At 29.8% G+C, this 112,990-nt stretch overlaps 2 protein-coding genes and 9 non-coding genes across 11 annotated transcripts; 2 read left to right on the top strand and 9 right to left on the bottom strand.

Moving 5' to 3' along the window:
- Window positions 1-11,715: 11,715 nt before the first annotated feature.
- On the bottom strand, window positions 11,716-11,787 carry TRNAT-UGU (transfer RNA threonine (anticodon UGU)). The gene has a single exon. It is a non-coding gene; the product is annotated as a tRNA-Thr (tRNA).
- Window positions 11,788-15,982: 4,195 nt separating this feature from the next.
- On the top strand, window positions 15,983-27,776 carry vermilion (Tryptophan 2,3-dioxygenase vermilion). Its single transcript, XM_065507289.1, has 7 exons — window positions 15,983-16,143; window positions 16,244-16,404; window positions 26,473-26,606; window positions 26,669-27,028; window positions 27,097-27,346; window positions 27,411-27,504; window positions 27,579-27,776. Exons 1-7 carry the CDS (start codon window positions 16,112-16,114, stop codon window positions 27,685-27,687), a joined length of 1,140 nt encoding a protein of 379 aa, XP_065363361.1. The 5' UTR covers window positions 15,983-16,111; the 3' UTR covers window positions 27,688-27,776.
- Window positions 17,318-17,389, bottom strand: TRNAT-UGU (transfer RNA threonine (anticodon UGU)). Its single transcript has one exon. It is a non-coding gene; the product is annotated as a tRNA-Thr (tRNA).
- Window positions 21,300-21,371, bottom strand: TRNAT-UGU (transfer RNA threonine (anticodon UGU)). Its single transcript has one exon. It is a non-coding gene; the product is annotated as a tRNA-Thr (tRNA).
- On the bottom strand, window positions 21,804-21,875 carry TRNAT-UGU (transfer RNA threonine (anticodon UGU)). Its single transcript has one exon. It is a non-coding gene; the product is annotated as a tRNA-Thr (tRNA).
- TRNAT-UGU (transfer RNA threonine (anticodon UGU)) lies at window positions 24,132-24,203 on the bottom strand. The gene has a single exon. It is a non-coding gene; the product is annotated as a tRNA-Thr (tRNA).
- On the bottom strand, window positions 25,838-25,909 carry TRNAT-UGU (transfer RNA threonine (anticodon UGU)). The gene has a single exon. It is a non-coding gene; the product is annotated as a tRNA-Thr (tRNA).
- Window positions 27,777-27,791: 15 nt separating the features above from the next.
- Window positions 27,792-27,863, bottom strand: TRNAT-UGU (transfer RNA threonine (anticodon UGU)). The gene has a single exon. It is a non-coding gene; the product is annotated as a tRNA-Thr (tRNA).
- A 7,569-nt stretch (window positions 27,864-35,432) lies between these two features.
- On the top strand, window positions 35,433-107,837 carry LOC135957786 (uncharacterized). Its single transcript, XM_065508588.1, has 5 exons — window positions 35,433-35,764; window positions 48,145-48,499; window positions 104,845-104,993; window positions 105,218-105,298; window positions 105,368-107,837. The coding sequence occupies exons 2-5, from the start codon at window positions 48,328-48,330 to the stop codon at window positions 105,488-105,490; spliced, it is 525 nt and encodes a 174-aa protein (XP_065364660.1). The 5' UTR covers window positions 35,433-35,764; window positions 48,145-48,327; the 3' UTR covers window positions 105,491-107,837.
- Window positions 62,210-62,281, bottom strand: TRNAT-UGU (transfer RNA threonine (anticodon UGU)). Its single transcript has one exon. It is a non-coding gene; the product is annotated as a tRNA-Thr (tRNA).
- TRNAT-UGU (transfer RNA threonine (anticodon UGU)) lies at window positions 99,929-100,000 on the bottom strand. Its single transcript has one exon. It is a non-coding gene; the product is annotated as a tRNA-Thr (tRNA).
- Window positions 107,838-112,990: the final 5,153 nt, after the last annotated feature.

The raw sequence follows: 112,990 nt of genomic DNA, 5'->3' as shown, positions 1-112,990 counted from the left end.
GAAAATTGAAAATAGAAAAACAAATCCAATTCATGGTGAAAAGGATTTTAGCAATAATATTTACAAAGAAATAACAAAAACTAAACGCACAGTTCTTGGCATATTTTTTCTTTTTTTTGTTTTGTATTTTTTTTTTTATTTCTACGAAAGCAAACGTTTTGCAAAAATATGTTTTGTAATCGAATTGAAAATATATTGCAAATAATGACAACGAACTGGAAATTATAAATTCATTTGTACGTATTAATTTTTTATTCATTTTATTACGTTTCATTTTAATCCCACAACATACAATAGCTTTGCCAGATCTGCAGGTTTTAAAGGAATTCCATACCCCACTCAAAATTTTCAATATATTTCCGCTACGTATCTGTTTTCTCTGTGTGTTAATATCGTATTGTTATGAAAGAGAGAAATCCTTACAATTGCATATTTTGAACAATTGTTAAATATATTTTATCTAAATCCAATAGAAATGTCCGACCGTTACCGAACATAACCTAATATTCAATTACTATTAATTTTTGAAATAATGTCATTATTTTAATTTATATTGTGAACTCCATTCAACTAGTATTTTCATAAGAAAAGTGTTGGTTTCCTATCTAAGTTTTCTAAGACATTTTAAAAAAACTTGAGTACTTATATTAACAAGTTCTTTATACTCATGATACAAAAATATAAGGTACACCCAGTAGAAAATAAATTCTCAATTATACAATTCTTGCAACGTCAAACAAAAGAAAATGTAAAAAAATATGAAAAAAATCAAAATCAAAGTTTGACATTATAGGGCTAAATATTGAAAACTCTCCCTAGTGATTCTACCTTCTATTATTGTATCATGTTTATACTTATAAATTCCATAATCGAACATTCGGTATTATTTACCGGCCGAAACATTATGTTTTCCTTAGCCCCCAGCGAATGTTCAGTCGGACTCTATATTAAATGTGTACAAAGTATTTACTTTGAATTTTTTAATTAAATTTTACTTGTCTTTACAAATATTTTCGTAAATACTCAAAGGCTGCATTATGACAATATCGACTCAGAATTACTATCTGAGTCGATCTATCCTGTCTGATCATGTGACTTTGTGATAAAACTGTTGATCATTATTCCTCCTAGCCACAATTCAAATATCCTCCCGAAACAGAAGTTTACAAAATTGTGACAACATTAAATCCTGATAAGTTGCATATATGTATGTATACAGAAATCATACCGTCGATTTTTTTTAATGATCGATCCATAATTGGACATAACTCTAACCATTTCATATAAGGCCTACTTCCGAAGAACACTTTAATGTGCATAAATTCTTAAAATTTCCAGTAATTATACTAAACTTTGTTCAGTGTTCAGTTCACCATCAGACCTAAATCTGTTTTTTTCAGAACCGAAACTAATATTCGGTAAAATCTGCAACAAACCGAAACTAAGATTTTCATTATCATAAAAAAATAAAGTCACTGGTGTTTACTCACTTCTGAAGCTCTGTGTAAATATTTATTTAGATCTCAATTGGTCATAGCTCCTATAATGGGCCCACTCTTGTAATGGTTCGATATGTTGATGGGATTAATCATTTTACTTTAAATATGTTTTCATATTGCAGCTGGTGCTTTAATTTAAAAAAAAAAATAAAAATAGGTCGTTTTTAAAAGATTTTGCTCAATCTTTAATGATTTGTATAAATAAAAATAAAAATAATTTAATTATTTTTAAATCTACAAAAAAATATTAAATTTAAATTGTGCAGAGCTTAGCTTCGGTTGAAATTATTTTAAAATATTTCAAATTTATTATTATTGAAATTATGATTAGAGTTCTTTTTACAATTTTCTATTACGTTTATGTTTAAACAATTAAATTAAATATCAATAAACAAAAAAACAGTGCCAAAGTTATTTTAGTATAAAATATTTAAACAAAATAAAAAAAATCACGAAAAGAAAATCCAAAAAAAAACATTTTAAAATTAAATTTAGAAATAAAACTGAAACAATTATAAAATTTGAAAAAAAATACTACTACTTCCAATTAGGATACAAAAATAAATTATATATTACGAGTATTAAATGATTTTAAACACAAACATGCAGATATTAAATACTGATTGATTACAGAGGAATTAAATTAAAACAAATATTATAGAAATCTAAGTATAAAAGAAAAAAAATATTGAAACTAATTGCATTAAATAAAAAAAATTTGAACAGTTATTTACACCACGAGTTGAATAAGTTAAAAAAAACTAAAGTTTTATGAAAATTTATGTTCAATACTCAACAACTACATTAACAAAGTTTAAATTCAAAAGTAGAGTAAAAAAGAAAAATTTACCAAAAATACTAAAAATGATAAAAGTAAATATCTTTGAATACATTTATTTTTAAGACAAACAAAATAAATACAAAAACAAAAATAGTAGTAAAAATAAATAAATAAAACCAAAACTATTATTATTAGTATTTTCAATATTTATAAAACTAAATTGTACTTTATAAAGACGAATTAATGTGCAATTAATAGAAATTGACATTTGAATATTTTTGTGAAACAATTTAAGTAAAAATTATAAATAAATAAAATAACGAATACAATTTAATAAATAAATATATATATATATATACATTCATATATTTTAAAAATAAATTTACCAAAAATTAGCAAAAAAACAAAAAAAACTTTTAAAGCTTAAAACAACAAAATTAGTTTTAATTACCAGTATAAATAAGTATTATAACCGATAATTAATTAAACAAATAAACCAAAACATAGTTGATAAATTCTTAATTCAAATTAATTAATTAATTGTACTTATTAAACAAATTAATTGTGTTGAAGACAAACTTCTAAGTTGCAAAACTGTAAACGTTGTAACGTTCTGAGCGAAAGTTTTCGATCACAAGTGAGATATTTACTGTTGTTTTTTCTTTCAAATCGTTTACATTTCAACATTCAATTTTGTTGACGAACGATTTGCACACGTAAATAATTATTAAAGATCGAAATACTCGGAATAGATTTAGTGAAAATTTTACCAAAAACAATTTTTCGATATTATTTTTACAAATATTTTAATATTATAATTTATATTAAATTAAACTACAATACATTAATTATCTACATACTTATACATACATACATACAACAACACTAAATAATTTATAAATAATGAAACAAACACAGTCAGTCAATAATTATTAGAATTTAGATTTAACTACAATAAAATTATTCAAACATGAAAAAAAAGAATGAGAATTTTCAATTTCAAATAAAATAAAACATACTTATGCATTTCCTTATCATTTCAAATAACCTTCAATATGAATTAAGGAAGGTGTTCGCGTTGATCAAATATTTACTTGATCTTACATGACTTTTGTAAGAGCAAACAAAGCCAGACATGATGGTTTAATGTGTTCTAAATAAAATCTAGCTTGAAAACTTATTTCATCAATGTGAACACATGTCCATAACTATTTTAGTACTTTAGTACAATTGAAAAGATTTAACTTGACTTTTTCCAAAAAAAAAACATTTCCGAATCTCTATTTTTTTGTATGACATTTTCATTGTCTCTATTTCCGTTTCCTTTAAATATCATTGTGTAAATGTCTGTATCTATTTATGTATGTCAGTATGTCTGTTTCTCACTGTATTGTTCAATTTTTTTATTTAAAAAATCTAATGTATTGTAAAATTTGAAAATAAAATAATGATGATATTTTACAATTAGCAAACATATACATACATACTTATAATAAATATTTAGAACATACTCGTACATAAGTAAAAAAAAAGGTTCATATTAGAAATAAATAAAAACTCAAACCAGAAATTATTCAATACTATACATACACGTACACACTTACATACATGCATATAAATAAAATTATTAAATACATATTGAATTTAAAACAAAACATGAACAAGAACAACACAAATTGTATTACCAAAAATAAAATTTAAAAACAAAAGAAAACAGAAAAACAAATTACATACTACTTATAATAAAAATATTAAAGTATATAATATATAAATATATATATATAAATATTAAAAAAAAGACAAAAACAAAAAAATATTATTTATTGTAATAATAATTATAAAGAAATATACATTATTAATAAATATATGACTGAGTAAATAACTCGTAAATATTAAAAAAAGAAATATATACATAATTATATATATTAAATACAAATGCATTTTTATTTCCAATCGAAAAAAAATTAAGTTTTTCTTAAAAGTGATGTTTTTAAGTCACTATAAAACAAAATGAATTAGAGTCTGACCAAATTTCGGCTTCGGATTAGGACGAAAATCGCGGTTTCATCAGTATTCGAGAAACTTTTTCAAAAGAAAAATCATAGACTTTTAAAGTAGCATTATTTTTGAATATAATAAGTAATTGAAATCCGATGACTAATATTTTATTGTAAAATTTCCAAAAAAAACAACTGATATATGGGGCATTTCATGTCAAGTGAACCAAGTTTTGAAATCGATGTCTTCCGCATCCCACTATGCGACCAAATAGGTCTTAAAGGAAACGACCTAAGCTTTCTTTTGGCCAAAAAAAAAAAATTAAAAAAGGGACCATATTGGGAAAAAGTTCTATTTTGCAAAAAAAGTCAAAAATTTTATGTTTTGAGTTACAAAATATTTATTTTGATAGATATCCCACTCGTATCCCACTAAGCGACCAAATAGGTATTCAAAAAAAATATCTAAGCTTTATTTTAAGAAAAAATGGCCCATTTTAAAAAAAAAATCAAAAAAGTTTTTGATTTCGGAAAAAAATTATGAGAAATTTTTAATTATTTTTAAAAAATTTTTTTTGTAAGATTAAAGAAAGAGCTATCTAAACTATTTGGGACACATTTTACTAAGAACAATAGGAACAAGTTATTTAAATTCGTTTGTTTTATTCGATATTAGTATTTTGACCAAAGATCCCAGAGGTAGAGCATGCGGAGGCTCGGCAATTTTAATATAAACACTACTTAATGTGTGATTTTTGCGAAGATTATCTTCAAGCTACTACAATCTGTCTTGAAGATTTTCATCGAAACTTAGTGATTTCATCGATATACTCACCCCCAAGATTCTCAATTACAGAAAGTCAATATAATAGATTTTTTAAATCACTAGGCCCCCGTTTCCTGGCTGCTGGCGATTATAATGCTAAGCACACATTCTGGGGATCACGACTGATTACCCCTAAAGGTCGTGTTTTGTTCGACTCAATTTCTAAAATGGGTTTGCATGTGCTTTCGAGCGGCCAATCTACTTACTGGCCTACTGACCCACGAAAAATACCGGATGTTATTGATTTTACCGTGATGAAAAATATCCCTAGAGAAATGATTCAAATTGAATCCTCGCTGGAACTATCTTCAGATCACTCACCCACTATTATTACTTTATTGAGCCCCCTAGAAATTGTATCCCCGACTGGTAATTTAGCGATGGCAGGCACAAGAATAAATTGGCTCAAATATAAAAAATACCTCAGTACACATTGCTCGGAAAATATACCGCTAAGAACACCAGAAAACATCGATCACTCTCTTATCAATTTCGATAAAAATCTCAGAATGGCTGCTCAACATGCTACCCAAACACCCCGAAAATTCAGATATAATAGAATTAATTCTGCAGATGTCGAACGGCTCTTAAATGAAAAAAGAAGATTTCGAAGAGAGTGGCAATTGCACAGATCCCCCCAACTAAAATCGAAGCTTAAAGATTGTATAAAAAGACTTAAAAAGCTCTTGGAATTTCGAAAAATGGAATCATTGAAAAAATATTTAGAAAGCCTGGACGCAACCCCACAATCGGATTACTCATTATGGCGAGCAACAAAAAATCTTAAAAGACCCGTTATATGTAAGCCCCCCTTGCGAAATTCAAGTGGTGGTTGGGCAAGAAATGATACTGAAAAAGGGAATCTGTTTGTTAATCATTTAAAAAAAGTATTTACACCGAACACATCAAACGAAGCAATTGAGTTGCCACCTGTTGCACCCTATTTTGCAGCAGCCGTACCCCTACGTTTTGAGATTCGAGAGATCGAAAATGCTATTGCTGATTTAAATCCCAAGAAAGCGCCTGGTATGGATAACATCAGCAACAAGATGCTTATGGAGCTACCCCGGATAGCAATAAAAATAATTCTTTTTATTTTTAATGCTATATTACGACTTGAATATTATCCTCCAGAATGGAAGGTTTCCCTGGTTACCATGATACCCAAGCCGGGAAAAGATCACACAAAAGTAGAATCATACAGACCCATCAGCCTATTGTCTAATATATCAAAGCTATTTGAGAAGATACTTATGAACAAGTTGTACCCGATGTTAACTGAAAACAATTGTATTCCGAATCATCAATTTGGATTTAGAAGAAAACACAGTACTATCGAACAAACCCATAGACTTGTAAATATGGTGAGAAAAGCGTTTGAAGAAAAGAAATACTGTTCTGCACTCTTCATCGACATCTCTCAAGCGTTTGATAAGGTATGGCATGCTGGATTAATATACAAATTGAGTCAAAATTTACCGGCAAACACACATAAGCTGTTGGAAAGCTATTTAACTGGTCGAACATTTAAGGTTAAAGAGTGAAACTTTTTAAGTACTGCACAACCCATTGAAGCTGGAGTCCCCCAAGGCAGTATCCTGGGACCTTTTTATATTTGATATATTCGTCTGATATGCCAACTAACAATCGTACTCATACATCAACATTTGCTGATGATACTGCTATTCTAAGCATTCATGAAAACCCTCAAGAAGCATCTCGTTACTTACAAAATCACATATTTGAATTAGAAAAATGGTTAAAACAATGGAAAATTAAAGTCAACGAGCAAAAATGTACACACATTACTTTTACATTGCGTAGAGAATCATGCCCCCCTATTCATATCAATAACCAAACAATAATTCAATAATCGGAAGTGAAATACCTCGGAATACATCTCGATCGTCGCCTTACATGGAAAAGTCATATAGATGCAAAGTTGACTCAAATGAAATTGAAATCAATTCAAATTAATTGGCTTATTGGCAGAAACTCCACGCTTAGTTTAGATTGTAAACTTCTACTTTATAACATGATCATAAAACCGATATGGTGTTATGGCATACAGTTATGGGGCACGGCCTCAGCGTCAAATGTAGAAAAGATCCAAAGACGCCAAAACAAGTTTCTAAGAATGATCACAGTTGCCCCCTGGTATATCAAAAACGCGAATATACACAAAGATCTAAACGTGCCCATTGTAAAAACTGAAATCTCGAAAAACGTACAAAAATATTTAAAAAAACTTGAAGTTCACCCAAACCCGCTGGCCCGCAACATATTAGATAACCGTGGCCACACTCGATTAAGAAGGAGGGACACAGCAGACCTAATCTAGAAGGAAGAATGCCAATTTAACCAAAACAACCATGAACACAAAATTTTTTCGTCCGGCACTGGCTGGACTAATTAAATAATAATATTAGATATAAGATTTGAACCACTTATTGTTAGTTCATTAAATAATGAAGATACAATAAATAAATGATGAAAAAAAAAAAAAAAAAAATTTCCATTTGATTGCAAATAAAAAAATATTTATTCAAATTCACACAACAACAGTTTAAATAGTCACTTAGTGTTTTTATACAAATACACGTTTTTAATATATTACTTGTTCTTAAATGTCAAAACTACACCATTTTTCATTGAAATTGAGAACATTATACATGATATTGAGAAAATTCCAAATGAAATTGAGAATTTCCATTTTAAATTGAGAAAATTCCAATTGAAATTGAGAATTTCAACTTTAAATTGTTTTACTCTACATAAATAATATACATTAAACAAAAAACATATGCACACAGTCTAATTGACCAACAGGCATATCTTGCAATTCCAAAGCGCTTTGGTGGAATGATGTTGTATGTTGTATAGCTCTACTGCAATCTCGAGGAGGAGGATTAACGGTTGGTATATTCATCATTGACTTCACAATACTTTTGATTTTGGACCAAATTATTTCAATAGGGTTAAGCATTGGTGAATAGGGACTCAATCGTAAAAGTGTTGCTGGAGAGTTGTCGAAAATTTCACGTAAACGACGAGTTCAGATAACTGATTACCCAACTCTTGCTATCAACACTTTTGACCCATTCGTTTGCGCTTTCGGCAATGAACGAACGTCTGCGACTATCCATTTGAATAATGCCTGCGGTCATAGAGAATTATACATAGAGACGAGACACTCCGAATTGTCAAACAAAAATACAACAAATCATATGTCTGATACAACAACAAAATACATTGACTAGCATGTATTTTGTTGTTGCAAGAGATAGGTTTTTGACAACAGACTTAGGTTTTTGACAATTACATCTCGTCTCTATGTTACCCTATGCCTGCGGTACTAATTGCACCTATTAGGTGAATGTCGGGGCCACGGGAAGTAGGTATCGAAAGAACTGTTTGACATCCAACACGAGACCAACCATGTTTACTACGACAAAATAAATTGAAATTGGTTTCTCTATCCAGACCACCACATCTTTCCACATCTGATATAATCGTTAATTTTGTTTTTTTTTTTGTTTAATTTAAAATAATTTATATGTATAATGTTCAATTTTATTTAGAATTTTCCCAATTTCATTTGGAATTTTCTCAATTTTAATTGAAATTTTCCCAATTTCATTTGTAATTTTCTAAATTTCAATTTGAATTTCTCAATTTCAATGAAAAATTGTGTAGAATATTCGAATTCTTGAGCTTTCAATGTTAATGTTAGCAGCTTACAAACAATGCTAATAACTGCACGCTATCAACATTGTTGAAAAGTAGATGGATATGTTTATAAACATGATAAATGTTGCAGGCAGTCGTTACAGACCGTTAAATTCGAATCGCTAATGCAAATTCGTAACACTGTCCCCCACTTAAGCCTGTTCGTCTCGAGTAGGCACAGATTCATCTTTCCCATAGGCAGCTAATCGTTCTAGGTGTACGGCCTTCATTTTAGATCTCGAACACTTTTTTTCTGTATTCTGTACACCACGTCGTTAAATTTCTAATGGTCCATCCCAATGGGTTTGTAGTTTGGGAGACAGTTCTTATGTTGTGGGTTATACAACAGTACAAGCTGGTCTTCGTTAAATCCTTCAGAATTCACTCGTATCTGGCTTTTTTGTCCCTGATCATTTTTATCATGGACTTCGTTAAGCTCATATTGCTCTTGGGAAGTGTTTTCATTATTCGTTGCTGAAGGCTTAATACCGAATTCTAAATCACCAGGCAACTTGAATTCTGTCCCGACAATTTTTACAGGTGTTCGAGACAGCTGATCTGTATGCCAATAGAAATTTCACAGTCCTTCTGGTGTGCAGTGACCACCTTTCTTAAATATTCCTCCAGAGTGCAATTGAATCTTTCGACCATGCCATCAGATTGAGGGTGCAGTGGAGTTGTTCTGGTTTTTCTTATTCCGTATAAATCGCACATTTCCTTGAATACGGCAGATTCAAAATTTATACCCTGGTCAGAGTGTAACTTCAAAGGACCTACTACATCCATTGCTATCCGCTCGAATGGGACACCCCATTTGTACTGCTGAAGTTGTCAACGACTTCTTCTTACTGGACTCTTAGCTGCTATGCATTGAGGACAATTGGCTACCCAATCGGCTACTGCTTGTTGACAACCCAATAAAAACGTTGTTTTAACTTTTCTAAGGTTTTTGTCACACCAAGATCACCACCACTGGGACCGTCATGGAACTCCTTTATTACTTCGTATATTTTAGATGTTGGTACCACAATTAGATTTGTCACCGTTTTACCGTCAGCACTTTTCCATATGCGGTATAAGCAGCCATTTAACAACTGACAAGAGTTCTAGTCGCGTTATGCAGTAGTTTCTTTCAAGCTTCGACAGCATTCGGCTAACAGCAATTATCTTATCTTTATCTGTTGATATTCCTTCTGCTGTTACGCGATGTTCGAAATATTTAACTTCTTTCTGGAACAATGCACACTTCTTTGCACTCAGTATGAGTCCAGACGCTGATATTCGTTTAAGGACTTCTTCAAGATTTCCAGGTGTTCATCAAAAGTCTTACCCATGACAATTGTGTCATCAAGGTATGCCAAGCATGGCTTCCCGTGAAGTCCTTTCAATACATGTTCCATTAATCGCTCGAATGTTGCCAGAAAATTGCACAGTCGAAATTGCATTACATTAAACTGCCATAACCCACATCACTCGCGCTAAAGGCATTTTTCTCTTTGTCCTTGTCTGAAATCTCTATAATAACCACTTTGCCAATAACCACTTTGAAGTCCAATGTGGAGAACCATTTTGATCCAGCTAGTGTATCCAGGGTATCGTCAATTCTAGGTAGCGGGTAGCTGTCCTTCATGGTTACGTCGTTCTTCTTCTTAACTTTCTTCTTAACTAAAACAACAGGCGAGCTCCATTGACTTGAAAATCCTTCATTTCACTGCGTTTCTGGGCGCCTGCTTGATTGGCCTCGCTTCGCCAGTTTTTATTTGATGCTTTACAATTGTCGTTCTACCAAGGCTTTGACTTTTTAAAGCGAAGACGGAGGTTTGTTTCTTCAGAAGCTATTTGGTCTTATTTCTTTCGGGCGTCGCTAATCCTTCTACACATTTCCCCACAAATTCCTCCAGTAACTCGTGTTCTTTTGTGGACTTATTGGCAGGTTCTATCGCAATTGATTACTGCCTCTGCTGAAGCACATTGACCAATTTCGAAATTTGGCTTGATGACTTTTTCATAGCTGGACATGTTAAGCACTCCTACGGGAACTATTCCGTCGTTGCAGGGTTTAACGAGGCACTTTTTATTTCTGCTACTTCTAATTTTGCATTTTACGCAAATACTTAGTGATGGTGCAAAATTATTGCAATCGTTTTGTTCATGTTTAGTGCTGAATTGAAAATTTGCAGCCTACTAAACATTAGTGATAGTGAGTTAACAAATTTTGCACTCAAAATTAAATTATTTGATTTAAAAAAAACAATCTTCAGTTTATAGCAACTTTTTGTTTGCACAAATTAAAAACTTAAGATTTAATGCTTCATTAAAAATTACAAAAAAGATTTAAAATTTGTATTATTCCAATATCGATTCAACAATTTAACGACCACTAATTTTTTAAAATTTAGTGAGAGTATGTTAAATGCAGCTTTTTGTTTATTGTATATTAAAATTTTGCACTAATTGATTGTAGTGCAGGTTTTTGCATTAAATCTGCGTTTAATGATATTAAAAAATTATCACTATCACCATTATCACTAAAGCTGATGAAATATGTTGATGGGAAATATTTTCATAATTTGTATTCCCTATTATATTCTCAATAAATCCCAAATGATATGTCAAAATTTCTCAAATTTGTTTAACAAAATTTTTTAAATTTAAATATGGAGTTTTGAAACTGCCGTTAAATACCTGCGAATAGGTTAACGGTATCCTACGAAGCCAAAAACTCATAAACAAAAGCAAGTAATTGCATGCCATAACCAAGATTTTGCTGTTATAATAGTGAATAAGTTTTGGGAAACAAAATATGAAAGATTTACTTCTAGCTGCAGTATTTCTTTATAAACTCATCTACATACATATGTATATTCGGGTTGGCAAAATTAATGCCTCCTGTAAGGATTGAACTTACGACCCCTGGTTTACAAGACCAGTGCTCTGCCACTGAGCTAAAGAGGCTATTAGAAAAATTGTTGTAATTTTTACAGAAATAAAATTCTTAAATTTTTTTAAAGATAACGATAGAAAAAATACTAACAAGAATTTTAATGACATTTTATTGATAAAATATCCATTAAAATAATTGATAACGTCTTGGCGCCTTATCTTGGAATATGCTCTCACATCGCAGAGATTCAACATCAGTAAAAGCAAATGTCATTGAATAATTTATGTTTATTAAGTGATGAAATGAATGAAAATCTTCATTGATACAATAACCCAAAGCGTACTTTGCTACTGCTAAAGTAAATACTAAACTATTTATCCGGTGTTTATCGTAATGCCCAGATATCAAATACATAGTCTGCTTTTATACAGGGCAAGTTTTCTTGCAGCAAATCTGAGTTTATAGGAGAGAGAGGCAAGAAGAAAGAAGAGGGGTACACACTTGCTTGTACTGGCAAGTCTCTTTAATTCTCTTTTGTTTTCTCATTTTCACTATGGTGTCTATTAGGTTTTGACATACAACATTGAACACAGACTTGCTGTGTATAACAGACGAGCAAGTTTAAAAGGGAATCGAAGAGACTTGCTTCAAGTAAACTTGCTGTGTGTAAAAGCAGACATATTTAAAATATTTATTCTCAGTCCACTATTATAAATATAAATGTAAAATTGTTCACTAGGCATTCCAAAATAGAAGTCGTTTGAAAGCCTGATAGCTATTAGCTGAAGGACAAAAGTATTTGAAAGTTTGTGACTTGACAGGAACCACAGAGAGTTACTGGCTTTATTTCTTTGGATATTGACCGAACCACTCTAATGTACAGAACTAAAATTAATTAAGTTTTGCTTGAAAAAATAAGTTTGAATTGGCAATATAAAGTCCTTTTTATATAGCAAATTCAATCAGATTTCAGACAATTTAGCATCGGTTAAACCGTTAAACTCTAAACCTGTAACACTATCTGATCTCAATGTGACCTCACGTTTGAACGTCATATCATTTAAAAATATTTTTAACACATTTTTATCACATTTTTAAATTCATTTTCTCGATAATCTCAACTAAAACTTATTTTTGAACATAGTGTTGATAAAATTCAAATTCCATATAAAAATTGGTGCCCTAATACTTATTTGTGTATATTTGACGAAGAAATTAAATTTATTTATTTCAACACTTTCGAGTCTTAAGAGTAAAATTTGTTCACATCATCAAGAGAAAAATTCATTTATTTGGTAAATACTTATTTGTACATAAATCAAACAATTTAAATATGTAATCGTATGTAGCTGTGTATATTTTAAAAAAAAAAATTACTAGTAGAACTGATAACAAACCTTCACTTAAACTCAATCTTGCAGAACTGATAGATGACACCAATGAATGAATAATAAACTGAAAGGAAAAAACAACTAAATACTCGTACCAAATCTGTTTGAGTTGAAACAAGATGCTTTTTAATCTCAAAACAAATATGTATGTACGTCTCTGGCAGACTCTAAAAGAATTAGTTGAATAACTTAAGAACATAACACAGAATTAAGAAACGAAATGTGGTATGGAATTATCTTTATGATAATTCCACATGGAACAAATCTAGTTTGTTGCCGGTTCTTATATTCCGAGTTGTGTTCCTCTGAAGTTGAAATGCTAAATACCCAGCAGTTCTAGGAAACAGTCCCGAACTAGTGATTTTACCCATCATTTAGGGTGACAACTAGTTACGTGACTAGTTATTTTAACACATGCATGTCCCTTTTTTATTACAATGAGACTATCTGATAACCGGTCCAAAGTAGTCAACGCATTGAATTACCTTACAAGCTACCTAACTGGTTACTTGATCAGCTACATAACTAGTTATTTTAACATGTGCGGGTGCTAATTGACCTCAAATAGTCAGCTAAAAAGACATATCATAGACAAGGTTGCCAACTCTTTAGCTCTGAAAATGGCTAGATTTTGAATTAAAAATGGCTAGAAATGGCTAAAACCCAAAAATAACTGAATACAAATTCATAAATATTACATTTCTTGCCTCAATTACCACGAAGTCTGGTTATGTATTACTGACAGTTTTCAAAAATAATTTTTGCCGACTTCGTGTTAATGGGATTTAGCAGATTAACCCCCATTTTCTCAATTAATAGAATTTTTGTATGAGAACTGTCAGGATGTCGTCACGATAAAAAATAATCAGAGATTGAGAAAATGGGGATAAATATTGTAATATCAATAATTTTTTATTCCTTTTTGATAAATTAAACAAATTTCTGGGCACTTACATTCAAAATGGGATCCATTGAGGAAATGCAAAATTGATTTTTGAATATGCCTGATGTGTTTGCTTTGGAAACAATTTCGAAGCCTGTTTTCAAAAAACCAATAATATTCTCATCAAATCTTTGTCATTTGATAAAAAATACTGTTTTATTTTTAAAAAATTCCAAAAATGTTCAAGAAAAGTATAAAATAAAAAAGGCTAAGACAAAATAAAATGGCTAGATCTTCCGGCTAGATAAAATCTAGCCATTTTTTTATGGCTAAATGAAAATAAAATCGCTAGATCTAGCCGGAAAATGGCTAAATTGGCAACCTTGATCATAGATAGTCCAATAAACGATTGCCTGTAAACAAACCATCCTCCGACTACTCTCCAATGGATAGCTTCTGGTGGGTAAAATAACTACTTTCTTAAGTGCAGTACAAAATAAACGTTTAAAGTGACTTCACTATAGGTAACTAAGAGACATTAAAGTAATTATTGACTATGTTACATGGGATATCAGTATAATTAATCAAAAATAAACTGTGTGAGAATTATATCAACACAATTTGTATAAAACCAGTTTGTACAAATTACTCACAAAACGTTTAAAGTGACTATACCCTAGATTACTTAGAGGCACTTAAGTGACAATTTTCTTCACGCTAGATTACCTGGGATGTATAAAGTAACCAATTGTCTTCTCTCTGAACTACAAAGAGTACATACGTGTCACATGACCAAAATATATAAATTGGAGTTACATTTGTGACAATTACTGTCTATAAGGCATACATTGTTTACTAGCTGGGTAGCTTTAAAATGAGATAAAAAGCATCCCAAATTATTAACACATACCTATTTTTCTCTTAAAATTCTAATAATTTATTGTCATCATTGTCATCAAATTATTTATTTTAAATGTGATTTCCTTTTATATAAACCTTATTTATGTGGATGCCTATATAAATCAGACATTTATAAGAAAAAGTACAATTTCGTGAAGACATTTGTATGGGGGCTAGATAAAATAATGGACTGAGTCCAAGTAATATGTGCCAAATTTTAATGAAATATGTATCTTTACAATTGCAACATGTGCTTTGCGGACAAGGTTTACATGAACAGCCAGACATACATACATAGTAAAATCAACTCAGCTGTAATTCTGAGTTGATGGGTATACTTTAAGCTGGGTATTGGACTAATATTTTCGTACATCAGTACAAACGCATAATACCATCCCCACTATAATGAGGTAGAGTATAAGAATTTTGACCATAAAGGGTTCAAAAATTTTAAAATTTATATCTCACTTTGCCCAGTAGCATTTACTAATGTTAGTTCTTCAAGTTTCTCCAACTTACACCTGCCTGTTCTTATTTATTTGCAAATAAAATATCTAAATTTGTACTGCATAATTTAGGGTAAAAATTATTATTACCCATAATTTTTAATTTTTTTTCTTTACAAACCATCTACTCAAAATTTCGAATCGAATAAAAAAAATCAACCAAATCGCGCCAGCCGTTCTCACGTGAATCCATTACATACATGGACCATTTCATTTAAATATATATAGATATAAAAGCTATTTTTAAAAGGAAGCTAATGACGAATATATTGACCAAATCTGATTAAAAAAACACCAAACATCATATCCTATATTCGAACTTTGGAGGCCCTTATTAAGGGAACTATGGACAAAAAAAAAACTATACCGTCATGTTTAAAATAAAACGATCTGGAGTGGCACCCATAAACTATACATATAACAATATAACACAATTTTAACATCATTAGCTGATACGAATAAGAAATGAATACATTCCTTAAATACTCTGACATGAGCGTAAAAATGTTAAAGCCGCTCAAAACTAAGACTAAGACGTGTTGATTTAAATCAATAGTTTTATATTCAGTTTAAGTCTTGTAGTCATTTAATACGGTCGCATTTATTTTAAGGCAACAAGTTGCAAATTGCAGATATTCCACAAACGAGTATTCGTATAGCCACCTATTAATAATCATAAAAAGAAATAACAAAATTAAATTAAATTTCTATTAAAATGAGTTGCCCCTACTCTTCTACTCTAAATGGGTTAGTATTTAAGCATTTAAAAGTGTTGATTTAGCTAAAACATATTCGAATGTCAGTGTAAGTGATCTTTATTTAATTGACGTTTCATTTCATCATCTAGATCGGAACATGATGATAACGCGATGCCTCTCAGTACAGAGGTGGGTAAAATTTATGGCGAATACCTGATGTTGGATAAACTTTTAGATGCCCAATGCATGCTCTCAAAAGAAGATAAACGTCCTGTCCATGACGAACATTTGTTCATAATCACCCATCAAGGTTTGTTTACATTATAACAAACATTTTGTTTATTTGTTTATTTTAAATTTTCCACACATATTAAAATTGCTATATACCAAAGTCCAGCACAAGACAACATGATGTAGAAAAATGCTATGTAATCAAAAATTTCATGCTTTGCTATGTTGTGACGAACTCTAGCTGTTGTTCCCATAGATTAACTACTAGATATGAAATTAATTTGCCAAAAAATTAAGTCTGGTCTCAAAATTACAAAGTCCCCATCAGTTTTGGGATAACGTCCCGAACTAGTGGTTTTAACAATAATTTAAGGCGACTAGTTAATTTTAAATGTGCGTGTCTATGCGGAAGTGAATTACCCTACATAAATTACAAAAAAACTGTCTAATGACGGTCTAGTCCAAATTATTCACATACTGGTTATATAGAATCTGTTACATTACTAGCTATAGCAAGTAAAATAACTTGTCTATAATCCTTATGCTGAACTCATGGGTCAAAATTTGACCAAAGCTTTAAAGGAGGATTTTGTATTTTTTTTTTCAAATAAGTCAAGTAGCGTGAATTAATCAAGTATATATTCGGATTGTAATAAATTTATTTCAAAGAATCGTTCCGAGACTCGTATTATATGGCATGAGTGTAATAAACATAATTTTAAGCCAGTTTCAACTAGTTCATTTATAATTTCGCAAATAGCTCTGATATATTAGATAATAGGCTAATGTGTCTTTATAATTCCAATATCGATATTTTCTTGGTGCTCGATTTATTTCCTAAATAATTACATCATTGAGCGTATCATTGTTTTAATACATAGCTCTTCATTGTATTACAATTTGTGAAACGAAAACTGAAAGATGTACTTCTAGCTGCACTACATCTGTATATGTTCATATGTATTTATGTATATTCGCTTTGGTAAAAAGAATGCCTCCTGTGAGGATTGAACTCACGACCCCTGGTTTACAAGACCAGTGCTCTGCCACTGAGCTAAAGAGGCTCTTGGAAAAGTTTTTGTACATTTTAATGAAATAAAATTGTTCAATTGTTTTAAAGAAAGTGATAAAATAATAATATATTCTAGAACATGTTTAGAGACATTTTTGTGATTGATAAAATATCTATTTAAAAAACTGATAACGTCTTGGAGTCTTATCTTGCAGTATGCTGCCATCGCATTGAAAAATAAATTTAGATATGTACTTCGATAAACGATATTGTCATGCTGGATTCTATTACCTCCTGGATAAACACTTTTTATATGGTTGTTCTAATACAGTGGTTCCCAAAGTGTTTTCTTTGCCATTTGGGAAATTTCTATTGTCCCGCGGATCTCCATACAAGGTCAAAAGTTATAAAAATGCTTTTTGTATATATCTATGTATTTATGTTTTCAACGAGATTTAAAGGAATCGTGAATTATTAAATTGTTTTTATTGTATACGAATAAAGTTTTTATCTTAAATACAATCTTTTTGCAAAACATTTGTTGCAGATACTCTATACATAATTTATTATTAAGAAGATTAAAAGAACCAACTAATTTTATCACGCCATCAAAAAAAATAGGGGTTCATATTGATTTTGTCATTTCATTTATAACACATCGAAATATTGGTGGTAGACCAAAAAGTATATATGTACATATATTCTGGGTCATTGAAAAATTCTAAGACGAGCTAGGTATGCACAGTGTAAGATTTAACCATTCTAGGGATACAAAATTAAATATCATGAAAAAAAAAATGAAGCTTATTAATTTTGTGTTACTAGGCCAATATGTATGCGAATATATGGGTGAAATTGGACCAATTATATTCCATATTCGCATTGTATAATTATACGTATGTCCGTCCATTGAAGGTTTTAGGCACGATATATTCGTTACCGAAATAACAACAAATAATAATAATAATTTTAAATTATGAAAATACAATTTTTTTATTTTAATAATTGAGTCTATTGAAATCTACAGAATTTAATACACTAAATTCAACTTATTTTTAATATTTGTAAACTATATTAATCGTTTAAGACAGACCGAATTTACCAACTGACCGTTATCTTTACCTCTTAACTATTTCGAATTGGTATAATACGAAAGTGTATAATACGCACATCGCACAGTGTCAGATTTTGCTAATTTAGGGGGACTAAACTTAAAATTTTGTTTGTGTTTTTTGCTTAAGGTTCAATTCAGTATGAGGGACAATTGTCCGAATATTAAATAAATGCATATCAAAGTGAAGAAATGTGAACCAAAACCATGTAACGGTACTCCGAATATCGTGTTTTTTACAGAAAATAAAAATCCAATTTCTACCCGCTGAATGTTCAATAATAAATCTGCCCACACACTGGTGATTTGTGAGTGCGAGTTGTTCGTGTTCGACTTGTTAATGGGGCTGTGCGCGCACAAAATCACAAGTAATTGCAAATTTTCAATCACAAATCAGGCGAACAAATCATTCCGTGTGTGGCAAGCTTAACTTTGAACAATTATAACTTTTTTGTTTTTGAATATTTTTTGCCAATTTGTTTCTTAAAAGTTTTTATTTTATTTAATAATAGTAATAAAAGTAAATGAGAATAAGTTTTCCGGGGCGGTTCATGTAAAGCGATTTATTGTAAGTATATCTGGAAAGTGAGAAATCTTTCATGGACTCAAAAATCTAGAATACTATTTGATTCCTGGGGTCTGTTGTCATCAAATGATAAATAGATACATATATAGCCTATTGGGATTACAAACTATTTTTTGCTCCTTTTTGCATACACCATACACATTTTTTCAGAAGTTCAGCAAGACACTTTTCAGGGTTAAAGTTGTTTTTCAGGGTTATAGTTTAGGGTTAACGTTTTCCGATTTTAGTAAAACTTTCAGACTATATTAAAAATTATATGAGCTTTAATATTCTGAATAGATTTTACTTAAAATTCATAACATAAGGCCTTATTCGCAAAAATATGGCCAAATAATTATTTTTTCTCGAAAATCCCAAAATTTAAACGCAGGTACGGAAAAACTATAGGAGATATGGTCATACTTTTTTCATATTTGTATTCCCTATTATATTCTCAATAAATCTCAATGTGATGATCACAAAATTCTGAAATTTGTTTAATAAAATTTTTAAAAATTTTAAAATTGAGTTTTGAAACTGCTGTTAAAAAAATTATTTTTTGTGGTCATACCTGCGAATAGGCTAACGATATCCTACAAAGATAAAAATTCATATACAAGTAAATATGGATATATTTTAAGTAAGAATAAACTTTTGTTTTAATATTTCTCAAAATATGTTAATTTTGTTCCTACATTTCTTGTTCTAGTGGCCTGAGACACGTTAATGGCCTGGCGATTTTTTAATAAATTTAACATTATTTAACCAATTTTTGTCTTTTATATCTCATTAGAACTACAATTGCGTACACATTTCGACTCTTTTAAATTAAATTGCAAAAGTAATTACTTAATGGCAAAATTTTTACAAAACCTGAAAAAAAAATAATTTTTTCCCCTTGTCCGATTTTGAAGTTGTCCGATTGTCATGATAATAACTTGTTCAAAAATTCGTAGCTTTACCATTAATAGAATAATAAATACAGACTTTAGTCCCCCTAAAATGGCAAAATCTTACACAGTGCGTCGACTGTAATTTTTTTAAAGAGAATATTACTTTTGAGTTTTTATGAAGTAAGTTAACATTAAATATGGTTATTGTATATGGTTTCCAGAAATTACAAATAATGCCTAATGCACTTACATAAAGAGTGAACAGGAAAAAACTTATACTTGTATTAAGTTAAATAAAACTTAAACAGTTGAATATAAAATTTCTCAAAAATACGTAAATTTATTACAATATTGTATAAATGCATTAAACATTCAAATATTAGCACATATTACTCGGTATTTATAAATTAATCCACTTTTTCAGGAAAACCACAAATTAAAGATTTTATAGTTGCTTCCGTTATCTTTTTGGACGTGGTGGTCCACTTACGCTTAAAATCGGTCACATCCTGGGATGCCTTTCCACAGGCCGAAGTTCTGGACAGTTGGGTGGATTTGCCTCCCGTGGTACAAAATTTACATTATTGTTTGAATACCACTCAAGGTCCATTTTCCATACAAATCTGACTAGAAATATGAAGGCACTCTGTGCTGTTTTAAGATAGGTAAAAGCCATTTTTGTAGACACTCCGTAATATATATTTCTGTATTTATCGTGCCTGATGTCATAAATGAATGAGTTCTTTTGCCACAACTGCAAATGGATTGTGGCATTTGTATTTGTTCTTGAAGATTACCTCGTCCACCAACCTCGTCTTGACCCGAAAGCCTGCCAGTACATAAGTTTCATCATCCATCACGCAACAGGTGTATTTTTATAAAATTTTACCTCAATTTTTTCGCTCGTTCTTTTGTTTCTAAATTCTTTACCGCATTACGATCTGAAACTTTCTGAACATTATACGACTTTAATCCAGCATTAGCTTTGGCTCTGTACAAAAACGAATAAGAGGATTTAACTATACGAGCTGCTTTTCTGATAGAAGTGTTCGGTGCTATTCTTAAGAACTGTTCGATTTATTTTGCCTTACCAATATATGTTAGACTTTTTTCTTCCTGATCCAGGTTTTTTTCTAATGTTCAAATCTTTCTTATAGCGAAATAACAGTTGAAAATTAATTATTTAGAAAAGATAATATCTGACATATTTTTAAAAGCTGATGTGATTAAAAAATTAATAATGATCAAGGATAAAATAAGATTTGGCTGGAATAGTGTGTATGTATAAGTTTTTTCTGACTCACTCTTTATAAGACTTGACTTTTGTTCGACATATCAGTTTTCTATATTTCCAAAATTGTATGTACGAAAGAATGATGTTTAAAAAATATCCTGCCTCCTGTGAGGATTGAACTCACGACCCCTGGTTTACAAGACCAGTGCTCTACCACTGAGCTAAAGAGGCTCATGGAACACTTCTTTAAATTGTTATAGAAATTACGTTTTTACAATTTTTAAAGAGAATCGATAAGGAGACTTTGACAAATAATTGTGTTATAATTACGGCTTCTCAGATGTTAGACATTTGTATGAATAAAAAATTATATTTGTATAGTGTCTTAAAATATGTTTTCGAATTGTTATAAAGCATTTTAAAACAAAATATAACAATGACTTAAATTCATTGGACTCAAAGACCCCTGATTCTAAGACCTGCAAGTTATAATAATAATATTATATGTCCAAATCAATTCCCGTTTTTTTTTTATAAAAAATCGAGGTTGTCCTGGTTTTTTCCTTATATCTCAGCCATTTGTGGACCGATTTGCTCGATTTTCGAAGATATTAAATGAAACTTATATATACCCTTCTCACGAAGGTGAAGTGTATAAAAACATGCCTCCTGTGAGGATTGAACTCACGACCCCTGGTTTACAAGACCAGTGCTCTACCACTGAGCTAAAGAGGCGTGTGGAAACATTATTTTAAAAAATAAAATGTCTCTATTTTGCTAAAATGTCTCTAATATCTACGCTAGCTCAGATATGAAACTTTTATATAAAAAACCCATCTTCTTGTCGTATCTTGCAGTTTGTTCTAAGACTGTATTGATACATTTCTGGTAGAATAATTACATTTAATGAAATATATTGATATACAAAAACAATTAAATTAATTAATTTTATGTTATTAATACTTTAATAGTAGAGTTTCAGATCGATTTCGTTTTTTTAGTTTATTAAATATGTGTTGTGATATGATGTTGAAAACTTGTTAAGGACGGATATGGTGAAATTCATAACTCAATCTGAAGTTTAACTTTCAGGGGATATGATCAATATATTTAAATGAATTGGTATTATTCTTTAATGGAATATGGATTTTAAGTTACCCTAATATCCATAATCAATTTTTGAATTTATCAAATCTTTATAAAACTAAATTCCCATACAAAATTTGCTTTAGATATATGTACATTAGGCTGGGTCGATTTGTATGGACGATGACAAAATCAGAAACGCAATCTACGGAAAATTCTAAGAAAGTTTCATCAAGAAACCATAGGTCTAAAATCAAATCCTATCTTGTACATTTCGTCATTTATACAATAAAAAAAAATATTAAAACAAAAATTAATACTGAAATATCATTGGATAAAAGACGAAATGCGCAAGATAGGATTTGATTTTAGACCTATGGTTTCGTGGGGAAAATTTCTTAGAATTTTCCGTAGAATGCGTTTCTGCTATACGATTTTTCGACCCACCCTAATGTACATATGTACAACTTTTTATACATTTTTAATCAAATTTATTATGAAAGACATCCTTCAACTGAAATTCTTACATTGATTTGACTTTAGTTCACTTCCCTAAAGTTTATTAAATTATGAATATTTTTTCTTATATTTTTTATTATTCCAATTTCTAAAAAATTGCTAAAAACGTTGGTAATAATTCTGTATGGTAAATTTGGGCATCTGATTTCAAAATCAACATTTAAAAGATTGTACAATCAATGGTTTTTTAACTTCCAGGGGGAAAAACAAAATGAGTGCCTTAAGGCACCCTTAGTCGGATTTTAGTTAGTATAGTTTGTTAATTTTTATTGAAAAAACAAAACAACATTTTGCAATATCAGGAAAAACTGAGGCAGCAAAACTAATCTGTAATGCCCAATAGTGCCTGAAGGCTTTCATCAGCTTACCTTTTTTACAAATCTTGACTCCAATATAAACAAGTAAGAAAGGGTATTATATGGTCAAGCCCGACCATATAATACCCTATACTAAGTAAAAGAGCAAAAACATTTTTCTTTTAAAATTTCAATAATTTATATTTTTGAGTGATTTTCTGAAGTGGGCCTTATATGGGGGCTATGACCAATTATGGACCGATCGCCATGCAATTAGGTCGTGTGATTTGTGTCTATATGAAAGTTTACTATGTTAACTGTGAGTATACCAACATTTTTAAGCGATTTATGCACGTTAATGTGATTTTCGGAAATGGGTCTATATGGGAGCTATGACTAATTATTGACCGATCGTAACAAAATTTGGTGACATGAATTTTGTATATACAAAACTTATTTGGAGCGCAATTTGTGGAGATACATTTATAAATACTTTCTTACTTGACCATACTTTCTTACTTGTTTTTTGGTTGTTAATGCACTTAGCTTCTAACAAGTGCAGCAAATAAGTAAAAAAAAGGTTTCAAGGCATATTAAAATATTTAAGTACGATTTTTTGAAACTGTTGCAAGAGTTTTTGAAATGAAAAATCAGTTATATTTGCATTTATTGCCATTTTTGCGATGAGTGCCTTGAGGCATGCTTAAGCATTAGAGGGTTAAGTCTCTGATCTGTGTCTCATAACTATTATTATTTTTTAAATCTTGATAATAATATCTTGTTTTTTATCTAATTTATATATTAGTGACCTCACGATCTCTGGTTTTAATACCTTCAAGTGAGCTAGAGATTGAAGATAGTCACATTATTTTTATTTAAGAAAATCATCATAACAAACGAATCGAAAAGTTACAAACCCAAGTATGATCGATTGAATCTATAACCTTAGTTTTAATTAAAGAAGTATGAAATTAAGAAATTAACCTTTAAATATATTACTATTTAATGGAATGGATTTTATTGGCGAATATTTCGAATATTTAAAATTTCAATTCGATTATTTTAAATAGGGTAAATACATTAAAAACCATGCCTCCTGTGAGGATTGAACTCACGACCCCTGGTTTACAAGACCAGTGCTCTGCCACTGAGCTAAATAGGCTGTTAGAAATAGTTGTCTTTACTGCATATAAAAAACATTATTTATCTTAATTAGAAATCAATAATATTTATAGAAAACAGATAAAATGTATGATATCTTAATTAATTGACTTTACTGGAGGAAATATCCATTAAAATAATTGATGATACTTAATTGTCTTATCTTACTCTACTTGTGTTCTCAGATAACAATAAAATATTGTATGTGATTTAACTAACATTAAATAACTAAAGAATGTCAAAAATTTATACAATAAATTTAATTACATATTGATTTATAGTAAATATTTGATATCTTGTCTCTGAAATTATTATACACTTCACCTTCGTGAGATGGATATATATATATAAGTTTGTCATTCCGTTTGTAATTTCTACATTTTTCATTTCCGACCCTATAATCTATATATATTCTGTATCCTTATAAATAGCAGAGTCGATTAAGCCATGTCCTTCTATCTGTTGAAATCAACTTTCGGTTGCTATTTAAAATCGGTCCACAAATGGCTGAGATATAAGGAAAAAACCAGGACAACCACGATTTTTTACCAATTTTTAGACCTATATCAGGATTACTAAGACATTAATATAGACAATATGTATTTTTTTAATTAAATATTTGATAATTTTGAAATTTATTATCACCCCGACTTTCTGATATGAAACATAAAATTTTACAAGTCCCAAAAAAAAGGACCTATAAGATGCAAATACACTTCTTCTTAGCTGTGATTATTTGTCATTATAAATCATACCAAATAATTAATAAAGCTCCATTATCAGATTTCAAAAATGTTTCAAATCATGGATTTTAGAACGTTTTTTGTCTCTCCTGTAATATTTCTGAAAGGTAACGAAATGATTAATAAATTAAAATTTTAAGAACAAAGACACTAATGAAGTCAAATTTATTGAAATAAGTTATGTTCATCGAATTCAATTTAACGTTTGGTAAAATCATCACTAAGTATTTAATGAATCATTAGTAAGATTTAGCCTAAACTTATAGAATTATGCGGAATTTAATATTAATTTTTAATAGTTTCATTATGTTAATTTATTGTGAAAAAGTTTTTAAATAAACTCATCGTTCTCTACTATTTAGAATCGTTGTAATTCTTAAAAATAGAGGTTTGTATTGTAAATCAGCAGTTTAGGTTTCAAATCAGACCAATAATGTGTATACAATGAATTTTAAAAATGCACAAAAACATGAGATTTATTAATTTTATTCCCAAATTCTAAAAACCGGTTTACCGAGTGATAAAAACCGGATATACCGGTTAACCGAAAATCAACATTTCAAATTAACCGGTTCGCAAAAAACCGAGATTTCGAAGAAAAACAGGCTTTTCGGTTAACCGGTTTATAAACACTAACCATAGTATTTTAAATTTAAAAAAAAAAAATTTAATTTAAAAAAACAATTCGAAAAAAATGTTTTTCCAAAAAATGAAATAACTGAAAAACTAAATTAATTTTGTTTACCCAAAAATATTTAAAATTTTTATTTTGAAGTATAATTTGGTGAAGGGTATATAAGATTCGGCACAGCCGAATAAAGCCTCTTACTTACTTGTTTTATCTTAATAATGTCATAATTTGTGTAAGAGTTTTGGGTTTTCAAAAATGTATTGCCTCCTGTGAGGATTGAACTCACGACCCCTGGTTTACAAGACCAGTGCTCTGCCACTGAGCTAAAGAGGCTCTTGATATACATTTTAGTTAATTTTAAAACATGCCACTTTAAAATGATCTTGCATTTAACATCGTAATCATAATTAAACTAATTTTTCAGATATAATGTGATATCAACAGGTTGTAATGTTGCAAGTGTTACAACATCAGCTACACCAACTACTATATGATGCTAAATCCAAGTACTGGTTTTTGTAACATGTATTACAATTTGAAATTTAACAAAAATATATTTAAATATCAGTAGTACATGCAACATGTTATTAAAATCAAATTAAGAATTTCAATCGCGCCAAGTTGATGGACAATGACCTCTAGACAAATTCCTCATACACTACTTTGAAACACATTAAGATTTTACATATGTGTTTGGATTTTTTATAGCCACCATCAAAATGAGGGTATAAATACTCTATCTTGCTAAGGTTTGCTTGGTATTAAAGAGCTAACGATATATTTTATCAAAATGTTTCATCAAAATGATTAATATTGTTGTAATCTATTAATACCATTGACAACCAGCTAATTTGGCATTTAATCTAAAATATATGTACATTTTTTTTATTTTCCAGCTTATGAACTGTGGTTTAAACAGATTATTTTCGAACTGGACTCCATACGTGAAATGTTAAATGATGAAGTTATTGAGGAGACAAAAACCTTGGAAATTCTTAAACGTCTCAATCGCATCGTACTCATATTGAAGGTAATATTTCTATTTTCTCATTCATAGAGTTTATTTATAATAAAAAGAGTCTCTATTTATAGTTACTTGTCGATCAAGTACCAATTTTGGAAACAATGACACCTTTGGATTTCATGGATTTTCGTAATTATTTAGCACCTGCATCAGGTTTTCAAAGTTTACAATTTCGTTTGATTGAAAATAAATTGGGTGTGAAGACCGAACATCGCGTCAAATACAATCAAAAGTATTCAGAAGCGTTCGGTTGTGACAATTCGGCCATAAATGCAATAGTACAATCGGAAATGGAGCCTTCTCTTTTGGAATTAATAGAGAAGTGGCTGGAGCGAACACCGGGTTTGGAGGAGAATGGTTTTAATTTTTGGCACAAATTTCAAGTCAGTGTCGACAGTTTTCTGGCTGAACAAGTTAAAAGTGCTGAGGTATGTTTTAAACTCATTTTAGTTAAGCAATATAGTTTACAATTGACATACGCAAATATTTTTTATAGATGGAGACAGTTGAAACAGCTAAAAATTATCGTTTAATGGATATTGAAAAGAGGCGTGAGGTTTATCGCAGCATTTTCGATCCAGCTGTCCATGATGCGTTAGTGTCTCGCGGTGATCGCCGTTTTAGTCACAGAGCTTTGCAAGGAGCTATTATGATTACATTCTACCGCGATGAGCCGCGTTTCAGTCAGCCCCATCAGTTATTAACTCTCTTGATGGATATTGATTCTTTGATCACAAAATGGCGTTGTAAGTATACGGTTTTTCTTCATTTCACTAAAACATTATTCTAAAACTTCATAATTTCCAACAGATAATCATGTCATAATGGTACAACGTATGATTGGCTCCCAACAATTGGGCACTGGCGGTTCTTCTGGCTATCAATATTTACGTTCTACTTTGAGGTAAGTTACCAACAATAATAGAAAATTTTATTCTACATCTTAGTCTTATTGATTTTTGTTTATTTTATTTACAGTGATCGCTATAAAGTGTTTTTGGACTTATTCAATTTATCAACCTTCTTGATACCACGTGAAGCCATTCCTCCTCTGGATGAAACTATGAGAAAAGAATTGATTAATTAAATTTAGTTTGCTTTATACTATTTTTCCTATGTTTGTTTATAATTTTGGTAACTTAAATAAATTTTACTTGATGTGGAATTTACAAAAAAAAAAACTGGATTTTTTGCCTCCTGTGAGGATTGAACTCACGACCCCTGGTTTACAAGACCAGTGCTCTGCCACTGAGCTAAAGAGGCTCACAGCTTCTGAATTTTCACTTACCTAAAAATAGGTTTAGGTTTATAACCCATTTTATATCTTAAAATGCATGTTTTTTTATAAACATCATTTGTTATTTGCAGTTACAGTTTGTGTTCAATAATTTAATAATAATTTTAAACGTAATAATTCGACTTAAACGATTTTTAAAGAGGATTCTTTAAACATTACTAAGCGACTGACTATGAGCTGGGCCCATACGCCAAAGAGATATGAAATTGGGAGTATATGTTCCCCGCTCCCTCTGTATAAGGGATTTTAGGAAATTCGAATGTTTAGGGGTTAAACATGGGTAAATTCGGTAAACCTCTACCTTTTAAACTAATACAGATACAAAAAATAAAATAAATACAAAAAGATACAAAAAATAAAACATAAAAAAATTAACAGGTGTTTGGTACTTTTTTTAAATACTAAAATGTTTGGGGAAAAACTGTTTTTTTTTGCACTTTTCTGTAACCATGTAACCCAAAAACCCTTGAAACTTGTTTTCAATATGATTTGAATAGGAGAAAACACTAAAATATTACTATGTGTTTAGAGCTTATTACAACATTTTATTGTCAAAAATTATAGTTTACATCTGAAAATATGTTTTTCTACAAATTGATTTGATTAAGTAAAAGTATCAAAAAGGTGTAAAAACGGGAAAATACTTTTTAACCAAATATAAATTGGTACTTATTCTCCTAAGGGTACTTTTCTATAATTTTCAATTAATTAACTTTTCGACATTAAAGGTATTCAGGTACCATAAAGAGAGATAAAATGATGTATGTATATAATTATTCGATTTTTCTCTTGTTCGAATTAAAATGAATCGAATAATTTAAATTTTTTTTAAACAAGTTAAGAATGATGTTTTGATGTAGGATTTATAATAGGTGTGTTCGCGCACTTTCCAGTAAAAAATATCCAGTAACTTTATTTTATAGAGTAATTTTCGAACTGTCACTTTTAACACTCACTTGCTATCTCGTTACTAGTTTTTAAAAGTAAACGAACGGAATCCCGTAACATCCAGTGATAATTTGTACAAATTAAAAACAAAAAATACAAAGGTGGTGTTAGTTCTACAAAAACAACAATTGGTCTTAACAAATGTCAAAAAACAAAAATTAAACAAATATGTATTAAAACTTAACCCAGATATGACGTATGTACTACATGTAGTTCTTGTTTACAGGATACGTCACGTTTATTAAAATACCATTTTTTTGTTCACATACTTAGTACTAACCAATACCTCATGGGGGATTGTGTGATCGCATTATTTTTTGCTACTATTTTTGAGTTATTGAATTTTTAATTTGTGATATTTTCATAATGCCCATATTCAGTCATTATGGACGGAAAGTAAAATTTTGTACATTTACAAGTGAATAAATACTATATTTTTTTGGAATTTATATTTATGAAGAGTAGCTTGATTGTTATATGCATGAATGTTTCATTATTGCGTTTTAGTTTTGTTGTTGTGACCCCAATGTCCTATATATACATATAATTTTTTTGGCCCAAGGACGAAGCCTATTGAAACTGGCTGAAATCGGTCGCCATACAAATGTCCTCTCGAAATTGGACTATATCGGTCATAAATGTTTAATTTATATATGTATCTCCACAAATTCCGCTCCAAATAAGTTTTATATATATAAAATTCATGTCACCAAATTTTTCATAGCTCCCATATAGACCTGCTTCCGAAAATCACTTTAACGTACATAAACCGCTTAAAAATGTTGGCATACACACAAAATTCAACATAGTTAACTTTAATATAGACGTAAATCACACGACCTAATTTCATGGTGATCGGTCCATAATTGGTCATAGCTCCCATATAAGGCGCACATATCTGGGTTAATATAGTGTAGATAATTGATAGTGAGGGCTTTCATTATTTATGTAAAAAATAAATATTTTGTTAGCAAGCTTAGAATATGTAGATATTTAATTATCAATTATCAAAATCAAGCTTTGACAGCTGTAAGGACCAAAAAGGGAAAAAAAGTAATCAGCTGTTGGACTAACTCCACATTGTATAAATTCGCCTTGCCTAGCACTCTTAATAACATCCTTATGCCATCCCTTAACTGAAAAGGGTGGATAATTTCCTTAATTCTTTAGATTTTTGTAGTGATTTACCAACCATCAAAACTCGTTTCGATAACTTAAGTGTTCAGCCGACAGCATGTGACCAATTTTATCGAAATATCTTCTGCGCACTAGGTTTACATGGTTCGATTCAGAAAGTGATTCTGAGTCGATCAATACACATTTTTGAGTGTTAGAAATGGTATAAATAGGTGCATTTCTAAGATAGTCAAGATATTGTCACTGCATATTAATCCAATAAAAGATCTTATATTGATTTTTTAAAAATTATGTAATTCAATTGAGATTTCTTGTTTATTGTTTTACAAATGCGATTAGGCATATAATTTATGAAATGGCGATATTTTATTTTTCTAGTTGAAGAAAACTAGGTTCCACTTGAGCTTAACGTAACATAAAACATTAAGGAATTGCCACCGAAATGTATCTATGAATCAGGGATGGCAAAGTGGGCACAATTGTACTTTTTTTTTTGTACGTTTCGATCTTGAAAAGTACAATAGTACACCAATGACTTACAACTTTGTTACAATTTGAAAATATATTTCTTAAACAAAGAAATTTTGAAATTACTGTTCATCATGAAATTTTATACTTGCAGTTTTTATTATCTAACCCCCAGTAACACGAAGTCTGCTTATGTATTAACTAATGGTTATACTGACAGTTTAAATCGAAATTTTATTGATTTAACCTCTAACCGGCAAGGCTGCCTTTAGTCGGGTATGTTAAATGTATGTAATGCTGCTTTATTTGGTGATTTTTCCCGTTATAACGGTAAATATGTGTAAAGAGACAAACAATTTACTTTTTGTGATAAACAAGAACATGCACTTGTCTTTTGTTTGTTTTTATTCCAACGTTTTCTTTTTTTCCAAACAATAACCTGGTATATTATTTTACCTCGAAATAAAATTGGCTGGTTAGAGGGTTAAGATCATTGATAGTAAAAATACTATCAACGAAATAACATTGAAATCTATTCAAAAATGTTAATTAATTTATCATTGTGAAATTCCCGAAACTTCAGGGCAATTGGTACAATTACTGTCGAAAAATGCAATTTTTAATGCTGATTGGTACAATTATTAAATTCCATTTGCCATCCCTGCTATGAATAAAACATATGTTAGTTTTTCTAATCATACCAGTAGTCTCTAAAACCTTCTGGGCTATTAAAATTAAATATTGTTTCGTCTGCAAAAAGCAATTTTCAAAACAAATAATATTACTTTAATTTAAGGAAAATGTATTGAAATTGAAATTCATCAAATTTCAAGCATTTTATCCTATGATTTGCATTTTCTTTAATTTAGTTCAATTAATTCAGTGTACTTTTGATGCATTCAAATTCAATTCCATCTTAAACATGTTAGCGCTCTATCACAGCAAAAAAATTCTCTAAATGTAATCAAGTAAATAGCTGAGTTGCTGTAGTTTTAAGTCAGAAAGCTCCCATACTAAAGCATAATACTATCAGCATTTTTATGAAAATAGGCGAAGGAAAACTACTTTAGTCTAAGGAAAAGAAAAACATACAACATTTTACTGCCTAGCGATCAAAATGCATTTTTGAAATATAAACGACCGTAACACAGCCATCTAGCAACCAATTTACAAAAATATGTAAATGTGGGTAAACAGTTATTTTCTTTATAAGTTATTTTCTTAAATTTTTCATTAAAAAAATAATAAAATTGTATGACACACAGAGTGGTATAGAAAAAAAGAGGGAAATATATCTGTAACTTCTAAACGGTTAGTCCGATGTGAATGAAATTTGAAATGTGCAAAGAGAAAGTGTTGTCGTTTAAGTTTAAGTTTTGAATTTGGACCTCATGGGCCCACCAAGGGCGGGGCTAGGTGTTCCCAAAATAGGAGACCTCGGGTGCGTTCAATTTTAAAAACGATCCTATTTCTTCGTTTGTGTTCCGATTACAAAAAAATACATACACTGGTGGACAAAATTTACCGCCATTTCCCCTTTAGGATGTATAAAGGACCGCCACGCTACGTTTTTGTAAACTAGGTTAAGTTAAAAAGACTTGTTTTAACTGAAGTATAATTAAAATGAATTATTGTTTTTGTTGACAAAATAAAATTTTGTGTTTCAATTATATTTATAACGTGGTAGTTCTTTCAACATTCTAAAGGGAAATGGCAGTGACTTTTGTCCATCTGTGTATATAGAATCTTCTTGTCAAGTACTACATACAACATTGTCGTAGCTATCAATTACCTCTTATAGTTTAGGAGATATTCGCATTTGAACATTAAAATTTTAACATTAGGGTGGGTAACCTACTCCAATTTTTGTTGTTGTTGTAGCAACATGAACAATTTACATTAATCAATCTGGATGTTCTGTTGGTTCTGCATGTTGTTCAAGTCCAAGAAATTGAGCTTCTTCAACAGGATGAGTCCATAAATTCATTGGACTGAGTGAAGTAGGGTTGGCTGAACAGTTAAATATGTGTAGGGTGTCATGAGGACCACATGGTGGGCATAAGTTAAGGACGGCACGGTCTCTGCGGGACCAAAAGGCATTAAGCCTGTTGCTCCATCCTGATCTAAGTTGTGCCAGAACGACTCTTGTTCCACGCGGCAGAATTTTCTCGGCGTCTCTGTGAATGTTGTTCAAAGCTGTCATATACGAGCGGCGATCAAATGGATCCTGCCCATACCTCTGTATGTTCTCCTCGTATTTCCGAAGGTCCTGTCTGACATGCCTCGGGGGAGACTCCAACTGTGTGATGTTGAAGTTTGGATGACTCATCCGATGACATACCGGAAGGAACTGTTGCGTCAACATGACGTTGTGTTCCTTGACCGGTAGGACCTTGGTTTCCTCGTGAAGGTGGTGTTCGGAGATTATTTGAAGGCAGCCTGTGACGGACCTTAAGGCTGCGTTTTGACAGCTTTGAATATTTCTCCCTTGGGTATCACTCAACGAAGGCGACCACACTGGAGCAGCATAGTTGACCACTGACCGACCAATCGTCTTTTAGGTAGCAAGCAAGGTTTCTTTGTCCATACCCCAAGTACTGCCAGCTAGTGCTTTGAGGACCTTGTTCCTATTTCGCAGTTTATGCGTGATTGCAGTGGCGTATGCTGAGGAGGTAAAAAGGCTATCAAAAGTGACACCCAAGTCTTTCGGGTAGTTCACTGTCGGAATTTGTTAGCCGTTGACCATGATGCCTAAGTTCAGTTTTACCTCCTTCGTCCAGGTTGTGAAGAGTGTTGCCGATGACTTCGTTGGTGATAACTGCAGGTTATGTGGATTTCATTGAGATAACCATTTACCAGTTTTTTGATGGCCGCGGTTCCAAATTCTCCATTATGACTAAGTCCAAAGTTACATGCATTTGAATTTAACAAATTTTAAAAAGGTAATTTTTTTTTTTGGAAAAAATTACTTTTATTCTTTTTAAGTTATCTAAAAAGAATTAGTATTTTTTGAAAAGCTAAATTTACATCAAATATTTTAAATGGAAAAAAGATTGAACATTTTTAATACAGAGGGGACCAGGTCATTCAAAAAACGCATATTATTTATGTAAAATTCAACTTTAATTCTCAAATCGCATACTCCATATCAAAATATAATAACCGATTTTAGATGGCCCAATATGTTCTTAATTAGTTTACAAAGGGTTTCGATAACCCCTGGTATGGATATTAAGCCAAAAAATAAAAAATCCCATTTTTTGGATTTATCAAGACTTTACAGATTTATTTCCGTCTTTTTTTTCTATACCACTGTGTGACGTATATTTAGGGTTCCTACGCGGGAAAAATTTCCTGGGAATTCCCGGGAATATTTTTTGTTAGTTTTCGGGAAATGTTTGTCGGGAATTTCTTCATAGGCTTTCTTCTAAAAGTTACAATTTACATATTCGTTTCGATGGCCAAATTTGTTGCTAATTGAACATTCTGTTATATCCAAGATTTTTTCGGTTCTAGCAACAGATAGTCAGTTGGCAAAGAAGTATTATGTTCGAAATAACCGAATTTTTTCACGTAACTCAAGACACAGCAGAAAAATTTGGTTATTAAGAATGAATCTAATTTAAAGTTTATGCTCTTAAATGAATTATTAAGATGCCTAACATTACAATTATTAGGGATATTCAATGAATAATATTCATATTTAGAGAATATAATAACAATAATAGTGGTTAAAATTTGTTTATCTACATTCAGATATGAAAAATGTCTCTAACCAGGCATGTTTTATAGATTTAACATTTTGGAAATTTTTTAATTAAACAAGGAATTTATTGATTTCATACTGATTAAAACTATGACTGTGGCAATACCGATAAAATGTCACTATTAAATTAGAAACCCTTATAAAGGCTAGACCAACATTGTTATTTTATACTTCTTTTAAAACCCTGGTACAATTAGAAGTCAATTTATTCAAAAAAATTTTCTGGTTTTTGTTTTAATTTAGTGTTGAAAAATTCCCGGGAATTCCCGGGAATGGAACGATTTCTTAATTTCCTCCCGGGAAAGAAAAAAGTCAGGGAAATTAGGAACCCTACGTACATTATTAGATTTGGAATAAAACTTATGATACCATTAGAAAGAGCTTGCGAAGTGTATTATGAATATGTAATAATCTCAAAATATTTTAAGGTAACGATTTTTCTGTAGTTTTTGCTTTAAAAATATCGTAATTTCACTACACTTGCTAATGAAAAAAGTACTTAACGAAGTGATCGATAAATTAAAACAGGATTGCTATATGAGTGTAGCATAGTGTAATTAATTTTTAATTTTTATTTTAAATTTCTTTAACATGAATCTTACATAAAATGTAAGTTGTGGTACTTTTATTTTGACCATAACTGTAAGTACTCGTACCATACTCGGGCATTACCGACCATAAATTCTTACTTATGATTAATACATATTCCGGAAAATACACAGAACGTATGATTTATATTAAATATCATTTGAAATACTCATACGACATAGTGTACGATGTTAAAATAACAAAAACAAAAAAAGCTCTTTTTGTAACAGCCAAATAAAGCTTTATTATCTGTTAGAAGAGGGAAGCTAACAGTGAAACAAACGAACAGAAATACAACAACAAACCAAACCGTCAAACATGTTGTGCTGCAGCAGTAAATAAAACAATATTGATGCAGAATACGTGTAAAACGTAAGGGAAAAGACAGACATTGAACGTAAACGATGCTTTCAAACACACACAGCAACAACAACTCAATAACATCAGACGACATGGAGAAGAAAAATACATGTGAAAAACGAAACGAAACAAAATAACAAAACGAACAAAAAAAAAGAAAGAAAAAAATTGAAACCAAAACGCACATAAAACGAGAGAAGACGATTTCTCAAACACATTTCTCGTAAATGATGCATAAACATGCAAACCTACACTTTTCGAAAAGTTTAGTTTCAGAGTTCAGTTCAGTTTGTTAAAAGAGCTCATTAAAACCTCTACACACGTCAAACGTATACGTCAGTTGCAATTGAAATCTAAACAAGAATAGTTAGTAGTTGTTGTGCTGCTGATGGCTGCCCGATTCTACTATTCACAGCTAAAAGTTTCTATTTTTTATTGTTAATTTCTGTGAGTGTTTTAAGAACAAGTATAATAGAAACAAAAACAACTACAGCAGTCAAAAAAAAAGAAAAAAGCAAAGTGTCCTGTTTCTTTACATTTTCAAAGATTAATGTAGTTATTTGACGCCAATTAAAAAGTGTCGATTGCAAATTATTTACGGTAAATTGTGTTGTTACATACTTACAGTGTGAATTTAATAAATAAAATAAAAGATTCAAATAAAATAAATGCATGCATGCACGTGCATAGTTGCAAATAACCTTGAAAATTGTGTTAAACCTAGAACATAAAATAATAATAAAAAAAAATAAACCAGAAAAATAAAGGAAATTAAACAATACAAGGAAAATATAGCAGCAACAAAAAAATAATATAATGCTTACGTGCTTTTGTTGTTGTTGTTGCTCCTGCTAAACACACAAATACTTGCACACACTTACACATACAAATGCACATGCACACTCACACACTCTTACACACACACAACAACAACACCAACAAAAAAATCAATTCATAATTCATTAAAGGTGAAGAAGTGAACTGAAAGACGAAAAATAAAAAGTGAAAATATTTTTAACGACATAAAGAATAAAACTAGGAAGAGGATGAAAGAAAAGCGTTAAAATAAATCGGTGAATAAAAACGAAATAAATTTTCCAAAAATTTCTTACTCTATAAATAACTTTGCATTACTATGCAGTGTGTGAGTGAGTGAGTGTGTGTGGAGAGTGTTGGCATATAATTAAATACTTCTCTACCTTCAACAAAGTGAAGGCGACCATACGTTTCTGCTCGTCCTCTTCATTTCATTTAATTTTATTTCTTTAAAGGCCATATTTTGACTATTAAACACACGCACATACACAAATACACACATACATATGTATGCATATGTATGTGTGTATGTACATAAATGTTCATTCAAAGACATCTGCAGTCTTACTCGCTCTTTTCAACATCCGAAAATAACTGCGAGTAAAAAAATGCATGCAAGAGGCCGCACTGAAAAATCCTTTTAAAATTTAAGAAAAACACATTACACTACGACAAAAAATTAAATTTTTGAGAAGGGCTCCTCGTAAAAAACATACTTTTTTTATATAATTTTGGCACGCAAACATTTTTAAAGCGTTCGGTCAGTTTTCGAGATATTTTCATTTTTAAGTTTTCAGTAATTTTACCCCAAGAAAGTGGATTTTAACTAAAAGTTTAAAACATTATTTATGGATTTAAAATCCACGGAAGTTAGGCTCTTAGTTGAGTACCATTTGTTACTTTAATATTTAATAATGTTTGTGGTATTGGGTAAGGAATTGCAAAATTTTCAAATCAATTTTAAGTTTTTTTCTGTACTGCAGAAACAAGACAATTTTGCGATTAATATTTTGTATTAAAGATGGTAAAAGATTCAATATTTCTTAAAATATTAAAAACAAACAAATTAAATGTGCGACACAAATTTCAATATGTTTATAATGTGAAAACATATATGAACAAAAACACGTACACTAGAGTGTCCCTTAGAATTAAATTTTTTGAAATGTTGAAACGGTACCCGCTGAAAACTTTCATAATGACCTAAAATACCAGCAAAAAATGTTTTAGCTTGTTCTAAGAAGGGCAACCCGTGCCGACTTTCGATTTAGTTTTGAGGTGCATTTACAAGGGAATTTTTTTCAGTTTTTTTTTTTAAATTTTTGCCTTTAAATAATTACTTTTGCAATTTAATTTAAAAGAATCGAAATGTGTACATAATTGTCGTTCTAATAAGATATAAAAGACAAAAATTGGTTCAAAAATGTTAAAGTTATTAAAAAATCGACAGGACATTAACGTGTCTCAGGCCACTAGAATAAGAAATGTAGGAAACAAAATTAACATATATTGAGAAATATTAACACAAAAGTTTATTCTTACTTAAAATACATATATCCATATTTACTTGTATATGAGTTTTTATCTTCATAGGATACAGTTAACCTATTCGCAGGTACAACCAAAAAAAATATTTTTTTAACGGCAGTTTCAAAACTCCAATTTCAAATTTTTAAAAATTTTGTTAAACAAATTTCAGAATTTTTTGATCATCACATGGGGATTTATTTACAACATAGTAGGGAATAAAAGTGTGAAAAAATTATGTCAATACGTCCTACAGTTTTTCCGCACCTGCGATATAAATTTTGCGATTTCCGAGAAAAACTAATTTTTTGGCCATCAATTTCCATACTGTTATTAATTTTAAGTAAAATCTGTTCAGAATATTATAGTCCAGGTTATTCTAAATATAGTCTGAAAGTTTTCCTAAAATCGGAAAACGTTAACCCTTAAATCGTGTAGATCAAAGGTAAAATTTTTCAATATTTGGAATTTCTAATGGAAAGATAGCGAAATATTATATATTTTTGGGCCGATTTTGATGAAACTTAAGAAAAATATAACATGAAGTCTAGTATTTACAATAACAGTACAAAAATGGAAATTAACGCTTAAGAGCACTAGGGGTCAAAATGACTGTGTTTTTCGTGATTTTAAATGGACATGGTCATTTGACCCCAAGTGCTATTAAGGGTTAATTTCCATTTTTGTACTGTCCTTAATTTTTCATTAATTGTTCATTATTTCTTAATATAAATTTGACAAAAAATCAAATAATTTTCTGCCAATGAAAATGAAATGTAACATAACATAATTTTCAGAATCCATTCATCTATATATACATATATAGTTATTTTCCTAAAGTTGAAAAAAAATTATTGAAGCGGACAATTTTCAACTTTTGGACTGAACGAACTGTTCAGCAGATATCAACTGAAAAATCAACCTAGACCGAAAAATTCAAAATTTTTCTTTTTTTGTATTATTAAAAATAAATATTCAAAATTAATTAAATTAAAGAGTTCAAGATTTTCCTTACTTGCTATGGAGAGATACCGTGCTACAAAGTTCAAGTTCTTGTTATGGTCAGTTGTGTTTTATTTCTAAACACAACTCATTACAATTTATATTTCTAGGAGTGATTGTGCAATTGCACTCTTACTGAAAAACTTTTGCTACTACAACAGCTAACCGTAAAATAAATGCAAAAGAGCAAAAAAAAAACAATTAACGGTCAAATTTTTATTATCTTTTAATGATATTTTAAGACAACGTCACGCCAGACCAACAAACATTTATTCTCATTATCTCTAAGCTGAGGATCGCAAGTGCTTGAAATTTTGTATTTTAACAAATGTTAATAAAAATGAACAAATTATAAAAATAAACTCTGTTATTAAAGAAATAGTTAATTTTATATTAATTTTCAAAAGTGTCACTCCTTATTGTGAGTAATTTCCTTGCGTTTTTTTCAGCCCAAGGACAAAGCCTATTGCAAATGGCTGAAATCAGTCCATTATTTCACCTAGACGCCATACAAATGTCCTCCGGAAATTAGACTACATTGATAATAAATTTTTAATTTATACAGGTGTCGACACAAATTTCGCTCCAAATAAGTTTTACATATACGGAAGTCAAATTACGTAATTGTGCGATGATCGCAACATAATTAGTCATAGCACCCATATAAGTCTCGTTTAAGAAAATAATTTTAACGTGCTTAAATCTCTTAAAAATTTTGGTATCCACATAAAATTCAACAGGCATAAATTACGAGATATAAATTCAGAACAATCGTTCCATAATTAGTCATAGCTCCCATATAACGCCAACTTCCGAAAACATTTACGAAAATAATTATTGAAATTAAAAACAAAATGCTACACAGTATAGGGTATTATATTATTACTTGTTTTCATTTTCTTATTTCTTAACCAAAAAATATATCAAATGGAAATTTAACTAACGTAACATCATGTAATATAACGTCAGATTCTAAGGCTAACAAATAAAAACGATGAAAGATTTTTAAAGTTTATAATTTAGAAATTAAATTTATACACAGAGAAAACTGATTTGTGATAGCAACCGAATTTATTACCAATCGAATGATTCGGTTACACACATGGAATTTTTCGGTTCCATCAACAGAAAGTCAGTTGATAAAGAAGAATTTCAGTTGAAGTAACCAATATTTTGTTACCGCTTCTAAAATATTGTAGCTACAACTGTAAAATTCGGTTACTAAGGTAGAATCATTCGATTGGCAACAAATTCGGTTGCTATCACGAATCTGTTTTCTCTGTGTATTATTTTAAATCCTACTACAAAAGGTTTTATACAAAAAGTCTTGCCCAATTCGCAGAGTTATGAAATTTTGTAATGCAAGTCAAACCGCTCTTCTGTTTTTGGTAACTTCACGCAGTTGCATATTTTTGTTTATGTACCTTCAATTTCTTAGGGCCAATTGTTGCAATATTTTTTCCGAATAAAGTGGTACTTAATTACTTCGCAAATATAAAAAAACTTTTTACAAACAAATTTTACGTCACGCCTTAATGGAAATGCCCATATTAACCACAGTAAAAAATTATAAGGTGTTAAATTTTAATGCCAACATTTTGGTGATTATCAATAATTTTTAGGTCTTTGAGCCCCTTAACAAAGACGTAAAGCCAACTGTTAAAAACTGATATAATTATGCTTCGATTAATACAAATGTGACTCATTAACAAGAGATTATGATCGCTTAAAATGCTCAATACAGTTTTCTCGAGGCACTGTATTATTCACATAATTTCAATATTAATTTTAACTCAGACACATTTAAAGATCAGTATGATCATTTAAACAATTTTAGCCTTTAATTAAAAAAAAGACGGTAAAAAATTCTAATGTCATTTTTGAAATATTTTTCCAATTTTAATGTAAAATTTTATTCGCAAAATTGTATAGTTTCTGTAGTATTAAATAAGGCTTAAATATATTACTACTGACATTAAACTGAAATTTTAGAATTTTGCAATTAATTTCATAGTCCTGAAGACTTAAATAAGAGCTCAACTTCATTAGATTTTAAAACCACAAACTATTTTTAACATTTTCAATTAAATTCCACGTTCCGGAGATAAAATGGAAACAAGCCATGAGATTAGTGAAAATCTAAAAGTGGAATATCTCGACGGCTGATCGAAAAAATTTCAACAAATACTAGTCTACACTTAAAATATTTTATCTCCAACTGCGTCTCAGAAATACATAATCTGATTTACATCTAAAATTTACCGAACATTCATTACAAGTTTTCACACGATTGTGGGGAATATGTGTCAGATATTTGGACAGCATATTACGAACATGTTCTCAACTGTCTTACTTTGCACAGTGGTATAGAATCTTTTTGTTTGGGAAATAATTTAGTATGTAGCTTGAAAACGAATGAAATCTTATTGAAATTTGTCTTAGTCCATGCTGAGGTGTTTTTGAGTTGCCTTGTACTTGATAGTGGGCGTAACCCCAGAGATGCTCACCACGGGTGTACAAAATTTTAAAAAAATTACTCAAATTTCAATTCCAATCCGAATGACAAAAAATTTTATATTTATAAAAAAATATATTTATGTATAGTAAAAAACATATTACCCAGCAGCTCTAGGAGACTATCACGAAATATTGATTTTACTTAACATTTAGGGTGACAACTGGTTACATAACTAGTTATTTTAACGCGAGCATATCCTTTTGAGATTACAATGAGACTTACAATGAGCTAGTCCAAAGTAGTTAACGCATGGAATTCTCATACCGGTTACGTAGAGTCAGTTACCTTACTAGCTACCTAACTGGTTACTAGTTATTTTACTTAGAGCCACTTAAGTTGCAATTGACTTCACGCTAGATTACTTGTGATGTATAAAGTAACCAAATGACCGAAATTGAATAAATTGGAGTCAGCTAAGTGATCAGACATTAGTGACAATTACTGTCTATAAGGGATACTTGCTTAAGTGATGAGTATTACAAGTATTTTTTATCTCCGACACATGCACAATTTTATTACTTTATAAAAAGAACAAATTTTATTACTACTTAACTACTAAATCAAAATACAGCAAAAAAAGATTTTAAACCCTTCAGATCTATGAAAAAGATAGCAGAGAGTTCAAGTATCGAAAACATTTTTTTCCCTAATATAGGTAGATGACATTCAGTTGTATGGGTCATAGTTCAATCTATGTTTCGAAACCTAGTTTTTTTAGCGTCACACAGTGGTATAGAAAAAAAGAGGGAAACAAATCTGTAACTTCTTAACGATGTAAATGAAATTTGACATTTGCAAAGAAGAAGTGTTGTCGAGTGAATGAATTATGACCGTATGGGCCCATCAGTGGTGTAGCCTGGGTCCCCAAAGTAGTGTTCCAATTTCCAAAATATTACACATATAGAATCTCCTCGTCAAATTATCTCTTGTAACTTAGGAGATATTCGATTTGAAATTAAATTTTCAACATTTTTAAACACCCTACTCCAGTTTTTCTCGCAACAGTTCCAAATATTTATCGATTTTCTCCAATTTTCTTTTATTGGACTAACAACAAATGTTTAAAAATCGTGACTGCCTCCAACAAAATTTCTAATAAGATTTATTAGGAATTCGAAAAGCTAACTAACTATTCATTAAATATTTTAAATGAAAACAAATTTGAAAATTGAGGGGACAGGTTCATCCAAAAAACGACTATTTTTTATGTAAAATTCAAATTTTAGGGCAAAAGTTCTCAAACCGCATAGTTGATATAAAAATATAGTAATAACCCTGGTATGGTATAAATGTTATAGACAAAAAACTAAAAAATCCCTTTTTTGGGATTTTTCTACACTTTTTTGGTAATTGCTGGATTTATGAATAAAAAATCTATATAACTGTGAAATTTCATTAAAAAATATTTATAAATAAAAATTTAATTTCAATTTGAAAAATTTGTAAATAACAGTGCACAGTGGGGCAGAATCTAATTTTTTTGGAAATAAATCTGGGATTTCTAAACGGCTGGTCCGATCAGAATAAAATTTGACGTGGGTGTAGCCAAGGAGTATTCGAGTTTAAGTTATTGAAATGGGTCATAAAAATGCTCCAGGGGCGGCGCTACGGGGGCTCAAAGTAGGGTACCTTTGGCATGTAAAACAAAAAATGGCATGTGTTTAAAAAATTTACATGTCGAAGGTAACCAACTTTGAGCCCCCATAGCATTTTCCTTGGCTACGCCCACGTCAAATTTTATTCAGATCGGACCAGCCGTTTAGAAATGCCAGATTTATTTTATACAAACAATTTCGATTCTGCCCCACTGTGCAGTGCTAGCGAAATTATCAGCAAGTTGTTATGTTATATTCAAATATTTAAATTAAGATTAACAGCTTAATAGGAACCTAACAAAAAACGTTACTGATTTGGAAGAGGTAGAAATTGTTACAGCATATGTTTTGGTTACATACAGCTTCCTGTATAAATCCCACAATATTTTGAAAAAATGATTGTGATTCCTCGACTAGGTAGCAGTAGCCAGTTCATCGAATTACTTTACTGCACTTTTTCACCATTTTGGAAGCTAAATATTGTGAGAACCTGCAAGGAAGTCAAATAAATACAGCTGCTTTCAAATTCAAAATATTTTTTGCTGGAAACTAACGAAAAGGATCAGCATAAAATACTACATTAACATCTATATACAAAAATTCGTATGACTATTTTAGCACAAAATTAATTTGTCCTCGAATTGTATACTAAATTACTTATATAATTGTTCCAAATCATCAAACTAATAAAACCAGGTAGATTTACATTACTTTCTGAATTAGCCTCGCCTAACCATTTGGAATGAAAAAAGAAACAACCTATAAAATAGGCCTTATAATGGCCACAATATATAGTTTTTATTTAAACGAAGGATAAAAAAGAAGCAGTTATACAAACACACATACAGAGCGATCTATGTATGTATATTAAATATTAGACAGGCCCTTAAATAATTGATTTGCTTTGGATGGGTATTATTTTATTCATTAGTAGCTAAAACTAACTATTGCTAAATTCCGTACTGGATATCGATTGAATGTTGTAAAATTGGGTAAATAATGATAATTTTATTGATTTCTTAAACAAATTTCAGATTTAAATAATATAATTTTAAATGAAAAATAGCCAAGTTATACACGTTCTCTCTAACCATTGAACTACTAGTTTGCGCATATTTAACTCTTATTTCTCTGTAGAAAATAGTTGATTACACAACTTTGGTATTCGAAAAATTTATTTTTTGTTGAATATATAACGTGCGAGAATGCTAATAACTTGAAGAAATCAAAAAAAAAATATTATCTTACAATTTTCAAACGATTTCCGGTACGATTTTAGTTATTCGATTGCACTTCAAATAAGCAGCAGTTAGTTTTAAGTTCTAATGTAGAGAATGAGAACCATGGAAAGCGAATCTATTTTTGAAGGGCTTGTCTAATGCACATATGTATGTTTGTCACTGCATGTAGTATGTTTGCATGTGCATTTGAATGAACCGAAACGAAGCCAAGACTTCAACCATCATCGTTTTTATCCATTTTGTTTAAATTCATTGTAGCAGTAAATGCAGCATCACGTTTATACACTCTTCTCTAAATATTTTTACAACAACTCTCACTGACACTTGCACACATTTTCAATTCACTCGCACACACATTCACAAGCAACTACAACTATAACAACTCCAGCTAAAATGTAAAGAGTTTAACCAAGCGAAAATTTGGTTGGCTTTTAAGATGCCAAAATAAACACACACATACTCGTGTTACACACACAGATACGGACCAGAAATGGAAAGGAGTTGTCTCCTGGAGAAATGTTTTTTCTTTTTTTGTTTATTTTTTAAATAAACAAACCATCGTCACCATCACTTGCCATATCTTCAGCATCATTTGCCAGCCAACATCATTATGAAAAACAATTGAGAATTGTTTTTGTCTGTTTTCATTTTATTGTTGTCTTTAGTCTTTTCTTCGCTCAGAAATTCTTAACGCCCTCTCCATTGTCTGCCTTTTGCTGTGTGCGAACGTGTGTCTGTTTACACATGTGAATAATAAAACACGGTAAAAACAGAAGGAAGGCAAACAAAGAAAAACTAATAATAAAAAACACCATTTCTGATCAGTGTGTCAATTTTATCCGCATATTTTCTGCATTTTCTTCCTCAATTTATTTTTTCAAGTTCTCCACAAAGTAATAAATAGGAAGCACAAGAACAGCCATTATTAAGATTTAGAGATTTAGAAGAGAGCTGAACAGAACAGCACATATAGCCAGACAGACAGACAAACGAACCGACATTTGTAATTTATCAGCTAAAGATAAACGATTTTCATTTAATTCTTCTTTTGTCATTATACTTATTCTTTACATTCATTTATTGTTGTACTTGTTGTTGTTGCTCAACAATTTATGAGTGTGGTATTTGAAGTCGATCTGTGTATGTGTGTGTGTTTGTACAAGTGTATGGGTGTGCAGATGTTTTAAATTTATTGGATTAGATAAAAAATATTTTCAAGCATCTTTAATTGTTGTCTATTTATTGATAAATTACTCTTAGGACGGATAACTTATCAAAATTTTAAATATAGTTAAGGCTTAACCCTCTAACCCGCAAGAGTGCCTCAAGGCATGCATTACAAAACACCAATTATCTCAAAAAGTAATTATATTTTTTTTTAAATTTAACTGTGACTTTAGTTACATATTTGTTAAAATTACCCTTCCCCCCATAACCGAAAAGTTTTAATATAAAAAGAAAAAAAATAAGAAAAATGTAAAATAAATTTTAGTTTATTTCCCCCCTAAATGGTTGACCAGGATCCACGTCTGTACTACTAATATTTTTATGAAAAACAATAATTATTTCCGATCACTTTTCTTTTGAGATCGTAGTTGTATATACTCTAGTAGCGAGTTATTCCAACTGAAACTTAACCCTCCGTTACTCGCAACTGATCTAGTTGATACAGGCAAAATTGTTTCTATTGTAAATTTTTTAAAACATCCTAAGTTTTAAGATATTTTTTGAAAAAATTCATTTATACTGCAATTTTATTTGTATTATTCTTTTAAATACTTTGAATTTAATATTGTTTTCATGTTTTCGAAATAAAAAGTGAAGAGATTATTTTCAAACACGTCTTTCTTTTATTGATATCAATTTGATACATTGCGACTAGTCACGATTGAAAATGATTGCGACTAACGGAGGGTTAATCAAAATACATATTTTAACAATTTAATTCTTGAACATTTAATGCAGTTCATCCGCAACAAAAAGTCATTTAATAGTCCCTTGTTCTCTCACACATAACAGTTCAAGTGGCAAATGTCCTCTCAACCTTCCTAATTGCTGTAATCTTGACATGAATAATATGTCGTGATAAAACAAGCACTGATTCCTCTTCAGATTCCTCTATGAAATTATGTACAAGGGATCGATGTAGATAAGAAGGAATTTTCTGCACATTTCTATTAATTCGCACGACTTTGTAGAATTCTGAGCCATGACTTTTTGATGTTCAGAAGTTTTTTAATAATACCTTTATCTTGCCACTATCCTGATAGTATATATAGTCAGCTGATCAACATTTCATTCATCTGAATTTTTAGTGTCTTCTATCACATGAAAAAATATTGAAAGCTCTCCTGTGATTCTTGCGAATTTCGTGAAAATATAGATCGTCTAAAAAATTTTTCGAAAATTTAATGCATTGACATTTCAACAAAAAAGAAAGTTTCTGAATGATCTCTTCTTATATTCAGATTAAGCCTGAAAATAAGAAAAATAAGCAACATTCAAAACACATTTCTTTCACAATGCACTTTGGGGCAGAATCAAAATTTTCAAAAAATCAAAAAATAGGGTACCTTTCACATGTAACATTTTAAAACACGTGCCATTTTTTTGTTTCTCATCCAATTTCAAAGGTTTCGAAAAAACATGATTGTGTATGCTATTTATATCTTATAATTACCGAGTTATAGGCATTTCAAAATTGATATTTAAAAATGTTTCCTTGGTCCGCTTTTTTAAAAATATAGGGCGAACTTTTTGTTCGTTAGACAACTAAATTACCATTAATATACAAACGATTTCAGATCAATATCAATAATGGATCCAAAAATAAACGATTTTCAATATAAAAATAGTAGATTTTTGCTGTTTTTCGGCGAATAGGTGACTTAACTCCTTTTCATAAAAAAAATCTTTCTTTAAGAACATATGTGTAACAATTTAATGTTTTTCTGTAAGGTATCTTTACGAAGAAGATTTTGGTATAAAAAACATGTCCTATTTTTCGAATATCAGATTTCAACTTTGGGCCACATGTTCTAAAATCCCAAACTGGGATCAGAAAACGGAAAACAGCTTTGGAAACCTTGATGTGTTCCCTATTTATCCCCAAAGTATTTTTCCAGCTCCGAATAAAATGTGGACCCTATGTGCAAAATTCTAAAAATTATTCAGAATGACAAATTGAAAAAACGTTGAAAATTTCATAGAGTTTTATTAATAAATAAAGATTTTATTACATATTTATTTATTTCTAAAACTAAAATTATTCAGTTTCTAAACTAAATCAGTTTCTAAAACTAAAATTTTTAAAATTTTAATAGGATTGCAAATATTAGGAACAATTTAATCCACATTTATTCCAAACTATATTTTTTGTTTAAATAAGTTAACTTTTGGTCTTACAAATTTAAATTAACAAATACATATACAAGTATTTGTAAAACGTATCTGCAAGGAGCAGTAGGTGATAGCTGCCTATACGATCTCCGATTAATTGGATCGCTAGGATGACTCCTCCGATTGCATTCCATGAGGAACAGTTTTCTAAACATGGCATAATGTTCCATGGATATTTGCATGCAGCAAATTAGTACTTTAGCAATTTTGACTATTTCTCCACTGCGGATCAAATGGAGTAGCATAATTGACCACTGAACCGTCGACCAATCGCCTTATAGGTAGCCAACAATGTATCTTTATCCATTATCCTAGTGATGCCTACTATTAAGAAGATTGTATCCAACAATCCAACAGCTGGGAGGATCCATGTGATATGAGGAACATATTCAATATGTTCCTCATATCAGTGACCTTTTCAATGGAAACACTTTCCGATGTAAAAATATCGCGATTTGAAAATTGAAAATTTTTTTAAAATTGTCAAATGGGAATGGAAAGGGTTTCCGATGAAAAAGTAATTGATTTGAGGAACCCTTTGAAACCGTAATATGTGTGGTAAATTTCATTAAAATCGAAGATGTCAAATCCGAAAATAGCAATTTTCTGACCGTTTTGATATGGATTCTCCCAGCTGTATTTAGTTTTATATAATCCATTTTATACATTTTATTTACTTCCTAAATCACGAATATATTTTTATTCTCATCTAATACTTTCGCATACATTAACTAACGGTTGCATACAGTTCTCGACTTTTCTCATGTCACCTCAAACACACTCAAACTTGTACTCGAACCTGAAGATAAACAAGAAAAAAAAACAATTTTTTAAATTAAAAGAAATTTATCGTTTAATCTCAATTGACAATTTCTTTTTTAGCTTGTAGTTTTTTCAACAAAAGAACTCATCTGATATAAATACAATACAATCTCTGCCAATCACTTAATTATCAAAAAAAAAAAATAAATAAAATTAAAGAATAAACTGCCTGTTAAACATTAAATAGTGAATAAATAAATAAGGAATTTGTCTAAATAGTTTAATTTAAATAAATTCTTCAAAATGTATTTTCGTTTAACACATGACACTTTGAAATCGTCTACAAAATCAACAACTTCGTCATCGTCGTCTAGAAGAAGAGCAGCAGTTGCTTTTAACAATCAACGTTTCACGTGCTCAAATATGCCACAGACAGTGTTGCTGATATTCTGTTGCATGTGTATAACATTAACCGGTGAGTATTACAACATACATTTCTACATACTTACATTTAAACCTACTACTTAATTATTTAAGAAATATTTTTCAAATATTAGTACATATAAGAACATAAGTAGATTATTATACACATATTAGGGTGGTTTTACAAAGATATGCAGAGATAATTGTGACAAATTTTTGAGTCATTAAAATTCCAGCGACCATTATGTGGCCAAGTCAACATGTATAGGAAATGCAAGAAAATATTTTAATATGATATGAATTTTATTCATATCATATAACGTTCACCATTTGCCATATTCGTCCAAAAAAGGAGAATTTTTTGTAAAACATGTCAAATTGTTTTCAATTTAAACAATCGTTAAATTAATTTTTGAAATGATCTTTAAGATTTTAACAAATTTAAGACATATGGAATGAAACAGGAATCTTCGACATGGCATCGCATTTTTTCCAAATTTCACTTTAGTATACAGGTTCTTTATAATCATCAACAATACCACCTATTTGCATAACAATGGTTCCAAAATAACACATGCAAAGTATTAAAAATCACACTATTATAGATCTCTAGATATCAAATAATAACAATTAATATTTTCAGCCAACTACATATAATATTAACGAAATAAATCCTTCAAAGTTTTACGGCTTTCTCTATTACAGTTTTCAGATATGGGCATTTCCTGGGGTCGCGAACGTACGTTCGTACGCTTTTGATGTCCAAAGAATATAGATGTAATGTAAAAATCTGCGAAATGGAACGGAATATGTAAAAGCGATTAATTTATTTTAAAAGTGTACTAATGTAGGTCTCCATCCGGTATTTATACAATAAAATATCTCTATTGGTTTTTGTTTAATTGGCTTAAGTACAGGTATCGAACGAACGGGTCGCGAACGTAAGAATTTTTCATATGTTTTTTAGTATTTTTACCTTGCATTTTCCCATAAATATCTTTAAATTTCCATAACAAACAAGTAAGAAAGTATGGTCGGCCAAGCCAGACCATATAATACCCTACACTAAGTAATATTTTTCTTCAATTCAATAATTAATATTCGTGAGAAATTTTTTGGGTGATCGATTCTTCGACATTTTTTAGAAACTATTTTTTTATAATAACCGGTTAACCGGTTTTTTGTAAAAATATTAAAACGTCTAGAAATAAGAAGAAAAAAGTTTCATTTATTAAAATAATAGTGATTAAAACCATTTTGATTACTTCTTTTATCCTTCACAAGGTCTTCTGTGCAAATTTGACCCATTTTGAAATTAATATTTTATTTTTTCCAAAATATCTTGATATTTTTGATATTTTATGAATTTTATTTCATTTCAAATGTCAACAACTATGTTAGGTTTTTAGAAAAACAAATTGACAAAAAAAATATCTATAAACTTGTTTGGTCTTTTGTTACGTACAATTAAGTTACATTTTTTCAGAGCTTTGGTAGCACTACATTATGTCTTTGGTGGCTCTAATATACATATATCTGTCTCTTTTCATCATACTTGCTGAACTACTGTTTCTCTTATACATCTTCGGGTAAAATGTTACCCAATTTGAAATTAAAATTGCATTTTTACTAAAAATGAGTAGTTGATATTTTATGACTTAATTTAAAATGTCAACAACTACGTTAGGTTTTTTTTTTAAAAAAAATCTATTTTCTATTTGGGTCAAATTTGACCCGATGATCATTAACGTCAGTAAATTTGAAGACATTATGAAGATAAAGTAATCACTTAGGAATAAGTAAAACACAGTTTAAATGCTTTGGAGTATCTCGATTTTTTTTGTTGTTTTTATAAAACTAGACATTGAAAATTATCTTTTACTTGGTGTATTTGTAGGACATATAGAAAACAAAGCATTGAGTAAGTTTTCAGGCTTTCCAGATCACTTGTGAGATTTTCTAAATATAAAAAGTCTTCTAAAATAGTTGAAGTATTTCAAAAGCCGGCTATTCGAGGAGAAAAACCCGATTTCTTCGATATTCGAAATGTGAGATTCTCAAAACAACCGAAACCGACCTTAGCAAAAAAACCGGTTATAACCGATTATTATAAAACCGGACCGATCACCCTAGTAATTTTCCAAGTGGGCCTTATATGGGAGCTATGACCAATTATTGACCTATCACCATGAAATTAGGTCGTAGTTTATGTCTATGTGAAAGTTATTTATGTTGAATTTTATGTGTATACCAACATGAGGTTTATGAACGTGATTTACGGAAGCGGGTCTTATATGGGAGCAATGACTAATTATGGACCGATCATAATTAAATTTGGTGACATGAATTCGTATGGGGGCTAGTTGAAATAATGGACCGATTTCAGCCAGTTTCAATAGGATTCGTCCTTGGGCCGAAAAAATTATATGTACCAAATCAACATTTTATTTTTCGTACCTGGTTGACTAATCGTAGGAAATGCCCATATTCGAAAATATATATGGGGCATTTCATGTCAAGAATTTCATTTTAGTAATCCAATATTAAAAACTGACTATGTATAGTTCATGATATTGGAGGTGCAACATCCACTGTTCCCATCCCAACCATTTTTAGCTAAACTCCGTACAGTGATAAGAAATTGATTCGTAAACAATTTAAATACTTTTACAATTATAGTTCTCCAGATATTCGAAAATAACTATTTAATTTATATGGGAGGTGCCACACCCCTGTTCCGATTCGTCCCATTTTTGGTTAAACTTCATACAGTGATAAGAAATTGATTGGCATTAAGTTTGAAGACTGTCATAATTATAGTTCTGCAGATATTCGAAAATAACTATTTACTTTGTATGGCTGCTACCATGCCCATTTTCAGCAAAGCTATGCACAACGGTACCGAAGTAAATTCCGCTAAGTTTTGCGGTTTTCTCAATTATAGTTCACCAAATATTTCATAATAACTATTTACTTTATATTGGAGGTGTCAGGGCCGCATGCTTCCAGATATAGAGAAAGATACTGTAAAATTGGTGCAGTGATTAAGCTACAAACAAACCCTTCACCATGAGTGACAAGGTTATATATATGTAAGTTTGTAATTTCGGTCCACAAATGGCACAACCGAATATAGCTCTCTTACTTGTTTCAATATACATAGATCGAATAGATGGTGTAAAATTGCTCAATTTGAATTGAAGATAACCTTTCCAATTTTAACAATATTGGTATCATAGTAATACTAATGTACCCTAGTTTAAATTTATTTTCCTTTATATGGGAACTAGGTTTCATTTTAACCATATTTTTTAATCGAATGACAGCCCTACTAAACAAGTAAAGTCGCATCTGCAATTTACTTTACAGAAATAATGATCGGTTGAACTATTAATAACTGGAAAATGCTTCAACGAGTTTTAATTATTTTTTTTTAGTTTTAGAATAGTATTCATTCCCATTTAGATTGCAAAAAAAAATAAAATTTTTATCTCATTTCAAAACTTTAGAACCGATTTAACTCAACTTTTCAGAACTGCAATTTTAAAGCAGATGTCAAAAATTCGATAAATATAAAAGAAATTCACCCTAATACACATGTATGTTTATTACATCACTTACGTATTTTGCTTTCAGCCTACAGACATAGATTTAAGTGGGGATTTCAAACACCTAATTGACTATTATTGATTTTAATATTTATTTATTTTTAACAAAAACGAAGGTCTGGCCGATTACAAGTTTACACAACATATTGAAAGGAATTAGCGCAAAGGATTTTTTTGCCAAATATTTATTTAATATTGTTAACTTATATCTCCATTTTGTAAGGCAAATAATGTAATAGATATCTGCATAGATTTCTTCTGTAATATATCATTCTTTCTTGGTCCTATTAATTTAGTTTTTCATTTAAAGTTGTAATCTAAAACACACACACATTCTGGTACAATTACATATAATAAATATTTATAATTTAATTACCTTGAACTACATGCTGTTCGGTTCAGTTCAGTTCATTTCATTCCCTTTTGCTTATTTGTTCCCTTTGTATCTACCACTGCTAGCTCGTATGTATAGATGTACTTAGTATGAACAAGTATTTAACATTATTTATGTTGTAATTAGTTCATAGTTTTGCCCTTGACTGTTGTGTTTTCAAAATGTTTTGAGAAATGTTTTTTAAATCATGTTTTTTGTATTTGTTTCAAACAAAATGCATATTTTGTGTTCTGCCTTAAGTAGTTCGTCGACTATGCAGTCGAAACTGTATTTTGTGAGAATATTTGGCTAGTGTAATTCAATTAATTGGGACAGACAATTATACTTAAAAGCATTTGTTCCAAAATATAGGAATTCATCTAAAATTAAAACAAACCATATTGCTATTTGAAATTATTTAATTTTGTGTTAACAGATTATAAGCCATTTTAGGAAAATTGCTAGTTCTTGAACGAGTATAAGCAGAACCAATTAAGATTCTTTAATACATTCTTAAAACAAGTAAGAAAGTATGGTCGGTCAAGCCCTACCATATGATACCCTATAGCGAGAAGCAATAGAAAAGCTTGTACCAAATGTGATCGAATTATCTCTAAAATGGCGACCTGTAGTTTGATTACGGACGGACGGATATCGCTTAATCGACTCAGTGAGTGATCTTGAGCAGATTGTTATACTTTAAGGTTACAGAAATCATCACTAACCCAATATATCCTCCCCACTATGGTGGTGTAGGGTATAACTAGATATGTCTCAACTACTTCCAGATAAACAAGTCACGAAACATCATGGAGTCGGTTTAAAAATGCTTAATTTTGTATTTTTTTTTATAAATGGAATAATAGGTTTAATAGTTATAATCCTAATATTATTGAAACTTCCCCTCTATAAGTCAGTACAGCACAAGCTGATTAGGGCGGTGAAGACTGATTTAGTCAATCTCACCGAGTAACGTTGTCGTCACTGATTCAAGTTCAGAAGGGCGTCCTTGGTCAAAGCATCTTCCAGACGTTCAAAAAAGACAAATGTTCCAAAAACATCTCTTAGATCAGCGACATCGTGGCACTCCAAGCCTTCTACAGAATTTATGGATTTGACATCGTCGTATTGCCTTTGTTGTCTCTTCGATACAAGATACACGAATGACGATGTCACCACAGAGTTGTTATTCAAGACAAGAATCGGCCTCTTTGAAGATCCCTCCGCGTCCATAAATTTCGTCAGTAATGTGTCGGAAGTTACAGGTTATTTCCAAGGTAACTTAGACACTAGATGTCTCAGCTGCAATTTTTGCAATTGATTTAGGATTTTGAGGCTAGATCCCATGTAAACTATATCCTACGATGCGACAACAGTGTTAAATAGAAACGCTGAGCGCTCATCTACACACGACACTGGATTTACTTGACCATGGTATCAACAGCGTCTCGTCATTGGGGTTTCATAGAACACTCCAACCTACTTTAATACCAATCGAATTGGGACATGAATCCGCCATTGATAGAAGTGTCAATGACGGATTCATGAAGGATTTGAACATAGGTTTGCGACGTTTGTTACCCTCTCTCCTCCGCTTTTGTGTCATCGGAAAAATTCCAGTTTAGTGTTATCAAATATTCGACATATACAAAACACCGGTTTTAATATTTTTTAATCTATATTTTTGAAATACAAATTACACAGCATTTTAAATCAAAAGAAAGGATATAGTATATTAATATATTAAAACATACTGTTATATAAAACTAAGTAATAGTTAGTTTAATTTTTAAAATAATATTTCAATAATATTACAATTTAAATGATTTGAGGACATACGATTTCTTAATTTATGTTTGATTAAAGATGAAACATATATAACACGTTCATTTATAGTTAAACTGTTAAAATTGCATTATATAAAAGATTTAATATATTTGACCTTTCTGAAAATTTGACCAAATAATCAAAATCTTGTTTAAGGTCGCTAGCTGTTCTATTGTGTGGGTTTAGAACTTCGTTTAATGTTACACTGAGATGAGCTCTAGAGTCAATTTCAATATATTGTTACGTTTTTACCTTTTAAAAACGGTGGTTTATTTCCTTTAAATAAACCGGATACTTTTGATTGCAAATAAAAGCAGTTTAGTAGTTTAAAATTGTAACAACTCTTTATTTATTTAAATAGTCATATGTGGTTTTATACAAATACACGTTTATAATTCATATTAATAGACACACTTGAATTACACTTTCTAATGTACAAGACAATTATTGTTAACTCTAACAGTGCCTATGAAAAACTGACTTAACGACAGCAACCTGTGCCATTATTTATACACAGCGCCATCTTCCTTCGAGTAGCTTCATGTATGATATTAACGGAAATACTAGGATGTTTGAGTTAAAGGGAGTTTAACCTTAGCGGATTGGGAGTTGCTTGAAGAAAATTTCTGAAGCACCTTGTCTTGTTCGTTATCATAATTACATATTTGTAACAGTCTTATCCAAATTGGCACAAATAGCTTGCAGATAGGTGACTAGTCTGACTTACATCTACTTCCACTCACCACAGCTCAATACGATTGCTGTGCAAGAAAGGTCTCGGAAATTAATCGTTATATTTCCAGAAGTTGACGAAAGATTTTAGGTATTATAATACTAGCTACACGTATTGTACATCGTTTGGATACATTAAATAATCTAAAGGTTGCAAGTACAAATATCATAGCTTGCTCCACTAGAATTTATTTATCTAAAATAGTTTAAATTCTTCTCTATTTCATGAGTATTACATATGTGATGGAAGTACGCGTAAATTTCAGATTTAAGTATTATGAACTCAATTTATTGGTCAGTTAAAATTAATATATTTATGCAAACATTTGTTGGACCACACAAATTACCTCAATTAACAAATGTTATAGACGATTATAAAATGCATTCGTTGCCTGATTGTTTGAAATTATTACAATTGTTTATTGTGAAAAGAAATTAACGCAGGTTATATTTCTTTTATGAGTTTTTTCTATTGGAAATTCTCATAGAAAATTAATGTAGAAAAAGGTTAATTGCCGCTAAGTGAATACTTGACTTTTCCTTTCGTTCACTTCCCCATTGAATAGAATGTACATTGTAATATGTATATTAAGGTGGCCCTTAATAAACACCAGTCTAACCCCCAGTTTGGTAAATATTGGTAAAATAAATCATTCTGACAAAATTTTAGATAAATTGGTAAATTGGTTGGGGTTAAGACGTGCCCCAAGTGCCATTCAGCGCTAATTTCCACCTTTGAGCTGTTATTATAAATACTAGACTTCATGTTATATTTTTCTTAAAATCAGTCCAAAAATATATAACATTTCCCTATCTTTCCATTAGAAATTCCAAATATAGAAAAACTTAACCTTTGACCTTCACATTTTAAGGTTTAAGGTTTTCCAATTTTAGTAAAACTGTCAGAGTATATTTAGAATTATCTGGACTATAATACTCTGAATATGTTCTACTTAAAATTCCTAACAGTAAGGAAATTAAGCTCATTCGCCAAAATAGGGGAAAATATTTTTTTTTTTTTAAAAAATTTCAATATTTAAATCGGAGGTACGGAAAAACTGTAGGAGATATTTTTATAATTTTTTCATATTTTTATTCCCTATTATATTCTCAATAAATCCCAAATGAGATGATCAAAAAATTCTGAAATTTGTTTAACAAAATTTTTAAAAATAAATTTGTTGGTCATACCTGCAAATAGGTTACCGTTATTCTACGAAGCCAAAAGCTCATATACAAGTAAATATGGATATATTTTCAGAAAAAATTAGCTTTTATTTTAATATTTCTATAAATATGTTAATTTTGTTCCTTCATTTCTTGTTTTAGTGGCTTGAGGCACGTTAATGGCCTGGGGAATTTTTAATAACTTTAACATTTCTTAACCAATTTCTGTTTTTTATGTCTCATTACGACAATTACGTACACATTTCTATTCTTTTAAATTAAATTGATAAAGTAATTCTTTTAGGGCAACATTTTTATAAAAACTGAAAAAATAAAATTTTTTCCACTTGTAAATGCATCTCAAAACTTTAGAGGGCTTTCACGTCCGATTTCACCAACAAAAATTTCGGTATGATTTTTTTTCCAATGTTCACCAAAATGGATGATGAGACTATCCAAAATCCAACTTTTGGCCCACCCTAATGTATATTTTCAAATAATGTGTGTGTGTCAGCTAGTATTTTTATATGTTTGTTTGAACGGTTGAATGTACTTAACAAAGCCATTAGAACAATATGGTTGGAAACTAGAAAATAGCACGTTACACATTTATAATTTGTTTAACCACTAATAGACCAACATAATTGTATTAAGTTTATTTTCTCCCTTTTAGCCGTTTTTCTTTTTCTGTTTTAATCATTTACGCCATGTTCTCGTGCATCGTACATCGATACCAAATGGTATTTGTTCCAACAGTTGTACTGTATGTACGTACAATTGTATTTCTACAACCAGTATTGTGGTAAATTTTGCTAGAATTTTTAAAATAAATGTAAATATTTGCAATAACGAATTTCCGATTGTGTTAAGAAACCAAGCATGTATTTACGAGTAAAGGGTAATTTTCTTTAATTAGATACATTTCCTTTTAGAGTTATTTTTGTAAGGATTAAGTACATTGTACATATTGTTGACCTTGACCAAGGTTCAATGCAACTTTTAATGAAGCTTTTTGCTAATTTTCAGTATTTTTTGGGAATTTGTACTAGTGTTATTTCATACATAACTTTTATTTTCATGAAGACCTTTGCCAATTTTTTTAATTTGTTTAAACTATCATAATATATTAGGACATTATGAAAATATGACTTAATAGCAGACCGTTTGAATACCCCATATACATTTAATAACGTGCCATACTCAATTTCATTTGACTGAGATAATAATTTTACAATTTTGTCAAAAAAAAAGTAAGAGAGCTATATTCGGCTGTGCCGAATCTTATATACCCTTCACCAAATTATACTTCAAAATAAAAATTTTAAATATTTTAAGGTAAACAAAATTTATTTTATGGTTATGTTTCATAATTTGGAGAAACTTTTTTTTCGAATTGTTATTTAATTTTTTTTTTAAATTTTAAAAAAAAAAAATTTAAAGTAAAAATTCGTGTTATAAATTATTTTTTCCGATTTTGACTTATATATGTCGTTTCAAAGTTCTTTGAAATATCTATCATTAAATATCCATATTGTCTATATTAATGTCTTAGTAATCCAGATATAGGTCAAAAATAGGTAAAAAATCGAGGTTGTCCTGGTTTTTTCCTCATATCTCAGCCATTTGTGGGCCGATTTTTGAAGATTGGATCCCGAAGATATTTGGGGTCTTCAGATATCTGGGGAATTTGATTTCAACAGACAGATAGACAGACGGACATGGTCGGAAAATTATATTGTGGAAATTACAAAAAGTTTGAAAACAAATGTTTGTGATTTAAATTGAAGCTAAGTTGGACTTAATTTTAATATTTTTTTAATACATTTCCATTTATACTGTTTCCTTGAAAACCCTCTATGTGAATATTTTTTCGAATTTCTGAAATCCAAATTTTTTGGAAATAAATCTGCCATTTCTAAACGGCTGGTCCGATCGGGATAAAATTTGACGCAGGCGTAGGCAAGGAATACTCGAGTTATTAAAATGGGCCCTACAAATGTTCCAGAGGCGGCGCTTTTGGGCTCAAATTAGGGTACCTTCAACATGTAACATTTTAAAAACGTGACATTTTCAGATTCACATCCGATTTCAAAGATTTTGACAATAATATACAAAAGATTTCAGAGCAATATCAATTATGGAACCAAAAATAAACGATTTCAATTTAAAAATTCCAAAAATAGTAGATTTATTTTTGCTGTTTTTTGGATGAAAAGGTGACTTAACTTTTTTTTTATTAAAACAAAACTTTCTTTCAGAATATATAAAAATGTTACGTTTTTCTGTAAGGAAACATTTTGGTATAAAAAAATGTCGTATTTTTCGCCTACGCCCTTCGGAATTTGACATATTTTTTTATAAAAATTTCAAATTTGTGCCACATGTTCAAAAATCCCAAAGCTGGGATCAGAAAACTTAAAGCAGCTTTGAAAATCTTGATATGTTCCCTATTTATCACCAAAGTATTTTCCCAGACCCGAAGGAAATGTGGACCCTATGCGCAAATTTGTAAAAAATATCATTTTTGGGATTTTTGCTCCAATTTTTAGGAATTGCGGGATTCTCTTTGACCTTTTGACAAGTTTTTTTAAACTTTGTTATTGATAATAATAAATTTAGAAAACGTTGAAAATTTCATTGAATTTTGTTAATAAATAAAGATTTTATTACATATTACGTATTTAATGAGTTTCTAAAACTAAAATTTGTATCAAAATTTTAATAGGATTGCAAATATTAGGAACAATTTGATTCACATTTATTTGAAAGTAAATTTTAATTTTAATTCATTTTATTATAATTGTTTATTTGTAATAATTCAAGTAATATCACTGAATATTAATTTTTAGATAAGTTCAAGTCAATATCTCAATTGGATTCAAAAATATGCGACTTTAAACAGTATTGATTTCGCTCCGTTTTAAGTGAGAGTTGTTATAGAAAACAAAGAAGAAGACTTTAGTAATTTAAATTCGCTTTAATAAATATATATTGATAATTTGTTTTATAAACCTTTTACAAATTTAAAAAACAGTTTATGCATATGGGGGTAAATATGTAATTGTTGATAAGTAAATAGTTATTTTATAATATGTGCATAACTATAATTGTGACGATTTTCAACGGTTTATCACTGCATGAAGTTTAATGAAAAATGGGACGGGTCGGAAAAAACGGAAACTACAAAGTAAATAATTAATTTTGAATATCTGGAGAACTATAATTCTAAAAGAATTTAAACTCGGTATTAATCAATTTATTACCATTATACGGAGGTTAGCTAAAAACGAATTTATTCCTGTTCCCTGTTCGTAGTTTACCTAAGCATGATCGGCGTAGTAGGAATGACCCCTACCTTATAAAGGAAAGTTAAAGTAAAGCTTGATATTTACATAAAAGGTTTAAAAATAGGTGGGATTAGAGCACTGGAGTGGTATGTCCCATACAAAATTAGTTAGTTATTTTCGAATATCAAGTGAACTGTAATTGAGAGATTCTCAAATTTTGTATGTGTTATTTTCGTATTTCCATGCATATTTTTTTAATTTTCCTAGGGTAGGGGTAGCGAAGTGCACCGGTTTATGCTAGTATTTTTAAAAAAGCGGACCAAGGTATGGAACAATTTTAAAATTTCAATTTTGAAATGCCTATAACTGGAAAATTATTTGAGATAAATTGCAATATAAAAATCTTCAAAATCGGGTGGGAAACAAAATGGCACATGTTTACATGTTGAATGTACCCTAAGTTGAGCCCCCATAGTGCCGTCATTAGAGCATTTGTAGGGCACATTTTCATAACTAAAACTTGAATACTCCTTGTCTACGCCCGTCAAATTTTATCCCAATCGGACCAGTCGTTTTGAAATGACAGATTTATTTCCAAAAAAATTTGATTCTGCAACACTGTGCGAGGGCTTTATATTAGTTCAGACAATATCGTCCCCTCAATAAAACGATAGCGTATAAGCATATACACCATTATTTTTTTATTCCATAATAATTCCATGATTCTATATGTGGTCAAAATTTGGTGAAATTCTACTTCCACAAAGTGGGTCAAAAGATCAATTGAAATATTACTTCTGTTCTAGATGTCTACTAACACAAATATTTTAAACAAAATTGTTTCGAAATGGCAAAAAAATTATACACTATTATTTTGTTAAGGGGACGATATAATGTTAGCAAATTTTATAAATTTAAAAATTGTTTATAAACATGCTTTGTCTATATTTTAAATACTAAGCAGTAATTAATTTTTTTCAAATTAAAATTGTAAAATTTACATAATTGTCACTTGTATTTAAATTCAATCATTAATTAATTACACATTTGAATTCATTCATAAATTCTATTTATTCACATGTTTGTTAAATACAATCATAACCCAGGCGTTCTTGGTGACTGTCCCGAAATAATGATTTTACCTACAACTTAGGATGACTACTAGTTAACTATTTACATGTAGTTACATGTAATATGTAGTTACGTGACTAGATATTTTAACACGAGCATGTCCTGTCATGCAGGGGTAAATTTGTCGTTTTTGATTACAATGAAACATGTCTGATAGCTGGTCTAAAGTAGTCAACGCATTGAATTCACATACCGTTACATAGAGCCAGTTACCTTACTAGCCACCTAACTAGTTACTAGATCAACTACATAACGACATCTAATAGACAGTCCCATAACCGATTGCGTGTAAACAAATCTTACTCCTACAACTCTCTGGTGGGTAAAAAACTTCTTTCTAAAATGCTTAGAGACACTAAAGTGACAATTCACTTCACGCTATGTTAAATGCTATGTCAGTAAACAAAAAGAAAATAAATTGTATGAAATTATATCAACACAATTTGTATAAAACTAGTTTGTACTAATTACTCACAAAAAATTGCTCTCCAAAATAAACGTTTAAAGTGTTTACATTCTAGATTACTTAGAGACTCTTAAGTGACAATTGTCTTCATGCTAGATTACATATGATGTTTGAAGTAACCAATTGACTTCACATACATGAAGCAAATTGGCCCAAACTATATGAATTGGAGTCAGCCAAGTGAACATACATTAGTGACAATTACTGTCTATAAGTTATACATTGTCTCCTTGCATAACTGCTGGGATGTATGCATAATACACTCGTACATACATTTATTAGTATTTGTTTCCTGTCAATTAAAAAAGTTTTCACCAAAAATTTGTTGGTTGTTTTGGCTCAATGCTGTGCGTAAATATAATTAAATTGTGTCAATAATTGGTCAAAAAAACACACGAAATTGTATTTACTCCAACAAAAAAAAAATCGAAAATCGCCAAATGAATGAATCACAATAAAACTGATGAATTACAAAATTAATTTACATTTGCTCATGAGTTTAGGGCGAATTCAAAAGAATGCATTCATTCGATAACAATTTTGTTAGTATTTTCAATGAGTCTAATTATAATTATGTATATTACTAAAAAGGAGCAACTTCCTTTATTTGAAAACTTTTTAATTATTTGAATCTATTTGAAATCATCTCACACTAATGAAGAATTCATTACTTAATAGCTCTCCCAATGAATTCATACGTTTCTATTCACTACATGCTGAATTCTGCACAGTTTTGTTCACAGCATGTTACACGTAAACTAGCAAAAATAATTGCAACAACAACGAACAGTCAAATAATTATTTGTGATCAACAAATGTATTGTTGTTTAAGGTCCCAAAAACCTTCAACCAGCTACAAATATCTACAATAGAGCAACAACATCGTACAACAACAAATTAATTGTTTGTATTTTAAAATTCAACAAAAGTATTTAAAAGCTTTAGGTCAAACATGTGACGACAAACCACAGATGGAAAAAAATAGTTCACAAAGGTGAATTACGGTTGAAAAGTTTTAGATATTTTTTCTAATAGGGATTTAATCTTTAATCTATTTATACTAACTCGCAAGCTACATTGTATATTAGGGCAAATAGATAGTTTAAGGGCCATACATTAAGTTAAAGGCATCTACAAGCTACAATATTTATATTCACTATGGAAAAAATAATGCCTCCTGTGAGGATTGAACTCACGACCCCTGGTTTACAAGACCAGTGCTCTGCCACTGAGCTAAAGAGGCTCTTGGAAAAGTTGTTGAATATTTTAATGAAATAAAATTGTTTATATATTTTACAACTTGTTTAGAGACATTTGTTTGATAAAATATCTATTAAAGATATTGATAACGTCTTGGCGTCTTATCTTGCAATATGCTCCCACATCGCAGTGAAGAATGAATTTAGATACTTCTATAAACGATAAAAAATTGAGGAGTGGCGGAACAAAAGGTACTTTTTTGCTAATTGCAAATTTTCGAAAATTGAGTTTTATTTATTTCGCCCCCTTAAAAAATAGCATGAACCAGGAAATGGTAACAAGTTTCTTGCTTATCAATAGATACATCTAACTACCATAAGTCACCACATTAAATGTTAAGGATGTTTGATATAAACCCATTTTAATATCCGAAAAAGAACCTTTTGTTAAAAAATAAAGAAAATATGCCATTTTTTTAAACGATAATATTTTAAATGAATATTTTTAATCCTGATCTAAACAAATTACACATTGAAATTTAATTTTTTTTTTTTCGTTTTATACTAGTATTGTACGTTTTGTTAAGCAAACATTTTTTTAGAAGCCATTTACTTAGAAAAAAAATTTGGCTAACTTGATTGTTTCTAAAAGATTTCAACCCAAAATTATAAAAAACAAGTAAGAAAGTATCGTCGGTCAAGCCCGACTATATAATACCCTACACCAAGTAAATGAGTAAAAATATTTTTCTTTTAAAATTTCAATAATTTATATTTTTGAGTGATTTTCGGAAGAGGGGGTTATATGGGAACTATGACTAATTATGGACCGATCGTAACAAAATTTGGTGACATGAATTTTGTATATATAAAACTTATTTGGAGCGAAATTTGTGTAGATACATATATAAATTAAACATTTATGACCGATAAAGTCCAATTTCGGGAGGACATTTGTATGGGGGCTAGGTGAAATAATGGACCGATTTAAGCCAGTTTCAATAGGCTTCGTCCTTAGAGCAATATTTTTGGACGTAACACACATCTGCACAAACGCATAATACCGTCACCACTATGGTGGTGTAGGGTATAAAAAACATTTTTAAAAAAATGCGAAAAAGTACATTTTTTTCTGCTGCTCCTCAAAATGTCTTATAAATATCGAAATCTAACCAACATTTTATACAGATCAGGAGATCTAGAAAACAGAAATTTGGAACAAATAAAAAGCTTTGGATTAAAATATATGAAAAACTTCGTTTGGACTTGCCACTATACATATTTTGATCACGATAACAATTAAATGCATGAATCAATCAAGGTGAAATTTACTAGTGATATTTTCTAGTAATAGTAATAAAACTAACCAAATCGTGTAAACCAGATAAATGTTTTATACAAAATGCCCAAAAGTATATAAGATTCGACACAGCCGAAAATAACTCACTTACTTGTTACCTATTCTAACGTTTTTTTTTTCAGAAAGGTTTCTTATTATACCACCCTTCACCTTCGTGAGAAGGGTATAAATAAGTTTGTCATTCCGTTTGTAATTTCCACAATATATGTAATTTTCCGACCCGGAGTCGATTAAGCCATGTCCGTTTGTCTGTCCGTCTGTTTGTTGAAATCAGTTTTCCAAAAAAAAATTGAAAAAACACCGATTATAAAGAATATAATTTTTGTAATCTTTTCTATATGTTATTTAACTAAACGAACAGTAATCCGATTCATTTTACGATTTTAAATTTTCGAAAGTGCATATTTTTCGGATTTCGATTTATCTGACTGCCCTGGTCGCAACTCAAAAATTGTATTTTATCAACCAAGTACTACAAAACATTCACCATAGTTAAATTGTTTCAGTTGATTTTATAATTTTCTAAAATTTTATTTTATTTATTTATTCAATGTTTTTTTAAATAAATGTTAATGTACCTTAAAGAGTTTTTGTAGTTTCTGTTTTCTCTATTTTGTTTATTAAATACAAATTACTATAATTTGTCATTTTATTTTCAATGTCATCGTCAAATGTTCAAGAGACACTGCATTTTTGTGGTATTCCATGGCCACTTACATACAAACATACTCGTTCATATTTAAGTCATTTAAAAAGTCACCAACAATAATTAATTATATTTTGGATGGCAAATGTCCTTTAATTATTCTTGTTAACAAAATAAAAACTAGGGTTATTTGGTAGTTTTACAACTGTTACTAGAAATGTAAAGTCTTACATAACATTAATATTACATTAATTTACTAAAATATGTTTGACTTCTTACAAATTTATGAAATTTGTTTTTTCTCGACGATCATTAATCATTTAAAAAATGTAATTTAATGTTAATTGAGAATCAGTTAAAGATGAATAAATGTGTAGAGCATACGGAAGCAGATACATATGGGCAATTTCACAAGAACGACAACTACGACTGAAAAAACAAAAGCCCTTGAAACTTTCTTTCAAGATGATTTGAATATTAGAAAACACTAAAATGTTACTATGTGAAGAGCTTATTACAACATTTTAAGGGCAAAACTAATAGTTTAAACCGACTATATTTAATTTTTTAATTTAATTGGTATGTTTTAGGCTAAGAATGCGGCGAAAACTAAGCTCTCATTAGCATGTAGTATGAAATGAATTTGACTCTGATTGTTTTTCTGCTATTATCAAATTGTTTATTGAAATCGAATATATACCTAGTAAGCACCAAAACCCCAAAAATTCAAGCACTTGAACATTTTGTTGGAATTTGACTTGAATGCAAATGTAATTATACTTTAAACATGAAAAATATTTGAAAATTTATTTATTTTTCAAACAATATTGCTTGAATTTATGTTTCCTTTTTACTGGAGAATGCTATTGAAATAAAGTGTAATACAACTGTAATTCAATTGCTTGACTATAATTCAAGTCTTGAATTACACTTGCTTTCAACTTGAATTCCAGTAAAAATGCTTATTGGGTATTATCTATTTATTTTTTTAGTTTTTGTAAACATATATTTACAGAATATATATGGTTTTACTATAAGAGAAAAATCTGTGACGTACGGTATGTCACGTACGATATAAAATTTTATTTATTAAAAAATCCTCCAAAGATTTAAATATGACGGATTGTAAAGCAAAAATATTTAGTTTAGTGTAAGAGCAAAAATATTTAATTTAGTTTAAGACTTTACACGATTCGCAAATTTTCTCATATTTCTTAATGTACCTCAAATTTACTTCCGTTTTATGTCACATACGACAACAATGTTTCGAAAGAACTTATTATTTTTTTAAAATAAAGAACCTTCTGAAGACCAAATTATTTTTCAGATACTCTTATTTTTGCAAAATCTATTTCACAGGCGTACAAATGTCACGTACGATGATATGGAAAATTACCCATATGTATTGATATTCATTAGAGTGAAAATCAGTTGTTTGAATTTTGAAGGGTGACGGGAGGAATATTGTTACACTACGCCTAAAAGTTAAGTCCAGAAAATTTGAGTCAAATAGGACAACGATTTCGGGACTCGCATCGAGGTCAAAGTTCAGATATATGCAAAATTTTATTATTTATATGAAATAAATAGGTGAAACTCGTTAACTTTCTGCATTGTTTTCCAGAAATATGTAGATTTATTTATATTAATGAAAATTACATTACAAAATTCATTTGTAGATTAAACCTGTATCTCCTTTGGGTCGAAATGACCCAAAAACTGTATTATCGATAAAATTCGGAAAAAATGCAAATTTTTCAGTTTTTGTAAAAATTTTGCAATTGAATGCAAAAGAATCGAAATGTGTACGTAATTGACGTTGAAATGAGATATAAATTGGTTAAAAATGTTAAAATTATTAAAAATTCCCCAGACTATTAATGTGTCTCAGGCCACTTGAACAATAAATTTAGGAAAAAAATTGAAATATTAAAATAAAAGGTAATTTTTACTTAAAATATACCCGTATTTACTGGTGTATGACTTTTTGTCCTCGTAGGATACCGCTAACCTGTTCGCAGGTATGACCAACAAAAATTAATTTTTTTAACAGCAGTTTCAAAATTTCGGAATTTTTTGATCATCACATTGGGATTTATTGAGATTATAATAGGCAATAAAAATATGAAAAAATTATGTCAATACCTCTTACAGTTATTCCGAACCTGCGATTTTCAAGAAAAACAAATTTTTTGTCCATATTTTGCCCAATTTCCTTACTGTTATAAATTTTAAGTAAAACACATTCATAATATTTTAGTCCCGGTAATTTTAAATATGTTCTGAAAGTTTTACTAAAATCGGAAAACGTTACTACATTACTACTACATTAGGTCCATTCGCTCCATTTCCCAAATTTGAACTTTTGAAAATTTGTATGTCTTGAAATTTTGTATGTAGGTACTAGGGTATTCTATCGATTAACCGTTAATCGGTTAACCGGTTAATTTTGGAGGTTAACTGTTCGAATAATTTAAAATTGCCGATTTTCAAATAACAAATAAACCGATTAATTTGTTTCGATTAACCGATTAACCGAAATTCCTTTTTTTTTGCACTTTAACATATTTTTTTGTAATTATTTTTCCAATTCAATTCAATTTCAAATTAAAATTATATACATATTTTTTCGAACATCCAAGAAAAATGCTTAGTGAAATAAAAACTGACATATTTAATTTACATGTATTTAAAATTTTGTTTGCATTTACATGTACAGAACTTAACGAAACTAAACGAAACTATCAAAAGTATTCAATATCTAAAATAATCCAAAAAGGACACCAATGATATGCTTAGAAAAAAATAAAAACAAACTGAGATATTGATTGATGCTTTCGATTTCTCCAACACCTACAATCAGCGATAGAGATTTTTCCAAGTCAAGTTTTATTAAATCTAAAGAAAACATCGTTTAAAAGGAAAAAAATTAAATTATATTCTTTTTCAGAAGATCTCACTAAAATCCTAAAAAAAACTCAAATGTGTATACAAAAAGGATCTCAAATACCATATTTGCTATTATTTTTTGGTTGAATTGTTATGTTTTGCTTGTTTTTTATGTTTTTGTACACAAAATTCGTGGTTGTATTTTCAATTTAAATTTAAAATAGACATTATTCGGTTAATCGAATAATTTTAAATTAACCGATTATTAACCAAATAAATCTAAACCACGATTAATTATTTGCCCGATTAACCGAATAAACCAGAAACCCGATTAATTGAATACCCTAGTAGGTACCTCACACGATGTGTAGATCCACTAAGTAGGGATTTTTGAAATTTCGAATTTTAAGGGGGTTAAAATGGGTAAAACGGAGTAAAATCGGCATCTCTATATCTCCGGAACTAATAAACCTAACACTAAAAGTCGAACTTAATCTAAATTTATGTAAAAAAAATAAATGGACATGTGTGTGGTACTTTTTGATTTTTATACTTTAAAGGGGATAAAACGGGCGAAATCCAAGTTTTAGTACTTTTTTGTATTCCACAGACAAGAAATTTAATTTAAATGAAATTGAAGACCTTCTAAAAAAAATTCAAATGGATTTTGCCACTTTTTAGAAATGTAAACATATAAGGGGTTAAATTGATCCATCGTAGCGTGTGCTACTACGCTAAAAATTCTTTATTAATAGAGAGGTTTTATAATAAACATTTTTATACCATATTAATGTATAAAAATTTCCAAAAAGATGGATCAATTCGAGTAATGATCGTTCGATTAATCGAATAATTATTCGAACAATTTAAAAATTACCATTTTCGAATAACGAATAATTCGAACAATTTTATGTAGAATAATCGAATAAAATTAATAAATGTACAATAGAGTGCTCCAAAAAAATAAAATTGCGAATTTTGACCGTCCCCCCCTCTAGAATTGTTCTATGTATTGTAGAAACACATTGTGTAAAATATTAGGATGATAGGATAACGTTAACTGGTGGCGCAACGACGCTGAAGTTTTGAGGTGCATTTACAAGGGGAAAATATGCAATTTTTTCAGTTTTTGTAAAAATTTTGCCATTAAATAATGACTTTTACAATTTAATTTAAAAGAATCGAAATGTGTACGTAATTGTCGTTATAATAAGATATAAAAGACAAAAATTGGTGAAAAAATTTTAAAGTTATTAAAAAATCGCCAGGCCATTAACGTGTCTCAGGCCACTAGAACAAGAAATTTATGAACAAAATTAACATATTTTGAGAAATATTAAAATAAAAGCCTATTTTTACTTAAAATATATCCATATTTACTTGTATATGAGTTTTTGTCCTCGTAGGATACCGTTAACCTATTCGCAGGTATGACCAAAAAAATTAAATTTTTTTAACGGCAGTTTCAAAACTCCAATTTCAAATTTTTAAAAATTTTGTTAAACAAATTTCAGAATTTTTTGATCATCACATGGGGATTTATTGACAACATAATAGGGAATAAAAATGTGAAAAAAGTATGTCAATACCTCCTATAGTTTTTCCGTACCTGCGATATAAATTTTGCAATTTTCGAGAAAAACTAATTTTTTGGCCATATTTTGGGGAATGACCACAATTTCATTACTGTAATGATTTTTGAGTAAAAGCTATTCAGAATAATATAGTCCAGGTAATTTTAAATATAATCTGAAAGTTTTACTAAAATCGGAAAACTTTAACCCTTAAATCGTGAAGGTCAAAGGTCAATTTTTTCAATATTTGGAATTTCTCATGGAAAGATAGCGAAATATAAATTTTTGGGCCGATTTTGATGAAACTTAAGAAAAATATAAAATGAAGTCTAGTGTTCACAATAACAGTACAAAAATGGAAATTAACCCTTAAGAGAGTTGGGGTCAAAATGAATGTGTTTTTCGTGATTTTAAAAGTTGAGGGTCATTTGGACCCCAAGTGCTATTAAGGGTTAATTTCCATTTTTGTACTGTTATTTTGAATACTAGACTTCATTTTATATTTTTCTTAAGTTTCATCAAAATCGGCCCAAAAATTTATAATATTTCGCTATCTTTCCATGAGAAATTCCAAATATTGAAAAAATTGACCTTTGACCTTCACGATTTAAGGGTTAAAGTTTTCCGATTTTAGTAAAACTTTCAGACTATATTTAAAATTACCTGGACTATATTATTCTGAATAGCTTTTACTCAAAAATCATTACAGTAATGAAATTGTGGTCATTCCCCAAAATATGGCCAAAAAATTAGTTTTTCTCGAAAATCGCAAAATTTATATCGCAGGTACGGAAAAACTATAGGAGGTATTGACATACTTTTTTCACATTTTTATTCCCTATTATGTTGTCAATAAATCCCCATGTGATGATCAAAAAATTCTGAAATTTGTTTAACAAAATTTTTAAAAATTTGAAATTGGAGTTTTGAAACTGCCGTTAAAAAAATTTAATTTTTTTGGTCATACCTGCGAATAGGTTAACGGTATCCTACGAGGACAAAAACTCATATACAAGTAAATATGGATATATTTTAAGTAAAAATAGGCTTTTATTTTAATATTTCTCAAAATATGTTAATTTTGTTCATAAATTTATTGTTCTAGTGGCCTGAGACACGTTAATGGCCTGGCGATTTTTTAATAACATTAACATTTTTTCACCAATTTTTATCTTTTATATCTTATTATAACGACAATTACGTACACATTTCGATTCTTTTAAATTAAATTGTAAAAGTCATTATTTAATGGCAAAATTTTTACAAAAACTGAAAAAATTGCATATTTTCCCCCTTGTAAATGCACCTCAAAACTTCAGCGTCGTTGCGCCACCAGTTAACGTTATCCTATCATCCTAATATTTTACACAACGTGTTTCTACAATACATAGAACAATTCTAGAGGGGGGGACGGCCTGTACCTAGAAAGTTTTTTTCGTCCATACAATCTTGGAGCACTCTAATGTACAATGTACATTGTACATACATATATATTTAAATTTATTAAATTGCTTAAAATTTTTCATAATTCCATTTAAATAAGAAATAATGACTTACAAAGATTTTATTGTTTCTGAAATTCGACAAATAACTAAAGATAAAGGGAGTCTTTCGATCACCGTAGATGAGTGGTCTTATAGCTCCTTCTATAAATATAATAATAAATATATGCTGCAAGAAGTTACAATTCTAAAAACAAGTCTTTCAAAATATTTAATTTAGGACTTGAACCAATGAAAATAAAATGTACGAAAAAAAATAATTGTTATTTAGTAAAAAAAGTCTGAATGATTTTAGAATTGATTTCGAAACAGAAATTTTAGCGTCTAAACATGAACTTATGCTGGCGAAATATAAGCAATTAAAAATCAAATATTAATATAGATTGAAATGGTGTTCAAAGTGATGGCGAATGTTTGATAAAGCAAAGATGAGGCAACGTTGAAAGAGGTTGAGGGTATAATAAAATTTGTTATACATAATTTAGAAATAGTGCATAATTCATTTACTATAGAATTAGTTACTCGTTTTCAAACCCGAATTAATGAACGACATAAAAAAGTTCTTAATACGTTTATATTGTAATAGATTTGAAGATCCTGTCCAACTAGCTCAAATTTTTTAAAGCATAGCTCCAAAACGAAACTAAAGTCACTTGTTTTGTAGATTGTTATGAAAGAAATCTGATCGGAATATTTCTGATGAAAATTTAATGAAGTACTTAGTATTCGAATGTTTTTTAACATTATCAATACTTGAGTTGTTAACTTTAACGTTATTTTTTGTTTTTCTTTAACAATAAAATCCTAAAAAACCTACAACAAAACTTTATTCTTTTTTAAAAAAAATTTTAATTATTCGAATAATTCGACATATTTTGATCCATTTGTATCATAAAATAATTTTGTCATACGTGATCATAATATGTTCGGAATTGATTACGAAATTGCACTATCAATTTGAATATAACGGTTTTAACACAGGTTTCCACATCCACCATCTTTTGTATATATTGCCATAAGTGGATACTTCTACTTATCAGAACTGTGCTGCCAACATTAACTGTTAAAGTTACTAACATTAACAGTAAACTACTGAAAGTTCTAGAAATATAACATTCTAGTTTTGTCCGATAAGATAACTCACGAAACTCTTAGAATATGGCACTGTCTATATAAATAGTAACCGCAAGTTGTAGTCAGTCAGTTTATCATAGGCGCTGTTAAAATTAACATCAACTGTATTACCAGTGTATTCTTGGACATCATAAAGTGTTAATCACACAAAATTATTTGCTATTTTGTCAAAATCATAAACACTTAAGAATTAATGAACAATTAAGGTCGTTTTCATAGCTTTGAAAAGAAAAGTGTTTTTGCTTGTATATGTAAAATGTAAATACGACTTTTAATATCCCCATATGATCCACATTAACAGTTGATATATTATCGACGTATTGTCTCACATCTTTTATCTGTGCATCATCAACATTTTCCACTTGAATTATTTATATGAGGTTCTTACTTGTGGAATATTTCATTTTGTTTTAACTCATACTTAAAAATAAAAGATAAAACGACTAAAAATAGCAATAATAAGCAAAAAAAAACCAATAGCGAAATTAAATATGTATATTTATTGAACGGATGTTCTTTTTGTTAAGAAGTATGGCACTTGCAATAAATACATACATATATGTGTCTGTGAGAAAACTGAAAGGAAATTTTGAAATTTTAATACAACGAATTGAAGCCTATTTCACTCTAAAATGGTTCACATTATTATTGGTTTGTTCTGTTACTTAACACGCATTTTTATTTTTACTTAGAAAAAAAATAAACAATGAAATGGCAGAAATAATAACAAAGGAAACAAAATAAAGAATGAAACAATTTAAATATTTATACAATTTGTTATTAAATATTTAAACAATGCCAGTGACAACATGTCAAGTTGTTGTTGATGTTGTTCATAGCAGCAGAAGTAGTAAAGTAAAGTAATCATTAAAAATATTATACACGTTTAAATTTTCAAACACACATACTCCCTCTTACACTCAGCCATCCATACATATGGAGACAAAGTCACATATCCTGAAATTCCATTAAAAAAGGTACTATACCATCATCTAATGTAATTCAAAAAGTTGGCGGCTACAAGGTTTAAACACTATTCTACATATCAGATCTATTGAAAACTGACTTACAATGTACACATACATACTTATGGACTTACTTACGTCCATACATATTTACATAAATGTCATTTCTGTACCCTGCAGTTTAAAAGGTTTAAAAGCAATTGTCAATTTTGCATAAGCAATATCACTACTCAGACAGGTATTAATGTCGAATTACTGTTACTAGTTACTTTGCTATTGTGCTATAATGCAGAGGTTGTCAAATTTACAGCTGAACTCCAATAGAAATTTCGGTGTGTTCATTAGGGTGACCAGATCTCATATGGGCAATTCCATATCATCGTACGTGACATTTGTACGCTTATAGAGTTTAAAAGATTTTGCAAAAATAAGAGTATCTGATAAATAATTTGGTCTTTATGTTCCATTCAGAATGTACTATATTTTAAAATAATAAAAAGTTCTTTCGAAATATTGTTGTCCAAAATATTGAGCGAAATAAGGGTATATCATACGTGACATAAAACGGAACTAATTTTGAGGTACAATCCGTGATAATTAAATAAAAACAATCTTTGCATAATTTTATAATAAATAAAATTTAATATCGTGATTAATTTCGTGATTTTAAAAGTTGACGGTCATTTTAACCCCAAGTGCTATTAAGGGTTAATATTAAGTTTTGAGCTGTTATTGTAAATACTAGACTTTGTGTTATATTTTTCTTAAGTTTCATCAAAATCGGACCAAAAATATATAACCTTTCGCTATATTTCCATGAAAAATTCCAAATATTGAAAAAATTGACTTTTGACCTTCACGATTTAAGGGTTAACGTTTTCCGATTTAAGTAAAACTTTTCGAAAGAATTTCAAATTATCTGTACATTAATATTCTTAACAGGTTTTACTTAAAATGCATAACAGTAAGGAAATTGGGCTCATTCGCCATAATATGGTCAAAAAATTAGTTTTCCTCGAAAATCGCAAAATTTAATTCGAAGATACGGAAAAACTATAGGAGCTATTGTCATAATTTTTTCTCATTTTTCCCCTATTATATTGTCAATAAATCCCAATGTGAAGATTAAAAAAAAAAGACAAAAAGTCATATACAAGTAAATATGGATATATGTTAGGCAAAAATGAGCTTTTATTTTAATATTTCTCAAAATATGTTAATTTTGTTCCTACATTTCTTGTTCTAGTGGCCTGAGACACGTTAATGGCCTGTGGAATTTTTAATAACTTTAACATTTTTTAACCAATTTTAGTCTTGTATAACTCATTAGAACGACAATTGCGTGTACATGTCTACTCTTTTAAATTAAATTGCAAAAGTAATTTTTTAATGGCAAAATTTTTACAAAAACTGAAAAAATTGCATTTTTTCACCCTTTAAATGCACCTCAAAACTTTGAGGGACGAGCGACACATGTTAACGTCGTTTAATCGAGCTCAAATTTCAGCTATCTGGAAAGGGGAATCGTTTTGTGGGGTCACTCGATTTTTTGTGGTCACTCTAGTATTCATCCCAGTCCTTATGTGCACTGACCACCTTTCATAAATATTCCTCCAGAGTGCGGATGAGGATGCAGTGGCATTATTCTGGTTTTCCTTATTCCGTATAAATCGCAAATTTCCTTGAATACGGCAGATTCAAAATTTCTACCCTGATCCGAATTTAACTCCAGTGGAACACCATAGCGGCACACCCAGTTGTTCACAAATACGCTTATAACTGCTTTAGCTTCCTGATTGGGTATGGCATATATGTACCTCAGGTAATTTGCTGAAATTATCCATAACCACTGGAACGTAACGGATTCCGGCCTGCTACATCCATTCTTAAATACTTGCTAAGTGTTTTTACTATCACACGGTAAATAACGTCACAATAGACACTTTTCTAACAAAAACTCAGTTTTTGGAACACATTTTCCCCGTTTTAGGAATTTCGGTATTTAGAAATAAAAAAAATTTCAAAAATTCTAATGCCATTGATTTAAAGACATTTTAGTCTATATTGGTTTGAAATTTTGTTATGATATCTTTAACCGTTAAAATTGTACATTACTTCAAATTTTATATTTTTATTCGTTGAAAATCACGTCCCAAAATCTAATAATTATTTAATTTTACTAAAATATCAATCCTCAAGTCCTAAGGTTTTCAACAATATCAAATATTTATATAAAAGCCTTCCTCAAAAGTTCCACAAATCTTGCCCCATTTGACAAATTTGTACATTTTTTCATATAATGTAAAATTTCTGAACGGTTGATGTGTCACCAAACGTGGTTTTTGTAGCTAATACATTTGTCAATATGGAACTAGTTCCAAGGCTTATAGGGTATTCATAGAAATGTGTTTTATACTTGCATACAAGTATGTTAAGAATAGTTTTATAAGTAGTAAAACAAAACACACACTCCCCAGTCCCACCCACATTCATAGTTAGTTGATGATTGTCTTTGGAAGACACTTAAGTACAAGTATCTACTTGTATGACAAAAAAAAAACAGTTACTACATGAAGACAACCCACTTGACATTTAGACAGTAATTCAAAATTTCATTAAATAAGGTAAATAGCTCCCAAAACAAGCTTTAACTATCATATAGGAAATTTCATAAAGAGTAGGAAAATAACTAGTAAATTCATTTCTGCAAAGTTCGATATTTAAAAAACAACAAATAAACCTTAAATGCAAAAACAAATCTATATCTTTTTTACTAAAACTAAAAATGTATATTGGGCGAATAATGCACTTAAGTGTATTATGAAAAATATATATGAAAAATGTCTCAAATAACACATTTTCACAATATTACATTTTTATAAAAGAAAGGAGGTTTAATTTAATTGCAATATGTAATATAAAACATCTTTTATTTATATAATTTTGGCACTCTGAATAAAAATTTTCAAATCGTCAGTTTTCAAGACTTTATCACTTTAAGGTTTTCTCTACTGGAAGTTTGTTCCACATTACGGCTAAAGAACGAATATTCCCAGTTGTGTGTCACTGACCAATCGACCACAAAGGGATGTGTTCTTGATGAAAAACGTGTATTGCGTAAAAATCTGCGGGATCAGGAACAAGTTCCCTAATTTCATCAGAACTCATTCCATTGTAGTACGATATAACAGTGAAACGCAGCCCACATTGCGACGGTTCTCCAGCGAATCAATAGAGTTGGAAACCCTACTGTCACCAATAATCACCCTCGCCCTCTCCTGTACGCGGCCGTGTAGCTCCATAATGGACTTTGAAGCTCCGGCTCATACATGGGAGTTGTATTACAATTTCGGTCGTGGTGTAAATAGTGAGGAGATTAGATGGAGTGAAATCCAACACACTTGAATGCTTCTTTCGAAACTTTAAAAATATGTTTAGACCATAGGACTTCACATTGTATTCTTATGCCCAGAATGGTCTGTCGGTCGTTTTTGTGTCAACATGCAATTCGCACGACCCCATTCAGAGATTGTCAGAAGGTCCCGATTAATGGAATCATTAATTTTTTGCATTATTGCCCCAATCTAAAACAGGCCTGTAATTGAATGAATTTGAATGGCAAATGTTTCTATCATCTGCCAAAGAATTTATAGGGTTGGAAGTTTGACGTAGGAGTCGTTTAGAAAAATAAGGAATAGAGAAGGAACAAGAACGGAGCCTTGCGGTACCCCTGAATTTATCTTGAACTGATGAGTTCCCATCTATAACAACTCGTATAATGCTATCCCTGAGAAATCTAGAAAAGTTAATACCGACACCAAAAACAATATGTTTTAATAAAAGTGCACCATGCCACACTCTATCGAACGCATTGGAAATATCTAGAGCCACCACATTACTTTAGCCAAAACGGTAAATGGAACGACACAATTTTTCCGATAGGAAGGCTAGCAAGTCTCCCGTAGAGCGTCCTCTACGGACGCTTTGTAACGGTCGTTAAGTAAATTGTTGAACTCCAAATAATTAACCAGATGGTAGTTTACCATACATTCAATGACTTTTTAAAGCATGGAATTGTCGTGATGTTAGCAATCTTCCAAAATACAGGAAATACGCCGTCACGGTTAGCTAATGGACAAGCTAACGTCGAAGAGCTTCAAGACAAGCGCTGGTATGCCCAGGAGACTTATTTAAGTTGAGATCGGATAAAACACTTTTTACAGCACGAGCTCGAAAGAATATATTTGGAATTGAGGAACTAGCATTATCCTTTACTCGACTCAATTTTTGCGTTTTGGCTATTGCTCCAAGTTTTGAATGGTTCCTCTCTGGATCTGATTGCAATGTTGCATGTCTGATTAAACCATTTTAATTTAATAAAAACTGTCCACGGTTTTAAAATATATCATTTTTTATATTAAACATATTCCTATAAATCTGAAAATTTCGATTTTTTTAACGGTCATCCACGATTTTAGGATAAAGTATGTCTTTCTTATAACTTGCACCTTATAACTTTCCACCGGATGGCGATTGAGTAGCAATGCAAATAACAATATTCCTCATCCATATCTGCAGAACAGTTCGTTTATACAACTTTAAATCCAAAAGTTGAAATTTATGGTATAAAAATTATAAAAAAACTCTTGTTAATATAAATTATTTTTTTTTATATTTTTCAACTTTAGGAAACTATAACTAAAAAAAATATAGACCATGGATTATAAAATTTTGCATTTTGAAGCCCTTAACATCATCTATGATGTCGAGAAATAGTTTTTAAGATTTGTTCATCATTACCTAATTCTATTGGTACCGTGAAATAACTCCCAATGAAATAAATCCCAACATAAATGAAATAATTCCCAAAGGGTTAAATGAAATTACTCCCAATAATTGACAGTTTTATAATTTTTAATAATTAAAAGATTAGTCCCAAAATATATGAAATAACTCCTTTCAAAAGTGAAATAATTCCCGTTTTACAAAAACGGTAAACGTTGTAACCTCTGGGATGTATAAAAACCGCATTGCCGGCCTACAGTTGGGCGCAAAGATTTTTAACTCTGGGGTGTATTCATAATTAAATAACTCGCAACAAAAAAATTATGAAATAAGTCCGAAAGCATTGGGAGTTATTTCACGGTACACCCTCCTATTTCTATACACGTTGAGTGAGACGAAATTCAATTCTTTTTAGAAATGTCTGTAATGTATTTTTCTCATTATTACAATTTGTCTAATTTCTATTATTCAATATTTGTAAAAACATGCTAACACAGTAACTATATAAATCTTTTGTGGAAATAAATGTCATTTAAGACGATTTTCACATTTAAAACTGTCAATATATATAACCAAATGTACGTAGTATGTAGTAGCGGTATGGGATCCGTTAAGGTTTTGTTGACATGTACCCACATTGAGGAGAGGGTATAGGACAAGTATATAAATGTGATTGTTTGGCTCTTATGGTGAATGCATAAATACCAGCTATAAACGGTATAGGAAACTATATTGTAATTGATAGATACTTGAAATGGTATTCGCAGTGTTTTATAATAATGGGATTTATCTTTCGACATACATACAACTATTTGTCATTTTAACGAGCATTAAAAGCTCTTAAGTAACGATATAAATTTTTTAAATATAAACACAACTGCAGGTGTAATATTATAATAAGTATGTTTGAGTAAAGAATATGTACTTGAAAAAGTATAAGTTTTTATCAGCAACAAGCTGTTTGATTGTGTTTTAGTAGGATTAAAATAAGTATATCCTAAAACTGAGGAGTGTGGATATTATAAGAAAATGGAAAAACGTATTGAGAATGGCTTTTAAATGTGTTACCAGTACATTCCGCCCTCAGATTCTCTAGATAGTACCGCTGGATTTAGTAGATTATGCCGATTAGGGAAGTTGCGAAATGGCTGGGAACAAATATTCTATATTGACATTTCCACCGAAAAGTCCACCCAGACCGAAAAATTGAAAGTTAATCAATTCAAATCAAATTTCGCTGCAAATACAGTGATTGACTTAAGCATAGGCACAACAGTAATTTTGTATTTAAAGATTGCATTAAAAGCAGAAATAATATTTTTTGTATTGAAACTACTATTAATCTATTAAAGGTATATTTTAAGATACTAGCAGTTTTATTCATGTAGAAAGATGAGTTAGTCCGATGGCAGATAAAAAGTACAAAAAGATCTAAAATACGATGGACAAAAGTATTGGGCGTCATCTAGATATTTAAATTTTAATAATCAAGCAACAATTTTACATCCGGCACATGGTCTTATGATCCGTTATTATTTTTTAGTCATTTACATAAGTAAGAAGTTTTAAAAAGTTTGGAAAATACTTAATTTGTTTGTTATCTTTTTAAAATTATCCCTAACTTTGAATCTCAGCGCAGAGTAACTTTACATTTGCATAACCAAGGCAAATCGTTTGATGAGATCGGGAAATTAATGAATCGCAGTTGTTTTACCATACAGACTATTGTAAATAGTATGTCCAAAGGCAAACAAACTTTGAAAATGTAGTCGTCCTCGAAAATTATCTCAGAAAGAACGTGCACAAATCGTACGAAAAGTATGACTTGATCTAAAAATAACATCTTCCCCGGTTGGCGCAAAGATGAAACAAGATCTTGGCAAAGATGTACACTCCAAAAATGTTCGGAGAACGTTGCATGAAGCTGCTTATAACTCACGTGTGGCTAGACGCAAACCGTTAACATTTACTAATAATCAAAAAAGTAGAGTAGACTATGGCAAACAGTTTGAAATTAAGCAATGCGATTTTTGGGATCAGGTACTGTTCACAGACGAAAGTAAATTTAATATTTTCTGAACTGATGGACACACTAGGGTCTGACGAAAGCGTAACACTGTATATGAAGGCAAAAAGGTATGGTGGAGGAATTGTTTTGGTATGGGGCTGTGTGTCTTCTGCGGGTGTGGGAGAGGTCGTATTCATTGCCCAGATAATGGATACGACAGTTTACCTTAACATTTGAAGGAGAATGTCATAAAAAGCGCAGAGAAACTTACCTAAATCATTTACCATCCAGCAAGACAATGGCTCATGTATTCCAGTCTATAATGCGGCTCATGTCTTGCCCATCCCCTGTAGTCACCAAACCTAAACTATTAGTATGAGGAGTTGTAGCGAAGAATCCAAAAACGCCCAATTTCAAATAAGACTAAGCAAACATTGGCGAAAATAGAACCAAAAAGTTAGTCCACTTCATGTCAAATAGACTTATTCAGTAAAAAAAGACTGCCAACTAAATATTAAATTAATGTTAATAGACGTTTTTATTATTGAACAAATAGTTGCACAGTGGGGGATCTGAAAAAAAGTGGAAATAAATCTGTAACTTCTAAACGAATTGCCCGATTTTAATAAAATTTCCCGAGGCTATAGAGGAGTATAAGTTTATTGATAAGTTCAAGTTTTGAATTTGAGCTTATAACACCAAGGGGGGGCCGAGCCACAATGCACCAAAGTGGGGCACCTCGGGTATATCAAAAATTAAAAATGATGCCAAAAACCAGACCAAGGTAGGTAAATAAAATAAAATTTTACTTTTCAAATGCGAATAACTCGTAAACTATAAGAGATAATATATGGCTAAAGCAATGTTTTTTGTAGATCTCGTCTAATAGATTCCATATATATAAAAATCTTTCAAATCGGAAAAATTTGGCATCATTTTTAATTTTTGATATACCCGAGGTTCCCCACTTTGGGCATTGTGGCTCGGCCCCCCATGGTGTTATAAGCCCAAATTCAAAACTTAAACTTATCAACACCTCCTCTATAGCCACGGGAAATTTTATTAAAATCGGGCAATTCGTTTAGAAGTTACAGATTTATTTCCACTTTTTTTCAGATCCCCCACTGTGAGTTGTGCCTATACTTTTGTCCAGTAAAATAATGAATTTTTTAATGTTTTCTTTAATAACTTTGTTTGCAAAGAAGATGCATTTAATTTTCATGCTTACTATTTTAATGTACAACCTATACTCCTATAATTTAATCATAAAATAAATTTTTCGGGTTTTCTTATACAAATAAAACACCAGTTTCTTTTAAAATGCCGCTTGTGCCTATACTTAAGTCCATCACTGTAAGTATTATATATACGGTAATCATGCCACCTAATTTCATGTCGATGGTCCATAATTGGTCATAGCTCCCATATAATGCTAGCTTCCACAAATCATTTACGAAAATAAATTATTGAAATTTTAAAAAAAAAATTGACTCAGTGTAGGGTATTATATGCTCATGTTTGACCGATCATACTTTCTTAATTGTTTTCTTTTTCTCTTATTTCTTAACCAAATAATATATGAAATCGAAATTCAAATAACGTAACTTCATGTAACGTCACGTCAGTTACTAATGCTAACAAATAAAAAACGAGGAAAGATTTTTAAATTTTATAATTTGGAAAATAAATTTATATTATTCCAAATCCTACTACAAAAGGTTTTATACAAAAAGTCTTGACCAATTCGCAGAGTTATGCAATTTTTGAATGCAAGTCAAACCGCACTTCTGTTTTTGGTAACGTCATGCAATCGCATTATTTTGTCTAATATCTTCAACACCTTAGGGTTAATTGTTGCAATATTTTTTCTGAATAAAGTGGTACTTAATTATTTCGCAAATATAAAAAACTTTTCACAAATTTGACGTTTTCATTATTTTTTTTAACATTTTGTCGTACAAACGTCACGTCACGCCATAATGGATCCAATTAATGAATTTTTGATACTTTATACAAATGTCGAAACATTTGTGAAATAATAATTTTAAATTACTGATGGAGAAATGAACAAGACTTACTGGCAGTTTATCGATGTCGAACGAATTTAGTTGACAACTAGCTAAGCAAAAGATAGTGGAACGAACCCCTAATATAAAGCAACATAGAAAAGTTAAAGGATACGATGTTCCGGAAAAAAAATAATTTGGATGGACCTGATATACAAACACAACTTGTACCGCAGTCGATAAAGTCTAAATCAAATTTAATCATAAAAATTAAATGTTATAGAATAATAAATAGCGTTGATAATTTTAAGCTAATCTTAAATAAATAGTCAGATTTCTTTGAAACTTGGATGGGGAGGAGTTTTTAGAATATTGTCTTTAGGTGTACAGGTGGCCTTAAAGTGGATCAAAACTGGCCACCTTTAATTTCTTACTATGGATTTATTACTTCTAATAATGCTCCGCTAACATTTGTTTAAATACTTAATAAAATCAAATATTATCGATTTGTACACAACAAAATGTTTTCCAAAGTGTAATTAAATTGCATGAAATAAATATTGTCACGAAAACACACCAATTACACAGGGCAACAAAATCGTAAAAATTTTAGAGGCTTTTTAAACCACGACTCAATTTTAATGTATTGTGGTTCCAGTAGTGCAAATACGGTCAAAATTTAAAATTCTATGGAAAAGTTTTTTTTTAATTTTGTTTCTAAAATTGCGAATTTTTTTAGACGTTTCTCACATAATTTATGATAACTCAAAATGGTTAGTCCGATATTATTAAAATAAACTTAGAAAAGTTTATTTTAATTTACATAACATTTAATTCTTTTATATATTGCGTTTTAATCGGCTCAGTAGTTTCGGAGTTATAATAACAAATTTAAGCAAAAAATATATTTTTTACTTGAAAATAGCAAATTTTTTTGTTTTAAAAAACTCGAGAAATGGTACAATTTTTGTGTTAAAACATTTATTTTGATACTCTCCCACTAGCAGCCTACTAAGAGACCAAAAATCTCTTAAAGGAATGCACATAGGTCTGGCGAACCACATTTTTTGGCCAAAACTCAAAACTCTTTTTCCTATATTTGTTGTTAGAATGTAGTAGCAAACACTTCAGATAAACAAAAAAAATATTTTGTTTTTACAAACTTCAATTAACCGTTATCCTATGAAGGGAGAAAGTTCAATGTTTTAAGTGCAGTGGTAAACTGAAACACAAGGTGTAATTTTTTGTTTTTTTGAGTCACATGTTACACGAAAATAAATAAACTTTTTAAATCAGTTAGTTATGGATATTAATGACAATGGTAAGTAGTTAAATTTTTAATAGTGAAATATTCAATAAAAATTATGGTAATAAGAAATTACATAAAAAACTTTCATAACCTAAAAATCAGTGATTTTAACTTTTTATAAAAAAAAATAGTATATAACTTATATAATTTCAACCGATTTCAACCAACCAAAAACGCACAAAATTACAGTGATATTTTGTGCTTAGGAATCATCCATAACTTTCTGCTAGTTTTTGCTTATTTTTAAGAAATCAATTTTTGTTTCAGGATACTTTCACTTCAAAAATTGTGATTTACTCAGAATTTGGCAGAGTGGAAGTAAAAAACAAAAAAAAAATTAAATTATTAAAAACTTAAAAAAAAATATGTTTTTTGTTATTAATTGTATCATTTGTATGAATTTATGTATATAAGTGAATATTTTAGTTTTGGCCAAAAAAAGTGGGTCGCCAGACCTATGTGGAATGGAGCTAAGCTTTCATTTGAGTAAAAAAAATGTTAATAATAGGGCCCACAATGGAAAAAATTGTATATCTTGAGTTATAAAAAGTTTATTTTTATAGATATCCCACTCGCACCCCACTAAGCAGGACCACTAGGTCTTAAAGAAATAGACCCAAGCTTTCTTTTGAGCAAAAAGAAAAAAATTAAAAAAAGGGCCCATTTTAAAAAAAGTTAGATTTTGCAAAAAAAAAGTCAAAAATTTCATATTTTGAGTTACAAAACATTTATTTTTATAGATATCCCACTCGCATCCCACTAAGCGACTAAATATGTCTTCAAGGAAAATATCTGAGCTTTCTGTTGAGCAAAAAAAAAATAAAAAAGAGGGCCCATTTCGACAAAAAAGTCAACAAAGTTTTTGATTTTGCAAAAAAAAGTCAAAAATTGCATGTTTTGAGTTACAAAACATTTTTTTTAGAGATATCGAACTCGCATCCCACTACGCGACCAAATAGGTCCTCAAGGAAAATATCTAAGCTTTATTTTAAGAAAAGAAGGGCCCATTTTGAAAAAACAAGTCAAAAAAGTTTTTGATTTCGAAAAAAAATATTAAAATTTTTTTATTTTTTTTGAAAGATTGAAGAAATAGCTATCTAAATTATTTGGGACACATTTTGCTAAGAACAATAGGTAATTTGCTAAGAACAACATGGATAAGAAAAAAAAAAAACCTGCTTGGTCAAAATGTCAAATTTTAAACCCCTCTAACTCAGAGAGGTCTCGACCGATCTTGTTGAAAAATTGTGTCTGAATTACTATGCAATAGTAATTTACACCTTGGTGTAAATTTTACACGATGGGAAGACATCGATTTCAAAAGTTGGTTCTGTCGATTTCAAAATCTGTCCATAGAATTCAAACATTTTACCATTTTTGTACTTAGGTAACCATGATGCATCAAATCTATATAGTGGTTAGTGAAGCCTTTTATTGCTGTTGCACAGTGTTATTAATGGCATGTCTTGAAGTTTTCAATATGTCAATGGCATTTTGAATTATTCAAAATGTAAATAGTTAACGTCATACAGTTAACATTCTTCAAATGTCAAATGCATAAATATGTCCATATAAATGTAAGTATGTAGTTCTATTTAATAGATATCTTTGAACATATGTATGTACATAAAGGTCGAATGTTAATTTAACATCAAGTATAAATAAAACAAATTTATTAATTTGAATTCGAAAATTAATCTAATGTACAACATGTATTAAAGCTTTTTCAGCAACAATTAAGTAAAATCTAAGTGGTACTCATCATTATAATTTGATACATTTCGGTTAAAAAATGAAACAATATTTTATAAAACAAAAAATAATTAAATCATCCCAACCCCAACACAATCGTTATGCATTTCTTAAATTTATATTTACTTGTATGTTCTAAAAAACATTAATTGTATGTTTCCCAAACAACTAAAAACATTAGGAGCACATCCTTTGTAGAAGACTTGCTTTTGTTAGTTTCTAATTAGTACCAACTAGTACTCGTTCTATTCCCATTTAGGGAATTTGTGTTTCTCTTTATTGCCACAACCAGTATAAAAAGTTCTTCTGGAAGTAGAAAATTCTAGTCATTGTGCTGGTAAATAAAATAGGATGTGGTAATTCCGAAAGCATTATTATTTAATATATGTATAACATATACTACACAGAGAAAACAGATTCGTGATAGCAACCGAATTTGTTGCTAATCGAATGATTCTATCTTAGTGACCGTAACTAAAGTTTGGTTGCCTCAACTGAAAATCTTCTTTATCAACTGACATTCTGTTGTAAGAACTGAAAAATGCTATGTGTGCAACCGAATCATTCGATTGGCAACAAATTCGGTTGCCATCACGAATCTGTTTTCTCTGTGTACATATATGTATATTTTTTTGTTTGCTTTTTCAATGCATTGTTAATAATCTGTGTTAGTAAGTAAGTTGCAGCATTTTTCTTTATTATGTTTTTAATCCTACTGCAACAATTGCTAAAATGGTTTTTCATTTCTTTTAACCCTTTGTGTGAAATACAGGCATCGGCATATTTCCTATTTCAAAGTGCAGTGAATTTTTTATAATATCTCACTCACATGCACATTTTTAACAGCAGAGCAGCTCTCACAGCCATACAGATATACAGCCATACTCGTATCTACTGTGTTTTTAAAATCTTAGAGTTACACGTCTGAAAGTGACAGGAAAATGTATGAAGACGAATGTGTGAATATAAAGGAAATGGAAATAGCAAAGGAAAGGCAAGTAACACATTTCCTGCAATATGTACTTGATGTTAAAATAGATCCATACAAAAAGCCACAAATGTACATTATTTGGTGCAATTTCAGTCACAAATGTACACACAAATACCAAAAGTACCAACAATTTTATTTACTCAACAAATGTTCGACTTTGGGCGAAATTATTTCTTTTTTTCAAGTATTTTTTTTCATTTTTTGGAAAAAAATTTTTTACGAATTGTTGTTTTAAATTTTAAAATTTTTTATTAGTTTTTTCAATTTTTTTTAATATTTAGCGAAAAAAAACTTTTGGAGAAAAAAAATTCGGGTTAAAATTTTTTTTTCCGATTTTGACCCACTGTAGGTCTAACTTACTATGTCTTATATACGTCGTTGCAAAGGTCCTTGAAATATCTATCATTAGATATCGATATTGTCTATATATCCAGATATAGGTCAAAAATCTAAGATTTGTTTATTTCGAATTTGCGATCAGTAGTTGAAAGATGAAGATTAGCAGAAGAAATCGGAATACCATGCATACCTTCAGATTGGCGGCTTTTTATCGATACCTCTTCAAAAAGCTTGAAACAAGTTTCCTAGTCTAACCGTGGCACATTCTGTAATGCTTAAGGGAAATTACGACAGTGTAAACATTGTACTAGAAAAATTAGAATATAAAGAATACAACTTGACATTAATAGGATTTTATAATGGTTTCTTTTTTGATGGGAACGAAGCACCCTTGTCACCTATGCTTATGGGATATCAGCAGAGTGATATGAGTCGAGTTTCATATAGGAAAACATAACGTCAAATGGAAACCAGTTGTAGATCCAAAATATATCTTAATGCCGCCATTGCATATCAAATTAACCCTAATGAAACAATTGGTGAAAGCATTGATTCAAAATTCTCAAGCTTTCGTATATTTAAAAGTATTCTTTAACAAATTATCCGAAGCGAAGATAAAATCAGGAATCTGCGTAGGACCACACATAAAAAAAAACAAGTAAGAAAGTATGGTCGGTCAAGCCCGACCATATAATACCCTACACCAAGTAAATGAGTAAAAATATTTTTCTTTTAAAATATCAATAATTTATATTCGTGAGTGATTTTCGGAAGTGTGCCTTATATGGCAGCTATGACCAATTATGGACCGATCACCATAATATTAGATTATTGATTTATGTCTAGATTAGTGATTTATGTCTATATGAAAGTTATTTAGGTTGAATTTTGTGTATATACCAACATTTTTAAGCGATTTATGAACATTAAAGCGATTTTCGGAAGCGGGTCTATATGGGAGCTATGACTAATTGTGGACCGATCGTAACAAAATTTGGTGACATGAATTTTGTATATATAAAACTTATTTGGAGTGCAATTTGTGGAGATACATTTATAAATTAAACATTTATGACCGATAAAGTCCAATTTCTGAAGGACATTTGTATGGGGGCTAGGTGAAATAATGAACCGATTTCAGCCAGTTTCAATAGGCTTGGTCCTTGGGCCGAGAAAATAATATGTATCAAATTTGATCGAATATCTTAATCGACTCAGAAAGTGATTCTAAGTCGATCGGTATACTTTAAGGTGGGTATTAGACTAATATTTTTGGGCGTTACAAACATCTGCACAAACGCATTATACCCTCCCCACTATGGTGGTGTAGGGTATAACAAGCATGGATCAGTTTTAAAGTGGTAGTTAATGGTTTTCTCGGAAACAACTGAAATTTATAAAGATTTAATTGAAACTATGCTTGGGCTGCCGAATGACACATAAAGTTCATATGCTAAATTCTCATCTGGATCAATTTAAGGATAATATGACTGCCCACTCAGAAGAGCAAGGAGAGCGTTTCCTCAAGATGTGATGGACTATGAACGGCTTTTGAGACACTGACTCGTTCTGCAACTAGCTTGCATTATTTATATACCAGCGCACAGTGGGACAGAATCAAAATTTTTTGCAAATTAATCTGGCATTTCTAAACCGCTGGTCCGATTGGGATAAAATTTGACGTGGACGTAGCCAAGTATTCGGGTTTAAGTTATTTAAATGGGCCCTACAACTTATCCAGGGGCGGTACCTTCGAAATGTAAAATTTTTAAACACGTGCAATTTTTTTTGTTTCCCATCCGATTTCAATGGTATTTATATTTTTGGAAAGCGTTCGGCTAGGCCTTGAAAAAACAGTTGTGCTATTTATCTCTTATAATTTCCAAGTTATAGGCATTTAAAAATATAAATTTTAAAATTTTTCAGTTTTTCTAAAAATATAGGGCGTTCTTTTGGACTGAATGGAGTACATTTTTTTGTTAGTTAGATAACTAAATTACTAATAATATACAATTTCAGAGCAATATCATTAGGAATTCCAAAAAAAAAAATGATTTTCAATTTAAATTTTTGCTGCTTTTTGGTCGAAAATGTGACTTAACTCTTTTTTTATTAAAAAAAAACTTTCTTTAAGAACATATAACAATTTTATGTTTTTCTGCCTTTGCGGTGAACATTTTTGTATAAAAAATATGTTATATTTTTCGAAAATGTCGGCCTTACGATCTTCGGAAATTGACCTATTTTTTATCAAAATTGCAACATTGGGCCACATGTTCTAAAATGCCAAAGCGGGAATCAGAAAACGGAAAGCAGTTTTGAAAACCTTTATGTGATTTCTAGTTATCCCCTAAGCATTTTTCCAGCCCCGGAAGAAATTTGGACCCTATGGTCAAAATTGTAAAAAATTAAATTTTTAGGAAAAGCGGGATTCCCTTTGACCTTTTGACAAGTTTAACATTTGAGCGGCTTAGGCGACACTGACTATACTAATCTAAAACTATGGGACAAATTTGCATCGCATCATGTTCCATAAAATGTACATAAATATATGGAATTTTTTAACCCATTCGGTGTAGTAGTTTTTGATCAATCGTATCTATTACGATCAAACACTTCTCGTTCATTTATATAGATTTATTTTAGATGTATATATATCGATTCTAACATACATATAGAAGAGTTTTATACGAGTTTCTCCTTATATGATTAATTATAGCTGGTTTACATAGAACTTATTTTCGTAGAATTTTATGTACATACCAAAATATTTAACATATTTTTGAAAGCCATTTTTATAGAGACTTCGTGAAAACTTTGTGAAATTTTATACATTTGGAGATGTGTTCTTTAACCTTTTTCAAATTTTGTGGAGTACTGATGGAATAGTATAGATTTTAACGAAATCGCTAACCCTTCCACAACAGATAAATCGTTTAATATTTGAGATTCCAAACTGGATTGGCAAACTGGTTGTATATAGGACTATTATTTCTGGACATTACATGCATCATCGTTTGTGAAAAATAAAGCTTTTGAAGGTGTTTGGTACAATTTAAAAATTGTATTTAACATCACTGGATTCTTATACTAAATTCATGATGTAGGTACTTATGTACATACAAACATTCACATAAAAAGCATATGGCTTCAGTTTGTTATTAATTATTTAACAAATGACTGACTTCCAAAGACAGTTTATACAAAGAATTGTAAGAATTTACAATGTATGCATAAATATTAGAATATATCGTAAGCTCAAATGCAATTTCAATATGTAATTTAACCAAATAGCGTAAATTTTTCAAGTATTATTTGGAGATTTGTCGATCTGCTTATAAAAGCATTACACAAATTAGTTTATTGTTTATTTTTAAAATGTTAGGATCTTTTTTTTATTTAAGGTAACGATATGTATATATGTATGCATTGTTTAAAAAGGGAAATGAAATAACAAATATTAACACATACAGTGATAGACAAATATGATTTTATTTCAGATGTTTCCACTGTTGGAAACTTTAGTCTAGTATTCACACAATTTCGATTCGAAGATATTTTGGAAGGACAAGGAATACTTTTACGGTTAATAAATATAAGTATGTACATATTTAATTTGAAAGAACAGCGTTTAACTTTGTTTTACTTTAACATTAAGTTTTGCACCGCAATGTAATTTAAACAAATCACAAAGATAATACGGTGTCTATGACGACTAGGATGGTGATAGCAACAACTAGTATCTGATACTAAATATACAAACTTACAACATGTATTTATTTATGTATGTATTATTTAGATGTTGGTGGTGGTAGGCAGTATGTAGACATGAATGCATATAATCGCAGAATTTAACCCTTCTCTTTGAAATGGTTGTTTAAGGCTCAGTGTTCCAAATTAAGAAAAATAAACAAAAATTCTATTTTTGTACGATGTTATGTCCCTCTTGCCTCGCAATCATTCACTCACTCCTCATCTCACATTTTAAATCCGCAAAACATTTTCTAGGTTTTTTTTACAGAAAATGAGACAAGCAAAAACAAAATAAAAAAAGAAATAATAAAAAAAAACAAAAATATAGAACGAAAAACATAAAAACAGCTGCAGTATTTTTTATTTCATTACATTCCACAACCACCAAATATTTAGATGCCTTCTTCATCCTCTTTGTTCAACAGAAATAATATACTACATGGAAAGAATGAAATAAAAAAAGAAAAATATAGAGTCGGTCTTCAACAACCCTATTAACTACTTAAATTTAAAATATGGGTTTTTATATCCTCTGAAGTTACTCTGGTTAAAAATTGATTTACACATACTTCATGGTCCAGCTGAAAATTGGGTTGCTTAACGAAAGGATATTTACATCCTTACAAGGGATTTTAGAAAGGAACACCCGGGTAATGAAAAGTATTGTGTTCTTCATATTATTGGCCATTATGGAATATGGTTAGATCATATCATAGAGGACTTGTATTTAAACATAGTGTTACGTTTTAACCTTTTCAAAACGTTAGTTTATTTTCTTTAAATTAACTGGATACTTTTGATTGCAAATAAAAGCCGTTTAGTAGTTTAAAAATTGTAACAACTCTTTATTTATTCAAAATGTACAACAACCACAGAATTAAATAGCCACTCAATGTTTTTTATACACGTTTATAAATTCTCAGAAATACAGACACAATTTATAATGTACACGAATTTACTTGAAAAACACAACACACTTTAAGGCACTCAGTTGATGTTTATTCGAAAAGCGTCTCTGATAAACTGACTAACGACTGCAACCTCTGCCACTATTTATAACACTGCCATCTGCACTCTAGATTGCTCTTTAACTGTCAAAGTTCGAATATTCTAGATCTTATCTGTGGTGTACTTTCTACAATGTTCTTTAACTGAAAATTCGAATATACAGCGTTGCCAATTTACGATCAATGGTCTACTGAAAGCTTTTATTTAATAATGCCCACAGATATGTTACAGTTTGCTATTACAGCACTGTTATTTGAAAGCATTATGCTACTTTTTCAGCCCTTAATATCGTTATATTTGAATTCAAGTACAATTTCGTAACAATAGATTCTAATTATCGTATCATTCATCTTATGTTTCTTTCCAATCAACCTGTCTTCCAATGAAGGTATGGATTCTCTTTAAATCACTCTCCGAGAGATAATCCTATTAATAAGTATTTGTTGACCAAATATTCCTAGTCTTAATTCTCCAAATGAAGGACAACGACAAATAATAGGAGCAGTCTCGTCTACTTCGCTGTTGCAACCTGTAAGGGAGATGCATCTTTTGAGCGTATTCATCTGGAATAATAAGGTCACTATCAATTTTTGTGCATATCTTTATGCAAATGGTATCTTTCTCCCATCTTTTTTTGTCAATGGGATAGATATTTTTGTAAATTGGTTGTTTACCCTCAGGAGAGGAATTTCAATATCACAACTAAACTCATTCAAATCGGTTCTGCAGTTTCCAAAACGTTCCCATGTTCAGGAATCCATATAAGGGTAACCGATGAACGTCTCACTAATTCATCCAGAGACACTCAATATTCTTCGACAATATTTTTGGACGTGATATATAGATATATTCGATAGACCTGGCCGTCAGTAAATATGTGAATAGTCCAGTTCAATATTAAATTTCAAATCGAAAGTCCACAAACCTTCTCACTCTTTCCTCTCTCCCATAACCCATTTTCCTAGTTCCAACACAATTCTTTGCATGAGTAGTGTCATCCCCTGAGTACTGGTTCAAGAAGAAAAATGCAGTTTTTGCTTTAGTTAATTATACAGTCTTAGTCAAAGATATTTGTCGCATAATGTTAATATCACTACTTTTAAAGGTTGGCTACCAATTCGAAATTATTGCATTTCGGTATTTTTTATTATTATTATCAAGATTATACGACATGGTCAGATGCCACATCGTTTCGGACCAACTGAATCTGAGTCTATCTCTAAGGCTACCACATGACGGTAGCAAACTGAAATGATGGCTATAAAAGTAGCGGCAGAACAAATTCAGTATCTAGGGAGTGTCATAAAGAGAGTGTGTTCATCTCATCGAAAATTATCCAAGAATGTCAGGTATATCTAGAGGATATAGCGACACATTCATCGGCTTTGGGTGCCTAGATACAGGGACATAAAGGGTAAAAAAAGCTGATGCCCTTGCGAAAGCTGGCACCACTGAATTCAGATGTGATATTGACGTTTCTCTCTACAAATTTCACACAAATTTTACTGAATTGACAAAGCAATATGGGAAAGATAACTCACTTGCAAAGTGACTACACAAATCTGGACCATTATTGATAAGAATATGACACTATATGCCTATAATCCTCTTGGATTACATGCACGAAATATTAAGAATCCTTTCAACTTCTGCAGAAGCTTTAAACTTCCTTATCACTATCCTGCATTTGGGGGTCTGAATTCCTGGTCAACAAATACTTATTGACAAAACTCGTCTATCAATAGATGAGATTAGATCCAGATTTTAATTAACAATCCAAGATGGCTGGTGAACGATGGCGGTCAAGAAATTTTGGACGAATGGTGCGATTGACACAAGATATCATAACAGCACTCTAGTAAGCTATGTTACAGGTGGCTGCAAGTTAAATTTAAAAAGGCTAAAAAGTTAGAATTATATTTCATATGTGGTAGGTTCCAATAAACCTAATTATGTAAATTAAAAAATTGTATTTTCATTTTTTAAAATAACGGTAGTGGTATTTTAAATTTAGTTATACCAGCAACGTTATTTTAGCGGTAAAGGTAGTCGAACTGAAAAGGTATTTTATAGGTTATCTCTAAAATACTTAGCTTAGTGGTTGCGGAAGCTAACCTTTCTCCTTTGATCATGGCTTACACAAATTGGTGATTTTGTATCGCCTTCTGAATAGTAACAATTGTGTTTAGTCGGATTTATTCACAACCCACTGCTCTGACACTATTATAGTTCTAACGCAGATTCCAGTACTCCCCGGTAGAGATCATCCACATAAGCAATTGAAAAGCTACACGTGTTCTCCATAGCTTTAAGCTGAGTGTTGATGTTAGATCAACGTAATCTCCCTGCCCACTTGAGGTGTACGCTTGGGGTAGATTTTCGAAATTCAGTTTCGAAATGTCTATCGCCTTGGATAGTGCACCTGGTCTGAGATATGATTTAATGTATAGAATCTTTTGGTTTGTCAGTATTGAGATGGTTTCTAGTCGCAACTTGGCCATTTATGGACTGTCTTTGATGCCACTTGGTTGACCGCAATTTGGAAAAGTTGATTTTAACTGAAGGATGGATATGGTTATCGACTGTTCCATGTTCAAAATCTGAGCCCTTATACTCAGGAGAGTCGTTGGTGAGATGGTAAATAAAAGTAAATTTCTATATAAACAGTGTTTTTTCTACATTTCATTCAGATAAGTAATGAAATCTATACAATCTGTGTAACAACATCACTGCCGAGTGTACGGTATATTAATAAATATAAAACCAACTCAAAGCCAAAATCAACAACAACAAAAACATCAACTAAGAAGAAAAATTTAAAGGAAAAAAATTAAAACATTTCTACGGATATGTTCTTTACACTTTGTTTGTGATGACTCCTTACTCCTGCAACGACGCCGTCCGGTAGTAATTTGTGTTGGTTTCCTAGGTTCCACTCTCATACGTACGTAAAGCTTCACCTTCACCGCACATATTATAATAATGCCCTGCTCTTCTTAGCCTTCCCTTGTCCCAGCCTTATCATGTTGCAACCTCAAGCTCATTCTTCTCAATTTGCGTCTGCTTCGTAAATATTTGTGTATCGTTGTGTGCTTATTGCCCCACTGATGATGGTGGTATAAATATTTTGTAAGTAGTTGTTGCTGTTTATATTATTGTTGTAAATGCTGCTGCTGCTACTGCTATCGCTGTTGCGGTCTGTCATACCTAGAGTCGAGAAAATGTGCCGCAACACGTTTTTCTAATGTTCGTTTCAAACAAATTTCACGTGACGTCTTTAGTTGTAAAAGCATAAACATTTTTATTGTTTTTTGTTGCGTTTTTCATTTCATTTTCTTTGTTGTGCTTTTGCTGTTTAAATTTTTACAAAGAGAAAATAAAATTAAGAGAAAATAGCCATAAGAGAAATGTCAAGCAAAATTACCTACATGTAATATGAATGTTTACAACTAAATAAAAGTTACAACATTTAATTTTATTAAGTACCTACATTTGTAGGTACTGTATGCAGTAGAAGGAGCTACTAAATATTTGGTATCCTGTTTAATATTTTATACCGCATACGCATTTTTTGTCATTAACAATTCACCCTAAAAGTTCTTCACACATTATCTATTGGAATACCACACCAACATTTATTCCATTCCTCGATAATACATATTTGGTCGATTCACAAGGTATCCTATCATGTCATATTGTTATAAAGTCCTAATATTTCACAATGGTTTGAAATTGTTATATCCTAAAATAATACAATTCTGTATGCTATGTTAATGGTGTTATCGTAACCAACCAGCAGAGACCTGCGCCGAACACTTAAGAATCGTTTAAGCCGAGCCGTCGAGTAGTGAAATATTAGAACATTATGACATGATAGGACGACCCCTCGACAAATTTTAAAGAAATTTTGAGGATTGGAAAACCATTAGGAATAAAAACTTAACTTAAAATTAACATTAACTAAAGATCATGATTTTAAAAATTTAACCAAAATAAATTTTGTGTTTTAATTAAAATGGAGGTGGCAAAAAAAATGTGTCATATTTCATTAAAAATGTTCAATATTAAGACTTATAGGTAGTGCTAACTTTAAATTATGTTTTTATTGTTAACGGGCCTAAAACAATAAAGAATTATGTGCCAAAAAAAGAAGCACTTAAAAAAACATTCAAACAAAAAATGGTTTAACCAAAGCGGACATAAAACAGCACTTTTTGGGTTTCTAATCTTCAAATTTAGAGAAATTTATTACAAGTATCCAAAAAAATTCAAGCATTTGAAAATTTTTTTCGAATCGGGGTTGTCATAGAATCCAATCTTTGTCGGAATCGGCTTTGAAAACGACAGAAAAAGTACATTGGTCTCGTGAAATCTAAAGTTATCGGTTTTATATTCGATCTAGAATTAAATTCTTTATCGACTAAAAAAAAAATTACATTGGATTTCATAAGTCAAATGTACCTTTTTTGTCGTTTTCAAATCCCATTCCGACAATGATTGGATTCCATGACAACCCCAAATAATTTTCAAAAAACATGTAGCTTGAATTCATATTAATTTCCATTTTACTGGAGAATGCTATTGATGCATATAAGGTGTAATACAACTATACTTTAATTGCACTGGACTCAAGGCTGCACTTAAAAATATGACGTCTTAAAACTTAAACAAAATTAAAATTTGATTTTTTTTTTAAGAAAAATTTGTACAAACTTTAAAGTGGACACTTTTTAGTTTAGGAGTTATGAACCAAAATGTGTTATTTCAGTGCCTAACTCCTAAACTTCAAAATTTGTACAAATATAGAAATATGTTAAATTTTTATATAAAAATAGAAGGTCAACAACATTTATTTAAAATTTTTTTTAATTTAAGACTATAGGGCTTCTAACATTAACATTGAAGCTCCTAAAAACACTAGAATTCGAACATTCTAGTTTTATCCGTTTAGATCATTCGTGAAGCTACTGGAAGGAAGATGACACTGTGTATAAATAGTGGCAGCAGTTGCAGTCGTTATCATAGGCGCTGTTTTAGTTAAAATCAACTGCATTCTTGTACATTATAAAGTGTATTATTATGAATTATAAACCAGTTTAAACTGTAAACTTGTGTAAATTTTAATAAATAAAGAGTTGTTACATTGGGTGAATTCCAAAACGTCTGTACGCAATGCAACCTTAAAAAGTCGAGCGATTCTTAATGCAACCGTGTAAACTTTGATAATGTTTCATATCGCAAAATGTATGAAAAAGTAAAAACAGGCAGTATGCTAAGTTTTTTTTAAATTTTAACTACGCGTTTGCTTGCTTTGTCTTGATAAAGATATGACTGCATTGCATACAGACGTTTTGGAATTCAATAAAAAGTTTCCGATTTATTTTTGTGAAATTTTTTAATTTAGATGATAAATCCGACTGCTGTCTGCTCGATGACCATTACCAAAATAACTGCATTACAGCATCCCCAAATAATCAAAAATATCATTAACTCTAAAATACTGTTACCGTTATTCCTTTAATTTTAAAATATATATTTCGTTGCCGATATAATCGTAAATACCGTTACCGCTATTCTATAAATAATTTTAAATTATGAAAATAAATTTTTTTGTTTTCAATAATGGATTTTATTGAAAATGGCACTATCATTTTGAATTTAACAGTCTTTAACGGCTGCTTGCAACATTCATCATGTTTATAAACATTTCCGTCAGTAGAAGTTTCTACTTGTCAACAATGATGATAACACGCAGTTATTAACATTACTGATAAGTATTAACTGTTAAAGCTGCTAACATTAACATTGAATTTGTCCGTTAAAATAGTTCATGAAACTGCTGAAATATGGTACTGTATATAAATGGTGGCAGCGGTTGCAGTCAGTTTAGTTGATCATAGTCCCTGTTAGAATTAACATCACTTGTATTAGCAATGTATTCTTGTGCATTCCTGTGAATTATAAATCTGTATTTTTATAAAAACAGAGTGAACATTTAAACTGTTTTTGTGTAAATTTGAATAAATAAAGCGTTGTTACAATTTTAAACTACAAAACAGCTTTTATTTGTAATTAAAACAATTACATTTATTTAAAGGAAATAAACCACCGTTTTTAAAAGGTAAAAACGTAACAATGTTTTTAATTTTTCTAAACTTTGTTATTCTACAGGTGTAAATTTTGTTAATAATTTAAGTCACATCTAAATCTAAACCCTTACCGAAATAACATCAAATACAGTTACCGTTTAAATATCGTTACCCGATTCCTAGCCTTTGCGATTCGTAATTTCATTCTGTTATTTATTTAATAACCTAATTTTGATTATCTTCTCTTTAAACTTTCAAATATGTAGTTGTAAATTAATATCTTTAAATAAATTTATCGAAAAAGGTCATAGTTATTTAATTTCAACTAAGTTTATCCATTATTACCACCAGCACTAGAATTGTAATTAATGAAGCATTTTCTTTAAGTACAGAATGATTGGAAAAATATTCCATGGATCATTAGAGATTTCCTTACACAATATGTAACAGTACGAGTAACTACTTTATTTATACAAAATAAAGAATATTCAAACTAAATATGTACATACTTACTTCCTTCCCTTCCCTACATACGATTTACTTATGAATTCTTTAAATTAATAATTGTGTGTGTACTATAGATGAGGTTTTATTAAACTTGTGCCGCTTCATTGGAAAAAAAGTTTCATAAAAAAATTTAATTAAGATGCGAATACAAACACAAATGAGATGAGAAATTACTTTAATTAACAATATTTACGTGCTGCTTTATTAACAATAGCATCAGCATCTCATCAAAGTGATTTCAAATATTGATTTTAAACTTGACAGAAAATATTCTTATCAATATAAATAAAAATAAGTTTCTTAAACTTTTCTTATATTTGTATTTTTAGTTTTTTATTTTTTATTTTTTTACTTGCTGTAACTGGCCGAGATAACATTTTGAACTTGTTTAATTAAATTGGATGATATTTGACATTATTAGCTGCATAATGTTAAATACAAATGTAAATTAATCGTCTATTTTATGTTGAATATTCTTTTTAATTGCCCTCAAATAAGTATTTGAAGTGGTGATTGTAAATATTTGCAGTTTTCATATAAATTAATACTTATAATAATGGTTCATTCATAGATTGATATACATACATCTACGAAATATTTTAATTAATAATGGAATAATAAAATTTATTTCTTTTAATTTAACTATTGCCTTAGAACCTAATCCCCAAATATTCATAAACAATTTTTAAATTTATAAAAAGGGTTATAATTTGCGCTCATAAAATAAAACTCATAAAGGAGGAGGAGTTTTATTTTTTCCGTCAGAAATAAAACTCATGTAAATTAACACCTAAAGCTACGTACACACGGTTGTCAGATCTTACAATATTGTCAGAAAAATTTTCAGAAAATGTCTTACAACCGTGTAAACTTACAATTTTTGTCTTACAACGTTGTCAGAAAAAGTATTGTCAGTACATTGTAGGACAATAATATTATCAGACATCTGACAATCGTGTAAACACCTTACGTTGCCATTGCCAGATCATTGTAAGATCATTGTCAGAAACTTTTTATTGTCATATGTGCGAAGTTTATGCATCTGACAATGGCATCATTGTCAGTGCAAAAAACACACGATCATGACCCTATACTCAGTTTGTCCATTTTGGTGACCAATTTTTGTTTTTATGGGCCAAAAATTTTGAAAATCGCCAAAATTGATCAAATTGTTCGGAGACCATTCGCAATAAATTATGATACAACTCCGGCTCGTCAGTTCGTAAGTGGATGAGCAATGTAGCGTAAAATCCTTCCTACTGATGGCGAAGTACCCAATCCTTTACCCAAACTTTGCGACGATTTTTTGCTATTTTGCCTTCATCCGTTATGCAATGGCTTTTTTCTGTTCCATAATAATACTTTAAATTTCCAACTTTTTAATAATACACACAGATGACAATTAAAATTGTTTGTAAAAAGATTTGAATATTCTTCTGACAATGTCTAACAAGAGATCTGGTTACCTTTGCCATACAACAATCTGACAACCGTGTGAACTGACAATTTTTGTTGGCATATACATTTATTGTTTGACAATTGTCTGACAATGAAATTGTAAGGTTTTCTTACAATCGTCTAAACTGACAATTTACCTTTTGGTAATAATATTTCATTGTCAGTACATTGCGAGCACATTGCCAGATCTGACAACATTGTAAAATCTGACAACCGTGTGTACGTAGCTTAAGCTTGCTGCTGGTCAGATCATTACAATTTGTAAAGCACCTTGCATTGCTATTGAATAAATCGTCATTGAAATAAAAACAAATGGGATTATAATTTGTTATTGTTTGAATCCTATTATTAAATTGTTGTTATTTTTGTTTCCTTAAACAAATAAATTATTACACACGTTCTATCAGATAGACTCTATAATAAAAGTTATTAAAAAAAGGAATGTTTTCTGACGAGAAAAATAAAACTCCTCAAATGAGTTTTACTTTACGACGGCTAATTAATCTTTTTAACTCTTTCGGGACCACTGGGATTAAATAACACCTAAACCATGTTTAAGAGTTCAATATAATATTTGAATAAAAACGTTACAGTACATGTCAGCGTATTCATGCAGCTTAAAATGAATTTCACAACATTGTTGAAATTTGAGCAGTTTGGAAGTCGGCCGCGCAGTAGTATAGAAAAAATATAGAGGGAAATAAATTTGTAATTTAGTTCATGTATTGCGTTTGGACGTCATGGACCCACCAGTGGGGCGACCAAGGGATCCCAAAGTAGGTAACTTTGAGATCCCCTTGTTTGGATTCCGATTTCAAAAAAATTACAAATAAGGAATCTCCTCGTCAAGCACTATAAAAAACCTTATCGTATCTATCAATTATCTCTTATAGCTTAGGAGTGATATCAGAGGGTCCAAATATTTCCCGAATTTCTCCATTTTTACTTTATTAGGCCAGTATGCCAGTAGAGCATACTGGTCTTTACTTGGTATCTAAAAATGTGCAAAGATGATATGCTCAGGCTGCAACAATGCTTTGTGTTACAAGTGTTTTGGACCATTCCACAAATTAAATTCCTAATTACATTTATAAAATGCTATAAAAATAAGCAAATAAATGTGTATTTCCGTCTAAATTTAATAATATTCTGATGTTTTATTCATTTTTTAATTTCGAATCACCCATCAAGAACACTGATTTTGATTATATATCCCACTAAAATGCTTATTGGGATTATATGTCCCAGAATAAAAGGACGATTTCAGGATTTCTGAGTATGCAGAACATAATATTTTTTCCTCATCTTTTAGAATATGCAAATATTTCTGCCATATATATTTTGGTTCTCAAAATAAAACTCCGTGCCGAAAGGGGCACTGAGTTTTAGGTTTATTTTTTAGGTTTATTTTTTATTTGTTTTGAATCCTTGTAACGTTTAAGGATGTATTGAATAGTAGAATGGTCTCTATCTAAAATTTTAGATAGAGGTTAGATTTGGACGGTCTGTTATCAAAAAACTGGAGTAAGGTGGGTAAAAATAGCTTCTAAGCTATAAGAGATAATTGATAGCTACGACTCGACAACACTTTGTCGTCTTCGTTTTGGCAAAAAGAATGCCTCCTGTGAGGATTGAACTCACGACCCCTGGTTTACAAGACCAGTGCTCTGCCACTGAGCTAAAGAGGCTCTTGGAAAAGTTGTTGTACATTTTAATGAAATAAAATTGTTAAATTGTTTTAATGAAAACGATAAAAAATAATGTATTTTACAACATGTTAAGAGACATTTGATTGATGAAATATCTATTAAAGAAATTGATAACGTCTTGGTATCTTATCTTGCAGTATGCTACCACATCGCAGTGAAGAATGAATTTAGATACTTCGATAAACGACATTGGCATGTTGGATTCTGGTTCCCAAAGTGTTTTGTTTTCCATTTGGGTAATGTCATACATATTTGAATTTGTATATTGAGGTCAAAAATACATATATCTATGTATTATGTTTCCAACGAGATTTAAAGGAATAGTGAATTTTTAAATTGTTTTCATTTATTGTATACGAATAAAGTTTTATAACATTTTTTTTAACACTTTTTGACTTAAAAACTATCTTAATAAATACTATAGTTTTTGCAAAACATTTTGTCGCAGATACTCGAATTATAGACCAAAATCAATAGTGCGATGTCAGGTCTTAAAACTTTCTAACGCAATTAGAAAGGGCTTTAATAAATAATGTATATAATATGATTAAACTTGATATCGTTTCCTCAATAAAACAATAGCATATAAGCTATACACCATTATTTTTTATATGTGGTCAAAATTTGGTGAAATTCTACTTCCACAAAACGGGTCAAAAGATCAATTGAAATATAACTTTTGTTCTAGATGTCTACTAACACAAAAATTTTAAACTCAATTATTTAGAAATGACAAAAAAATTATACACTATTGCTTTATTAAGGGGACGATATACATAATTTAATTAGTAAGAGTATTAAATGCACTTAATAATTCGCGTTGATAACTCTTTTATACTGACCACCATAAAGATAGTGGTTTATGATTGATTTTGACATTTCATTCACCGGTGGATCTTGACTTTCCGTAAATTTCACGAAAAGTTCTAAAGAAATATTACCGCGAAATTGTTCCAGATTAAGAACCCTAATACGGATTGAAAAGGCCTTTTTTAAAAGAGAAGTAACACTCAGACAATTAATGCATATATGTATATTAATTACACTGTACAACACAACAAATAATTACAAGGTCGGACCAATATATTTTGTTAGAGGAGACAAAAAAAGACACATGTATCGGCGCACGGTGGCTCATATCTCAATTTAATCGGTCAAAAGTCCAAAGTCAAAAATTGTAATGCCATTCAATAGTAAACACATTGAAACTAAGGTGACCAAAAAATTAGATAAAAATATTGCCAATTGTGTGCGTGGCATGTTGTTAAAGTCAAATATTTTATGTCATTTTATAAAAAATGTGATTTTTGTAAATTTGATCAGAAGTAAATTATCATTACTCGCAAACTATTATTGATAATTGGATGATTTTTATTTTGTTATGTTGGTAGGATAATAATCTTTAAGAACGGGTATTATTTGTCACTGTACCGTTTATACCTGATGTGTTATTATTTTTTTCTCATGTACTATATTTTAGTTAAATTGGAATTTCAGTGGAATAAAAGAGCTTAGGGTCAAAATTTACTACCAGGAGAATGGCCAAAGTGTGCTCTTTAAGCCTATATATACTTGTTGACCTGTTTATTGAACACTTTTTTTATTTGAATGAAATTACTCCCAATTTTTTTTATATTATTTTTTACCTGTCCATATGACAGGCGCAAAGTACAAGTCGTAATTTTGAAGATTTGCGATAAAATTTGGTACATACAGGAGGACGAAGCCTATTGAAAATGACTGAAATCGGTCCATTATTTCACCTAGCACCCACACAAATGATCTCCCGAAATTATACTTTATCGCTCGTAAATGGTTAATTTATATATGTATCTAGAATTTTCTCCAAATAAGTTTTATATAAACTGAATTAATGTCAGCTAATTGTATGATGATCGTTCCATAATTAGTCATAGCTCCCATATAAGGCCCGCTTCCAAAAATCACTTTAACGAGCATAAATCTCTTAAAAATTTTGGTATAAACACAAAATTAAACAGAAATAACTTCCATATAGACATAAATCACACGACCTAATTTCATTGCGATAGGTCCATAATTAGTCATATCCCCCATATAATTCCCTCTTCCGAAAATCATTTACGAAAATAAATTATAGTGTAGGGTATTATATGGTCGAGCTTGGCCGAACATACTTCTTTACTTGTTTTTATCTGCTTATAACTTTTTTAATAAGTATAGCTGATTCAAAAAAACAATAAATTTGCAATTTCATACTAAATGCTATACAAAAATTAAAAGTTCAACTTTAATCTTAAATTGCTCAACAACTGCTGAATTGATTTTAATGAAATTAAAACTGGAGAAAAATAGTTTTCTGTACATCAAAAAAAAATTTATAAAATATCTCTATCGGTTCAAAGGTTACAGAGTTTTGGCCGATGAATAACGATAATGAGCCACTGTGCGCCGTGATAAATACTACACGCAGAGAAAAAACATGATTCGACATGGTTACGACAACTATACTATGTTCGTTGTAACAATATATTGTTGTCGTAAACATATAATTGTTGTTTTAATTTAATTTAAACAATATTTTAGTTACTGTAACCATTAAATATTATAAATATGAATATGGTTCACCGAATGGTTCGGACAACTAAATAATGATAAATAGGTAAACATATTATGTTATGTACAACCATTAAATGTTAAGTTTCTATACGCGTAGTCATAATATGTTCAAGATGTAAACATAATATATTTACAACAACTAAATAATGATAAATAAGTAACCATATTATATTATGTAGTCATAATATGTTAAAGATGTAAACAAAATATTTTTACTTTTATTAGCCTTTTTCCCACCATTTGTGAGTGGTGGTGTTTGTCTAAGCTGTGTTATTTTTACAAGTAAATTTTGTGTGTCTTTAATTCCCATTCGCTCTATAGTTTTATTTGTATATTATCTTTAAGTTTCCTGGAGCGAATAACAATAAATTTCAGTGAATTTATCAATAATATTTTAATTGGGAATTTAGTACCTCAAAACTAAAACCTATTAAAATAAAATTTTGTATTTATAAAAATAAATTTTAATAATAATATGATTACTTTGGATCATAATATGATTTCATTGGATCATAATATGATTTAATTGGGTCATAAATATGATTACTTTGGGTCATATTATGATTGATTATATCATAATATGATTGTTTCAAAACATGTTATGATTGATTTGTATCATAATCTGATTATTTCAGAAAATATTATGATATTTCATGAAACCAATAATAATCATAATATGTTTTGGACTACAAGCATAAATCTGATCATAATATGTTGCTCTTAGTTTATGGTTACCACAACCATGTTTTTTATCTGCGTGTAGTTATTAGTAAACTAATAATTATCATAAACTGATGTTTTTGAATGGCAGCGGGAAAAAATGCTAGGTCTTCACTTTGTAGGCCTAAAATACTTGTTTACATATTCTGAAAGATACGATACTCATTCTGCTCTTAGTTCTCGCAGAAGATATTCTAGAAGGTCTTTGCTTCTAATTCTAAAAAAAAGGTATACATTTTAAAGGATTTTGCAAAGCGACTGCATATTTGTCCCACTTGGAAAATAAAAATATTTTCATACAACATCATTCATCACTAAACCCAAATTTTATTGGAAAATATCATAAAGCAAAGCCAGGTTTATTATGAGGACGCTAATAAATTAACTTTTTACTGTGATTCGGTTTAATGTATAAAGTTTCAGAACTTCTATTTATACCCTACACGACCATAGTGGGGAGGGTATAAATAGAAGTCCCAAAATTGGACTTTATCGGTCATAAATGTTTAATTTATATATGTATCTCCACAAATTCCGCTCCAAATAAGTTTTGTATACACAAAATTCATGTAACCAAATTTTGTTACGATCGGCCCATAATTAGTCATAGCTCCCATATATACCCGCTTCCGAAAATCACTTTAACGTGCATAAATCGCTTAAAAATGTTGGTAAACACACAAAATTCAGCATAGTTAACTTTAATATAGACATAAATCACACGACCTAATTTCATGGTGATCGGTCCATAATTGGTCATAGCCCCCATATAAGGCCCACTTCCGAAAATCACTCAAAAATATAAATTATTTAAATTTTAAAAGAAAAATGTTTTTGCTCTTTTACTTAGTGTAGGGTATTATATGATCGGGCTTGACCGATCATACTTTCTTACTTGTATTTTATATAAAAATCATATGAAATTGCAGGAATGTAATTAAATTTAAAGTAATTTTATTACATTTTATTAAATTACATATACTTTTTTTATCAATTACAAATACAGTAATTATAATTTACATATTTCAAATACAAGTACTGTTAATCTTAATCAAATATTGCTAATTACAATTACATTTAATTGTAATTGAAAAATAGAAATAACAATTACCAATAATTGTAATCAGTAACGCTTCAATTACAATTGCATGTAATTGTAATTTAAAAATAACAATTATCAATAACACCTAAAGTAAATAATGGAAAATGCAATTGCCATACCCCAAACCTGATTTTAACTTATACTCTAAGTTTCCCAATTTATTAAATTATTACTACATATGTATATTTATTAAAAAAAAACCGTTTAAATTTAATTTTGAACAACGACTTATTTATTTAATTAAATGTGTTTACAAAAACAAATCCATGTGCACGCTATTTAGTATAAAATAAACAAATAAACAAAAACGAAAATAAACTAAACTAAAAAACGCCAATTACCCTGAACTTATGAATATAATTTAGTTTTCTCTCTTTTTTTTCGTTTCATTTCATTTTGATAGCGTGTCTGGAGGAAGACTGTATTGATTTTCAAGGTAATTCGGTAAATCACGGCATGCTATATGTACCAGGGCCAGGTGTGTGCAGTCTATGTGTGTGTTACCACTCGGAGCCATTGTGGTGCAAAGCAATTTACTGTGATCCCCCCTACGTAAGTAATCCTTGGATAGTGACTGCATGAAGGACTAAACAACTAAATGTTCATACTAGATGTTCTAGTATGTAGTACATATTTTGTTGATTGCTGATGTAGTTGTAGTCTTGATTTTGAATTTGATTTTGACATTGACATTTTAGCATATTTATTTTAATTCACATGGATTTCCTTCAATTTTATATTTTCATGACCAACGAACGCAACAACGAATTGTGCAGTTTTGTAAAAACTTTCGAGTTGGAGAGAGATGTTGTGAATTTGAGTGTTTAGATCCACCAGGTGAAGATAACAAATATCAGGTGGGTATTGCAAATGTTTGCTGTCTTTTTCTTTTGTTGAAATAATATTATTTTGTGATTTTGAAATAGGAACGTATGCGTAAAAGAGCTGAAATTTTAGCAGGCAATAGTACGGCTTCACCGACTCTTAGTCCATTGGCGGTTTCCACCTTAATGTTAACATTCTTGGGCAACTCGTTTCTCAACTTATAACTTGAGCCAAATTATAAGAAATTCAATTTTTAATTAGATAAATTCAATTCAAATTATTTAGGACCAGTTTTTTAGTCTTAATTAACAACAACAACAACTAAACAAAAAAAAACTCAACAACAAATTAATTTTAGTCAACAAATTTGAAATTTCATGGCACTGAAGAACTGGACCTTTAATGTAAAAATTAAAATAATATAAAAAAAGAACAATTAAACCAAAAACTCCCAAAAGAAATTGTTATAAATGAAATTCTTTATAAATAAAATAAATAATTTAATAAAAATCCCAAACAGAAATAAAACCTACTTAGCGATAGTTAACTTTTAATTAGCACACTTTTTTATATAAATACAATACCAAACAGAATTAAATCTTAAAATTAAAATAAAAAATAAAAAAAACTTTTTAAAATTTCATATATTTAATAATTTCCAAAATAAATAACAAAAATCCTTGAAACAAGTACGAATAAAATAACAGCAACAAATAATATGATTAACAGAACTGTTTAAAACAAATTATTAAAATTAAAAATAACAAAATAAATCAAATGTAACCAATTTATGATGATAATGATAATAATTTTAATAGTAGACTAAAAACCAAACGAAATAAAGAAGAAAATAAAAACATAAATGAGAAAAAAATTTTAAAATTTAATATTAAAAGTCAACAAAAACTAATCTAACAACAATTTCAAAGAATTCTTTAAAGAATAGACAGACTATAATGCAAAAAAAAAATAAAAAAAAAATAAATATAAATATCTAATACAACAAGGAAATCAACTACTACTGTGCGACAAACATTCAAACATTCAAATATTACAAACACTGTAGTAGATTAAATATTAAAAACCTTCACAAAAACTAGGGGTACTTACAGGTTGTTATTCATATAATTAAAGTGATATTTTAATAATCAGATCTTTTGTGTTTTTAACAATACACTTAAATCTTGCCAGTTATGAATTACAATAAAATCATTAAATGTTTAAAATCTAGATAAAATTCTTATGAAAATACCACCATTTTGTTAAATTTAAACTGCCGCATTAATGAAAAAAAACATTTTAATGACCTAATAATCTAGTTAAAGTTATGGGTCGATATAATGGCTGACAAACGTACATCAGTTGTGTGGTCAGAGGGCAATCACAAATTTCCCAACAGAAAATGATAGATGCCAGTTGTCATCTGTGATACCATTTTGGAAACTGACAACGCAACTTTAGTTCGGTTGCCATCCATAATAGACCCATTAAATATTTCAAAACATATTTACTACTAACGTTTAGATTTGCCGCCTGATTCAGAAACACGAAAGGAAAACAATTGAGAGGATCCATGTGAAAGCGGACAGCTGTCGGATTTATCATCTCCGATTTTAATAAAAATTTACCACATACAATATGTTCATCATATCAGTGGCTTTTTCAATGGAAACTCATTCCGATGTAAAAATATCGCGATTTAAAAATTGAAAAATTTGTTAAAATTGTCTAAAATTATATATAACTTTGTAACTACTCAAAGTCCAACATAATTTTTGATTCCATTTTAAAGGCAAAGCTATTGTCCTTAGAATGTTGTGAATAAAATTGTTTACTTCCAAAAGGTTAAAGGTCAATATTCGGAGTATATATTTCATTGTAAAAAATATCAAAGATCGCGGTGTTAAAAATTAATAAAGAACACAGTATGAGGACACCTAAACTCTCTACTATATACTAAATTCGATGGAGACTCGATTAGTTCATGAGTTATAAAGATAAACGTTATTAAAAGTAACTTGTGTTTTAACATATAAATTGAAATTGATTCAATTGTGTTCTGTTTTCTATTTGCTTAAATTTTTATATGAATTTATATGAAAAAGCGCACTTATAATAAAGTTTTTCTTTATAACTCCTGAACTAATCGAGTATCCATAGAAATTATTTTGCACGAATATAGTAGAGAGTTTATGTGTCCTCATAGTATGTTCTTTTTCAATTTTTAATACAGCGATCTTTGATATTTTTTGCATTGAAACATATACTCCGAATTACAATATATGTGTAATTTTTTTTTGAATCGGAACACAAACGAAGAAATAGGGTCATTTTAAAATGTAACATACCCGAGGGGTCCTACTTTGAGGACCCTTGGTCGCGCTCCTAGTGGGCCCATGAGGTCCAAGTTCAAAACTTAAACTCGACAACACATCCTCTTTGTGTATGCAAAATTTTATTCTTACCGTTTAGAAGTTACATATTTATTTCCCTCTATTTTGTTTCTATGCCACTGTGCAACGTTGCAAGACACTGTTGTTATAGAATTTCTGAACATTTTTCTGACAATATTGTGAGATACAGTGAGAATAAAGGCTTCTCAAAAAAAAAAAATATTGTTATCAACAGCGATATTTATTTAAGTAGAAATTTGTTAGAGTTAAAACATTTATTTAAACACAAATATGAACGAAGATTTGTTATCGATCCTCTCATAAAAACTAAAAGACCAATTAAAAACTGCTTGACACTGAATATATTTTATAATTTTGTAAGGCTAGATTTGGGATTGGAACCACAATGTATTGTAACCAAAACAGTTATAATAGCTCCCAATGAAATAATTCCCATCAGAAATGAACTAATTCCCAAACTTGAAAAATTAAATAACTACCAAAGGGTAAAATGAAATTATTACTCCTAATAATCGGCGATTTCATGACTCAAATAATTCAAATATTATTCCCAAGAAATGCGAATTAACTCCCAATGAATTAAATCTCAGCCGGTTTTTAATACACCTTAATTTGTATATGTTGTGCTCAAAATCAAGAGCTAACATAAAAAAACGGTTAGCAACACTGGATTCTGCGTATACGAATTAGTTTAGCCCGCTGGATACACCGAACTTGCTCAGAAAATGGATAACACAACCATGAGAACTTATGTTGAAACATATGGGTGTTAACCATTTATTGAACATTTTCTAACAATATTGTAAGAATTTGACAACCTTGTATACGTAGTAGGGTATTCAATTAATCGGGTTTCTGGTTCAATCGGTTAATCGAGCAAATAATTAATCGGGATTTAGATTTAAGCGGTTAATTTTAAATTATTCGATTAACCAAATAATTTCTATTTCAATTTTAAACTGAAAATAAAACCACGAATTTTCTGTACTTATTTAAGTATTTTATTAATAAAAAGAACAAAAACATAAAAATAAACAAAATATAACAGTTCAACCAAAAAGTAAATAATTTTCTTTAGTTTTAATAAAACTAGACTTGGAAAAAACTCTCTCGCTGATTGTAGAAGTTGGAGAAATCGAAAGTAAGACATGGTAAACAATATCCAATTTGCAAATATTTTTTAGTTTTTTCTAACATATAAAATCTTCCATTTTTGGATTTTTTAGGTTTTAAATTCTTTTAATAATGTCGGTAAGTTTTGATAAAAACTCGTTTCAGTAGTGTCTCCAGTTTCGTCTATTATCATGTTATCATCCGACAAATACATGTAAATTAAATATGTCAGTTGTTATACTCACTAAACATGTTCCTTGATGGTTGAAAAAGGTGACATGTCACAGTGTCCATGGACACTATGTCACTTTGCTTATGGATATTATGACACTTTTGAAAGTGTCATAATGTCCAAATTGTGTTTAGAAAAACTAATTTTTATAAAATGTTTGATCCTAGTAGCAGTTTATATTTTCATATATTAGAAAACTTCATGTAGCGAAGCAGCCTGTCGCGTTCCATGGAGGAGAAAGCCCCTAAAAGCGGCCGCAGGCCGCCAATAAGAAATACCTTTTTCTGCGATACCGAATAGTTGCTCGCCATGCTAATGAGTGCAAAAAACTTGTCTTTGTAAATAAAGTTTTTCTGCGTGACGGCCCACGGCCGCTCTTAGGGACTTTCTTCTCCATATAACGCGGCAGGCGGCTTCGCTAAATAAAGCCTTTCTTGTAAATAAATTATTAAAAAGTATTTTTTTGAAGTGAAAGTTCTTAAATTTTTTATTGAACTCTCTTTTTTTGTCAAATTTATTTCTAAATTCATATTTATATTTTACATTACCCATTTTAACACTTTAACACTTTTACTTTTTTAAACTTTAAATTTGTGACGTCTGAACTCCACAAAATTCAGATAACAGTTAACTAAAAATCGCAGCTATCGTCTTATTACTACTTTAAATTTACAACGGTAAATTCGATAGAAGTTAAATTAACACATAAATACTTAAATTATTTTTTTAAATATCATGGACATTATGTCACTCCAAAAGTGTCATTATGTCCATGGACTTTACGACACTTTACCATGGACATTATGACACTACCAAAATGACATAATGTCCATGGACATAATGTCATCTTTTGGAGTGACATAATGTCCATGGACATTATGTCAATGGACACTGTAACATGTCACCGTTGAAAAAATATGTAGCTCTACTTTGATATTTGTATTTTAATTAAAATGGAAAAATAAATACAAAAAAATATGTTAAAGTGCAAAAAAAAAGAAATTTCGTTTAATCGGTTAATCGACACAAATTAATCGGTTTATTTGTTAACAAATTAATCGGTTTATTTGTTAACGGTTAACCGATTAATGGTTAAACGATTGAATACCCTAATACGTAGCTTAAGTTAAGCAGATGTTAAGTAGTATTCTTTCAAAATTATTGTATGCTATTTAGTAAATTGCAAAATACAACACTTGTATTGTCATATCTCAAGACAATTTTTTAAACTATTTATCAATGTCATATTTTTTTTTAAACTGGCAATATTTATCTTATTTTATTGCTATAAAATAAACTGTGAGTACCCCTCATATATTAGTGCATAAATGTGCATATTATGTTTGTTTTTCCTTCCATTACCTCTCTACTACGTACATATGTTTACATTATTTTAAAGCATTGTTATTCTATATATAAAACTACTTATTCATAAGTTAAAATTGTTTATTTACATAAATACCAACAATACATACATACTAAAGTACCTTTAAGGAAAGAATTTAAGTGATTTATTAAGTTTTTAATTTAGTGTCTTTTTGGATAATTTTTAACTAAAATGACACTGAACACCAAAACTCTATACTCGTTAATAAAATGCATATTAAATTAATTTTTGTATTATTAATGAAATTATGTGACAAAAAAAATATTCAAGAAAAAAAAACTTTAAAACAAATAAAAATAGTTATACGTAAATTTGTAGCAAAATAAACTGAAAAGAATTTTGTGAAAAATTAATCAAATTTTTGCACTATTATCCTGTTACTAACAGACACTGTTTCTAAGAATGAATCCATTACCAAGTTAAATCATACTCGCTATTATTTAAACAAATTTTATAAACTAATTTTATTAAAACACTGTAAATTCAATAAAATTGCATACAAAATACTCTGTTCTAAAGTCACTGAATATTGTAAGTAAAATCATGCATAAATAAGTTATTTGTTAGACAACAATAAACATACAAAAGTTTCAATTTAAATAATTAAATTTAATAAATATGAAATGAATAGATTAACTTTTTTTACTAAATCATAAATAAAAACAAAAATATTTAATTAATAAATTAAATAATAATAAAACCAAAAACAAAAACAAAAACTCATCCTCAAGTGATACTTTAACAAATAAATAAATAAATGAATGAAAAAAATAATTATAAACTCTCATATACATGAAAACATTTACTTATAAATATATTATATACATAAATACATACATACATAACTACATAATAATAATAATAACAACATACATACATACATATGTATGTACATAAGGAAATATTTATTTACAAAATCCATAATATATACATACAAATTAGACACTTACATACAAATGTATATGTAAATCGTATCATTGGAAAAAAAGAGGTCATGCTCATCTATCATTAAAAACATGTACAATTCTAAATTTAATATTAATTAACTATGAAAATATGCATTAAACTTTGACCAATTAAATAAAACATTAGATTCATTTCTATCTCCTTGCTTCACTAACGAAACCACCAAGGTTTAATCTATACGAAATTCATATACCTAAGTAATTTTACTTAAATTGTGAAAGCTTAAAATTTTCACACAAAAATACCTTTTAGGAAAACTTAAACTTTTGAAGGAATGATCTATAGGGTACACAGCCTGGTCGGGTAACAGCAAGACTATTTCTGATAAAAGTGAAACCTCTTTATATTCGATAAAAGTTTCATAAATGGGGGAAATGAAAAATTGAAAATCCGATTTTAATCAAATTTCCAATGACAATAGAGGAGGTTTAGCTGTGTTTAAGTTTAACCCTTAATGTCCAAAGATGGGTTATCTCGGGTATATGGAAAATTAAAAATTATGCAAAATTTTTGTTCTCGAACCGATTGGAAAGAAGAGATCTCCAAATCGCTGCAAAACGATTTTTTTAAAATGTTTGTACTTTACTTTTGACTCAGTATTGACTTAATTTTTTTTACTTTTTTAATTTAATTTTTATTTTTAAATTTGTTGTTAATTAAAAACAAGTAAGAAAGCTATATTCGGTTGTGCCGAATCTTATATACCTTTCAGCAAATTATACTTTAAAATACAAATTTTAAATTTTTTTCCCAATTTTTTTATTTATTTTTTTTATAAATTTCTTTTTAATTTTTTTCTATTTTTTAACATTTTATTAGTGAAAATATGTTTGACAAACAAATTTTCGGATTAAAATTTTTCCAACTTGCTATAGCAGTGGACTTTGAAATATCTATCATTAGTTATTCATATTGTCTATATTAATGACTTAGTAATCCAGATATAGATAAACAAGTAAGAGAGCTATATTCGTCTGTGCCGAATCTTATATACCCTTCACCAAATTATACTTCAAAATACAAATTTTAAATATTTTTAGGTAAACAAAATTTATTTAGTTTTTCCAAAGTTGTTTTTTTCGAATTGTTATTTTAAATATTTTTTGTTTAAATGTTAAAAAAAATTTTTTTTTTTGTGAAAAACAAATCGGGTTCTACTGTTTTTTTCCTAATATATCAGCCATTTGTGGACCGATTTTGCTGATTTTAAATAGGAAACTTCTCGAAAGCATGTCTAACAGAATTATTGAAGATTTGGAGCCCGAAGATGGGGTTTTCAGAAAATTGATTTCAACAGACAGACAGACGGAGATAGCTTAATCGACTCCGCTATCTATAAGGATCCAGAATATATATACTTTATAGGGTCGGAAAATTATATTGTGGAAATTACAAACGGAATGACAAAGTTATATATGTATGTATACCCTTCTCACGAAGGTTAATGCTTTCGAGAAGTTTCCATTAAATATTTTAAATGAAAAAAAAAATTAAAATTGTTGATACGAGGGGACCAGGTCCATCAGTTTTTTATTTGTTTTCAGTTTTCTATTTTCAATGGCAAAATCTACATAACTGTAAAATTTTATTAAAAAATATTCATAAATAAAAA

The sequence above is a fragment of the Calliphora vicina genome, chromosome 4, assembly GCF_958450345.1.
Source record: "Calliphora vicina chromosome 4, idCalVici1.1, whole genome shotgun sequence".
In the NCBI taxonomy this organism is placed as follows: domain Eukaryota; kingdom Metazoa; phylum Arthropoda; class Insecta; order Diptera; family Calliphoridae; genus Calliphora; species Calliphora vicina.
This window is presented reverse-complemented; position numbering and strand designations above follow the sequence as displayed.

What these genes read in the sequence shown, in the direction of transcription:
- vermilion (XM_065507289.1), top strand. Translation starts at nt 16,112, where the DNA reads ATGAGTTGCCCCTACTCTTCTACTCTAAATGG. An exon ending in GTTCATAATCACCCATCAAG is followed by an intron (nt 16,405 to 26,472) that starts GTTTGTTTACAT and finishes TTTATTTTCCAG; the next exon opens with CTTATGAACTGTGGTTTAAA. An exon ending in TTTGATCACAAAATGGCGTT is followed by an intron (nt 27,347 to 27,410) that starts GTAAGTATACGG and finishes AATTTCCAACAG; the next exon opens with ATAATCATGTCATAATGGTA.
- LOC135957786 (XM_065508588.1), top strand. Translation starts at nt 48,328, where the DNA reads ATGTATTTTCGTTTAACACATGACACTTTGAAATCGTCTACAAAATCA. An exon ending in TTTACTGTGATCCCCCCTAC is followed by an intron (nt 104,994 to 105,217) that starts GTAAGTAATCCT and finishes CGAATTGTGCAG; the next exon opens with TTTTGTAAAAACTTTCGAGT. An exon ending in GTGAAGATAACAAATATCAG is followed by an intron (nt 105,299 to 105,367) that starts GTGGGTATTGCA and finishes ATTTTGAAATAG; the next exon opens with GAACGTATGCGTAAAAGAGC.